The sequence below is a fragment of the Pholcus phalangioides genome, unplaced genomic scaffold (assembly GCF_987345545.1).
Source record: "Pholcus phalangioides strain wild (caught in Gottingen) unplaced genomic scaffold, Ppha-v1.0 ptg000015l_1, whole genome shotgun sequence".
Taxonomy (NCBI): Eukaryota; Metazoa; Arthropoda; class Arachnida; order Araneae; family Pholcidae; genus Pholcus; species Pholcus phalangioides.
In genome coordinates this window covers 110,398,206-110,531,448 of record NW_028301608.1, presented here as the reverse complement: position 1 = coordinate 110,531,448, position 133,243 = coordinate 110,398,206, and the positions used below count along the sequence as shown (strand labels likewise).

The following is a 133,243-nucleotide window of genomic DNA, read 5'->3' as shown; positions in this document are numbered from 1 at the left end:
TAAGAGTGCTCAATGGTCGTGTTCGATTCTGGCTCACAAGCACTTGATCAATGTTTCGTTTAAACATCCTGTAGAAATTGCATTCAAGATTACAGTTAAATGCATGTTTAAGGCATGCATGTGTCAAAGTTGTCGTAAGGAGTGCTCTTCGTTTGATGATGGGTAGAGATATTGCTCGCTACTCGAGAGAGGTTGAAACCCCTTGCCTTGGATGTACAAACTGTTATTTCTTCAATTTAGATGTATACCATTTGTGAAATAGCCTTTGATGTATTTTTTTCTGTTTTTTGACCCGATTCTTGTCAAGAAAGAATCTTTTTTTAATCTATCTGTTTATTCCAGTAAAATAGTAATTTATGTAGATTAAAATGTGTTTTGTATAAAACAGGTTTATCATCTATTGCAGCTCAATTTATTGCTGTTGTAGATGTCTGTGTACAAAACAATACATTCACTGATTACTATTTGAGCACTGTACTTTTAATGGTGTCTTCGTGTTTAAAATCAAAAAAATCTTTCATTCCATTCATGAATGGAATCGGCCATCCTGAAAGGAAAAATATTGATTTCTTTATATATTTCAATGCTTTTAAGTTTCTTTGTTTTTAATTATGATCATTATGTACACTCAAGTGTTAAAACAGTCAACCCTTAAATACAGATATTCCTTTATTTTTATGCTGTCTTACTTTCTTTACCCGTTTTTGTTATAACACGATTTTGAAAAGCTAAGAAAGTAGGAAATCATAACCTACAAAATTCAGAGTTGTTTTGTATTTTAATTTGCTGGTGTATTTTCAGAATTAAAGATATACTTAACCCTTCCAACTCAGCGTGCCCAGCTTGGGCTCACCCCAAAATTCCCTTTTCAAACACTGAAAATAAATAATAAATGAAATGAAAATTAGTTTAGGGATTACTTTGAACCTTATTCAACACTAGATAACAGTACCACACATGCCGATCCATACTTTTGGCTGGTGTAGATTTTTTGAAAACCCTTATTTTTCAAAGAAATGGATTAAAATTTCAAACAACTTTCTTTCTTTTTTTTTCAGAAACATTTTTATATCCAAAAAATTTTTTTTATATTAATTTGTTGGCTGTACACTAATCTCTTTGTTCTGCATAAGTTTTAACTTTTTACATTTACAGCTTGCCTAAAATCGAGTCTCAAATTCAAGGTTGGGCACACCCACAAAATTAAAACGGAAAGTGCAATCTTCAGAAAATTATACCTGCATACTTCTCTAGGCCTGAATAGACTGCCTACAAATTTTCTTTGTGAAATTCAAACTTTAAAGGGTTAAAATGACAAAATCTCTTGACCTCAGGATGTATATGAGATAAATGTGCATGTAAAGTTCCTGAGTCTGAGTACCTCATTAATGAGCATCTTTTGATAACACATCAACAATGCCATCAGAATTTTAATTGAAAAAAATTGTCAGAATGAAGCTAAAATTGTGATATTTGTATGCGAAATATTTGGGGTTATCTCTCTGTTTTGCAACATCAATCCTTATAGGAATGAAGAATGCAGCTTTTCAGCTGAAAATCTTCACTATTTAATTGAAAAAGTTATCAGCCTACCATCCCCTCAATCTCGTTAACTGCCTGTCCTAATCTCTGTCAACTACACTTACAACGGATTAAAAAATCCAGCCACAATGAACGACAGATCTAAATCAGTACAAATATGCAGTTAGGTACTCATGCACACTTCCTGCACAACTCATTCAGTAATAAATGTGCTTATGGCGATAGGAGTTATGCCCAGTTTTAAAGCAAAAAATAATAACATATTCCATACTCTTCAGGAAAGGAAGATTCATGCTTAAGAGAGAACCAGTTTATTAATTGAGAACAATCAGAAATAAAAATCATTAATAACATTTATTTACATAGCGTAAATTTAATTTTAAATAATTCATTCACAGAAATGTATTTCACTGCTGGAGTTTATTTCTTATCCTTCTGTGGAAACTCTCCTTATCCTTATATTGCCTATGATAAATTCAACTCACTTTATGAGATTTTATCTTATGCAATAATTTTGCATATTAATCACATAAAGGGAGGTACATCTGTAGGTGAAAGTCTATCATGAGTTGTTAGAGATATCCACGTGTCCAATCATTGATTAAAATGAGAACTTGACTACTTGGCCAAGTTCTTATTTGCTTAGTGTGTTTTTTTTAATCATGCAAAAAAACACAAATATTTCTTGATGTAGCAGAAAGACTAAGAAAGGTGCATATTGAATGATTCAAAGATTATAATATTCTATTTAAGAAATTATATTATCTCTAAAATATTTATTTAATACCAAAATATATATGTATGATTTGTATCATTGGAGAGATTTGTAAACAAAATAAATAGTTGTATATTTTGAAATTAGCCTATACAGAGAGAAGAAATAAAGCATATTTTCCGAAATATATGTTACTGTATTTTGCTCTGTTGATGTTGAAGTTTATCAAGTTTCAGTATATGCATGTACAAAGGCCAAAATTTGGGTCTGTTTACCGGATCTTTCACAAAATTCCGGATCTAAAAAACAGAACCTTCATAAAAGCATTCTGCACCTGAGAAACGGACCGTTTACAAAATAAAAGTTAATGAAACTACAAATTTAAAATTGGATTTCTAGTGTGATATATGAACTAGCTCACTTCGCTTCCCACAAAAATAAGAAATATTTTCATAAAAACAAGACCCTGCAAGAAAGTCTGGACAGACCCATGATGTTGCATAATCATTAATCACATGCTATACAGTGTTTTTCCACCTGTGACCTATGGAACATCCAGCGTCTGTGAATACTCTGTAAGATGTCTGCAGAATCATTTTGTATCATTCCATGAAAACACATTTTGTGCTGTAAAAAATTGTAATTTATTCAATTTTTATGATAGGAATTTCATGAAAATTACAAGTTGCAAATTTTATGGGAAGGTGCCTTTGAAATTTACGTTACAGGGGTTTCGTGGAACTTCGACATTCACTACAGGGGCACCTCGACATCAAAAACCTCACCAAATTAAGCAAAGTTTGACCACAGCTTCAATGATTTGGCAACGTCATGGCACCAAGGAAATTCATGGGATCCTGTGAGAATGGTGGCGAATTTTCTCAGACTTTTCTTTTGCCTATGTAAAAGTGCACCAAAGTGGAACTGAGTTGTTGAGCACAAGTTTCCTTGTAAATTATTGTTATGTACTGTACGTTTTAACCACTTTACGATAAAGGACGTAATATTGCGTCCAAATGCCAGTGGAATGAATTCGAATAAGTTCTGTTTTTTTTCCTCTCTTCATCGTGAAGCTTTGTTGCGACTGTGAAAAAAGAAAGTTTTTTTTACCTCCATGATGTGTATCCTACTATATACATGGAGGAAACCTACTCTTTTATCTGTAAGTATTACAGATAAGGGAGAGAGTATAGTAGAATGCTGGGTTCCCAAACTGCTCCACCAAAAACATTGGAGAAAATAAGTAATTTTCCCGAAAAAATATTTCTAAAATTTATATTAGGTTAAGGCTGGGAGCCCCTCCTTTTTTTTTGAATCAACGAAAGCAAATGCTTTTAATATAAAATGTATCGGAGCAAACATCGGAAGACTTATTTCTTCCCTGGTTTAGCTGATACCTCTATAGCAGAAAGCCTCCGCGCGAAGCTCGTGACGTCACTGAAGTCGTCTATTTCACCTATAGTCATTGCAGCATATAGTACTTCAAAAAAGTATGCCAATGGCTATATGTGAAAGGGACTACTTTAGTGACGTCAAAGATTCGCGCGGAGCTGATCCCCAAAGGCTCCGCAGAACACCGGCTGAGAAGCGCTGCATTAAGGCCCGTATACACTAGCGCCCGGATCATGCAATGAAACATTCGCAATTGGTTGTTCAGTAATTTGTACGGTGTTGTGAACGATTCTTGAGCTGTTTTCACACACAATGGATCCACCTGGAATCGGTTTTTTCAACAAACAAAGGAAGTTTGTGTACCCACGAGCGGATTAGAACCGCTGCAGGAGGTCGTGCGTTGCAAGGCGCTAGTGTATACGCGCCTTTAGACTATACGCAATTTCAAATTACGCCTACAGCTGATTTTGAAAATAATGTGGAGGGTTATATCGTTGTAGAGAGGTTTATCATTTCACTACTATTTTTAAATTTACTGCCAAATTAAAAATTCCCTGAAGTTTAATAATTATAATTATAGTTTCATAATTCTTAGAAGAAAAACAAAAAAGATGCGCTAACATCGAATTTTTTAAAGAGCCTTGCAATGAAGCCGACCGTCACCATTGCATCTTCCTTTGAGCTAAGATTCCTTCATATACTTTAGTATCACTGAGCTATAAGTAAAGTTTACTTATAGCTCAGTGTATAGTATATCTATATAAAGGGGTTCTACTTTGAGTTAGAACTCCTTTATACACAGGCCGACGCATTCGCCATTTTGGTCCTCTTTAGCGCTGCTCAATATGTTAAGGATCCTTAGGACCTCTTCCTTTTTTTATTATTAGTGTTTTGAACACGTATATGAAGGCATCTAGTACTTTGAGCCAAGACGCCTTCCGAGGCATTATTTCTACTGTGGTGTTGGCACTGACCTTATAGCTCAGTGGGTGTTGGTCGCACACTGATCGAGTGTGCCTTCCAGTCTATCTGTGAACGTGAAGTGCTGCGCGATGAACTTTTCGCCCAAAAAATGCCACGTGACAAAAATTTTGGGAACCACTGGCTCTGGAAGAGTGGTTCTCAACCGGGGGCCATTTGACCCCAGGGGGGGGGGGGGCTATGGAGGAAAATATTGCAAATGGGGAGCCATGGCTGGTGATAAGGGGGCCAAGAAGAAATTTATTAAAAGAGTGACCAAAAAAAATTTGATTTCAAACAAAATGCATAGAATATTTTTTCGCAATTTTTCCCCTATTTAAGTAACATTAACAAAGATTTGATTGATTTTTGATTGGTTGGCAAGGCATTTCAATGCCGAGCGTAAGGATCTGAGTAGTTGAAAGATGAAATTTAGCACTTGAAATATCAAAAACTTCAAGTGTTTCACGAAAACGAATGATTTTTTTGCGTGTGTAACCACTTTTTCATAAGTAGGGGTCTGATTTTTATGACCTAAAGATGAAACGTCGTTGCTGTTAAGTTAGTAGCTACTACGTTTCTTCTTTAGGACATAAAAATCAGAGCCCTTGTCATAAGCTTGTGTTATCAATAATTATATGGTTTCGAGATGAATGTATTTATGCATACAGTGTCACTTGATTGACAGTAACATTTATTTGAAGACAGCAAACCAAAAAACAAGATTAAATGCGGATAAAACGGTTTTGTTGGCATCAGAAGAGACGGGGCAACAACTTTGTAATTGGGTTTTTGAGCACAGGGGTGTCCGTATACAAAGTTAACATTTTTATTTGAATCACTATATAACCCCTTGCAACATGAATGGCATATCTGAGTGCTACACGTTATGTGGATAATTTTTCTAATTGAAAGTATTCTTGTAGAGTGAACGCGGTTTGCCAGTAAAATACCGTACGTTTTGTTACCTATTCACCCTGTACATTATGTGAAATATCGTGTTGTGTTTAAGCCAACTCATATGTTGCTTCGTTCGCCTGTGGGAGAGAGAGGTCACATTATGAACCATAAAGCCACTTGGAGATATCTTGTCATTCAGCGAGACATCAGATTTTCACGATGAATGTAAATCTCACCGTATCGAAATTATATAATCAATGAACCGATAATTTCCTTTTTTGAAATCTGATTATTTATAATTTCTGATTAGTTTGAAATTTTGATTCACCCAAATTCAAATTTACCCAAGAAAAACTAATTTGTAAATAATTCAAACTTCATCCTGTACAGTAACTTGATGGCATTGTGCCGTCTTCAAGCGCAATGTTTACACATTTGATAGAAACTTTATTTATATATTTTTTTTACTGTGTTGTATTATGTTTATTTTGCTTTTTCGTTATTTTCATAAATTAAAAATAAATTAAATTCAAACACATATTTATACTTCAAACAATATTTTAACAATTGTATTTTAACGGGAAAACGGGGAGGGGGAGAGGTAGGAAATTGATCATGGTTGCAAGGCGGGGCCACAGGAATGAGAAATGGTTGAAAGGGGGCCTGGGCAAAAAAAAGGTTGAGAACCGCTGCTCTAGAATATGATAAAAATTACGTGCAATACGGGACGGCATTCCATACAAATTTGGGGGCTCATTCACGGGGTTAGCCTCGGTTAAGGCGACTTGATAAAGATTATTCTAGTAGCTATAGCCTCGGTCATTCAAGTATTACGTCAGCATCTGTGGGGGGTCAGATTTGTTAGCTTTTGATTACAAGGGGAAAGGGAGGGGAGTTGAATGAGATGCTTACGTCATTAACCACCTTTTATAAAAATGTGAAATATTCTTAATGATATCTCTATTTTCCTTTTCCCTCGTTTGTGGGTACCTGAACTCAAGGGCGTAGCGGGGGGGGGGGGGGAGACTTGGGTGTCTCGGCTTCCCCACCGCCGAAAAGTGAGAAAATGACCGAAAAAAGGAAAAAGATGGCCAAATCTATTGTTCTATCATTGGTCCATAGGCGGAGATACACTTGGAAGTCCGGGGGGCACGATGATGATGTCATTTCATATATACGCATATACATTAAATCTGTCGACTCCACCTTTGACGCTGGGGAGGGGGGTGGGCTCCGTATCTCCGCCCATGCTTTGGTCTTCCCCGAACGAAATTTCCGGCTACGCCCCTGCCTGAACTAATATACCCCTATTGATATTGTACTTCTATAGAGCCACTTTAGTAATCGCTGAATGCTCCGCGTATCTTTACAGTACTCTAGGAATGTGTCGCGGGCCGCTTAAGTGCTCATCTGGAATTGTGTTGCGAGTCATTCAAATGATCGGTAAATATGCCACGAATCACATAAGTAATCTGGGAATGTTCCGCGGATAACTTGATCAGATATGTAGTCTAAATCTGTGGCTGTCACACTGCTGGTTCTGGAACTGCACCGAACTTAAGCGATCTGTAAATGTGTCGCTTAGTTTATTAAAAAAAATTAAATTTGAGGGGGCCAGCCACATTTGGCCCGCGGCGTCATGGGTCCAGCATATATGGTTTATAGGGTGGGTCGTAATGAATTTCTTAAATAAAATAGCATCGAATTTATCAGAAATTTATTATAACAACATATAAAATGTATTTTCTCCCAATATTTTAATTTTGTAAAATATTTTTCGCATCAAAAAAATTAATTTTGGATCGTCTGGAGGGGGAAAGCTTGTGCTCATCTGATCCCAATATATGTTAGGAAGTAGGGAGCAGAGCTGCTGAAATTTTGGTGACAAGTGGAGGAAGGTGGTCAGACTTTTGCTGACGGGGGAATTCATTTAAAAATCTGCTGATATATGTTATACAGTAGAACCTCTAGATAATGGACATCCATGGAACCAAAACTTTTGTCCTGTAACGGGGAGTGTCCGCTAATGGGGAGGTACGATGTACAGTTGAACCTCGTTTATACGACTTCCTCATTTATACGACATTTGGCTTCGGTCGCTTATTAGTGTTAACGCGCGCATTGTTTATATTGTAACGGGTGTGACCCTACTGCCACATTGATTCTAATCATCCCACTAATGTAGACATCCCAAAATGCCGTGATCGAATTTTATTCATAATCTTACGAATTTTGTGCTCCATAGATATCATTGCGCTGTGAATCTAAGTCAATAACAACAGGCCCGTGTAAATGACAAGTCCAAGGAAACAAAGATAAAACAGTTAATTAATCTTTAATTTTTAGGCTACTATAAATAAGGGCATTAAATATACGATTTACAAATAGAAGCTATGATAGTGCATTACGTATTTTCAATTTACATGGAGAGTGATAAATGGTTCGTAAAGTCGGAAGTGTGACTTACCCCAAATCCGGTGAAGATCAACTTCACTACTTCGTAGGTTCCCATCTCACACTTATCTAGTGTACTTCCACAACCTCTCTCTATCTCACTCACTCAGTCTCTCTATCACTCCCTTCTGACTCTCTCAAACTTCATATATATATTTTTCTTTGGCTATCCGCCTACTCCTACCTATATTCCATAAACTTCATCTCATTCGCTAATTCCGATTTTCTTTCCTAAATTTTCTTTACCGAACTTCTCTTCACTTTACATTATCGGATAACATTTTCCTATAGACATGCGTTTCATTGGCTACTGCTATCCCTTTGATTCGGTTGACGTTCCTGTGGGAACTAATCCCGGAATTCGCAAAACTCCTTTCACCTAAAACCATCTGCTCTAACCCTGGACTTTCTCACGCTTTTACATGTATACAAAATTCTGACCAGCTGCAAATATCATTGAAATATGAGCGCGGCCGCTGAATTTTATTACCATATTCTTCTTATACAACTTATACCGATTTCTTTCATAGTGTCCTGCACCCTTTATGCAATTCATTTCAGTCCCCATATTTATAGATCTGTTTATCGCTACTTTTTATACTACTTCTTCGATTCTGTATTCCTTACGTGCTACGCGCCAAATTTATAGGTTTCTTTCATGATCCATATTCTTTGGGACTCTAACTCCTAACACCTGGCTGGTATGGCTTTGAAATACATAATTTCAAAGTCCATCCTTTCATACCATTATTCCTCGAACGATACTATTATTTAACTTTGCTAATTTCTTTACAGTATAACATTAGTTCCTATAAATGTTAATGTTAAAATGTATGTTACTGTGTGTGTGTAAAAGTGAACAGCGGTGCATTGGTTATGCGTGATCACCAATTGTCCCAATAAAGAAATCTTGATTTGAAATTTTACTACATTTATCACTTTCACCTGCGATTATGCATAATCTTATATATAAATGTGAAAGTATGTATGTATGTATGTATGTATGTATGTATGCTCTTTATACAAATCTACAGTTTTAGACCGATCGTCGCCAGATTTTGCATATATACCAAACAGGACCGGGATTGAGCCGTAGGCTACTTTAAAAGTTCGTCAGAGCTGGGCAAATGCCCGAAATGGGCGAAAAACTGTCGGGCAACAATGGTTTTGGGGGCCTCAACAATCACTTTCGGAACGTTTACTTTGGTTACCGTGGTTCCCAACAATGCGTTTCAGACGTGTATATGTCTTTACAATGGTTTGTCACATCTTTAACACTGCCATCATTACAGTTTATTCCTTTATAATGGTTTGGCTCTTTTCCAATACTCCCAGTAATTAAAAAAAACCCCGGGAAGCGCCGGGTATTTTTGCTTGCATGTATACAGGGTGTCCTGTAAGTGCTAATGTGGCCTTTATCTCATCAACCACCCATCGTTGAGGTATAGTTTCAATTTAAAAAGTACTTAAAAGGAGTTTGAATAATATTCGCTGCAGAAACTGGACATCTGACGTCACTAACAACAGAGAACAACAACTACGACGATAAAACAGGGAATAAAAATGTTAAACGCCAGCTGATGAACTCAATGCTTGCCTCAAATCATCAGCACTCTACTTCACCAAACACCAACCATGGCCATATCGCTACATTGCAATTTACTGCCATTAGTGAGATGGGTTGGAAGTGAAGGTTCTGTCTATCGGTGGTCGCCTCGAGTTTGTTAGGACATCAACACTCTGGCACGAAGCTAAAAAATTATCATTATCCACCAACATGCGAGTTCAACTGCAAAATGACTCGGCACTGCTATCATTTTCACATCAGTTGATCAAACTTGGCAATGGAAGAATTCCCGTAGACCCAAGCACTGGACTGATAACGTTCCCAAATGGATTTTGCCAGTTATTATATATATAAACTCAGTTCAAGAACTTGCAGACAAAGTCTTCCCAAACATTCAACAAAATGACCAAAACCATGAGTGGCTTTCTGAGAGCGATTCTGGCACCGAAAAATGACAGTATGAACAAGATCAACGGAAAAATCCTAAAAATTATTCCAAGAGACTCCACATCTTACAAATCGGTTGACACTGTCACAGACACGGCACAGACATTTACTGCTACAAGGCAAAAAAAAAAAAAAATTCTATTGGCGGACGGCGTAACATTTCCAGTCACCCGGTATATACGGATTTTGTCATTGCGTAACGCAGTGACAAAACTGTTCGTGTGACATACTAATGATTCATTATCAGGATTTCAAGCCAGGATATTCCGGGTGTGCCACCACACAATTTGACCCTCAAAGTCGGAGCACCAATAATGCTTTTAAGAAATCTGGACACACCGAGACTCTGCAATGGCACCAGACTCTGCGTGAAGAAATTTCACAATTGCATCATTGAAGCAACGATTCTAATTGGATGTGCCAAAGGAGAAGACGTCTTCATTCCACGTATCCCAATTATCACTGAAGAAATGCCATTCACTTTCAATCGATTACGGTTCCCGATTCGTTTAGCTTTTGCCGTGACAATCAACAAAGCGCAAGGCCAGTCGTTAGCAGTGGCAGGTATCAACTTACTTGAGCCCTGTTTTTCACACGGACACCTTTTCGTCACCTGTTCACGTGTTGGTAATAGCAAAAATTTGTACATCTACACACCAGATGGACAAACAAAAATATTGTGTATCCACAAGCGATTGCCTGAAGATTTTAATTAAAATATTTAAAAATAAAAGTAATTTTTTTTACTTGATGCAGAAATTTTTTTCATTAAGATATAATTATTAAGCTATACATATATAAATTTTTTACGGGGCGGGCAACGTCGCCGGGTATCAGCTATCTACAATTTTAGATCGATCGTCGCCAAATTTTGCATATATACCAAATGGGACCCGACTTGAACGATAGGCTACTTTAAAATTTCGTCAGCCCAGGGCAAATGCCCCAAATGGGCAAAAAACTGTCCAGCAACAATGGTTTTTGGGCCTCAACAATCACTTTCCGAACGTTTACTTTGGTTACCGTGGTTCCCTAGCAATGCGTTTCAGACGTGTATATGCCTTTACAACGGTTTGTCACTTCTTTAATCGTGTTATTATATGCATAATAGTTTATGCCTTTATAATGATTTGCCACATGAGGCATTTTGAATGACGTCATAATAATCAGCATCAGTTTGAGGGTCAGGCAAAGGATGAGTCCCATAGAAATCAGTGTTAAAATTGCCGATTTTACTGTAGAAATTGCGGAAATTTTGTGGGGGTTTTCCGCCCCATCAATAATTTAAAAAATTGTATTGAATTCTAGATTTTTGAAATATTCAGTTCGCTTAGAGATATACGAAGCCCAGGAGATTAAATACGACGTATTTCGCTGGACCTACGTTTGAGTTGGATATCCATGCAATAACATTGATTTCAATCAATTTTTTATTTGCATCTTCTCAAGCTCGAAAATGTGTCTGTATTGTCTTTTAATATTCAACTTCATAAATTCATATAGTTTAGGTTGTCTTAAAATTAATTATTGGTTCGTAAAGTACATCGAAGAAATTCCACAGCTTGAATTAAGCATTTTTGGAAGCAGAAACAGGCAGATGTGGACAACTTGAAGTTCGGGAGGGGGATCGAAATACTTAGCACCCCCCTTAAAAAAGGAAAAAATATATATTCGTTTCTATGTTTCTTTAAATCTAGATTTGTTTATTTAATGAAGTCGCCATATTGGCTAACTTAGACACGGTTTGCGTGTCCCTCAAAGAAAGAGGGAGATATCACGTAATCCAAAACAGCGTCATTGAAGAAAACCCGGGCAGCGCCGGGTATTATAGCTAGTAATCTATCTATATATATAAAATTGATTTTCTGTGTGTCTGTGTGTCTGTGTGTGTGTATGTTCTCTATACAAATCTACAATTTTAGATCGATCGTCGCCAAATTTTGCATATATACCAAATGGGACCCGACTTGAACGATAGGCTACTTTAAAATTTCGTCAGACCAGGGCAAATGCCCCAAATGGGCAAAAAACTGTCCGGCAACAATGGTTTTTGGGCCTCAACAATCACTTTCCGAACGTTTACTTTGGTTACCGTGGTTCCCTAGCGATGAGTTTCAGACGCGTTTATGTCTTTACAATGGTTTGTCACTTCTTTAATGCTGCCAGTTATGTATAATAGTTTATGCCTTTATAATGGTTTGCCACATTTTCAATATACTCTCAGTAATGAGGCTTTTTGAATAGACGTCATAATCATCACCATCATCGCTTTGAGGGTCAGGAAAAGGGTGATACTCATAGAAATCACTATTAAAATTGCCGATTTAACTGCATAAATGCGGAAATTTAGTGAGAGGGGGGGGGGGTCCCTGCCACATCAATAATTTTAAAAATTAAATTGAATTCTCGATTTTTGAAATATGGAATTCACTTGGAGATACGAAGCCCAGAAAATTAAAAATATGAATAATTAGCCGGATCTACTTTTGAGTTGGATATCCATGTAATAACATTGATTTCAACTTTTTATTTATATCTTCTCAAGCATGAAAATTAAGTTCTCCGTATTGTCTTTTGATATTTATTTGCATAAATTCATATAGTTTAGGATGTTTTTAAAATTAGTTATGGGCCCCGTAAAGTGCATCGAAAAAATTCCACAGCTTTAATTAAGCATTTTTGGAAGCTCAAACAGGCAGAAATAGATAACTTGAAGTTCAGGGGGAGGGAATCGAAATACCTAACACCCATAAAAAAAAGGGGGGGGGACTATTCATTTCTACGTTTCTTTAAATTTAGATTTATTTCTTTCATGAGTCGCGCAGGACGTCGCCATATTGGTTAACTTAGACACGGTTTGCATGTCCCTCAAAGAAAGAGGGAGATATCACGTGTTTCTAACAGCCACATTGAAGAAAACCCGGGCAGCGCCGGGTATTATAGCTAGTCTATATATATAAAATTGATTTTCTGTGTGTCTGTGTGTGTGTATGTTCTCTATACAAATCTACAATTTTAGATCGATCGTCGCCAAATTTTGCATATATACCAAATGGGACCCGACTTGAACGATAGGCTACTTTAAAATTTCGTCAGACCAGGGCAAATGCCCCAAATGGGCAAAAAACTGTCCGGCAACAATGGTTTTTGGGCCTCAACAATCACTTTCCGAACGTTTACTTTGGTTACCGTGGTTCCCTAGCAATGCGTTTCAGACATGCATATGCCTTTACAATGGTTTGTCACTTCTTTAATGCTGCCAGTTATGTATAATAGTTTATGCCTTCATAATGGTTTGCCACATTTTCAATACTCTCAGTAATGAGGCTTTTTGAATAGACGTCATAATCATCACATCAGCATCGCTTTGAGAGTCAGGAAAAGGGTGATCCTCATACAGATCAGTGCTAAAATTGTCGATTTTACTGTAGAAATGCGAAAATTAGTGGGATTTTCTGCCCCATCAATAATTTTGAAAATTTTATTGAATTCTCGATTTTTGAAATATTCAGTTCGCTTAGAGAGATATATACGAAGCCCAGGAGATTAAATATGAAGTAATTAGCCAAACCTATACTTTTGAGTTGGATATTCGAGAAATATCATTGATTTCATTTATATCTTCTCAAGTATGAAAATTAATGTCTCCATATTGTCTCTTTTGATATTTATTTGCATAAATTCATGTGGGTTAGGATATTTTAAAATTAGTTATGAGCCCGTGAAAAGTGCATCGAAAAAATTCCACAGCTTTAACTAAGGATTTTTGGAAGCTGGAACAGACAGATGGATAACTTGAAGTTCAGTGGGGGGGGGGGGGGGTCGAAATACCTAGCTCCCCTTAAAAAAAGGAAAATATATATTCATTTCTACGTTTCTGTGTAAATCTAGATTTGTTTATTTCATGAATCGCGCAGGTCGCCATATTGGTTAACTTGGACACGGTTTGTATGTCCCTCAAGAAAAAGAGAGGGAGATATCACGTGATCCAAAAAAGCCTCATTGAAGAAAACCCGGGCAGCGCCGGGTATTATAGCTAGTTCCCAAATAAAAATGGAAAGTGCGAAAAATATGAAAAATTTATAATATTTCTTCTCTTCATTAAATCAATTATTATTCCCGTACACGATACGTGCACTAAGCACATTTTGGAATAAAAATTGAATCAAATTAAAGTAAGTTTGAAAAAAGAAGATAAAAACATTCATAACACATTATCAATCTTGTAATGTTGGCTTTCTTCACTCGTATAAACATGTGCAAACAAAACTAACATTACCATTTGTAATCACCATCGTGGAACATAGTTTTTTTCGTCAATCAAGTAATTGATTGTCGGATTATCATATTTACCATACGAGCTTGGGATTATACATAATTACCGTTAAATATGATAGTTTCGATTAATAAACAAAAATTAATAAATTAGTTCTGAAAGAAAATAGAGTTTGCCTGATTTTACTGTCCACTATCGAGAGTGTCCACTAGTAGGGAGAGATATACACTGAAGAGCCAAAAAAACTGGTGCCACCTGCCTAATATCGTGCAGGGCCCCCGCAGAAGTGCCGCAACACGACGTGGCATGGACTCGACTAATGTCTGAAGTAGTGCTGGAGGTAATTGACACCATGAATCCTGCAGGGCTGTCCTTAAATCCGTAGGAGTAAGAGGGGGTGGAGATCTCTTCTGAACAGCACGTTGCAAGGCATCCCAGATATGTTCAATAATGTTCATGTCTGGGGATTTAGGTGGCCAGCGGAAGTGTCTAAAGTCAGAAGAGTGTTCCTGGAGCCACTTTGTAGCAATTCTGGACGTGTGGGGTGTCGCATTGTCCTGCTGAAATTGTCCGTCGGAATGCACAATGGACATGAATGGGTGCAGGTGATCAGACAGGATGCTTACGTACCTGTCACCTGTCAGAGTCGTATCTAGACGTATCAGGGGTCCCATATCACGCCAACTGCACACGCCCCATACCATCACAGAGCCTCCACCAGCTTGAACAGTCCCCTGTTGACATGTAGGGTCCATGGATTTATGAGGTTGTCTCCATACCCGTACACGTCCATCAGCTCGAAGCAATTGGAACCGAGACTCGTCAGACCAGGCGACGTGTTTCCAGTCCAATGTCGGTGTTGTCGGGCCCACGCGAGGCGTAAAGCTTTGTGTCGTGCAGTCATCAAGGGTACACGAGTGGGCCTTCGGTTCCGAAAACCCATATCGATGATGTTTCGTTGAATGGTTCGCACGCTGACACTTGTTGATGGCCCAGCATTGAAATCTGCAGCAATTTGCGGAAGGGTTGCACGTCTGTCACGTTTAATGATTCTCGTCAGTCGTCGTTGGTCCCGTTCTTGCATGATCTTTTTCCGGCCGCAGCGATGTCGTAGATTTAATTTTTTACCGGATTCCCGATATTCACCGTACACTCGTGAAATGGTCGTACGTGAAAATCCAAATTTCATCGCTACCTCGGAGATGCTATGTCCCATCTCTCGTGCGCCGACTATAACATCACGTTCAAACTCACTTAAATCTCGATGACCTGCCATTGTAGCAGCAGTAACCGATCTAACAACTATGCCAGACACTTGTTGTGTTATATAGGCGTTGCCGACCGCAGCGCCGTACTCTGATTGGTTGCATATCTCTTTATTTGCATACGCATGCCTGTACCAGTTTTTTTGGCTCTTCAGTTTACATTAAAGCTTACAATACATTATCTATTCTAGAAACCTTGACATTAAAGTCCTATTCTACGGGAGTGGGGATTAGAAAAATGCCTGCTAACGGCACTGAGCTATAAGTAAAGTTTACTTAGGCTGACCATATTTCCTCGAGGGAAATTGAGATTCCAAATACGGGACATCGCCAATTATTGCCAAGAACGACGTCAAAAGTGAACAATGTTGCCAAATATTGCTGAAATTACGGAAAAATCGCAATGACGGGAAACGAAGTATTACTGCAAATTACAGTGGATATCACGAAATAAAACGTTCACCAAGGCAAATGTGGGAGATTAATGTGTTGTTATTTGTAGTTGTATTTATCATAATATAATTTAATAATTCAATTTATAATTCAGTTATTTATTTTGTAATTCAATCGACCGGGGCACTTTTGCCAAAAAGTCGAGACGGCTAGAAAAAGAAAGAAAACCGGGACTGTCCCGGGAATTACGGGACGTATGGTTACCCAAAGTTTACTTATAGCTCAGTGGCTAACCAACACCACACTAAATATATTTCTAGTGTGGTGTTGGGCTAACGGGGTGTCCATTAGGCCCTTTACCACTAATATTACGGGACGTATGGTTAAAATATTTTCAAAAGAAGTAGACTCTGGACTATATTTGAAGCGATAATGGAATTTGCAGTTGGGCCTTGCGTCGTCGCAGAAAGGAGAAAAGAAGCAGAAATGTTCCCGCTTCGATTCCGAACTCAAGACGGGTTGTTTCAGTTTCGGAGTGGAGCTGAATACACTAAACTCCCGAATATTCAGCATGAATCCAACGGAAAAAATGGTACAGTCATTACTAAAATCCATTGTGTGTGTGTTAAGTCTAAGTTATTGCCATTAATTGATACTTTACCCGAAATCGCAGTTTTCCCCGCATTTTTAGTTATGATTAAGTACCGTTCAAATACCATTCTCACTTTACATTTTACTTAGTGGTAAAATACGATACTTGACATTCCAAATGCACATATTTACTTCGTGCTCCCCCCCCCCCTCCTGTAAGGGTGGCACTGTCAGGGCTCCAGCCCAGGCCCCCCCCTTCCCTCCCGGAACGATTCAATTTTTTCTTCACACTAAATTCATTAGACATAGGCCGCGAAAGATCTAGTGCCTTCTGTAGGTTGGCGGGGGGGACCATGTGATGTCAATATTTTTAAATATACTATATACATAATATAATTATCAGGGCCTTCCTGTGCGCTAGAATAATCTTGGGAGCTTTTAGTGCAAGGGTGCTCAACCTTTAGAATAGTGTGGGACACTTGATTGGTTTGAAGATGGGTCATGGGCCACTTGAGTGGTTTGGAACCATGCTGTGTTTCACTTTGGTGACCTGCAAATGTGCTGCGGGAAACTCAAGGATCTGGAACAGCCTCGCAGGTCAATTAAGTGGTTTAGAAATGTTCTGCATGTTAAGTGATATGTAAATATGCCCTCTAAGCTCCTCCGTAAATATGCCACTGTGTGTAAGATCAACATTATTTCACAACTGTTTGACGTATAGATAAGTGTTAGGTGGGTTCCTAGGAACAGAACTCGGCAGTCTATGACCATGCTTGATGGAGACAATCTCTGAAAATTTGAAAAATGAAAGTCCAAGCTGGTGAGGTGAATTTAATTGCAAACAGAAACAGCACTTGGATGCATGGCAGTTGTGAGAATTGTGCAAGAATATTTTCAGATCACTATTTTCCTTATCTGTCATGCACTAGTTCTTAACTGGCATTGAAGCAATGCCTTTTTGGGAGGAGGGGGGGGGGTGCAAAATGAAATATTTTTTTTTAAACATGTTGATTGATTTTTCAGGAATATTGAAATGATGAGAAGAGTTGAATTTTTAATTTCTTTGAAAAATATGAATCATACAAACATTTTGATATCTCATTTTTTAGCTCCCACTTCCATTGTGATGCGGAATTCCTGTTCCTAAAGGTCTTATTCATCCTAAATACTTTGGGGGTTCGCTTGCATTTTTTATGTATCATGTTATTAGCATGCTTCACTTGAATTTGATACTATACTATCATAAGCCGAAAAAATTTAAAAAAAATATCAAATTTAAAAAAAAAAGAGTCAAATTTTAACAAATAGTGATTTTTAGTTTAGTTTTCAAATTGATTAAAAAAAAGGGGGGGGGCAAAAAAGCACCTATCAACCATAGGCCAAGAAAGAGAATTAAAAGAATTTATAAAAACTAATTATTGGGTATTTAATACAATTAATTATATGAAGAGCTAAATTTTCCAAAAAAAATAGAAAACATGTTATCCAAGGAAGCTGCGGGGGTGGGTAAATTGTGTGGCACCCTGGGTGCGAGATGCCAAAAAGATTAAGAATCACTGCACTAGTGGCTATTGAAAACTATACTTGACCTTCGTTAATAAAACCCTGGTCGACAGAGTTCGGATTAGTTTGGGTTCCACTGTAGTTGCTGAACTTGGTGATTAGATGAGTTTGATCACTTTACTTCTGCAAAAGATGTGTGATACTGAGTAGCCACCACGCATTCACTTTAATGGGGGGGGGGGGGTCCTTCATGAATAAAAGCTTTATTCTACAAGAAAAATGTTAATCCATGAAGTTAATTTGGGCTCAACGACCTTTCATGTTGCATAAACAAAGATTTTTGGTGTTCGTATTTTTTGTTTGGGGTTTATTCATTAATGCTTAATTGAATTTGAGCGGTTAGGAGAAAAAAGCAGTTAGGAGATATGAAAATATACATTCTTAATGAGTAACAAGATTTGTTTTAATCAGTTAATTTTTTAATCAAAAAAAAATCTGATTTAAATCTCAAAAATGATTTTTTTTCCTTACTCAAGTTGAAATCGAAAGCCATTAAATTTTGGGTTTTCTTACATGCCTGTATCAGACATGGGATAAAAAAAATAAATAAATGCCCTATCAAAAATTTTACATGCCTTGGGCATTTCAGGCAATAGATTTTTCCAGCCCTGATATTACACGTATACTTTTATATGCATGCTAGTAAGAATGCAATAATTTTTGTTTTTTAGTATTTGCACAACATTAATTTAAAATTATGCATTTTGTTCAGTAAAAATGAAGAATTAGTAGATAAATTTTTTTCAATAATAGTAGAAATAGTGATTTTTTTTCCCTGATGAAGGTAGTAAAAGCTGTACCACCCTGTCAGTTTTCTGCACCAATTTCTGACCTATACACAAAAGAGATATATCTCAGCCTCGTGGACTATGAAAGTCAGAGATAAGCACGGATGATACCTCTAATTTTTGAGCTAGAGATGGTTGAGTAAGCTGAAAAATAAAGGGTTTTTTAGATCAAAAATTTTTAGTAAAAAAAATGAAAGTTTTCATAACTTTCAGCAATTGTATTTCTCTTCTCATTCCCAAATAACGGATATTTAGATATACACTCATGTTTTTTTCACCACAATTCGAGATTATTCTGTAACTTTTCATAGAAAATTGCTGGTAATTTTTTGTTAATTTATAGGTGATGGAATTGTGCAATTATAGGGTATACAGTCAAACCTCAGTAGTGCGTCACCCGGTTAACACGTCACTCCGCTTACCGGGTCACTTTTTGGAAGTCCCAATTGTTCTCAGGCAGGAGTAGGCACAGCTAGGGCGTACTCCGTTTAACACGAGTCACTCCGCTTACTAAGTCATATTTTTGCTCTCCCAAGAGTGACTCATTAACGAGGTTTGACTGTATATGAGTACGTGACATGTAAATGATGTTTAAAAATTGGGTTGATGAGATCAAATGAAACCTTGCTTACTTGACATCCACTTATGTCGAAATGTTCATCTATAATTTTAGGATGTCGAGTTATCGAGGTTCGACTGTATTAACGACACCAATTTTTTAGATTAATCTGTCCTAGTTCAAGTGCAAATTGTCAGAATTTGTACGTAAAGGGATTAAGTCACTGATGAAACTTATCTTTCTTGATCTTTTGTTATAGGGCCCACCATTACAGTCATCTGATCAAATGCATCTTCATTCACAACCTCATCGGGGTAAGTGAAACAACTTTTTATCATAACTGTAATTTCTTGTCTGATAGCTCGCAAGAGAGAAAGCATTCCTTAATACTAGAATGAGGGAAGTGGTAATTTTGACTGCAAAGCTACTTTGACATGTGATTACACCCAAACAGCTTACCTCAGGTTGTATTTAAATTCTTAAAATGTAAATGTTCTAGATCTATTCTGCCCTAAATCTAAATGTTCTTCTAGGTTTCGTAGTAAAGTGGTAAAATGAAAATTCTACTTAGAACAACAGTAGCTGTAATTTTGACTGCTATAGAGATGTTTAACTAATATACACTGGTGTAAGAAATTAAGAGAATTTGCAGACTTGGTCGATTATCTCTATAACTACTGTACCGATTTTAATGAAATTTGATATGTACATACATTGATACAATACAAAACAAATAACCATTCAATAATTGTAATACACATGCATGATCGTGCGTAACACTCGTTGGAGTCGGAAGGTATGAAACAGCGGTTGCAGAATAAACAAAAATGGGTTAATAGGGGGTATGGTCCCTTCTTACAGGTCTCGCAGCGTGATTTCATACTTGAAATAAGGCAGTTTATCATTTCCTGTGACAATTGGTCCTACTCGTTCAGCAACACTGTTTTCATTCCCTGGATGGTTGCGAGTTGCCATTGCCCTCCCCAGAGAGTCCCAGACATGCTCTATAGGGTTAAGGTCTAGAGATCTGGGTGGCCAATCCATCCGGCGAATATCCTCACTCTCTAGAAAATCGTCGAGCAGAAGAGCTCTATGTGGCCTTGCGTTATCGTCCATTAAAATGAACTCAGGGCCAACTGCACCCCTGAAAAGACGAACATAGGGCTCCAAGACCTTGTCCCTATACCTCACACCAGTCACAGTTCCTCTTTCAAAGCCATGGAGAGGTGTGCTGCCATCCAACATGATGCCTGCCCAGACCATTAAACCTCCTCCGCCATAATGGTCGATTTTGCGGACATTGGAGGGTAGGTAGCGGGTCCCTGGTTCTCTCCATATGAACGTTACTGCGAGAATCGGGGATTTGGCTGAACCGGGACTCATCAGTGAAGAGAACGGTCGCCCATTGATCCATACTCCAATCTCTATGCACTCTGCACCATGATAAACGGATTCTCCTGTCTGTAGAAGTGAGCGGGACGTCAGCAGGTCTTCATGCAAACAACCCTCTCTCATGAAGTCTTTTGGAAACAGTCACCCTTGAAACATGGGTTCCTGTGGCTGCATACAAGTCACGAGAGAGCTGAGAAGCTGTAGCACTCCTGTTACACCTCTCTATAATCTGCAAATGGCGTTCCTCTCAGGCCGTCGTGGCTCTTGGACGACCTTGCCCAGGCTTTCTGTCGATGAATCCGGTATCCTGGAACTGTTTCCATAAGTTACACATGACGCTGGGCGTTAAATTGAACTCTCTACAAATCTGGACTTGAAATTGGCCTGCTTCTAGCCTCCCCACAATGCGCCACCTCATTCCATCATCTAAACGTTGGTGGTTACTCATTTTTACTGTTACAATTTGAAATTAACCGATTGCTGCAAAATAACACCAAGAAATTTGCCGAGGTGTGCTAGCGAACGAAATACGTCTTAACTTACGCGCACTTATAAAGCCTGTTTCTCTACTGGCTCCGCCTACATACACGTGTACGCTTATGTATTTGACGTACAAGATTTGCATTAGAAGCAGTGGTTTTACATTCAGTTCAGTTCTTTTCATGAAATTCGATAAAATGTGCAAATTCTCTTAATTTATTTCACCAGTGTATTAAGAAAACTGCTCATTTTAGTATGTCATCATTAATATTGAGGGAAAATATGTTATATCATGTTTTTCGCAGTTTCCATTTTGTACCATTCAATGGTACTTTTTTGAAGTCGCTTGTCGTTGTATATTATTCAGTTCATTGAGGCATTTTATGAATCTTTGCACTTTTACTGCATTGCATTCGCTTATATATCATGCTTAGGACTGAGTGAAAAATAATTCTACTTGGTAAGCAGAGAAAATCTAGGTCTTGAATAGCATGAACACATGAAATTGAAATCCCGGACAGAGGAAACTTCTGCTAGAAATTTTTTTATTTTATGAGACAAACTGTCACAAAATCATACAAGACAGATAGACAGAAAGAAAACTACAAAACAAACACTATTTGATTTTGAAGAAATTTTCAAAAATTGATTTTCAAAATTTCTTTTTGAAATAAAAAAAAACGGGGAATTAGTCTTTGTCATAACGAGCCCTTTTGTGCAAAATTCCAAAAAATTGATACATGAATAAGGGTTTATTGCAAAAATAAGTTAGGCAATAGATACTGTTTCAAGAAATTTTGGTAAAGAAAAATAATTTATGTTGATTTTTTTTCTTATTGCAGCAAAATGACCACTTCTGTCGTACTGGGTGTTATTTAACACTCTTCTAGTGTTAAAATTGAAAAGTTCTTTAATATATATAACCTTAGTGGTTCCTCAGTATACACAGGCGTGAATGCACGCTAATCTTCCATTTGAAAGAGCCTCTCTGCAATGAGCAGGCAGAACTTAACAAGATACTTACACAACAGGACAATTCAAGAATCTGCCATTTTCACTTCAAAATATGGAAGACATATGGCAGCGCAAGCAAAACATGAAACACAGTATAACGGAAAATCTAAATACGTTAGGACTCACACACACCATGACCAAACATTTTCTGGGATATAATAATTTGTTACTAATTCCGCAGAAGAATGTGTAGGAGGTACATGTAGAGTTTAGTAGTATACATGTACATAGCTTGTACTTGCAATTTGTACCCCCCACCCAGAAACTCTTCCAGCAGAAGTTTAATTGTGGATGAGTGAAGAAAAACAGATTGAAACATTGGTGGGATGAAAATGATTATTTCTGTGACATTTATGTAGGTTAGGTTGACAAAAAAAAGGGAGCTGTAAATCATAATTAAGATATTTTAATTAGACGAAAAGTATTCTTTAAAAAGAAATAAATATATTCTCATGTACATTCGTAAATTTATCATAATCCAATGAAGGTACGAGCTAGTACAAATTAGCTACTATATCTAATGTGGTTCTTAATCCTGGACCTTAACTTAAAACCCTAAAGAATTATGTAATTCTCAGAATGACACCAGCCGTGAAAATTTATATGTGACCAAGTCTATATTTTTAGCATATATGCAATGCTGTAAAATTCTAGATGGGAAGGGGGGTTCGGGTTTAAGTATAATCGTTATAGAGTCAAAGTTGGCTACAAGATATTTGACTGCACAGGGATGTAAGACTAAATACAGGCCTGCATATGACTTCATATAACACTATTAGTATATATGTAACCTGTAGGCTATATATGTATCCATGAAAACAAAATGTCTTTATACTCTGGGGGAATACATTTTTTTTTATTCTAAAACAAAAAAGATAAATTTCAAAATCTGAAAACATAATTTTACTTGTACTTCATAACCTTGGTTTAGGAAGAATGTTCCGAGAACAGTTGCCTTAGACCAAGATCTTTAGAGAAGCAAAATTTTTATTAGGCAAATTTCTATTAAATTTACAATCCAAAGGTCACTAACAGGACCCTGGGCTGGAACACTGCCAATATGCACATGCTAAGCATAGTATTCTTGTTACAATTTTTCCTTACCCCCCCCCCCCCCTCAATTCAATAAGGTAATTCAATTTTTTTTTTCAGTTTTCATTTCATAATGGTGATTTTAAATTTCACAGAATTCTACCCCAATTTCCGTGTGAAATATTGAATTTGCTCATTGTTAAGTCTGATGATTTGTTTGATTGTATAACATATTCTATATTTTATTCCTACTTATCTTGAAAAATGTCGCTCTTATTTTGCAAATCTTGTATATCTGCCAGGTCTTTTCTATGATTATAACACCACCGCCTTCAAGAGGCATGATGCAACAGATCACATCGAAAGCACCAACTGTTCTTGGTCAGAATGTGAACAAATGTAAGTCATGAATTATTTTAAAGAAAAATACTTAAATAAACATTTAAGGAAAAAATGGAGGAATTGCTTCACATTTAAGTTTGAGAAATAAATTATAATTCATTGCGCTTTAATAACAAAATTGTAATTAAAGAAAAATCTGCTACCCAAAAACCATTAGATGAAGGGAAGAAACATTTGCATGTACTGAAAAAGGGAAGATATTAGTGAAGCTCATCTTTGAGGTCAACCTTTGTTTATTTAGGGCAGGATTCACTTTCCTAATTGGCATGAAAATCTCAGGAATGCACTAGTTGACTATCAAAAACTAAAATTATACAGTGATACCTCAGCTAACGAACGTGATTCTAGAACAAATTATATTCCTTAACCAAAACTGTATTTGCCATAGGTTTCTATAAAAGTCATTTACTTTGTTCCAGGTATAGGAATTATAACCTAAAATTTGATGATGAGACAAATACTAAGAAACACTGTCAAAAAGATAAAAACTGACCGAAGGTTGCAATGAATAGCTTCACAGTTGGATGAAGGAGAATTTAAAGAAAGATATGATATTAAAGACCTTTTTATTTTACATTATGTAGTATTGTATACGACCCAGTTAGGTTCATAGGTGTCCCCATTTGTGAATGGTCAGCTTATTTCTGTCTCTTACATGCAGATGAAAAAGATAAGCTCCTGGAAGGTTCAGACTATTTATTTCAATGCTATAAGCCTTTCTCTTAAAGAACACATACACTGAAAACATTCAATTCTGAGCTCCTTTTTTTCACAGTGCGTTTACTCTCAACTTGATCTTTAATTTTTTATTAAATGATTCAAAACTTTCTGAAGCAGAAGTGGAGATACATCTGGAAAAGATTCCAAGGTGAACATGAATTGGGCTGGTACAAATAATTTTGATGAGGATTGGTGCAAAAACTCAGCTTACAATGGGGCTGTGATAGCTTAGCTTGTTCATCCATATCAATGAAAAATTTGTAACCTGTGGCATTTGTTAGCTGAGGTATGTGTATTGAAAATGATTTCAATAATTATGATTATAGTGGCCATTTTCTTTATTTCACTATTAAGCTTTGCATGTGGGGCCATTCCATATTTATTGTAAGTATAATCTTTATACTTTTATACTATTTTTTCCATCAAAGGTAATACTTTTTTCAATTAAGTTGGTGGGATCACTAAATTTAATTAAAATAATTTAGCTTTTTTTTAAAAATTTTTCAGAACACTTGAAGAGAAAATGGATCGGTTCTTGGAAAAGATTGCAGAAAGGAATAGAGAACAGAAAAGGGAAAGCTTCTCTGGTAGTAGTAAACGAAGCTCATTATACAACAAATCACCCGAATCATCTTATTCATCTTCTTCGGGATATGAACAATCAATTTTGCGAAGTCATTCAACAGCCAGAAGATCAGCATACTCACCAAAGTTTAGGTCTAAGTCTCGATCTCTCAGTCATTCTCCTCGTTCAAAGTTCAGATGTTACTCTAAATCTGGAGCTAAGCCATATTCAAAATCATTCTCAAAATCCAGATTGAGACAAAGGAGTCCCATGCAGGAAAAACTACCAGTATCTTATAATAAGAGTGAAAGTGCAGATGCCAGAGAACTTTACTTGCAATCAAAGTGTAGATCAAATTCGAGCCCACTCTTACGATTCAAAAGTAATAGTAAACAGAGTTTGATAGAAAAAGGTTCGCCTCAAATCGGGAAGCTGTGCCAACTAGATTCACAAGTGCATCTCACAAGGTCAATATCCAGATCCAGGTTTGGGTCACCAGAACCCAGCCTATCCCAGTATCAATGCAAAACTCCTCAAAGGAGCCAGAGCTTAGATCAGCAAGAAAATGTTTCACGATCAATTTCACAATGCGAGTCTGGGTGGGAATCAAGAAAACGAAACTTGTCTGGGTGTGAACATGAAACTTCTCCCAGGAAAAGACAAATTCTACAAGAATATAGCTCCAGACATGGTTCACCTTGCAAGTCCAGATTAGAGAAAAATAGAGAACGAAGCCTGTCTCTGTGTAAATACAAAACTTCTCGGAAGAAGCAGAGGAAGAGGACCGATCGACAAGAACAAAACTTGTCTTCAGATGAATACAAAACTTCTGCCATGAAAACACAGAGGATAGATGGACATTGCTCAAGATCAATTTCTCGAAGACAGTCCAGGTTAAGCTCAAGAAGCCTGTCAGTGCCTAAATGTAAAACAACTTCGAGGAAAAGAACAGATCATCAAGAACATCTCTCAAGTTCCAAGTCTGGATTCAGAACAAAAAGCAAAGTTCAGAAAAGAAGCCCATCCTTTAGAGAAAAATCCAAAAGAAATTCTGAACACTATATATGTTTTTGTAAGCTCGATGATTGTAATTCCACAAAGAAATATAGATGCAGTGAAAATGTTTGTTCGATACCTAATACTTATTCATCGCCATGCAGATATGAAACCACAACTTGTGAATCACCAAGTTGCACTGAATATAACTACACATTACAGCAGTTACAGCAATACTGTATCACATATTGTACTCTTTATTCAATGACACATGCTCAAGCACAGCTCTCTCTACCTTCTATTCCAGTTATGGGAATTCCTTTTTATCCTACCACACCAGTACCTCAGTCTGTGAATGTGGTTTCATATTTTATGGGTCATCATCCAGAAACTGATCAGAACAATAGCCTGTACACCCATCAAGACATGTGTCAAGATAATCAGCAGACCAGAGACTATGTTAAATCAATGAGTGAGAGAGAAAAAAGAAAAAAGGATACAAAAGACTATAAGAGAAAATGCTATGGGCAAGTTAAAAAAACTAAGCAGATCGAAAAACAGACAAATAATAAGAAAAAGCTTGTTAAAACAAGAAGAAAAGCAAGTCCAATCAAGGTTGCAAAAAAAAGAACAGAATCCAGGGAAAGGATCGAAATGAAATCAACAAAGAAAGAAATGAAATCACCTGAAAGAGGTGGAAAAAATGAATTGACAAGGCTAGGCAAGAAAAATGAATTAACAAGAAGAGAAAGAAAAATACAGTTGACAAAAGAAAGAATGCAGTATCCTACAAGAGAAGAAAGAATGCAGTATCCTACAAGAGAAGAAAGAATGCAGTATCCTACAAGAGAAGAAAGAATGCAGTATCCTACGAGAGAAGAAAGAATGCAATATCCTACGAGAGAAGAAAGAATGCAATATCCTACAAGAGAAGAAAGAATGCAATATCCTACAAGAGAAGAAAGAATGCAATATCCTACAAGAGAAGAAAGAATGCAATATCCTACAAGAGAAGAAAGAATGCAACCTCCAAGGGAAGAAAGAATACAATATTCTAGAAGAGAAGAAAGAACAGGATCAGCAAGAAGAGGAGGAGAAATCAAATCAACAATAAATGTAGGAACACATTCAAGAGAGGGAGAAATGAAATCTGCAAGAAGAGAGGGAGCAATGCAATCAGCAAGAAGAGAGGGAGAAATGCAATTGACAGAAAGAGAAGTAGGAACCCTATCAACAAGAAGAGAAGGAATACAATCGGCAAGAAGAGAAGGAATACAATCGGCAAGAAGAGAAGGAATACAATCGGCAAGAAGAGAAGGAATACAATCGGCAAGAAGAGAAGGAATACAATCGGCAAGAAGAGACAGAGAACCAAAAACAGCAAGAGAAGACAGAGAATCAGCAAGAGGAGAAAGAATTCAATCTGCAAAAAAAGAAAGAGTGCAATCAGTAAGAGAAAAAACAATGCAACTGACAAGAAATGAAGAAAAGATACAACCAAAAAATAATCAAGAAAAGGTGAGAAAGGTGGATGAGAATGACAGACTTGAGGAAAAGGAATACATGAAGGAAAAAGGAAAAGTTAGCAGTATCGAAAGCTCAGAAAGATACATGGCCAACAAAGATGAAACTTTTGTTCTTGAAAAAGATCAGGATAACCATGTGCCAGGAAGAGAAGCAACAAATAAACCATCGACAAGTGAAAGTTCTGCTGGACTACTTGAAGAAAATGCAATTGTGCAGGAAACTGAGGGAAATGTAAAGGAAACAAGACTTTTGACATTGAAACAAAAAGTTTATAAGAAAGAACACCTGGCCAACAGCATTGAAAAGTTTGATTTTGTAAAAAATCAGGATAAGCATGTACCAGGGAGAGCAGCATCAAGTAAAAAAAATCCGTTGCTCCCAAATGAAGAGATTACTGAAGAAAAGTTAGTCATTGAAGCTGATGATAAACCTACAAGTGAAAGTTCTGAACTGCTTGCAAAAAATGTAAGTATGCGGGGAAATGTATCAGTGCCAGGAATTGTGACATTAAAACAAGAAGACTATGACGATGATCACGTAGGATTTTATGACAGAGTTGGAGAAAAAGGAAACATAAAGAAAATTGGAAAAGTTGGCAGCCTTCAAAGTTCACAAGGACACATTGTCAACAGCAATGAAACTTTTGATCTTGTAAAGGATCAGGATAAGTATGTGCCCAGGAGAGCTGAATCAAATGAAGAAAATCAGTTGTCCCTTCGTGATGAGGTTACTGAAGAAAAGTTAGTCATTGAAGCTGATGATAAACCTACAAGTGAAAGTTCTACATTTTATGCTCAACTGCAAGCAGAAAATGTAAGTATGCAGGAAAATGTATCAGTGCCAGGAATTTTGACACTAAAACAAGAAGACTATGATGTTGGTTACATAGGATTTTATGACAGAGTTGGGGAAAAAGAAAACAGGAAGAAAAACGGGGAAGTTAGCCGCATTGGAAATTCACAAGGACATATTGTCAACAGCAATGAAACTTTTGATCTTGTAAAGGATCAGGATAAGTATGTGCCCAGGAGAGCTGCATCAAATAAAGAAAATCAGTTGTTTCCTTATGATGAGGTTACTGAAGAAAAGTTAGTCATCGAAGCTGATGATAAACCTACAAGTGAAAGTTCTGCTGAACTGCTTGCAGAAAATGTAAGTATGCAGGGAAATTTATCAGTGCCGGCAATTTTGCTGTTAAAGCCAGAAGACTATGATGTTGATTACATAGGATTTTATGACAGAGTTGGGGAAAAAGAAAATAGGAAGAAAAACGGGAAAGTTAGTAGCATTGGAAGTTCACAAGGACACGTTGTCAACAGCATTGAAACTTTTGATCATGTAAAGGAACAGGATGAGTATGTGCCCGGGATAGCTGCATCAAATAAAGAAAATCAGTTGTCCGCTCATGCTGTGGTTGCTGATGATAAACCATCTACAAGTTCGGCTGAACTGCTTACAGAAAGTGAAAGTATACAGGAAAATGTATCAGGGCCAGGAATTTTGACGTTAAAGCCAGAAGACTATGATGTTGATTGCATAGGATTTTATAACATAGTTGGGGAAAAAGAAAACATTAAGAAAAATAGAAAAGTTAGCAGCATTGAAAATTCACAAGGACACATTGTCAACAACAATGAAACATTTGATCTTGTAAACGATCAGGATAAGTATGTGCCCGGGAGAGCTGCATCAAATAAAGAAAATCAGTTGTTCCCTCATGATGAGGTTACTGAAGAAAAGTTAGTCATTGAAGCTGATGATAAACCTACAAGTGAAAGTTCTGCTGAACTGCTTGTTGAAAATGTAAGTGTGCTGAAAAATGTATCAGTGCTAGGAATTTTGACATTAAAACAAGAAGATCATGACGTTGAATACATAGGATTTTATGACAGAGTTGGGGAAAAAGAAAACATGAAGAAAAATGGAAAAGTTAGCGGTACTGAAAGTTCACAAGAATACTTGGCCATCAGTAATGAAACTTATGATCTTGTAAAGGATGAGGATAAGTATGTGACAGAGGGGTCAGCATCACATAAAGAAAATCAGTTGTTCCCTCATGATGAGGTTACTGAAGAGAAGTTAGTCATTGAAGATGATGATAAACTATCTACACGTAAAAGTTCTGCAGGAGTACTTGAAGAAAGAAATGTATCGACGGCAGGAGTTGTGACATTAAAAGAAGAAGAATATGACGTTGAATTTATTGGAGTTTTTGATAAATCATATTTGGATGACTTATCTGCTGAAGTAGGTGAAGAAAAGAAAGAGAACTTGCTGAAGGATGAATCACTTACACTATCGCAAGAAGTTTCTAATTTGGAGCCAAAAGAATTAGAAGATACTACCTCAGAAGCTGGTGATGTAAACATAGCAAAAATGCAGGATGAAACAGATGAAGTGATCATTGAGGAGATCGAACTTTATGTATCAATGCCAGAGATTTCAAAGTGGGAACAAGAAGAATATTTTGAGCAGATGTATGCCAAACCTGATACAGAAAGCCCTACAATTTGTCCAGAAGAAGAAAAGGTTACCTCATCATCTGACATCATTCCTCAAGCTAAAAAAGTGCTTCCTCAAAAGTCACAAAAAACTGTCAAGTCATTAAAAAAAAAGGAATGTGTATCTTCATCAATTCGAAATGTAAAATCACCCCGTAAATCTGGTAAAAGGTCATCTACAGCTTTTCAAGTCAAATCTATAGGAAAGAAGAAGAAAAGGCGGTCTGAATCAATAGGTGAAGTTGAATCTGTCTCTTCATCTTTACAAGCTCCTGTGGCAAAGTACAGAGGGTCACAACATACAAAACACAAAAATGATTCGAAAAAGAAAAGGTCCTCCTCAACAAAGATGATGAAGAAGCCTTCCAAATCTAAAGAGAAGGAAGAACCACCTCCAACAGAGCAAGTACATGAATATCGCAAAAAGGAAAAATAAAACCATATACATTCAAAAAGTAGATAATAATGAGTTCAAACCTAGGCATTAAGCTGTTAATTTATGTCAGTTCTTGACAGATTTCAAACAAATATCCAAGTCAATTAATGTTTCAAAAGAAGTAGTTGAAAAAAGAAGTGCAAAAAATGTTGTGTGTGAAAAAAATGTTTTCTGGCATGTAGCTTATTTCAAAGGGATTCCTTTTTTTCAAAACTTAATGCAAATTTTGTTTTTCACATGCATGCACATTTCAGGAAAATTGGTAGAAGCTCTTACTATTTTTTTCACTCATTTTCTGCCTGTCCATTGCAAACATAATTATCAGGGACTCTGTTGTAATCTTGTATATCTGATCCATCATGAAATCCTATTCATAAACACTTTTTTGTAACATCTGAAGGGATTAAAAATTGATTAGAGAAACAGGATGGGAATTAGCCTAGATTTACATGGAACTTCTTACAAATCTTTCACATATTTATGAGGAAAAAAAATTTAATTTTTTCCTTGTTACTCAATGTTGCACTTTTGTATTTCCATGTTTTTAGGAAGCTCAGAGCTTATACTCATGTTCCCATGTCGAAGAATTTGTTACTGGATACATGTATATAGTTATTTACTTTTTTGTGATAAATGTATTAGAGAATATAATAAACATATTGCAGCTTTTTTCGAAATAAGCTCCACAGTGAAAACCCTATTGAAAATACAGTATAACCTGTCTATAATGATACTGTAGGGATCTACAGAAAATATTATAGACAGGTTATCGTTGTAGAAAGTATTAGCGCTCTTTCCTATTGGATAGGAATTTTGCATACGCCAAAGAAAATGTCATAAGCAGGTTTATTACTGTAGACATTATCATTATACACAGGTTTCACTGTATATGGAAAAAGTGAAAAATTACCTGTACTTATGCTGTGCCATTTTAGGATTTGTGTCACTGCCAGCTTAGAGTTGATACCATTTTGGTCGCATTGTTGTGTTGATATTGTGCATCATTTTTCTTGCTTCTGTTCTAATGTGAATGGAACAAAGCATTGCTGCTCCACCAGCAGAGAGCACTGATGGGAAAGAAAGAGCATTGATCTGATTTCTCGGTTAGGAAAGTGTGCCAGGGGCTAAAATTCACCACAGGCTCATTACACAGTATGGGCACTGTGCTCTGCAACATGAGAGTGTGTAGTGGATCGACAAAAATGAAAAAGAACTTTTGTCAACCTCCACCACTAGACAAGCAAGAAATTCTACCGCAAACTTCCACATAAAATGTAGATTAATCATTATCGTGACTATCCTTTATGAAGAGCTACACTATATATTAGAGTAAAGGCTGAAACACACTACACTGAGGTGATGTGATAATCACGTCAAAGATGTGAAGTCAGTGTAGTGTGTTTTGGCCTTTACACTATACTACCACTGACATGTCAGTGTTAACTTTAGAGTTAAGGCATTTTTTTTTTTTTGAATGTCTAAAAAAATAATTGTTTTTAAATTTTGGGCATGTAAACATGATATTTTTACATACTTTTTCTAGTGAAGATTCAGTCATTAGTAAATTTAGGGGAACCAACAAGAAATTGAATAAGAAAATATGTTTTTGATCAACCCTTGCATCATAGAAAGTTACAAATGATTTGTAACTTTCACAAGCTATTTTATTTGTTTAATGCAATATTTGTATACACTTTCATGAAAATAAACTCATATTCACAAAGATGTATATGTTCTAAAAATTCCAATTGTTGTCACATGTTTTTGGCTTATAACATGTAATTTGACACCATACATTAGAGACATCTTGATGGAGGACACTGTATGAGATAAAAACCCGTCTAAGGGTATTACACTATAAAAGTTCTTTTATAAAACTTGAAAAATGCAACCAATAAGATTATCAGTTACATTTGAACAAATACAACGGATAATGTTATTGATTCCTTTTGTCAAGTTTTATAAAATAACTTTTATCAAACTTTTATAGTGTAATTCTGGCCTTAAACTGAAGCAAAATATAGTCTGTTCAATGATTAGTGCTTTTATTTGCACCTTTCTAAAACAGATTATTTCAATCTATTAACTTTCTGTTTTGTACAGGTTTCACTGTATGAACACACATTTTAAGGAAACGATTTTCCAATGAAGCTAGTACAGAATATAAATTTTATTTTAAGTAATTTGGTTGCCAGATATATAGGCCAACGTGTATGAAAATTCCAGTTGAATGTCACGAAAATTCAATGTTGGTGATATAGTGAGCTGCAAGCTGTGTGTTAAGGGATTTCCAACTAATTAGTATTTTGAGAATAAGCCCCCAGCATTATTCGAATGGACAAAAACACATGTCTAATGATATATACGAGAAGTGCTTGAACATAACACACTTGTATATCAAAATGAACAAACTGAAGGTCGTAATCAAATGACAAAATAATCAAAATACAAATTTATGGAAACTCCATCAACATACAGCTACTTTCAGCAAGTAACTTCAATAACATCGCACTAAATCGCTGACATCTTTGTGAATTTTTATGACATTTAACTTTCATATAAGTTGCCCTACTTATATTTGGCAACCAAATTATAAAAAAATAAAATTGATATTTTCGGCTCATGCTTTACTTGAAAGTCATTTCAATAAAATTTTCATCTTATTGAATTATTTCATGCCCTCAATTGTTAAATTCCATTGCAGTGTCTCATGTATGGTGTCAAATTGTGTTAAGGCGACACTGTTTAGAAGAAATCCCCATATATATTCTTAAATATGCATACCATTTTGATAAATATTGCACAAAGCGAGTAAAATATTCTGTGGAAGTTGAAAATCATTTGCAACTTTGTGATACAGGGTTGATCAAAAACATCTTTTTCTTATTAAATTTCTTGTTGCTCCCTCAAATGCACTTGTGACTGAATTTTCACTAGAAAAAAATGTAAGCATAATTGTGCTGATAAGTTAGCATGTAAACATAATGCTATGTTGACGTGTCTGAAATTTAAAAACAAGTATTTTCCCAAGTAGAGATGTCCACTACAATTTATTATTTCTTTATACAATAATGTGTTCCTCTTAAATTACATTTAAAGACCTGTCAAAAATTTTATTATATTGTGGCTCTATCCTACCAGGAAGAAATAAGATTAATTTAAACTAGACTTCTTGGTTGACAGCTAGAGTAACAGACTCGGCAAAGGCTAGAAAAACATCCTTAAAATAGTTCATTGAATTCACTTCTCTATAAACATTGTTTATTTTTAACATAGACAGGATACAAACAATTTGCAGCCAATCATTGTTAGTGTGTGTGAGCAATATTCATTTGAGAAGTTGTGAAAATGTTGAACTTCCGTAAAACTTAAAATTGAAAAATCAATGTATATTTTTTATGCTTTTACGTGGGTCGTTTGATAAATAAGGTAAAAAAAAAAAAAAAATGGCTTTCAGATTTATTTTTTTAGCATTTTCTCCTTCAAGCTCCACACACTTACTTCAAGAATGTTAATTTTTTTTTAGATAGGGCATCGGCTTGGTGAGATGGGCCCAAAAAATAAACCCTATCTTGGCAGTTTCATCTCTAGGTGTTTTTCCAAATTTCCCAGAAATGTGATATAGTTCCCAAATTCCCTTGGCTCAATTTCTGGCTGTTCTGGTGGTAGTATATGTAGACAATGCCTTGAGAATCCAAAAAAAAAGTGATCATGATTTTTTTAGTAGACAAAACAGATTTGCCTTTTTGATGTTATTTTAACCACGCTCCATCTACTGCTTTGACTCCGATATATAGTGATGAATCCATGTTTCATCGATAGATGAAGTCTCAAGGGTTATGATCCAATATTGACAAATTTTATTTTCAAATGTAGATTTCGATTTTCATCCACCATCAGCAATCCCAGCATCCATCTTGCATGAAACTTTATTTCTAATTTCTCATGGAGAATATTGTGAACACCGCTCCATTGAAATGTACACAATATCAGCTAACTCTCGAGCACCTTCAATCTGTGATCATCCATGACAACATTAATTGTTTTCAATGATTTTCATGTTCATTGCCTAAACTGAGTGTTTAGTTAAAGGATCAAATTTGTTGATCCACAAATGGTCTTTAATGATGGTGCAGTCCCTGTGAACTTATTCCAATTTAGTTTTGATCCAAGCTGCTTGCATCTATTTTGGATAAGAATGTTTTTTTTCCCCTGGAAGACTATTATACATTTCCAGAGTAACTGCCACAATCCAAATTTGGAAAGACATCAAAAAATTAACAGCATAACGCTCTTTGTGCTCTAACTTGTTGTACACGGTTTTTTTGAAGAGTGATTACTTATATTTACAATTGTAATAAAAAAACAATCTTGCTGCTATCTCAGTGATTTACCTTACATATAAAACCACCATGTATTAATACTGAAAAAGGTCAAAATATGCAAATACATATATGGGGGACTCTAATATTAACTATTCTTTTACTTTCACAAGACAAATGTAATTGAGTTTCCTTATTATAAAGTTGTGCCATTACATTGAAGTAAAAATCATTGGAAAAAAAGTGATTGTCCCTGTGAAAACTTCAGCACGTAGAAAATATAGAAGTATTTTTAAAAACTATCAGTTAGTGTTAGAAAATTAATAAAATATATATGTAGAAAGTATTTAATTATCATTACAAAGGTTAAAAATATGTAAACAAATCAGTATTAATTACAAGAACTTGAATTGAAACTTGAAATTTTTGACTCATTTCATCTGATATCGCATATCAGATGAAATGAGTCAAAAATTTCAAACTTTCAAATTCGATATCATAATCGATCATTCAATATCGATCATATTTTTTTTAAATCACAAAATAACCCATCCTCTATTTCTTCTGGAATAATTATTAATAATCTAACTGATCATTTTCCCATAGTTATGAAACTGAGCCATAATACAGTTCCAAGCTCAAAAATTTCTGATTGTAGGTATTTTACAGTAATCGACAAAAATATGCTTTCTAATTTTCTTAATAGTTATAAATACAATTGGAGGGATAATGTTGATATCGATACGCAATATAAAACTTTTGCATTTGCATTGAATTCTATTAAAAATAATTTCAAATATCGCACTAGGAGAACGCATAAATTTAATAATAATTGGATGACAAACGAATTGTTACGTATGGTTCGTAGAAAAGAAAAACTGTATAAAAAAATGCGGAAATATCCATTTGATAGAATCTACAGAACAGCGTATCAATGCACAGCCAATGAGCTTAAAATCCGTATTAAATTAGTTAAAAATGAATATTACAAGCAACAGTTTATGAAATGCGATACTAATAAAAAGAAATGGGAATTTATTAACAGTATTGTGGAAAAACAAAATAAAGCTATTGTGTTGCCAGATTCTACTGATACTCTAGAACTTGCAAATCAATTCAACACCCACTTTGATCATATAAGCCACAATACGTCTTTATTTGGTAACAATGATGATTTTAAAAAATACCTTGCGCCTACCATAAATTCCTTTGCCTTTTTTGATGTAGTCGATCTTGAGGTACATAGCACTTTAAATTCTTTTTCTAAAACTAATTCGTATGATTACGATGGAATTAATATTTACTTGATTAAAGAGTTTGCTGCAAATAATGTCGCATTCATCACAAAGTTCATAAATACCTCATTTCAACTTACTGTATTTCCTGAGTCACTGAAACGAGCCACTATCACTCCTGTTTTTAAAGCTGGCGATAAAAATTCTCTGCTGAATTATAGGCCTATCTCAATTGTACCGATTTTTTCTAAACTTATTGAAAAAATTCTTTCAATTAGAATATATAATTTTTTGTATTCTGTGAATTTTTTTGCTAAAAACCAATTTGGTTTTCTAAAGGGACGTGGTGCTGAAAATGCCCTTTTGGCCTTTTCGAAATTTATTTATAATGGCATTGACAAGAACAAATTTACTGTTGCAATATTTTTAGATATTTCAAAGGCTTTTGACAATGTGAACCATTATATTCTCATTCAAAAACTTAATTCAGCTGGTATTCGGGGTCATATTTTAAATTGGTTCACTTCATATTTATATAATAGAGAACAAAGAGTCAAAATACAGGATAATTTCAGTAATTATGTCCATATAAATAGAGGAGTCCCACAAGGATCTATAATAGGTCCTTTACTTTTTCTGATTTTCATTAATGATCTTTGTAATTTAGAATTTGACGGTTCCATGATCACTTATGCCGATGATTCTGTTTTAATGTATTCGTGTGATGATCTTGACAGACTTAAGAATCATATTAACCACGATCTAATATTAATTCAAAAATGGTTCTATGCTAATGATTTAAAATTAAATTTACAGAAGACAAAATACGTTAATTTCAATCTTATGCAATCTGATTTACATCTTAATCTAAAATTTCATACCCTCGCTTGTGATTTTCAACCTCATTGTCATTGCGATGCAATTCAAGAAGTAAATAGTATTAAATACTTGGGTTTAAATGTAGACAGCAATTTAAAATGGAAATCTCATGTTCATGAACTACTTAAAAAACTCCGTTTTGTTTTATATAATTTTTATTATATAAGTAAGAAAGTTTCCGCTAATTTCTTAAAAGACCTTTACTATGCTTGGTGTTATTCACTTATAAATTATGGTGTAATTATATGGGGTGGTGATTATAAAACTAATTTATTGCCTTTATTTTCAATACAAAAAAGAGTTTTCAAAACTTTGAATCGGGGTCAGCCTCATTCCTCTACAATTTTTAGAAATCTTAATCTACTTCCTTTACGCCATAATGCTATTTTTCGTATTATTCTGTTCTTAAACCGTAATAAAGGCTTATGCAGTTTAAAAGATAATGTTTCCGAGCGTAGACCTCATATGATTTACCGTATTCCTACTTTTAGGAAAGAAATTTTTCGTAAACATTTTTATTATTTAGCTCCGAAATTATATAATTCACTACCGCTAGAAATACAAAATATACCCACACACGCGGCATTTAAAAAATCATTATTCAAATTATTAATTTCAATAGACGATGTAGACTCTTATTTTGACCTTTAGGAGGAGCAATAAAATTTATTCAATTTAGCTTTGCCACTTTAATTATGCATATTTTTTCAATAAAAAAAAATTTGTTCTTGTTTGTGTTTGTCTATGTATGTGCGAGTTTCATTTTTTTCCTCATATATTTTTTTATCTATAATGTTTTGTTTTATTTTACATTTCTCGCCATGCATTAAGAACTTTGTCTTTTTTTGTGTTGTGTACGTTTTTTCGTTCTTGATTTTTTTTTTTTTTAATCTTTACGTATTTTTTTATTTAACAGTGATAATTTTGTCTCTTTTATGTTGTATATCTGTCTCTTTTCTTTTTTTTTAATGTTTCTGTTCATGTCGTATATTTTTAGATATTTTATTCATTAATTATGTAAATTTTCAATCATCCGTACAGGCATCACAGCCTCTGGATGATAAATATGTTTTGTTTTGTTTAAACTAATCTAAATCTCTGTATGTTGTAAATGAATAAATTGATTTGATTTGATTTGATTTGAAAATCAACATATACGGGGGGGGGGGGGGAGACATCAGCATAAGCACGAATTCTGAATGAGATGTTTTGAAAAAACTGTGGCATTGCTTATTCCAAGAAATATGCATACAAATGTGATGGATAATGAATATGCATAATTAGAATGTCTTATATAAAGCTGAGGTTTTGTGAAATAAACATTTTGTCTTTCTGATTACAGTTTATATATTTCTTTATAGTACGAAACATTTTAATAATGGTCCTAATTATAAAAAAAACTGTTCAGGGCTGAAACAAGGCCCAGAAGCAGATGGTTTAGCTATCAGGGTTACACAAATTTTGCCGCTCTTTCCCATTCTAGTGTAGTTTTCTTGACCACTTACTCTTCAAATTTGCTGCCCTAGACCACTGCCCACTCCCTGTAAATACACTTCTGTCTCTAAGTTACTCTTTTCATGGCTCACATACTTGCCCCCACTTTCTTGATCACACACACACCTAGCCCTTTCCTCTTTTGATCATTCACATGCTTTCACACCCTAAATCACTATTTCGGTCAATTATCGACCTGGTTTCTCACTCTCTAGGTCAGTGTTTCTCAACCATCAGGCTGTGTGATTGTTTCAATTTTTCTATTTGTTGCTGAGGGACTGGGTAAATTAATGATCAAAGAAGTGATCATTAATTTACCCAGTCCCTCGCTCCAGGTGACGTTTAGTCATTCACTGACATGATCTTTCACTCTCCATAGGTTACCCTTTCTCTGTCCCAGTCTCTATAATTTTGTGATGAATGAATGTGAAGATGCCCACCTCTGCTTTATTCGTGACTGAAGATGTCTGCCTCCACTCAGGCACGGATCCATACTCCTAAAGGTGCATATACATTATATGCAATGTAAGCATTAGCAGTTGTTCTGATCGGAAACCAGTTCTTCTAGGACACACACACAGTTGAAATTTCTTTCCTGAATTGATTTTCGTATCAGCCAGTTGAAGAAACCTTCCTAGAATGATTGTGTTATTCATGAGAGAAAAGTAAGGGTACCGTACTTGGCTAGGTAAAACTTTCTGGAATCAACAGGTGGCATGGAAGTTTCCAATTTTTCAGATTTAAGCCAGCTCCAGTGGTAATCAAAAGGTAACATTTCCAAAATTTGAATGTAGATACTCCCTTGAATGTTGATCAAAAAACATATTTAAATATTCTTATAATGATCTCATATGCTACATGTGTGTGTGTGTGTTGGGCTGTTTCACTTTTGTAAAGCAGTCCCTACTAGAGAAAGGTTTTTTTATTGCTACTATAAATTTAATAATTGTGGAAAGGTTTCCTTTGGAAAAAAAAGCTCAATTTTTGAAGATGCGTTTTGGAACTCATTGTAAAGAATGCTTGCAATAAAATTGCTTTTTCTCCAGAAATTCAAAGAAAAGAATTTGAGTTATAAAACTTTAAGGGAAAAAATTGCACCTTTATTCACCTGTTAAGCTAAGAAATTTATTCAAAAAAAAATTATGCATGTTATCAGCGACAAAAGAAATTATGTAATACTTATATATTCCGTTTACTCTTGTTATAAGAAACTAGCAGGAAATTATCCATATACAGTGAAACCTCGATATAACGATACTCTGCAGACCAGGAAAAAATATTATTGTAGAGGGCTTTATCGTTATATCAAGTATTGTTGTAGCGAGGTTTCACTTATATAAAATTCATTTTTTGTGTATTCAAATCTACAATTTTCAGCCAATCTGCCAAATTTCGCGCACATACCAACCAGCGCCTGATTTGAATCTTAGGCTACATCAACAGCTTGGCCGAGCTGAGCAAATGTTCTAAACAGGTCGAAACTGTTGGGCAACAATGGTTTGCACGCTTCAGCAATAACTCTTGGAACTTCAAAATTTTATGAAGAAAACGTTCAACATAAAAAATATATGTAATAAGTAGACCTATTTATCATGAATAAACATTTATAAGTTGTGCAAAACAATTTTAATTCTTGATTTCAGTGAAAAATAAAAATCAGGGGTGCAAGAGCTGCGCCAAACTGCGCCGAAATGGTTCTCTTGCTACATGGTGCGCCAAGGCGCCGAATCCCTGCGCATTTGCGCCAATTCTTGTTTTTGGTTCGCGGAAGTACCGCTAATGCGCGTAGTTCGTCAAATACCCGGAATTTAGGAAAAAGAAGCATGAAAATTTTGTTCACGGGACGCGGTCTTTCCGAGACAAGGAAAAAGATATGGAAGGGAAACTTCCAATTTTTTTTCACTTACCACCATCTACCACAATCGAGTCATCTCGTGACCTTGGAAAGTAGTACTACTTTGAAGTAGTCCAATAACGGTCCCGTACCGTTATTGGTATAACCCGCTGGTTATCAAAGACCCTGAATGAATATGCCGAATTTTCCGATTTCGAAGAGCGTTTTTTCTCCTTCGGGTTATATACTGAAAATAACGGTAATTTCTCCGCTACCAACCTGGGTTCAAAGACAGCGTATCTACGGCGTAAATTCGCTTTATTTCCCGCAAGATTGTACCCGCGCCTTTGCGAAGAATCAAAAAGGGACATTGGTTTACTCGTTTAAATTACCGAAATTTTTCGGAGATCGTTGGGAAAAAACGGGATCTGTAAAAACTCCAGCTGAAATATCCATAGTTTTGTCGTCTAGCCACTATGCGGTCGTGTGGTTATCGTCGGCGGTTGCCGAATATGACAATTTCACATCGCGAAAATCCGAATTTGGCGAACAGGTCCCAGCTCGAGGAAAAAATCTCTACCCAGGCAGAACAATTTTTTGCTGTTACTGACAATGTTTTTTTTGGTTGACAAAGCTTTTTTCACCCTTTCAACTCCATTTAGCACCTCTCCTAGAGAAGCGCCCAATATGGCCGCAACTTCCGCCCCTGCATTAGGGGGGGGGGGTGGGGCATGCTCTTAACAATAGTCAAAGGAAGGAGTTTATACTAGGAGCATGCTCATTTTATATATACATAACTTCTGCGAGATACCAATTATATATAAATGTCCTACCTTTCCAAAACATGTTGTTGGAGAGAATAAAATATTTGCACCCTCTCTTGTTTTTCGCACTCCCTCTCGTGCATTGCTGGGATTGTACATTACTCCTTCCCGTATTGCTAGGATGTTGCTTAACATTGTATCGCCAACAGAACTATCAATTAAGAGTGATGAATGGGTTGCACCACAATGCAAAGAATTAGAAGAAGTGAAATCAGTTCAGAGAATAGATAGATATTGGGCAGACATATTGAAACTTTGTAACTTTGAAAGCAGCACAAAGTTCACAATTTTGCCAGTTTTGGTGAAGGCTTATTTTATCTTTAGCACATGGTAATGCAAACAGTGAGAGTTCAATGTTAACAAAAGTCTGTTTGAACAGCAAAAAATCTGTCCATCCAATGCTTTAAAAGAATAAGACACACAAAATCTTATGTTCAAGGGCATGAAAAATTCGAAAAAAATTGTCATTAAGATGTTGAACTTCTGAAAGTGACTCTTGATTTGTATAGAAATATTGTAAGAGGCTTCAAGCTGAGAAAAACAGCAGAAATTTTTTCTTTAATTTATTAACATGCTATTATGTTGAGAAATTGTTTAAGTAAATAAGGTATTTATATTTTTCTCATTTTTTGCATTTCACTTTTAAATTTAATCATTTCTTTAAATTCTGTGAGAAGCTAACTTTTTTCACAGAAACCCTTATTATATTCCCTATGCACTTTTTTTTTTTGCCATATCAGGATGAATAAGATTTGGTGTTCAAGCAGCAGAAATTCTTGCTGCCTAGGTTTTCAGTATTCATGGTGCTTAATTTGAAAAGAGTCTAATAATTTTTATTCGTAATTTCAGTAATTCATGTTTTAGTAGTGACAGATAAGATACTTCAGAAAAAATTGAAATAGGCTTTAATTTGTGAAGGAAATTTATTTAGAATTTATTTGTTCCAACCATTTTTGGCAAAACTTTTGGCATTACATGGAAAAATTACTCCTTATATTGCAGATACAGTTAGTTTTTAGTTCTGCTCCATTTTCAAAATTTCTGCTCCAAAAATGAAAGTTTCTGCTCCAAAATGGATGAGGGACGCTTGCACCCCTGAAAAATTCAAATAGTCTTTTTTAGAAAAAAAAGTCAGGGTCTGGGGAAAATAGGTTATACAATAACCCCATGCAATCCCAAAAAATATCCATTTCCCGGTTTTATTTGTATGACTTGTTATCTTGAAAAGTTTTGCCACACCTGACAAACTACAGATTTTTCAAGTCTGGGAATCGGCACCTATGGAAAGAGCTAATCGAGGCTTCACTGTATAAGTGAAATATCATTTTTAAAGTTCCAGATTGCTTATGAATTCAAGGAATGTCTTTGACAAGTATCTTATGACAAGAGTTGGCCAAAACGGGAGTGGTTTGGCATATTATATTATACGGTTGTTACACTCAGCATAATACAGCTGTTACACCACACATATCTGTTCTGAAAATGAATGAAATTAGTCAAATTTTAAACATATAAAATTATGATGGAAAGATTTCGAGCTATCTGGTGATCATAAATGGGTGAACAAAGTAATGAAGAAACAGCCAGGAATCTCAAAAGGGGGACTTATCAGGCTGTTCGGCACGGTCTTCTACTTAAGACTGAAGAAGTGCCAAAGGAGTTGCAGATCAAACACGTATTAGCAGCCTGCCACCATGAGATGGATTTTGAGAACACCACTGTGTGATTTCATCCAATGTTCACAACTATCCCCACTTCTGCAGAGAAGATATAGGGATTTATACAGGGTAATTTCTAAATTCATGGGACAAGCTTTATGAGCTGATACAAGACACCTAAACATGAATTTTTGGTCATAGAATGTGCGGCCGAATCGCAATAGTAAAGGCGGTAGAGGGTGGTTTTAGAGAGTGCTTAACAGCACTCTACCAAAAACAAATATAACTTTCTGACATATTTGATGTGATATGTGCTATCAATCATTCAAGAGTACATATGCACTTTTGGATTGGATTGAAGTTTGTTTTTCATTGGTGCAAGGACCAAGGTTATGCTGTGCCAAACAATGGTCAAGCAGTATAATGACTTTTGATAGAATTTATGTTATGCAGGTTGCACCATGGGAAGGTATATGCCACAATACATCCTTGAATGGTTGAATGCAACAAATCCATCAGAAAAATATATTTGTTTTTGGTGAAGTGCTATTGTGCATTCTAAAAACACACTACCGCCTTTGCTGTTGCGATTCGACTGCACGTTCTGTGACCAAAAATGTTTATTTATGAGTCTTATATCACCTCTTAAAGTTTGTCCCATGAATGTAGAATCACCTTGTAGGTATAGGAATAATTTCAGCAAAAAAGACATTTTGAAGATAAATTTGGGAACCAGGCTGGGTTTGCCTGGTTCCCAAACCCTCACATGCCAAAATTCTCTCTGAAAATAACCTGACAGCCAATTTCCACCAGTCACAAAATAGCAATCATTCTCAGCAAATCCCCTATGATCATGAGGTATCCAGCCAAAAATACTGCAGCAAAAACAGCCATGAAAGTTGATAAGGAGGTCTTTATTTTCAATTAGATGAATATGAAAGTGAAAGAATATAAGTGAATATTCCATGTGAAAGCCTATACCAGCCAGAAATATTTCCATCATCGTACAATAGATGGCAGCAAAAGCCTGATGTGGTTTCATATTCTGAAATTATTATATACATCCACATCGACTTGAAAAATAATAAATTGGTCAACAAAAATAGGTAAATGATCATTATCTGATGATTATCCTTTCCTGCATGCACTAAATATAGTTACACATTTTTTTTTAAAAATCATGAATCAGATGTAAAAATATTGAACCTCATCCAAAATCCCATTAAAAAAAACCATAACAATTGCTCACACCTAACACAAAATAAAAACTTGAAACAATCTAATTTTGAAATTAGGGTGGACTTTGCATATTATGCAGAAGTTCAAACCAATGAATATATTTTCTTCAAACATTTTCCCTGTATAAAATTAATGGAAGACATTTTATGCGAAGGCATTAAAACAGTAAAAGGAACTAAAAATTTTAAAAAGATTTTTGAAGTTTTTAATCTATTTTCAAATTTCTAAGACTTAATACTGCATCCATTATACCAAGGGTTCTTAACCTTTGGGTCACAGGGACTTCCACGATAGGTAGTGCAAAACCCCTCGCAGCCAGGGGCCTCTGGAGCTATGAGTCACGACCTAAACTTGAGTCGTAGTGGCTTCCTAGATGGATCATACAAATCCACTTACAGTCCTCTTACAAACACACCTATTGCATCACTGGTTTACTAATTTCAAAAAACAGTCTCATGGGTTGCGAAGCTGAACTCTGTGATTTTGTGTCACCACTGAACAAGGTTAAGAACCTGAATTATACAGAAGTATATTTCCTAGCAAAATCATAGCATTGGATAAAAATAATACCACTGATAAATATTTAAAAAATTGTAAAAAGTCTAAATTTACTATAGCAAGATAGGGTCTTCTTAAAGCATGGGCCCATGAGACCCCCCGCCCAAGTACATTAGTGCTTTATGATAATGAGGTTTGTTGCTCTGATTTTGTGAAAGCATGTGATTGGCAAAGGCAGACACTTTTAACCAGGTAGGGACCAACAGAATATCCCTTTGGGTGCCCCTGGTATTTTTTGGATGGCCTTGGACAGTAAGACTCGTTATCCAACAATCAAAATTTTTTTGAGTGTACAAATTGTCAAACTAAGGGTAAATACTATGTGAATAAAATAAATGTCATAATTTCCTTTTCTTATGGTGAAATTTTAAGTGAAAAATGGGTAGAGGCTGCATCATCCATACATTTTTTATAAACCTCTTTACACTACAGTACAATTTGTTTCCTCTACTAAGTGAAAAATAAATAGATATAGGCTCCTTGAAGGGAGGAGATCGCAGAAGTGTGTGTGTATAGTGAAGGGGGGGGGGCGGAATGCCAACCTCCACCCTCCCGTTTATAATACAAGTTTTTGAAGTGAAACTTGAGACTTCATATAAATGGAGTTTTTGTGGGATTGGTCTCGATGAGATTTATTTCCATCTCTTTTGCATCCTTCCTGAGATATGTAGTGTGAAACAATATTGTAATGGAAGTGAACTGCTTTCATGGTACACAAACCAGGAGGCATATCAACACCAGCAAGGTACTGTTATGTTTGTCTTAACAAGATCTATTTTCGATACCATTGGTGTCTATTTGTGTTTCCTACTTTTTGAGATTATAGCTTAAACAATTTAGTTATGGAATTGTATCACACAGGAGAAGTACTAATAAGGTACCATTGAATTTATATCAGCAAGATCTGTTTGTAGACATTAATAACACTCATGTGTTGTATATACTTCTGAAGATATGAATGTTTAAATAATTTTTTTACATCAACATTTCAGTCCCCTGTACTCAAACCAGAAAGCCTATTGACATCAAATAGATACTATTGAACTTGCCTCAATGAGATCCATTCATAGACACCACAGAGCATTTAAAGTAGTTTTGTTGAGTCAAATTTTTAGAGATTGGCAGGAACAAAACATGTTTTAAATAAGTTCATAATGGTTAATCGCTTCATTAAAAACAGGCTTTTTGACTTGATAAGAATCCTAAATGAAAACATTTATAAGCATATCTTGAGCTTTTACTAACTTGCGTTGGTAAAACTTAGGTCTTAATAGTCTTTGGGTTTTTACCTTAACATATACACAATTATTGAGGCGGGACCAGGTATCAGAGAGTGTCAGATAATTGAGACTAAATTGCAAAGTGAGAAAGGTACATCAATTAAAGTTAAACTTAAAATACAGTTCCATGCGCACGAAAAAAAGCAGAGGCCAAAAAAGTTTTGAAGTATCGATGATTCTGTATTTCGAAAAATAATACTCAGCTTTCTCATTTACTTCTTATAATTTTCAAACGAGAAATAATATGAGAAAAATCTATATATATGTATAATTGATTTTCTGTCTGTGTGTGTGTATGTTCTCTATACAAATCTACAATTTTAGATCGATCGTCGCCAAATTTTGCATATATACCAAATGGGACCAGACTTAAATGATAGGCTACTTTAAAATTTCGTCAGAGCAGGGTAAATGTTCCAAATGGGCAAAAAACCGTAGGGCAACAATGTTTTTTGGGCCTCAACAATCACTTTGGTTACCGTGGTTACTTAGCAATGTGTTTCAGACGTGTATATGCCTTTACAACTTTGTCACTTCTTTAATTCTGTTACTATATGTATAATAGTTTATGCCTTTATAATGGTTTGCCACATTTTCAATATACTCTCAGTAATGAGGCTTTTTGAATAGACGTCATAATCATCATCAGCATCGCTTTGAGAGTCAGGAAAAGGGTGATCCTCATAGAAATCAGTGCTAAAATTGTTGATTTTACTGTAGAAATGCGGAAATTAGTGGGATTTTCCACCCCATCAATAATTTTAAAAATTGTATTGAATTCTCGATTTTTGAAATATTGAGTTCGCTTAGAGATATACAAAGCCCAGAAAATTAGATATGAAGTAATTAGCCGGACCTACTTTCGAGTTGGATATCCATGCAATAACACATTGATTTCAACTTTTTATTTATATCTTCTCAAGCATGAAAATTAATGTCTCCGTATTGTCTTTTAATATTCAACTGCATAAATTCATATAGTGCAGGTTGTTTTAAAATTAATTATGGGCCCGTAAAAAGTACATAAAAAAAATTCCACAGCTTTAATTAAGCATTTTTTGAAGCAGAGATGGAAGTTCAAAGGGGGAGATCGAAATACCTAGCACCCTTTAAAAAAAGAAAAATATATATATTTATTTTTACGTTTCTTATAACTAATTATAATATTATAATATTTCTTCAAATCTAGATTTTTTTTCATGAGTCGCGCAGGAAGTCACCATATTGGTGAACTTAGACACGGTTTGCATGTGCCCTCAAAGAAAGAGGTAGATATCACGTGATCCAAAAAAGCCTCATTGAAGAAAACCCGGGGTAATAAAATAATAAACAAGAAATAAATAAGTTTAAATATTTCATCAAAAATTTTAGACTCAAATTTTACACACGGGATGTACACAGAATTATGAATACTTTCTTGAAATTCTGTTTGCATCAGAAAACTACATTAAGTATTCTACAATTCAAAGCTGCTCTCTCGGACCTCCCCCCTCCCATCCATGTTTTATTTCAAAGACCAATTATATGAACCAATAGTGGATGAAGAAATTACAGCAGTCGTAACTTATCAATAATTTTTTGCAGCTATGCAATGCATTCCAGTCAGACACAAAGTGGGTTCCCAGCCAACTTACTAAGTAGCACTTCTCACATGTGCCCAAAAACATACTGAAATATCTTTTCATTGATAAAAAAAAAGGGATGTTTTGATGCATTAAAGTGTCAGCGAATTACTTTAACAAAGGTAATTCTTTTCTGAGATTATGAATGCTAGGTTTCAATTTAGATTCAGCATAGGGTGAATCCAAATGTAGAGAGCAGAGGTTCTCAACCTTCCATGTACCCTTTATGTCAGGGTGCACACCCCTTCGGCTCATGGGCCAAATGTGGTCCACCAAGGAGTTCCATCCAGCCCATGAAAGTTGTTCCAGTAGAAGAGTATGAATACATATGACATAATAAATACCTAGTCTGACATTTCTTTCATAAAAATTTGGGATATCGCAAAAAAAAGTTGTCAAGGCATGTGAAGTTTCCAATCGCAGCTGAAATAATTGCCAAAGGCGAGTGAAGTTGCTAGTTACAGCCAAAAAAATAAATATCAGACAAGTAAAGTTGTTGCCAGTCACAGCTGAAAAAATTTCAAAGTCAAGAAGTAAAACTGCCACCTATCGCTGAAATTGCTGCTAAATCACCTATCGCACAAAATGATGGGCAATAAAAGTCAAAATTTGATTCAAAAAATATATATATGTTTGACAGATATGCGAGATGAATATATTTGACTTTAATTTATTACGATTGAGTCATAATTATCATAAGGTGATTTGCAAGTCATGAAAATAATCTTAATTCTTGATTTCAAAAATTCAACTAAGCCTCGTAAAAAATAGGAGAAAAACAGGACATTTTATAAAAAAGTTGAGGCAGCAAAAGTCATGGGAATATCCCGTAAAATACTGGTCATATAGTCACTTTATATACAAGTTTCTGTGGCCCGCGAGCGGCAGAAATACTACTACTTAACCATACATGCATCTCCTACACATTCTATGGAATTTCCAAAGAATTGTTACATGCCAGAATGTGCGTGTACATGTTGCGAACCTAATGTGAAGTTTGTTACTGTGTGTAATGCTTGTTATGTGTAGTGCTGCCACCTGCCATAGATTTTTCTAATTATGAGTTAATTGTAATGATTGAATAATTATATTGTTGTAGGTCTGTTGCTCTCTGTGGCCAGGCCTGTCATTTGAGGGACAAATGAAAATACACTAAAAATGGTATATATATATACTAATATATATATGCATAAGTTGAGTACATGTTCTTTGCCCCCCCCCCCCCCCTTCCAGAAAAAGTTGAAATGACGGCCCTGTCTGCATGGCAAGATTTTTTAACAGGGAGATCGGCTTGTACTTGCACCTAAAAGTCGGGAAGAAATACTGCATATCTGGCCCCCGAACTAAAAAGGTTGAACACCCCTGCTTTATGCCAATAAGGCGAAAACCATGAACCATCTTTGCCAATACAGGGTTCCCAGCAAAATCTGCTTGATCATTTCCCCAACAAAAACTCTGAAAGAAAGAAACAGTTCCAAATGTTAATATTCCAAATTTAAATTTTTTTTTAAATTCAAATTTACTTTTTGCCCCCTGCACAGGACTTTTCAGGTCGCTAGGAACCTTACAATAAGATGGAAGCTACGAATTCCTTTTACAGAACATTCAGCACATAATAGTGCGATTCAAATAATAAGCTGATTCTTTCCTTATCTAAGCTCACAGACTCCTTGAAACCTCAAAGATTTCCAACGACCCTCAGTTAAGAACCACTGGTGTTGAGAAAAGAATGAAAACACATGTACGTATCAAATGCAATATGTATCTAAAAAAAATGGAAAAAATAGTAGCCACATTATGTATCTATTTATACATATGAAAGGTAACCATTTTTGATATGGCTAACATTAAACCATAATACTTCAAGTATGTCTTACACATCTGTAATCTCCACACACACAAATAGAGGCTACCATTTAAAAACATACAATGAAACCTGTATTAAACGGAACGTCAAGAGAATGAGATAATATTCAGTTTTATTGAAGGTGCAAATCAAAGAACTAATCATTGACAGACAATATTCTGATTCTGTTTATGACAGGTTTTCATCTCATAAAGTGTCCGTCTCAGACAGGTTTCACTATATTTCTCTTTCGATTTTCAAATGCATTCTTTAAAGCAAAAAGGAAAAAATATAAATGCATATAAATAATATTGCTTACAAAAATATGTAAATGCTATCAAATACTTATTAGTTTTTCATGTGTACATTACCTATGCTGCCATTCATATCATCGAATATAATAAGGCAGTCCATTATGTCAAACAATGAATGAATCTAATCAGGCACAGCCACTTAATGTAATGTGACATCAAAATCCAATCAGTTATTAGAATGAATTAAAACATTCCAATGAACATCATTTGTTCACAATGTATAGGGCATCCATGCTAAGGTAAATGTGATAAATCCAGTGATTATGCATAGTTGTCTACCATTTTAGCTTGATAAATTTCACTATATTTATCACTTTTACTGGTGATTATACATAGTATCCAAGCATCATTGGTAAATACGATAAACTGTACAAATTCATTGCATTTGAAGGTTAGTATTCATAATTGCCATTTCATATTAGTAAATATGACTAATCTGCCCCATTGCAGTGATAAGATTTGCTATTTAGATGACTGTACTTGTGAGTCAGAGTCAGGGTGATGATCAAGGCGGGGGACAAGCCTATACTCTATTCATCTTTTCTCCTTTACTACCTAAATGTTAGAAAAAGTTGCCTATTTTCCAAATACAGTAAAACTCGAATTTAATCAATCAGATAAAACCAATATTTTTATTAGGTAAATGGAAGGAAATCATTACAGTGGGGTTGTGATCGATACAAATATTCACACAGGAACAGGATTCAAAGAGAAATTGTTAAATGAAATTAATTTAATGGGAGTTTTTTTTTTACATCAGAATCTGACTATATGTATCACCAATTACACTATATTACACATAATCACCAGTAAAAGTGGTGAATTTCAAGTATTTATCAAATTTACTAGCTATGATTGGGTGTTATGTATAATCGCCAGTGAATGTGATAAATATTGTGAAATTTATCAAACTTACCAAGATGATTGGTGATTATGCATTATCACAGATTTGTATCACATTTTTACCATAACATCTACTATTAAAGTAAGCATTTTCTGAGCTGTCCACAGCCTTAAGTATTCATTATAAAAATTATGAAAGTTCAGGAAAATCTCAATGAAGGGATGGGGAGAATTGTAAAAGTCTCAGCGAGGACCAAAAATATCTGGGAAACTTTTGTAGTTGGAATCATTGTGTAAAAGATTTTCACCAGAAAATATGCTTTTGTAAAATCAATAACATACTGTTTAATGAAGAAATAATGGAAATGGTTCTGCTAGATATTTCGATACCCTGCACCCTGCGATGAACCTTGAGCAGCCTGGTCACGTTAGCAAAAAATTGGCATATACACTACATTTTGCATAGAAAACACCCAGTAGTGGTGAATGTTGATAAATGAAAAGTTTAGCCGAATATAACGGTATATATAACATTTTCTGTAAAATTGGGTTTTTGACTGAATAACGTTCCACAACAAAAAAATAAAGCATTTATCCTGCAGAAACCAACACATCATTGCAATGTCAGTTTACACAGCTACAATCGTGAGTTTTATAATTGAAACAACAGCCTATGTCACCATTGCATTCATTGTTTTCTTCAGTTGCCTTCCCACCATAGGCGCCATAGATCCGAGTTTGTCAGGCTCATTTTTTTGCTCTCACTTATCCCTTCATTAAGATTTTTTTAAAGTTTCATACAATACTTATGACTCTTATGGCTATGAACAGCTTCAAATAGTTGAACCTTAATTATGTACACGTTGTAAACGTGAAAAAACATGCTTTTTGTTTGAAAGTCAGACCTTGTAAACAGAGTTGAGTCAAATCTTCAAAACCCATAAGCACAACTGTATGCTCTTCCTCTTAATAAACACACAGCTTAGATAGAAATCATTAAGGTTATAAATAAAACTTCAATTTGTTTTCTAGGACTGTGTATAGTTTGGCCACAGCATAGAGGAGGATTTATTTGATTATGAGAAAGAGTAACGTTTTTGCCTGGTTGCAAAGATCAGATTATCTCTGAAAAAAGCAGCACTAGTAGAATGATAATGTTATGCAGATGTTAGTATGTGTTGAAGCTAGTGCAAATCAAGTGACTATTTGAACCATTGAAATGATTAGGAAACTCACGTCAGAAAGGCTTTCTTGCCCTGTTCAAAGAAGGGGTACTGTGAGTGACATTCTGCATTAACTTAATGAGAATGATTAGGAAAGCATGTCTTTTTCCAAATCATCTTACCCTGTTGAATTCGGGCCTACATATAATGATCAACATCATGTAGGTCAGTAGGTTTTATCGTTCTGGCTCAACTCTGTATAAAAATAATGAAGTAGAAGACAAGATTCATCAAATATTATGCAGTCGTACAATGGAATTTTATTCATTTCAGCTATACTTCATTAATAGTCATACCTATATCAATAATAAAAAATTATGAAGATAAAGCTGTTTACTACTGACCAGATGAACAAATCATGAGTCAAAGTGAGATTTTTTTTCACAGCATACATATATATATTACAGACCTTGGTTGTCTCTTAGAGAGTGCAAGAAGTAAATGCAAAAAATCCTTGGCAATGCTTTAAAGCATCAAAATTCCATAAATTTGTTGACGTAACAGGTGGGGGGGCCATTTAATGTTGGCAACTCGATTAATTTGACCTTCAGCCTACATATATATACACAAACAGTCATTAACTCAGTTTACCGATTTCTAGTTTCTTAAATACTTCAGAAGCAGAAAATATCAGAGAATCAATTATTCCGGCCACTGTGAAAGTTCCACCAACAATAGCACACACCTGCAGAGAAACCATAAAATGAAACAAAGATCATGAACAAAGAATTTTAAATATTGGAAAATTATGAAAATACAGTAAACCCTTGATAAAACAGATCTCATTCTTCTCAGACTTACTTACTGATCTTACAGACGAAACTTAGCAGCTAATTTTTAACCCATCCCCTGCTTTTAATAAGCCAAGATTTCAAAAAAAAGGAGAAATGACGTCAAAATTTTGATGAAATTTAGGAAGTTCTCTAATGGTACAAGTTTAAAACAACTGCTTCTAAAAGCTTAATAATGAGAGAGATGCTCCAGACAAAATTTGAATCTAGGACCGGAGATCCAGTTGTCCCTCGCTTCACATGATCAATTGGTTTTACAAAATAATTGTGTAAAGTTAATTAAATTTAACAGGGGTAAGATAGGGATAGAAAGAGTTTCTTCAAAGGGACCAAAAAAAAAACAACTTTCAGCAGCGAAATAAGTGAACTAATTATTCAAACTTTATCAACACAAATCCTGTTAATTTAGGTATAACCCTTTCAGACACCATGATAGATGGTGCCCCACGTTGTGCTATCTATCACCAGAAGTTCCCTCATCCACAAATAGCATGACTGAGTATTTGGTCACATGGACCAGTATTACTTGACTTGTGAACACATCACTCCATCCAGTCTGCTGAAGTTGGTTTAGGGCCATTCAAGTATTATGTCAGCATCGATGGGGGGAGGGGTTCCGATTTGCTGACTTTTGATGACAAGGGAGGTTTGGATAATGCTTACGTCATCAACCACCCTTTATGAAAATGAATTATTCTTAATTTCATCTTACTCGGTGTGCCAAAAACGAGAAAAACCTTTTGATAGTTTTTGGGCACTTGAAGTAACATATCCACCTGTTGATAAATGCCCTACAGAGCCACTTTAGTGATCTCTAAATTTTTCGAGAATCCAAATGATCTGGAAATGTGTCTGGGCCACTTAAGTGCTCTGGAACTGTGCCACGCATCACTCAAGTGATCCTTAATTATATGCCGTGGATCACTTAAATAATCTGAAAATGTGCAGCGGGTAACTTGAGTGATGCAGAACTGCACTGCGGGCAGCTTAAGTGCTCTAATACTATGCCACATGTCACTCAAGGGATCTCTAAATGTGTCATTGATCGCTTAAGTGTTCTGTAACTGTCCCGGGTGATTTAAATGATCTGAAAATGAACGCCGTAAGCCGCTCAAATACTCTGGAACTGTAGCACGGGTCACTTAAGCTATCTGTAAATGTGCTGCTTAGTTCATTTTAACAAGATTAGGTTTGAGGAGGACAGGCCTTCATGCAATTTACCATATATGACTTAGAGGATGGGTCGCAATGAATTTATTAAAGATAAATTTTGAGTTCATAGCATTCAAATAGCATTGAAATTAACAGAAATTGATGATAATAACATTATAAAGGTTTTTTCCGAAATTGCAATTAAAAAAAATATATATTTCGCATTAAAAAAATTGATTTTTGATCGTCGGGGGGAGGGGACGTGTACATCATCATCGATGGGGAGGGAGGGGGGTTTCCGATTTGCTGACTTTTGATGACGGGGGGAGGGGGGGGGTTGGATAATGCTTATGTCATCAACCAACCTATATGAAAATATGAGTTAGGATTCAGAGGGGCAGAGCTAATGATGAAATTGTGCTGACAGGGGGGGGGGGGGGGGGGGGGGGTTAAAAATGGCTAAAAATTTGCTGACGTAATACTTGAACGGCCCCCCTTACTGTAATTCCTAACTTCGAGGTGCAAATGCAAGTGGGCTTCAAATTCAAAAAGTCTCGCCACAGCCAGAACCAGACACAACACATATATACATTCATATCCTGATATTGCAACTGCATCTGAGAACTTTTTCAAGTCTAGTTACATCATCAGTGCATCGACAAATGATAATAGTGATACCTCGGCTAACAAACATCTCGGTACATATTTTTTGGCTGATAAAGATTATGTTTTTTGGGTTTTTACTGCCTCGGCTAACAAAAATTTTTATCATGGATTTTACAGATTTGTTTCAATAGAGGAGCGCGAACAGAAATTTTCGGTCGAGTTCTTTAAATTAATGTCACTTACATTTCATTAATTTATGTCTAACTGAAAATCATTTTAAAAAGTACCTATATATTTTGATGTGAATAGGTCTTTTAAATCATCTGACGTTACTGGATGCATCCTCAAAATATTGAAAACGAAATGCTTTAAACACTCATACCTCACCTATTCAAAATATATTACTGTTTTTGATGTTTACGGCTAGATCTCGTTAAGACAAATCCAATATCACTCTGGTTTCAGTATCTTTCTTGGAACTTGTGTGTTACTGAAAATGTTGGCATTGTAGATAAGATAGTCTCGTTGGGCAAAGCTTTACATTTGGAAGAGGATGAAGAATTACTTAAAGAACACTCAAGAAACTTAACAGAAGATCTGGAAGAGTAAAAAAAACTTCATAAAGGAAGGAACATCGAAGATGAAGCGTGTTCAGAGGAAGAAAGCAGCAAAAAAGAAAAAAATGCCAACAGGGGAGATCTAAAAAAATGTTACACTCTGGCGTTTTCAGTCTTTGGCAATGGAATATCAACAAAGCTGAAATAAACATACTGTGCACCTTGGTTGGAGACAAATGCATCAGTAAATTCTAAACCATTTAAAAAATAGAGAGGTTCAATTGACTTTGGACAGATTTTTAACCTCCAGCAAAGAGACAAAGGCCAACTTCTGAAGAAGAATCAGCTCCTGACAAGCTTACCGTGAATAGACTTTGAAGTTCTGGAAGTGTAAATGGTTGGATAATAGAAGTTGCGTAAATAATGTAAAAAAAAAATGATTTTCAGTTTTTTTTATCCACTTTTAAATTCTTCTTCATTCAGTTCTGAAGCTGTCCAGCCCAGCCTTTGATGAGTTTGTGTTTTTTATAGCACTCCTTACTGTTTTATAAAAGTTACCTTTAAATTTTAGGCCAAATTTGGAAAGAATTAAATGCGCTTCCATAGAAACCTATGGGAAATCACATTTTGGCTAACGAACATAATTTTGGAACAAATCATCTGCATTAGCCAAGGTACCACTGTATCTATTTCTCCAATACAGCTTTTCCTACTGCATGTAATCCTATTACCGTTGATAATATTTCTGTAGATGATATTGTATGCTGTATAAATAAACTTGAAGGCTCTTCTTTGAGTATGGATGATGTTCTTTCTTATATAATTAAAGCTTGTGCTGTGTATTTTGTTTTTCCATAACTATTATTCAATTTGTCAATTAATACTAAAATTTTTCCTGTTGAGTGGGACAGAGCAAAAGTTGTTCCTGTGTTCAAAAAAGGTGACGAATCATGTATTGAGAACTATACACCTGTTGTTATTTTATCTCTGTTTGCTAAAATCTTCGAATTAATATTGCACAAAAAAAGTTTCAATCAGGTCAAGTCCTGTATTTCTGCAAATCAACATGGCTTTGTCAATGGTAGTCATTGATCTATCACTACTCTCCTGAGTCTTAATGCTTGAATGATCAATGCTATACATAGCAAACATCAATTTGATGTCATTTACACCGATTTTGCAAACATGTTAATCAAAATTAGAAAAATTGGTTTTAACTCTGATTTAGTGAATAGGTTTATTTCCTACTTGTCCAATAGAATGCTGTATGTATCCTATGAATTCAATTTAAGACAAGGTTTTGTTCTGGTGTACCTTAGGGAATCTGCCCTAAGTGTGCTATTATTTACCATTTTTATCAATGATCTTCCCTACGCTTTTCAAAAATTGTCTTTGCTGATGATTCAAAGACTTTTAAAAGTATTGATTGTACTGATGTGTGAAATATGCCTACTAAATGAGTTGTCCTTACTTTATGAATGGTGTTTAATTAATAGACCTAATCACAATATTGATAAATGTTTTGTTCTTTCATTCACACATAAAAAGAATTCAATTGTTTGTACGCATAACATTAATAATCGCCAGCTGTTCAGAACCACCTCTGCAACCGATTTGGGTGTTATTTATAATACTGATTTCAATTTTGTTAATCCCATTACAAATCTTTGTTTTTAGTCGTATAAAAAAATTGATTTGCTTGAGAGGATGTCGAGATTTTTTAACAATATTTATACTTTAATATCCATTTTTAATACCCTTATAAGATCTAAACTGGAATATGCTTCAATTATCGGGAACCCATTTCACACTTGCCATATTACGAGTCTTGAAATTATTCAAAAAAATTTCTAAGTTATTTAAATTTCAAAAAACATAGTTTTCATAACAATATTCTACCTGCCACTCATGACTCATCTACACAACAGTTTCAGTGTCAGTTTACAAAAACGCAGAAATTACTTTTGCTTATTATTTTTTTATAAAACTGTTGAATGACCATATTGATTGTGTATCCATTGTTAACAAAATGTGTTTTAATATTAAGTGCCACAATGCAAGATCAAAGTGGCTTATTTGCCATCAAGTCAGTCAATACTAATATTGGTAAATACTGTGCTGTAAACAGATTTTCTGAATTTTACAATGAGCTTTCTCAACATCTGGATACTTTTCATTCGTCTTTTACCAACTTAGGAGGATTTTTGTTGTGATTGCATTATATATATCTTCTGGTCGATATCTTTCTGCCATGGGAAGCAGGGTGTATCATTTTTTTCAATGTGTTGAATGTATATATCTTTGTGTAGAGTTTTGTATTTTGTGAAATTTGTTTCTTTAATTGTATTTTGTGAAATTTGTTTCTTTAATTGTATTTTGTGAAATTTGTTTCTTTAATTGTATTTTGTGAAATTTGTTTCTTTAATTGTATTTTGTGAAATTTGTTTCTTTAATTGTATTTTGTGTATTTTATTTATTCGTATTCTGTGCTAATTTTTATTTTTACTCAAGCTGTAATTTAGTTTAAACCTGTTGCTTTGTGGTTTTTAAATAAATATACACAACATGCCAATATGGTAGATTGATGACTAAAAAATGTATATCGTCACACAATACTGTAGGCACACCAAATAATTCTGACAAAACTTACCTCTTCTAGTTAAATTGGTAGTGCCTCAGAGGTGCAGTGTCTTCCACCATGAAGGTACCCGTTAGGAACAAAACCAAATTCTTTACCTATTGAGCCTGGGGCAACGAGTATTGCGATAGATGGTGGCTTCATCCCCCCCCCCCCCCGAACTCCATTAATAGGAAATTACCACATAGCGATATGACCGGAGTGAATTTCTTGAATTAACTTTTTGAAAGCATGTACGGCAAGGTATACCTTTATTGAGGATTGGTAAACTAAGCATTTATTTCAAATAACTGAATACAACAAATATGGAACATGTATTTGAACTTAAAATATTTGAATTAAAAACTCAAATTCTATGATAAGATACTAATTTTCTTTTTCGTTAGTAAGGTGAAGATTAATAATTGATATCTCTACAGAACTTGTAGGAAGTTCCAAAATTTTAATACTCTCAAAAATATTAAAGATTTGTACATACTGGTGCATGAATTAGCATACATATTTCACCAAATATTATGAAAGATAACCAACTCTTCTGGAAAAAATAACAGACAGTAATGAAACTTACAGTAGTAAGAAAACTGTACAAAGGTTGCCGCTGCTCTGTATATTTCACTGTTATAGGAGTGAGATCATAACGAAACCATATCGCTGGCATTATTCTTCCCATGTGACTGAAAGCTATGGTACTCTGTTTGAATATAAAAGTAAGTCAAATAAAAATCATACTTTTGATTCAAAAGCAAATAAATTTGAATTTTTTTTAGGAATAAAAAAATTTATTCAATTGAAATAATGAATAAAACTTTATCAGAACCATATTGATGAACTGAAGTTATTAGATGGAATAATGAGACTACGGTCAGCGATTTTTTGTAACTAATTAACTTAATTTGTGATATAATCCAAAATTCTTTTGAAATTTCAAAACAGTAAAACCTAGAATAATTGAATATATATAATAATTAGGATTAGTCTACATGCAGTTGATCTTTGCTGTTGCACTTTGAGGCACAGTGATCATATATTTAAGGCAACAGGGTAACATGTCCTACTAAATAGATTAAAAATGACATGACAGTTTATAAAAACATATATTTATTTCCAACGTTGTAAGTAAATTCAAGAATTTGAATTTTTATTTGTTGGGTAGCTTGATATTCTGACTGAGTGCCATGGAAATATTTTTGAAACACAAAGGATACAATGAACTGAAAAGTTTGAGAACCACTACATTAATCTAAAACCCTGTTCACATGGGAAATGAAAAAAAATAATGTTCCACCTAGCAACAGGGAAAAATCGTAAAGGATTATGGGAAAGGTGGCACAAAACTCCATAAATCCACTAAAAAATAGTGTATATTTTTCATCACATTTTCCATAGGTGGAAATAGACTTGCAAGTCTGGGGGAGGGGCAAGATGATGTTAATATATATATACATTAGATATCAGTCAACTCTACATTTGACGCTGAGGGAGCAAGGCACCCCATGCCCCCCCCCCCCGTATCTCCGCCCATGCATCTTCCCTACTAGAGGGAAAAAAATAGTTGCAAAGCAGGTACATATTCACAAAATAAAACACCATTCATATTGCACATGTAAATGGTGTTTAAAAAAGGTCTAGTATTACCTATGTCATTTCCCCAAAGCAGAATATGCCCGAATCTGAAATGCACGCCACAGAACAATCAGGAAGAATGTTAATAAAAAGTGCAGAAAACTTGCTAGCAGAAAAGTGCTATTATGAGGATTTTTACTGCAGAACGTTTCTAGTAAGCAGAGGGCTCCTTTCACAACAATGCAAAACATTGAGCTTTGAGGTGCCAGTGTTGGCCACTCTTCTCCTAACCCAGGACCACAACTCTTATGGCTCAATGTGCCCCTTTTACAAAATAAAAATTTTTTTATATGAAATCTTCTTTACTACTTCACTTCAGTTATTATTTAGAAGTGGTTTATCACAAGCAATACTGGATCTCTAAATTACAAATAAATTAATTCAAACCTTAGTAATTTCTAAGTTCAAAATATTTTTCATACAACATTATACGTAATTTATATTACCCTGTGTTGAGAAATTTTTTGCACATATTACAGTTTGAAATTCATCATCACTCTGAAGCAAAATAAAAATATTTTTTTTTTCTCACTTTATATGCATATGTATACTGGTAAGAGTGAACTGTACTTCTATCCAAGTGTTCATAAATGGATGGCACAATCCTCATCACATACTCGTGAGAAGCAAATTCTGAAAATTGACATAGCATTTTTAAAAATAAAATCTGTAATTCTATGTGAACTCTGAAAAGAAATGGAGGTAAATTAATTGCTTATACTTTCAAAACAGAAATAGAACTCACCACTAGCATCAGTATGATCCACATTTTTTAAGGCATTGAAGCTTCCCTTGACAGTGTCTGGCTGATAGGAAGTGAAAATATTGGAAGGAAAAAGAAAAATATTGAAATTATTGATTGAAATGCTTATAAGTATTAAAAAATATAAAACTTTTTATGAATCTTACCTATTAGTTAGGTTATATCATTTCAGGTTAGTTTTTTGCAGACCAAAAATATTGAAAGTACTAAATGAAAATTATTAACTGGGTGTTCGACAGCTACAACAGCTGAATATCTGTGTATATTTAGTGTCATACCGAAGTAAATTGGCTGAAAACTGAAATTAAAAAGCTTACATGTTTTGCTGAAGAATGGGCCATTCATTCTTTTTGCATGTGTACCTGCATTCATCTCTAAGCTGATAATGTAATATATGTACATGCAATATTCAGGTGTATGGTAACAAATGAAAAAATCCCTGTAGGCATTAATGGATTCAACAGCAGAGTTGAAATTAATTTATCTGAATCATCTTTAATGACAGAAGAGTAAAAAACTGAAAAAAATATTTCATATCACCTCATTTGATGTATCTACCAATGTATGCTAAATTATTAAATATATATCTTGCAAATCAAAAAAGGTGCAAAGCTTGAAAAAAATATTACAATGAAGTGACAAAAAGGGTTAATTTTCAAATGAAAAATCCAGCTTGTCATATTTCTGAATACTTATTCAAAACATCAACCATGGGAGGCTAAGAGCTATTTAGGCAGATAAAACACGACAGTGATGTGTGAACAAAACACATACTTTCAAATGAAATAAGAAATCTATCTGACCATTCAAATCAATCATAGCCAGCCTAAGACATGTCAAATATGTGCAGCTGCACACAGTAAAATTCTTTGAAGGAGGTGCGAAAATTACTAGTACAAAAATAAAGGCAGATAATGATGAATTATTCATATTTCAACATTTTCATATTCAGAATTTGAAAACTGTACAATTTCAAGCTTATAATGACATTAGGAATGAACGCATATTCATGTAACTCTTTCTTGCATGCACTAATTTGTTAGAAAATCTTCAAAGGAATGTTTATAAAGTGGTATGCAACCTGGGATGCCCAGGAACAACTGACAAGTTGCTATGTAACAATAACAGCTGTCATAGTTAATAAAAGTTAGCTGTTTTGGTATTAAATTTGAATACTTGCAATCATCACACCTTCATGAAAAATTACACACATTTGTTCTTAGGCACATAACGATTGGTTACTGCTGGTATACAAAGTGCATGAACGGTTAAGTAATAACAGTTAGAATAATGGCATAAACTGCATGAGGAGAGGGGGGGGTAACATCACGAGTGACACTGTGTGTTGTCACTAGTTAAAGCAAAAGAATTGGCTAAATACGAGCGGGAGAAAGATCCAAAACTGTTAGAGTTTAACAAAAGAAAAAATAGTGCACTATAGTTTGGTCATGAATCTGATGAAATTCCCATTGATCCACAAGAACATTCACGAATAGGTTTTTCCTTCTATTAGTTGACACTGCTCAAATGAAAGCAAGGGAGGGGTTTGAGCAAATCAAGAGGAAAACCGCAAAAGTTCAATGTATACAAATTAACTAAGATCTGCTTTCCAAATGCCCAGAAAAGTTTGTCCAGTGAAACAAAAAAGTACATCAGTGGTGCAAAGTTAATATATGCATGTTTTTATGAGGGGAATCACTGGTTTGAATGCATAACAATTAGTGCTTATTCTGGCTCTGCAATCAATAGGCATGAAAAACTATTATAGTCTCTTGAAATTTCAAAACAAATTGATTGAGAACATTAAAAAAATGTTTTATTCATCTTTCTGTAGTTCCCCTGAATTGCAATTTTCAATAAAAAAAATTACACATTAAAAAAAAACAAAGTTAAGAAAATAACTAAATAGTATATTTAAAATCTACCAATAATGATTGATTTGAATTGATGAGTTTTTAATTAATGATTGATTTTCAAATTCATGAGACTTCCTTTCCAATTTCTTACATGAGAATAATAGTTAGATATAGCTGAATGAAAATTTTTCCCAACAGAAAAGAAGAAAGCATACTTACTGTCTGAACAAGAAAGTCAAATACCAATATAGCATATCATCATTGAAATTAACCTACTTTTCAAAAGCTTATAGATTGGGTTTTCTTTCTAAATTTTTAATAATTCCATAAACTCTTGAGTCTATGAATTTCACATTAAACTGACAAAATTTCATGGTGATTTTTTATTGCCTTTGCTTCTTGAAGTAAAAGCCTAAATGGGTGTTTCATAGGTGCCAATTCACAGACTTGAAAAATCTGTAGTTTATCACATGACATATTTTGTATCAAAGAGAACATGTCACACAAATAAAAGGGAAAACTAAGGGATCTTTTTTGGGATTGCATCCGTGACCATATATAAATATTTTTTTCAGGACGTATTTTTCACGATCATAATTTTTTAAAAATAATGGGCAACTTTGCTTGCTTTTGACATCATATTTGGCAACAGTTACTGATTTTTCATACTTTAAATCCTGATTTCTCATATTTTTCCTGAGAAAATGGAGTCAGCCTGGAATTGCAAGAACTGAAAGAGTATTTTCTTTGGGGATTTCCATTTGAATGAACACAATTTGAAGACTTTTAGGACTTTTTCTACGACGATACGAAAAAAAACAGAAGAATCTGATTTCCGATAGGAAAATTTTAACAAGGCTGAAAAATAGGAAGTATTGGCACCTATGGTGTTTATTAAGTTCAGTATAATTATGTTATTAATGCATTAAACGGCTTTAATATGGTTAAAATTGAGGTGGTAATACAACATGTTCATATAAAAAACAATTTTTTGAAGGTGCAATGATTTTATTAGGGAATGAAAATGATTCAAGAGACAAAAGAATGCAGAGTGCTGCAAAATTGTCAAAAATTTCAGCATCAAGTCTACCATTTTCAATTTGCTACTACATGGAAAGAGGGGAGAATCATAATTTTTTCTAACAGGAAAATTTATTTAGCAATGAACAAAATTGCTGAGAGATACAGAATCTGGAAAGGAATTTGTTAACATGAATGCCAAAAGTTTTGAGACAATATCTCAGCATAATCATAGGAATGGCAAGAAGTGATGATGGTGGGGGAAATTGTGAACAAAATCAATAAAGACTAGTGACATCCAAACAGTGAGGATCAATGACATGGTATCATTAATAGGTTCCGAAAGATTTATTTTGGAGATAAAATATTGAACATTTAATAGCACTGTGACTATCAATAAGTGTGTAATGCTAATTTTGGGTTCCACCTAAGGTGACTCAAGATTGAGCAAGAACTGCAAAAATATACTGGAGGTTCTAATCCCATTTTTGATGGTGTCGTGAAAGTAAAAACTTGGGAATCCCTGGGTTGGACAGTTCAAGTTCAACTGATATTTTAATATTCTTTACTTTGCATCATGATTGTCTAAAATAAAGAAGTTTATTCATTTTAAACTATCTGATTGTGATTAAAAAAAAAAACATTAATAATTTATTTGCGCATTTAAATTTATACTGATGAAGTACCAGTTTATTTTGATATAAAGACAAAATTTTCTGATATTTTGTGCATTATATTTTTGATTTTACAAAACAATTGATCAACTTCATAAAATGAGAGCATAGAAAGAATTATGGGGAAAAGGTTGGTTTCTTACCATTGGGTTACCAAAGCTCACTTGATGAATTATGTGAGCCATATGAACAGAAGATGGCTGCTTATCCACAGAATGAGTAGACACATGAAAGTTTCCAGGAACCTTGAAAAATTATAGAATAAAAAATTAATCAGAATAAACTCGCATACATTTTGCATGTACAGGAGTGGGAAGTGATAAGTCAATTTCGAAGCAGCAAAATATAGGATTCCGAGCAGTTTTGGAGCAGATATTTATAAAAGGATCAGCAAAATTAACTTACAAGAATATTTTTGTTAACCCCACCCCTTTTCAAAATAAAACAACTGCTGCACTGTCTTTTGTTATCAAGCATCTTTTCATCAGCTTGTTTTTTTTGTTTTTGGTGTTTCAGGATTGTGACACCTTGTTTGAAAGAGCGGCTGCCATAAAAATTTTCACATCACTCTATTTAACATGACGGGGGGGGGGGGGGGGGGGGGGGAAAGAGAAAGAGGGGTGTATATTTTTTTTTCTGAGGGGGGTTACGTTTTTCCTGCAAAATAGCACTATAATCTTGGCTGGGGGAGGGGAGGGGGTTAGAACCCTAAAACCCCCTTTTGCGTATGCCAATGAAGATGACACTTTGCTTACTGAGGGAGAGCACTATTTGTTGTCTGGAACAGCAGCAGTTTAAAAACGGGCTGAAAATTTTTTATAAGTTTAAAATTTTTTATACTCTGAAAAAAAAAATTGTTGCAAAATGGGAGAGAATTTCGGAAGAATTAACACTATGTTTGGCAATTCAGCACTCGTTATTTGGCGAGATTAGCGATTTGAAATTATTTGGCGAGATTGGCAATTATTACTCGTTAGTTAGCAACATTGGCAATTATTACTCGTTAGTTAGCAACATTGGCAATTATTACTCGTTAGTTAGCAACATTGGCAATTATTACTCGTTAGTTAGCAACATTGGCGATTAACACTCGTTAGTTAGCAACATTGGCGATTAATACTCGTTATTTGGCAACAATGGCGATTTAACACTCGTTATTCGGCAAAGTCGCTAAAAGAGCAATTTCACCGATTGCGCAAGATGTTAATTTGTAATTCGGCGAAATTGCTCTTACTTCTGGAATTAAAATTTTTTTCACGAAACATCGGGATTTGATGCAATGATGATCGACTGTGGTAATTTTTGCTGGTTACAGTGACGACTTTTTTTTTTGAAAACGGAAACACTCACATTTGCGCTTTAAAGCTGAAAGACCATCGCAAACTATCTTCAGCTGCACGATCACGGATATTATCGGAGTTTCGCGATGGAAAGCCTGATGAGAGGCCGATAGTTTAAATAAGGGGTCGTAGTTATACCAATCCGATTTTCGGGGACGAAGTCGAGAGCGGGAACTTGCTAGGAAAATTCGACAATTGATTTGGAAAAAAAAAATTCGCAAACTTTTCTGGACTGTTCAGCAACTCTTTCAATGAGACTGTACTTTAAAGTGTAGTCAAACTACTTTCCAACAGAGACGACCTATTATTATAAGGTCACGAGATAGCACGACTACAGAAGATGGGAGGAGGTGGTGCTGAAAATTAAAGAGGAATAGAACCAAAGCTTTGATAGAACACGCTCTTCTCGGAAAGAATCGTTTTGTGGCAAGCAGGAACAAAAAATTTTTGGTGACCTTTTCGAAATTCCGGGCATACTGAGGCAAAATTCGATATTTTGGCTATTTGGAGCAGAAAAATGCGAAAATACGCTATTGGAGCAAGATGGCGCAAGATGTTAATTTTAGCGTAGTGCGGCGCAGAGTTCCCACCCCTGATGCATCACTATATCTTAATGAGGAGAAAAAAATCCTACAGTAAACATTAATTTCCAATTACTAAAGTAAAATATTTATTTTTGTCGACAAAAACATGCTTTCTGGCTTGTTTACAAAATGCAGCCTTGGCACATAATACACTATCTACCAATAAGTATTTGGACACCTATGCAAATGACGATATCTGCGGTCCTGAGATACGTCACGCCCTCCGCCAGTATATATCGTGTAGGAAACAACATCGGCATTAGTCGCATGCAAGATGCCGCGCAGTTCAGAGCTCTCTGATTTCGAGAAAGGTATAATTATCGGGTATCACAAAAATGATCGATCCTTAAGGGACATATCTAGCGAGCTGAAGTACCCAAAATCGACAGTGGCCTATGTGATTAAGAAGTGGAAGGTGAGCTGTGATTGTCGGAATTTGCCCAGAGTCGGCAGACCAACGAAACTGGGAGATAGAGACCGACGGGTGCTGTCCAGAGAAATTCGGAAGAACCGCACCCAACCGATGGCCCTCATCCGCGAGGAGTTTCAACAGGCATCCGGGAGTATTGTTTCAATGAATACCATCCGTAAGGAAACACATCTGATTGGTTTTCATGGTCGTGCTGCTGCCCATAAGCCTTTGATCACAAAGTCCAACCGCGTTGCTCGGTTAATGTGGTGCAAAGCACATCGAAATTTGACCGTAGATCAGTGGAAACGGGTTCTTTGGAGCGACGAATCAAGGTTCACCCTCTACCGTTCGGATGGCAGGGTCTGGGTCTGCCTGGAGAACGTCTCCTGCCAGAATGCATTGTGCCAACAGTCAAGTTCGGCGGAGGTGGAATTATGGTCTGGTGGTGTTTCTCCTGGTATGGACTGAGACCCTTGGTCCCCATTCATGGTAAGCTCAACGCCGATCTATCACAGGTGTCCAAATACTTATTGGTAGATAGTGTAGAATTAGAGGTGAAAACTTAGCAAAAAATAAATACTACGAGCAAATTTTTGTTATTCAAAAAAATCAGTTTTTTCTTCTTACTCAAAGTAAAATAAAATTTTAGAGGGGAAGCAACACATATTCAGAAAAGAAATATATTTTATCGAATACTTCTTCCTGCAAAGCAACAATTTTTAGTTTCTTCAGCGTCTCATTGCCATTACAAGAGCAATACTTTTTTAATACTACAGGAATCACTCCACACAACTGACTGGACTCATAATACATCAATGGAAATAAATATGGGTGAAAAATGAATATACAATGGAAATAAATATGAGGAATTTTAACGTTTTGAATAATCACAAAAGAAAGCAGTCTTATGTGGACCCTTTAATGCTGGGTTTTGGCTTCGTCTTTAGCAATTATGTAGTCTGTGATTATATTGAAGGCCACCAATGTACTATTGTCACCAAGATGAAGTAGAGTAGAGCCTTGATCCAAGCGTGGATTTATTTTGTTAGCCAGAATAAAGAAAAATTAAAAAAATACTTTTTTTTTTTGGCATTAAACACTGACATTTAAAAAATTAGAACTATAAGAAGGGAAAAAAAGTAAAACAATGAATTGTCTACAATGCAACAGCTGTAAAGCCCTTTTTTATGCTTTATTGGTAGTGAGGATCTTTGCCTTCGAGACACATGGTGAAAAAGCAGTGATTTTGAGAAGGGGAGGAAGTCCCATTATTAGAATCAAAAGATGTTCATCAATGAATATGCTGTTTAAATTTGGAGGACAGCATCATTGAGACCCAGTGTGAATGCTACTCTTATCAATGCAAAAATCTGACACTGCTTGTGGTGCAACTACATAACCGTGTAAATGAGTTCCATGAGTACTTTTGCTTCAGTTATTAAAAATTGTGATTGTTTGAAATTAATAATGTGGGAGCATACACTGAATATTCAAATTTGAATAGGCAAAATTAATAAATATATGTTTTATTATAATTTATTTCAAGACTGTTTATTTAGTGATTTTAGCATTTAGCATTGTTTTTTTTTCAGTTATCTCGATGGTCTGCTTCCCATTACCCTGATTGAGATTCCACTGTACTGCTTTCATATCACACAGGGCATCCCAGAACTCAACTGCAAAAATGGGAAAGGTATTGGTGCAAGAGTAGGTAGAATATTCCCCCATCATTTCCAGGGTTACTTTATGAGGGATCTTCATTTTTCTCCCTTTTTTGGTGTCACTGTCTCAAATTACATGTTAACATGTGCTTATAAAAAAAATTGATTCGCAAAATCCTGGGTTCCATCGCAAAAAACCTTTGTCCAGAAGTGTACTATCACTCCTCTTATTTTGACAGAATTTTGGATATTATATTACCCTCTATACCTTTTGCCACTAAGACTATAAATGATTAACTTGTTTTTACAGCCACATGCGATAATATTTTAACAAACCTTGTTGATGTAAAACTTTCCTTCAAAATGACAGCCACTTTTATCTTCACCTAAGGGAGTTTTTGCAACATTTTCAACAAAACCAACTTCATGGCGGCCACCTTCATCTTGGATATCTAGACCTACAACTAATTTCAGAAATTAAAGAAAAAATTATTATAAAAAGTTTTGTTATAAAATCAAAAATTTAAAAGAAAAATAAATTTTTCTCACATGAGGTACCACATGAAAAAAAAAATTTGAATGACAAAAAAAATCAATGTTTTCCACAACACTGGCCTAACAACCCAAACACTGAATTTTTCACTGTTTATTATGCTTTTATATTTTTTGTATAATAGTTTCATGAAATTTTTAGTTATTACTTCATGTTTTACATTACTATTATTTTGACATATAATATATAAAGTAAGTAAGGGTAATATGGCCATGCTAAGCTTCATGATTTTTGCTTCGGTCTCTATGACAAATTCTGGAAAACTGATGTTAAAAAATACTTTTAAACAGTCCCAGTGTGCCCAGAAACCCAATTGAAGAGTTGTTGCCCTGTCTCTCCTGATGAAAACAAAAAATTCTGCGTCTCTAAGTACAATATTCACTGAGATATTTAAATTCGAAAATTGGAGGAAAATTTGGGGAAAAATAGCATTAAATGTGGGAAAACCATTTTACGTGCATTTAATGCTGTATCTTCCTAACTTTCCTCCTTTCTTCAAATATCTCAGTGAATATTTCACTTAAAAACATGAAACGTTTTTGTTGGAATCAGGAAAGAAAGGGCAACAACTTTTTAACTGGGCTTTTGGGCACACAGAGACTATAAAAAAATTAATTATTTTTATTTCAATCACTACACAACCCTTCCAACATGAATGACATATCTGAGTACTACACAGTATTTAGATACTTTTAGTAATTGGAAGTATGCCTCTAGGAGCAACGATTCGCTAGTAAAATGCCATCGCCCTGTTACCTCTTGCACTTGTATATATATAAATTGAACCTTTCACAGCTCTGAAAAAAAATATATATATCTGTATAGTTTTCAATCGAAACCAGAGGAACAAGAATAAACTCATCTATTCAATCATGAGGAAGAAGAAAATCCAGTGTGTGTGTGTGGGGGGGGGGGGGGGGTAACACAAAAAAATCTCTCAACATCAAGTCACTCAAACTTTTACATTTAAGTGGTCCCATATTAACAGACACATAGAACTGATGTAGAACCTGCATAGATAAGATAAATTCCAAAACTCACCATCACAGGCAAGTCTGGGAAGTGTCATGTTCAAGTACACTGGAATGCGATCATTATCACCGGGGTTGTCCACAAAAAGTTCACTGGTACTAAAGAAATTGAAAGGAGGCAAATAAATTAATTGATACAATAAAAACCAGAATAAAGAAATTCATATACAGTCAACACTTATTATAACGACCCCACGTTATAGTGACAATTCCATTCAACAACCAGTATGATAAGTCCCAAATAGAGTGACTATCATATATGTTTTACTTTCGATACAATGATGCTCCCAATATAATATGTCCATTTTCAATGAAATCGGGGTGGGGTCCTTATATCATGCGTCGACTGTATTTTGAAACAGGATGTGTGGGAATAGACCTTTAAAGATTGAGACAGTTCCGATCAATAAATTATTAACAGCATGACAATTTGAGTCTGAGGGTTTTTAAACAATATCAACTAATATTTCTGGTCATCTCATGATAATACCACATGATTCTTGAGTGTAAGTATTTAAATTGGTACTCTGCATTTTCAGCTAGGTAAAAGGGGGGGGGGGGGGTAATCTTCAGAATATTTTTTCAAATTTTTCCAGAGTTGCCCTTAGAGGTGTGCAACAGGTGTGGTTGCACTAGCACTAGGCCCATCACCCAAGGTAAATTAGTGGAGGCTTTCCCCGATTCTTGAGTTTTTGTTTTTTTTCCCCATCAACTCTGGAATTTTTCTTCTGTAAATTCTGGAATTTTCCATTAATTCTTAATTTCCATCAAATTTGGAATTTTTCTTCCAATTATTCTGAATTTTCATTAATTCTAGAATAATTTATTTTATTAATACTGCATTTTCATCGGCGTTGGTATTATTTCCTTTCAATTGTTTTTAAAATTAGTCTAAAATTCTTATTAGATTCAGGAAATGTTTCTCTCATTAGTTTAAAATTACGTTCAGTGCTGAATTTTCATCAATTTTTTTGTGGAAAATCTACATTTAATTGTGTGTTTACCATTTTTTTGTATGGACATGTCTCAGCATTTCTGTATAATTTGAAATAATGGATGCTGGTCTCTCTCTCCTCCCCCCCCCCAAAAAAAAGAAATATATAAAATCGGGGAAAAAAGGGGGTCCTGAACATTTTTGGTGCCCCGAAATTGTTGAGACGCATCTGGCTCGTTATTATCTTCGCACTGGGTCCCACGTCTGGTAAGGGCGACATTGATTTTGCCGCCCGAGGCCAGTGATGCTGTCGACATCCTGCTATCGACAACTATTTTCATCAAGTAGTTGATAGTTGATTAACGACAACTAGAAAATTGAAAATTTTCAGTGACGAAAAAACAGCACAACGATCGGCGGAAATTATGAACTATGGGAACAAAGCATCTCATTTATCCCACTCCGGAAAAAAAAAGTGAATGCTTTTAAAAGAAAGCGTGACAGAGGGGGAAAAAATGTTTATCGGCGATGGTTTAATCCCCCACCGGAAAAACAACGGACGAATGAATTCTGAACACGCGGCCATTATTATTGTATTTTCCGAGCAATAGTTCAACGGATTACCGGAAAGGGAAACGCTCTCCTTTTTATATTTTTCATTGATTAGACGAAATGTACACATCTTTCACATAAAGAGGGAGGAACACATACACACGCCCACCATGAAAATACGTACTAAAAACACCGTGCTAATTTCCACCGCATTTTCGATAGTCCGTTTAGTATTCCGCTCTGTCGACTACGCAGCTGATCGGATGTGCAAATTTCAAACTCTCTCAAAAACAAAGTCGAAAAACCGGAAATTCAACGACTGTTTTCCGTATCAAAGAGGCACAATGTACATACATTGGCGGGGGGGGGGGGGGAGATAAAGCATGGATGCCATAAATTTCAAAGTTGAACTGAATAAAAGTGTCTTCGATGAATACTTGATCACTGATGATTAACCAAATAAAATCAAGCACTTAACTGGAACGAGTGGCTTATGAAAAAAGGACCGTATTTTTACGTATATAAGGAACCCCCTGATTTTTTGGGTTCAAAACTTGGAAAAAAGCTCTCAAACATATTTTTATATTTTAGATATAAAAAAAATTTTTTTTTTATCCACACACATAGAAACCATTATTTCCTCTCATCACTTCCCTCTCCTTCATCTGAAACATATCCATCAGCTACATGAACTAGTTCTCGCGTGGCTTGCGATGTAAGTTATGAAAATTAGTTTTTCGAGAAATCGAGTAATTTGTTATAATACTATCCATATACAGTATAATAAACCTATTTTTGGACGCCAATTTGTCGCAAAAAGAGATTCCTTATACACGTCAAAATACAAAAATACAATACTTATAATTCTTACCTCTTTACATTTTGGGCATGCTTAAGTTGCTAACCTTCTATTTATGCCATCGCATAAAAAGTAATATTTCCTTATCCCTTTCAGATAAGAGTATTCATTTTTTGGAATTTTCAAAACGTTTTTGCATTTTTTATACTCGAAAAATACATTAAAAAACATAAATGTCATGAAATCCTTATTTTTTTTCAATTTTTTTGTGAAGAAATGCATTTTGTTCAATTTTTTTCAGCGAAAATGATGCAGGGTATATTCATCTTCACAAACAATTTATTGCAAAATTTTATGTAATAAATCACATTTTTCCTAAATGCACTTTCTTCCCTGGAAGCCATCTTAAAAAAAAACCCCAAAGTTTCAAGTGCTGCACTCTGATGAAAGCTAACCCCGAAGTTCGTATTTACTATATTTCTTATAGGGAGGATTTTTTTTTTTTTTATGAGTAGAACGCCCGGTCATAAACATGACTAATGGAAAACGAATGGGGATATATAAATCACTCACGGCCCGGTACCGGGCCGCGAAGCGAAACGGCAATTTAGAAACGCTGCTCTAAGCCATACATGCTAAACACATAGCTCTCGGGGTTATCTGATGTGTCCCACCACCTCAAACACAATTTTGTAAAAATGAACTAAGCGGCGCATTAGGGCCCTTTCACACGGAGCGGATGCGGGTCCGGAAGAAGTTTTAACAATTGGAATATACTGCGCCTTTCAGACGAGCCGAAAAATCTCCGCACCTAGGAAATGTTCATGCGGGTCCGGACGTCGTCCGCATGTGTCAAAACCTAAGTGCGGGCTCCGCATCCGCACATAGAAGTTTTGACAATAGGTTTATTCGGGGCTATTCAGACGATGCGGAGCGAATTCGTCCGCATCTTTGGCTACTTTTTGAAGGTGATTTTTCACGGAATTTTTTTAATTATTTGCCATAAATACCCTTAAAAACACCATATGATGGTCCCTGCTCATTAATATAATGTACCTACATACGTGTATCCCTTCGTTTCCTTCTGAGATTGAGATATAGCAACTTCAACTGCCTTTTGTCCATATTTCACAATTTTATACAATAAAACCTGTCAACAAGGGCCACTGACGGGACCAAAATTATAAGCCGTTCTGTTCATTACGAATATTTAATTGACTAAATACTTTAATAACTTTTAAATTTAATTTAAAAATTTTAATTTTTTTCTTTTTAAATTTTTAAAATTATTTAAAAAATTATAAATATTTGAAATATTCTTTTAAATATTTATTATTTTTTTAAATTTTTAGTCTTTCAATTTTTTTAAACTTTAAAAAAAAATACTTTTATTAAACAACGTTATCCACGTACGGTGTTCACTCAGGGCCGGATTAAGACGTTTGAAGACCCTAGCACTTGAATATTTTTGGTGGTTCCCCCGATACCTACAAGTTTATTTTACTCAATATTCAGTCTATAAACTGAAAAAATGAAATTTTATATTTCAGAAGTGACTAATCTAAGGATGGGATTTCACTCTAAAAGGTTTATGAAAGTTATTTTATAAAACTTGAAAAAAAGCAACTAATAAATTGCAAGTGCAACCGATAAATTTATTAGTTGCTTTTTTAAAAGAATTATTATAAAATTTTTATAGTGTAATCCGTACTTGAGGCCGGGATTATACTATAAAGTTTTGTAAAAGATCTTTTATAAAAGTTGAAAAATTCAACCAATAGGCGCATCGGTTGCATTCAAGCAAATGCAACCGGTGATCTTAATGGTTGAATTTTTCACCTTTTATCAAAGAGCTTTTACAAAACTTTTATAGTGTAATCCCGGCCTAAGACAGAATCGTGATGTGAATATTTCTAAGCACAGACATTTTGAAAGTCCCAACCCCTCCCTTTTTTTATACTTGCAAATTCTTTGATATTTGCTGAATTTTTTTTTTTTTTTTTTGGAACATCGAATGTTTTGGATGTTTTTGGATTGGATTTTTCGAACATTGGATGTGTTTTTGGAATTTTCTTTCATATTTTTCCGAAAAGACATTTTTTTTCAAAATTTTTTGAAAATATTTTAAGATATTTTCTCCCATCGACTGCTTGTGAGGATCGGAATGGAGGCATCTTTAGGCTCAATGATAAAAACCACCAAAGAATGCCTCTAGGCTGCCTATGGGCACTGAATCAGGGGTGAAGGAGAAAAATAATTACAAAAATTGCGAAAAAATAGTTTTTATGCGCGAATTTCGAACTAAAGATGCGGGCGATTCGTCCGCATCTTCAGTGCTCGTTTGAAAGGGTATGCGGACCCGCATCCGCATCCGCTCCGTGTGAAAGGGGCCTTAACAGATCGCTTAAAGCCCCGTTTACATTGGAAATAGAAAAAGCGGGTTTAAAACCCGCTTCAAGAATTTTCACCAATGCACTGCTCTCCATTTCTTATCTTACGGAGGAAAAAAGTCGTCAAGCGGGTGCTAGAACTCCCAATGCTACCGCAATATTAGCACATGTAAACGGGACTAAAGTGACCAGTGGCATAATTCCTGAGCATTTAAGCGGTCCGTGGCACATTTTCAGATCACTCAAGCAGGCCCGTGGCACATTTTCATATCACTCAAGTAGGCCCGTGGCACATTTTCAGACCACTCAAGTAGGCCCATGGCATATTTACAGTTCAGTTGGGTGACCCACGGTACAGTTCCAGAACAGTTAAGCGGTCCGTGGCACATTTAGAGATCCTTTTAAGTGACACGTGGCACAGTTTTAGAGCACTTCAGTGGCCCGCGGCGCAGTTCTATATCACTCAAGCTACCCGTGGATCATTCCCAGATTACTTAAGTGATCCGCGGAGCATTTCCTGATTACTTAAGTGATCCGCGGAGCATTTCCTGATTACTTAAGTGATCCTCGGCATATAATTACGGATCACTTGAGTGACGAGCGGCCCAACGCGTCACATTTCTAAAACACTTGAGCTGCCCGACACATTTCCAGATCACTTGAAGGGTCCGCGGAATATTTAGACTTCACTAAAGTAGCTCTATAGAGGACCTATCAATAGGGAGAATTTTGATATGAATTGATATTTAATGAATTATCATATTTTGGTAACTTATTTTGGGTAGCATTGGTGCGTTTATTATTAGTCAAAATCTGTTTCTCAAAGAATTTTGAGTATGAACCGCATATTTAATATAAAAAATGCGTCTAATTTTAATTAGCTGTAAACTGGCCAGTCGTGGTCAGAAAATATCGGGTTTTTAGGTTCACAAATTCAATTGAATGGGGAAAAAATTTACTATGACTTATAGCAGTATTTCTCAACCACCGGGCCCCGACATCATTCACACATTCGGGCCCTGACATCATTAATACATTCGGGCCGCCAGTGATTAGCCGTTTCATTTTTCCTCATTCATTATCCGTTGGTCGTGTGTTTGACCGGAACTTCCACTCAGAAAAATTAATGAAACCGGGCCGCAGGCTCGCAAAGATTGAGAACCACTGACTTACAGAACCCGGAGATTGGATAAAAATTCAAATTGTGTAACTTTTCGAGGAGCATTTTTTTTTTTTAACTTGAATGCTTCTAGGATGAAGGGTGACTTACACTTGACTTGAAATATTTTTTTATTTGTGCTTCGAAGTTTCCTCTAAGATTAATGTGGTTAAGGCATTGGCTATTTGAAAACGATTAAAGTTGACATCCTATATAGCGGAAAAGTAACTACAGTATATCAAATGCATTACAATGCTGTAATTTTCTACTTTAAAAAAAGGGGGGGGGGGAGATAAAGTGAAATAGTGACTTAACCCTTTAAGCGGTTTCTAAAATCTTCTTGATTCGTTTTATAACTACCACAGTGGATATCCCTAAATCTTCTAGAAATTGCCACCTATTTTCAAGAATTTTTTTTGATTGATTGAGTAAATTTTTATTTGATTTTTCCCCAATACAAAATAATAATAAAAACTACCGTTTTTTGTTATTTATGATGTAAGAATAATCGTATACTACCTCGAAGGGAAAGAAAAAATACCCTTTCTTTCTCCTTCTGTTATCAGACTTTGAATAAAAGCTGACTCCTCCCAATGGCAGTTGATTGACAAGACGGGGGGGGGGGGAAGAGAGAACAAAATGTTATCAGGAGAAGAAAATTTTACAACGGTATCTGGACTAGTCACTGCCGAAATGAGAGGGTATTAACAACCCGAGATATTAGAATCGTCGGAATAAAAGCGGATCAAGTTAAGAGATATCTCGGGGTTGCCGCTGTAAGGGTTATTAAATTGGTTTATTTAGGTGGCCCATAACTGTCTAAATTCTATCCTTGAACACCTCTTAAAAAGAATTTCATATTAGTATAACTTCTTCGCTCCAAAGGTAATGTATACTTAACTCAAATGGTCCAAGCAAAGCTATCGACAGAAATTAATTTTAATTTATTAATTTAAAAAAATTCTTCAATTTTGACATACACAAATAAACAAACACAAATCAACCAAAAAAACTTTTTTCATAATTAGTTTTGGCTCAGGTTTGAAGAGGATACATCATAATACATAGAATATGTGAAATTTCAAGTTCATTAATATCGTAATATTACAATCACGTAGTTAACTCCGCGGCAACGATATTACTCGGAAGCTACTCGGAATGATAAACTTATTGCGGATGATGACATAATTCGGCGGAAAGTGAGGTGGGAACCCTCATTCTAAAACGAAAATTATTATAAGAGGAGGGGTGCTTCCTGGTTTACCCAGTAAGCTTTTGTAAACGGTCAGGATATACACGACTGAAAACTCTCTCAGCGGAAACTGATGGGAGATGAGCAGGAAAAAGCTTCGCGTCCGCAGGAAAAATGTCATTAAAAATCGGTTCTATCTGAGTAATACATCTTTCTGTACATGATACGCGTATGAGTGTGATATTAGCTTCCAGTGGGTTCTACAAGCAGGGTACTAAAACGTGAGAAATATCCGGAAGTGGGTCATTCCATGAATAATAGTATAAAAGGAAAGGACAGCAAATCAAACGGCTTTCATTAGCAATTTACTAATCACATAAAAACGTTTTTCTCTTTTCTTTTTTTCCTATCCAGAACACTAAGAAATGTTTTCTAAAATATTTTTAAAATGTGGAGATTTTTTTTTTCTTCATTTGACATCAAAGTCTGTAAAAAAGTTGAGATAACAGCAGAATAACTTCCATGCAACGTTTCCTATTGATCTATCTCATTTCGAAAATTACGTATTAAAATCCTGGGAAACAAATCTTTAAAATTCTACATGATCGTTTTATCTGAAATGTATCAAAATTTTGCCAATTTTTTTTTGGCTTGGGGACACCTAATCAACACGATACGCAAGTAGCACATGAATTCTTTGAAAATTAATATTACGGCATGCCGGAAATGGACAAACGCATGGCTCCCTACCCACATTACGCAGCAAGGCCTCTAATTCTAAGCTGTATTTTTGGCGGGTCCCCAGGCCAGACTTCTTACGGCTGGTGAATTTACTATGTGAAAAACAAAAGAATCATCCTGAGCCCCGGGCTGGAGTTTTATCAGCACCACCCTTTGTGGGAGCCATGTCACCAAACACGATATACAAAATTATGAGCGTTCGAAACGTAAAACATGTTTATTCGAAATTAATTCAGCTTTCCATTTGCTGAACTGAAAGAACACACAAAAAAAATTTACTTGTTAACTGGAATCTGTATGTATGGAGTTTACAGTAAATGAGATAAATCTGTTATTATGCATAATCAACAACTGTTTCGGTAAGTTTGATAAATTTATCACTTTCTGTCGGCGATTATGCATAATTCCCAAGAGTCATTGGTAAGTTTGATATACATATAAATGTTAAAAAAATTATCACTTTTACGGGTACATACCCAAGCGTACCTAGTTAAATTTTGAAACTTACCGCTTTTATCAGTGAATAAAAATTCCCCTTCCATTCAAAAAGTTCCATTTTATTATGTTTGACTTACCCCGATTTAATGAATCCGATAAAACCAAAATTTTTATTTGTTAAATCGAGGAAGACCGTTATAAGGAGTTGCGATTAACAAATTTTCGCTGGAACTTCTATATATTCCTTAAATCGAACATTGTTATATCGGGGAACAATTGTGAAAACCGTTAAATACACGTTATAAAAAATCCGTTCATTATCTTGCCGTCTGATTATACACGCACAAAAACTAGTAAAAATTCATTAAATCGAAGAAATTGTCAAATGAAAGTAGTTGTATCGGGGCACGATCGTAAAATTTGTTGAATGGGATTTCGTCATATCGAGGTCCGATTTTAGAATTCGTCAAATAGGATTCAATTATAGGGGTTATTTCGGGGATGTTCGAAAAAATTCATTAAATCGAGTTCATTATATCCGGCGCTCACTCTAAATAATACATCTTATCACAGCAAATGAAACCGATTTATATTTACCGATATGAAATTGCGATTATGCATAATAACCGGCAAATGTAATGAATTTAGTACGATTTATGTTTACCGATCACGCTTGGGTATTATATATGCGTAATCTCCGGTGAAAGTGATAAATTTACCAAACTTACCAAAATGGTCTGCGATTATGCATAACAACCGGATTTAAAAACATTTACCTTAACATGGATACAGCATTCCGGTTAAGTGAGGAGGGAGAGGGAAGAATTTCATTCCAAGCGTTTCATTATTTTTAGGTCGTGGGGTAACAAAGCATGAGCTAAAATCCATGTTAAAATGACGAGACACCAAGAAAGTCAATTCATTAGAGCATGTTCGTACGCAAACAACTAAATTCATTAAAATTCCCCAACTGACTGGGGTGAATACCTCACATTATTTACTGCCCAAAATAAGTTAAGGTGATGTACCAGAACTAACAACTTATAAAATGCAGATCTGTCAATCGCCCACAAGTATCACTCTACTGATGGTATTATTTTCTTTGTGTTTTATTATATTTTATTTTGCTCTCAATAGAAATGCGCCCACTTCAGGCTGAGAAGCATTTCCATTTCTTACCCACCTACATTTTTCGGCCCGAACACTCGCACCTGCGGCTTTCTTGCCTGTTCAGAGGGAGAAGGCACCTCCAAGGTTATACTCATTAAATCGATGGAAACGTTTCGCGTCTTTGTGTGAGGATGGCACAATCTTCTGTCATTTTCCAATAAGGGAAGAAAAATTGATTGGGAATCCCACCGACCGGAAGTGTGGGTGACACTCCCTCTGTTCGCTTATATATACCATTATTATTACCGCCAGAACTTCCGGTTCTCCACGCGGTAATCCAATAAAGCAAAAAAAAGATTGGTGGAAATTTAATAAAGATTTTAAGGTAGCATGGCTGAGAGGGAAGCTGAAAGAACTCTAGGAAAAATAATTTCATTCGAGACGTAAAAATAGATTTGATTCCCACGCAACAATAGGAATGTTTTCTGAAAAGATCTGAGATCCATTGAACTTTTTTTAAAGTACAAAAAATGGTTAGCAATTTTGGATGAAGGTCTTCCCTCTGCTTATACATAAAATAAAATGAAATAATAGTAATGGAAAGGGCATTGCACTTCCCACGCGACATGGAAAACCTACAAGAGTAGAACTGAAAGAGTCCCCATCAACAATAAATTTCAAATATGTTATGTTATCGTTATATGAATATTATGGTGTACTGATATTTAACGAATGCTAGAGTTTCTGAGATCAAGATCAATAGCGCCTTTAACATTAAATAAATCAATGATTTTCTGGACAATAAAAAGCTTGCAAGCAAATCGGCATTTGAAATTGATTCAGGTCAGAATGAAATTTGATGGATCCCTAGTTGAAAATAAAATTATAGGCTGGCTTCCTTTATCGAAACTTTTGAGACCTCTTCACTGTTTCAATTTAAAAAGACACGAGAAGGTTAAAAGAAAAATATATTTCTTTTATGCCCTTGTTGGAGACTTAAGGACTGATATACTCTGCATAAAAAATCTATAGGATGGAAGAGTATGAGGTGGGGGGGGGGGGAGAAGAGCAGAAAGACCACCATTGACAAAGTTGCTTGTTAAATGACCAAAAATGAAAAGAGCTCATCTCATAGAAGGAAGTGAAAACCTCATTTGTCTACAGCTGAGTTGACATACGTATTTGTGCAACATCAATGCAGCTGTTCAAGTCACAAATAACACATATGTACTATAAAGAAATATAGTTTCTTAATGTTGCTTTTCCCAACCAAAACCACTATATATATATATATATATATATATATATATATATATATATATATATATATATATATATATATATATATATATATATATATATATGGTTCATACTTAAAATGTTTATTGATAGCACGTATACACATTAACTAAAACAAAAAAAACCTGATTTTGCAGTTCAAGTGTGCAAAATCAGTTTTCAATAATAATAAAAGAAAATGAGCATACTGAGACTATAATTGCTACATTTCTGAGAGATATTCATAATTATATGGTTACTCACAAAAATTTCCATAGAGAGAGATGAAGAATGTCTTAACCAAATCCCAATATTTCATTTAAAAAATTTATTGGCAGAAGAGCTTCAGCAGAGTAGAGATCTACACCAGAAAGAACAAATTCATGTACCATATGGTTAAAATTACCCTTATCCTGAAAATTTTGATTTTATTAGGTGACTGGTTTTGATAGGTGGCGAATTGAAAACCAAAATTTGAAAATGTATATTTTTGAAAGGAAATACCATGAATTAAAAATATGATGTATTCTACGCTGATAAAATTAACAACCGAATTAATTACTAATTTAATTAAGTAAAATAACACATACATTATCCGAGGATGATGTCACTTTCCGCTATCCATACAAAGGTTTTTAACAGCTGGCTGATGCGAAGATTACATTTTGGAGAGAGAAAATTCAACTACCCCTGAGGGAAAGTTCCTAACCTTTGTATGGATAGCGGAGAGTGACATCATCCTCGGATAAGTCGCCATCTGGTGGCATTGTCAGAAATTGCGAGCTTTGGCCTGAGTTAGGTCAGACTGCCAATGTACGGCCCGGTTCAGTGTACACAAGCTCTAAAGCGTTCACCCAGAAAGTGAAAGGACGTGGGTTTGATTCCCCGCAGGGAAATTGAATTTTCTTTTTTTCCAAAATATATCTTCGCATCAGCCAGCTGTTAAAAACCTCTGTACATATACATTACTCTTCACGAATAGCTCTTGTACAAAAAACACAGTATACCATATGTGCTAATATTCTAAAGAAAAATTATGCATACATTTTCTTGAAGTATTGACATGGATTATTCTGTTTTGCTGAGTCTTATTATTTTCTCAATATCATTTGGAAATTTATAGAAAGTTAATGTTTGCTATAATGTTTCAATAATATTAGCTCCATTAATCCACCTAATGATATTAGCTTTAATGTTCCTTATTTTCTCCCTTTTGCACCAACGTTTGTCTAAGAATAAGCAAATATTTTCACGCATCAGTTGAAGATGGCTCAGATGCTCCCTTGATTTTTTACACTCCTTCACAGAATCCAAAATTGTTTGTCTTCGTTTCAAAATATTGAACATTGCTGTTGAGATATGCCCAATTGTGAGGCAGTTTCTTGCTGACTACATTTTCGCAACTCCTTGTTTATTATCTCCCACATTTAAATATTTTCTATTAGACATGATGCTTGCTCTCGAACATTGCATTAAATGAATCACCATTTACTTATAAAACTTTTATTTAGTTTCCAACCCCTCCTGATAACCAGTTTTGACTATCTGAAAGTCAACTAATTCTTCACACACAAATACAACTCCACCTTTTCATTCAAGCTGCTTTTCTTTTCAGGTCCCCAGACTATTTCGCCACCTCCCACCTTTTGACTCTTCCTTTTTCTCTTTTTTTTGTTTTCATTCAAGCTGCTTTTCTTTTCAGGTCCCCAGACTATTTCACCACCTCCCACCTTTTGACTCTTCCTTTTTTCTCTTTTTTTTGTTGAATGCCGAGTCAAAACAATTCCAAATTAAGTCCGGGTACTAAAATTAAGACAGAATATTTTAAAAGGTCAAATTTCATTTTGAGTTTTATAGTTTTTTTTAATAAATAAAATTCATTTAAAATTTTTATTTCTATAAGTGGAGATTTTATAATGCAATTAGTACGGATTTGATTCCAGTTGAGCAATTCGTTTTTATAAAATCAGTGATTTTATGAGCCATGGGTACTATATAAGGAGGAATCTTTTTTGAAAAGCACCCTTAAAAAAAGGAACTACATATTGTTAGTTGGTTATTAATTACCTATAAGAGATTTCATTTGATAAACTATTCTTATGCAAAGAGATAGATGGCTTTTTTCTCAGCCCAAGGTATCAAGGAAACATTTTCTGGATATTATGCTGAGGTGAACTCTGAAAGAAAAGTTATCTTATCTGTGCTAGGACTCAAACCCAAGCCCTCTCAATCGGGCAAGCATGCTACTATCTACGCCACTGGAGACACAACCCTGCTTTTTTTTATTTCACACATTGTGATGCGAGGTACTGAAGTGGAGGCACAGTAGGCCTCTCTTAGCTTCAGGAAATGGCCCCAGGTGATGGTAGAGAGAAATAGACGTCTTTTTTCTCAACCCAAGATATCAAGGAAACAAATATTTTCTAGATATTATGCTGAGGTCAGAAAGAAAAGTCATATTGTCTCCAGTGGGACTGGAACCCAGGTCCTCTTGCATATCAGGCAAGCATGCTACCAAAGGCAAGCAGGGTTGTCTCCAGTGGTGTAGATGGTAGCATGCTTCCCGGTATGCAAGAGGGCCTGGGTTCGAGTCCGGTGGAGACAAGATGACTTTTCATTCAGAGTTCATCTCAGCATAATATCCAGAAAATATCTGCTTCCTTGATATCTTGGGCTGAGAACAAAGCCGTCTATCTGTCTCTACCATCCCACCTGGGGCCATTTCCTGAAGCTAAGAGAGGCTACTGTGCCTCTACTTCAATACCTGATGCCACAGTGCATGAAATAGGAAAAGCAGGGTCGTGTCTCCAGTGGTGTAAATGGTAACATACTTGCCCGGTATGCCAAAAGGCCTGGGTTCGAGAGTGTCCCAGCAGAGACAAGATGACTTTTTTTTCCGAGTTCACCTCAGCATAATATCCAGAAAATATCTGTTTCGTTCATATTCTTGTAGATTGAATTCGATTCATGTGATAAGGGAAAAAAATCTATTATTTACTTCTAAACAAACGTTATTCAGAAAAAGAATAAAAGTGCAAATAATGAGTAAGCCTATCACATAAAATAGAAAGTTCATCATGGAATGCCCACTTATTTAGTTACAGTTTTGCTATATATATTATATATATATATACAAAATAGTCTCTATGGTGATTATAAAATTGGTATTAGTGCTTAAACTTTGAGATTACTGAATTTGAGCCTAAGGACAACAAAAAATTTTGGAATTCATACAAGCGTGTCTCTACTCATTCACAAATGCAACAATAAGTTTAATAAAAATAGAAAAAAAAATTATTTCATAAATATTCGGTGGTGGGGGGGGGGGGGGAGTTGAAGGATTCTTGGTTAACAAGAAATATGGCTGGTACCCAACCTTTTTTTTCAATTTTTCAAGCCCTTTATTGTCATAAACTGACACAATTTCAAGCTTACGGTGACATAAACAAGATTCCCTTTTTTGAAAAAAAAACAAACTTATTTCCAGATGGCAAAACAAACATAAGATGGGAAAACCCATACACATGCATCTTTGTCTCACTAATTCATGAAAAACAAAATGCTATTACTCCCATATCTTAAGAAATGGTAAGAGAGTGATGGCCAAATCAAGACACAATACTTTAACACTTTCGGGTCTGAGCTATTTCGACTGTTTGTCCCTATGGACTGAGGGTTTTTAGCACTTTTCATGACTTTTTTAAGAATACTTGAAATACATCTCAACAGTTTTTTTAGCTAGAAATTTCAAACTCTTTTCTTTCATAATATAGCAATTATTTATTTTTTGTCATCAACAAACATGGCTACCTTACCTAGGAAGAGGAAGACAAATGTTTTTTAACTATACTTACTTCTACATCATTTCATAAAACTACAAGCTACATCCGTTGGCTGCTGCCATATATATATATTTTTTGGAACTATAGGATTTATAGATTAAGTTTAAAAACATTGGGGACATATATATTCAGCCATTTTATAGCTACTATAGTTAAAAGTTAAGCCCGAGTCAGACTCTGGCTTAGCTCCCTTGAACAAAAACAGCATCCCGAGTCAGACTCGGGCTTAGACCTGAAAGTGTTAATGGGATCAAGCACCACATCTTAGCTATCCTCAAAGGACAACTCTGCTTTCCTTTGATTAGAACTCTCCACAATTTTCAAAGATGGTCACACTCTTATGTTAACTGGTGTGTCACGGTTAACACGGTCTAGGAAATTAACACAAAGTTTACTTACACACTCTAAAAAATTTTCTTCCATACTTTTTTTACACAAGCCAAATATTGTGAACCATAAATGGTGAATTATATCTATGGTGATAGACTGGGGTTGTGAACTGTAGTAAAAGTAAGGACCACTTTACATGTAACTACATGCAATAGAGACTGAAAATTATTCTCTCATTTTCAATCAAATATACACCTTAGGACAGAAATTTCTGATAAAAGAAATGATAAATCAATAAATTGATAATTGATTTTTAATATGGAATAAATAATACTTAGTGCAGGTGATGGTTTTCAGAATCTAATATGCGGAAAACATTCTTGGGAAAAAAACGTAATAAAGAAAATTACATAAAATTAAACTCGTGCTGCTATGAAAAAGGCTTTAGATAAGCAGTCCATGACGGGATGCCATCACATCTTAGCAAGTTTGAAAAACAATGAAGTTTTGTTATGCAAGCACATAATTATTTTATGCATTTATTATCACTATTTTTTACAATGAGTTTTCCTGTATCAAAGTTCTTGTTTTTATATACAATATATGATCACCAAAGGAGAATAAACCAAAAATAGCAATGTATGTCACAAAACAATCAGTGCTGCTGAGCAATCTTAGGAAGAATTTTAAAGAAAGAACACCTTTTCCCTCTCTCTGGGTAGAAAACACTTTTATGGCAATTTGCAATACCTAACATTTTCAGTCAATCGAGGCTTGTTGCAGAATAATGCAAAATACAGTCAAACCTCATTAGTGCGTCACCCGGTTAACACGTCACTCCGCTTACCGGGTCACTTTTTGGAAGTCCCAATTGTCCTCAGGCAGGAACTAGCACAGCCATGGCTTACTCCGTTTAACGAGACACTCCTCTTACTAAGTCATATTTTTGCTCTCCCGAGAGTGACTCATTAACAAGGTTTGACTGTATTCTGCTTTGAAGATAGAACCTTCATCATTTGGGAGAGGATTAACCGTGTATGAGAGAGAGAATACTGCAAAGCTTCAAAAAGTGGAGAACTAACCATAAAGTTATTACACGCAATTATTTTTGAGTGTAAAGTATGAGTATTTGGTAATCAAAAGGAAAACTATCAATTATTAATTTGATTTTTACAACTTCCAGGTTGTAATGCTATGATCAAGTAGACTGACGATTATACTGTTTCAAATTTATAACTTTATCTTTTTGTTGCCTTTGTCAGTGGCAGTTATGTTGTTTTGGTTATTTAATATATTTTTGAACACACCCATGCTCCAGGAAACACTTTGTTATTTCTCCCTGAGATGTGAACCAGTGTGTATCCGGTCTTTCAATGTTCAATGTCATGAGTGAGTGGTCTTAGTGGCATACGTTTCTTTCACTACTGTCGGAGATATCATCAGCGCAGGTGATGGCATGCAAGGAGACTATGATCTTCCCAATATGAAATATATGCCCATATTAATGTTTGGTTTATTAGGGAATATAGAGGTAGGCAGATGTTCAAATTTGGAGGATAAAATTAAATGGGAAGGTTGGGAAAATTTTTGACTGGGCCCAATCAAATACAGCTGGGCAGAAAATCAAATACAGCTTGAAGTGTAACAATGTCACTTCCAATATGGAAAACAGGTGGCAACACTTTTCAAACACAAAACACTCATATGAATCTGACATTATAAATACATTAAGGACACACAATGCAGCATGCTCACCAATTCGTTAGAAGTTCCCTAGGGGAATATTTACAAGGTATATATATATATACGGTAAGTGATAGTGAAAACAATGTAACTATTATAATAATGTAATTATTTTAATAAATTATAATAATTTAATAATTATTTATAAATTTTTGCTTTCCTTAATTCTAATTGGGATTGGTAGGAAATCAATACACAAGGATGACACAGATATTCATTTTAAAACAGCAAAATGCACTCTTATTTTTAATCAAAAATTTATATTTTATTCAAATTTTGTGATCACTGTTATTTTACAACTATATTTTTTGTGTCAGTTTAACTCTGGTTTTTGATTATAGGTTACATGACCCTCTTCTTCACCATTGCCTTGATTAATCGAGATTCCACTGAACCCCCAAAATATGTGTTTCTCAACTTATATATACATTCTTGAAGTATGCACACAAGGGATACAAACAATCTCTGGGCCAAATACAGAAGCTAAAAGGGGTTCTATCCAGTCAACAAAAGGTGTTCCTCAAAAAAGTATCAATGCACACACAAGTTTGTGACCCACAAGCCCCAAAGCAGAATGTTTTGCAGTATAATGCAACAAGCCGTCGGCTGACTACAAATGTTCAGCAGTAAAAAACTTCCAGTCAAGTGGTCATAGTGATGGACTCGCATAGCGAGGTCCTGGATTCGAACCCTGTCGCCACACTGGTGGTCGACTGAAGTTGGTTTTTTTGTGGTTCCCAATTTCGAGGTGCGAATGCAAGCCGATCTCCCCATTAAAAAGTCTCGCCACAGAGAGCAACAGGCCTACAATGGTAAAATCTTCAAACATTACACTTCACTCATAGTTTGAAAAATATGTGGTAGATGGCAGCACTATAACAAGCATTAAACAGAAATAAGTTTCACGTTATGTTCACAACAAGGACACGCATATTCCAACATGCACCAATTCGTTAGAAGTTCCACAGAGGAATATGGACGACGTACATGTGTGGTTTAGTGTAATAAAAATTCCCATAATATCGTTTTCTACATTTTTCTTTAAAGTTTTTTCAGATCGTTCTACAGTAGCATGGAATGTTCTGTGACGTATGCCACAGATTTCAGCATATTCTGCTTTGGGGCCCACAAGAAATGCTTGTATCGTGCACCTGCCCAGCAGACTGAACAGGTTTTGTACCCCCTCCCCCTTCTCAATGTACACAGATGAAAATGCAAGGGGAGGGAGGAAGCCTCTTGAAAATTGGCAAAGTTGGTCTTAATGAAAATTTAGGAAAAATGAAACATTCAAAAAGAACATAATGAAATGTAGGTTAAAAACATGACACAATATAAATGCAACTTCTGCGTGTGATACGAATAACTGTTGTGTTAGCATGCTTAAACAACGACTGCAAGCAAAATGTGTTGATAAAACATTATATACTACATGTGTTGATGTAATTTATAACAATAAAAAAATGTATCTTTCATAACTGGGGGCATTACACACCAATTACCAAAATCAGAACATGCAAAAGTTGATAGATCAAATCAAGTTTTCACTAAACCAGAAATTTTTGTCAAACTCCAACTTATTTAAATATATCAAATTAAATATAGTGGCAATGAGTCAATGACGCTGAAAGCATTTGCAGGAAGTATAAGTAAATAGGGCTTGAGCAATCATAAAAAAATTTAGGAACCAGCTAGATTTCTCAGGAGCCAAGCATGATTTGTTTCTCAAGAAAAATGGTCCTGAATAATATTTTACTTTTTTGAGACATAACCCCATGCTGGAAGATGTGTTGTTCTCTAATTTACCTTACCAACTCCAAACAGGGCTGGGCCAAATCTATTGCCCGAGCCATGTAAAAATTTCCACCGGTCATGTATTCTTTTAAACTATGTACCTAAGGTCAGTATTATATTTCTCAAGTCTTATGAAAAAACTTTTATAGTGTAATACCGGCCTAATGATGGCATATTCATTATTGATTTGGGAACATATTTTAAGAAGGGTACATAACGTTTTGGAGATTTTTTCAGCCCTGCGAATGCCATACAGAGAATTTCAGCCAAAACCAATTTCCTAGTTGTCATGCCAACTTGGCATCTAGAATTCGTCAAGCCCTGGTCTAAATATTTGTTTTATACCCTTGAATATTTTCATTATATACTTACAAGGGTACAAGAAGCCTGGAAAAAATAAGTTACAGTATTTCTTCGAATGTCTACCAAAGCACAAAAGTTTTTAAACCATAACAATGGCTATTCATAAACAAGATCTTATAACTTCCAAATATAAACTGAATTGTATGCTAACCATTCAGAATTTGATCAGATCACTTGGCTAACATTATCTAATGTGCTGATACCACAGACATACACAGAATTTCCTCAAAGGGGGCTTCAATTTTTTTTCTTCCCAGGGGGGGGGGGGGGGGTTGACGTTTTTCCCGGAAAAATAACACTATAATCTTGACTTGAGGGGGGTTAGAACCCCAAACCCCCCTTGCGTACGCCAATGACTGATACCATTACCTTTTTCTGAGGATTATGGTATTAAATATATAGATTAGTTAATTTTCATGAAATATATCTTTTCAGATGTTTTATTTTGGTCCAAAACAAATTTGTGTAGGTGCCAAGTTAATAATTAACTTCACAATTTATTTCCTTGTATTTGAATCACTGTGTATTATTCTAACATAACAATGAAAAATTAGCAAAATATTAACAAGCTAAAGAGAAATGGTTAGACAATACTCACACATTTGTTGAAATAAAATGCAAAAACTCTGAGAAGAATAATGCTACGATGAATACACAACAGCATACAGAGATTATTGCACCAGTGAATGTTGGTTGAGTGAGATCTTTAGGTATTTTTCGGTAGATGTCAAGCCTGCAGAAAAGTTTCAGAAAATATATGATTAACTTTAATCATATTCTACAACAAAGAAAATCAACAGAGAACCACAAACATCATTTAATTTCTTAACAAAATCAAAATGAATAATAAAACTTTGGATTACGAGTAACTTCATTTACAAGAAACTTGGTTTACAAGTGTTGATTGTCACAAGGCGAGTAAAAATTATGACTTAATAAGCTAGTAATATCTCACAATATAAGTAGCATGTATAATAACACTTCCTAGATAAGGCATAGTCTATAAGAGGTTTTATGTATTTGTTGTCCGTCGAGCATCTTGATCACAATTAAGCCAATGGTTTGCTTTCACTGTCTTAACGAATTCAAGGGCATTTTCAGATATTTCTGAGCATTTTTTGGCTTTTCCAAGTATTTTTCAGGAAGGGGGGGGGGCGCAGATCTTTGCATTATTTTAGACCAGTGCTTGACAAATTTCAGGAGCCAGGTCACCATGGCGACTAAAAACATTGGCATTGTCGCTTAACACTTTCTATGTAAGAATCTCCACCAACATGGGAAAACGTCACCAAGGCCTAGGAGAATGAAAAAAATTACTTGGGTTGTTTTTTTAAGGAAAAAGGAATTTTCAGCTTCTGGGAATTTCGCTGATATTTTTTTTTTTTTTTTTTTGTGTGATTTCCCAAGCCCTGTTTTAGAGCAAACTGAAAAAAAGAAAATAGTCAAACCCCAATCCAACATCACAATTTGTTTCACAGAATTCTGGAGCTATAAAAAGTTTGGCATTATATTGAATCATGGTTGAACCTGTGTAATTTCATGCAAACTCCCTGCAAATGGAAGGTTTTTCACTGAAAATTTCTGATGCTGAAAAGGGGGGGGGGGTGCTATAACAGGGTTTGACTGTTTATTGTTGTGGTCCACACATAATTCGCTTAAGGCAGTGGATCTCTCAAACTTGTCACCTTTTCGTCCCTTGTCCACTATACAGTTCACCTGCAGCTCTCCAAAATAGGATGGTAGATACTTCCCCACATAAAAGAAGCACTTCAAAGCATAAAAACCGACATACAAATCAATACCTCCAGCTCACCACGACACCCCTGAGAGAGGTTTGGGGTAGACGAGAGCCGAGAGGGGTCTGGGGGTGCCTTGAAAGGAGGATACCTAAGACCACTCTCTCCCTCTTGTGGATGAGGCTCAAAGAGAGCTGATGATAGGAGGGCTTTGGGTGCAGGGCACCCCCCATCCTGCTCGATGAGCCAGGGCTAGCCCCTGTCGCCAGTGGCAAACTATAAAGGGGCCATACAGTCCCTCTGTTGCCAACACGAATAATAGCAAGGGATCTCTGGTGTCTTTAGGAACAGCAATGCACACTTTGAGAAACATTTGACTTGATAGCAGGCATCATGTTTGATGGGCCCAAAGATCTCCATGTCTTTACCAGAGGATCTGATACTATCAGGTATAGGAATGACATCTTGGAACCCTATGTTTGTCTTTTCCGGGTGCAGTTGTTGCTGATTTTATTTTAATGGACTACAATGTGCATCAACATAAGACATACGGTTAACTAGTTTCTGGAAAGGGAAGATATTCGCCTGATAGAATGGACAGCCATATCTGCAGACCTTAACTCTATTGAAAATACCTGGGACGTTCTTAGGAAGGCAAATGTAACTCACCACCCACCCCCTCAATCCCAAACCATTCAGGAGATGAAAACAGTGTTGCTGGAAGAGTGAAGCTGACAGCCACTGAGACCTCCTAAACAGCTGGATTTTTAATATAAATTAATGTTGTGTGACCTGTGTAATAGTAAGAGAAGACCACAGCCCTCCTTCTATTAACTCTTTTTGTTCGATATCATAAGCTCTGTGTTAGACTATTCTGCACTGATGCATCTTACACCCATGCATGAAGCACTGTTGTTATATGCCTATTTTTTTTGTACATGTTACTGCCAAAGCCAGAAATCAGCCATTCCAAGAATTGGCCAGTTTCATTGAAAACTGATCCAGCCATTGTCCAAATTTCAGACTTTGGCCAGCCAGTTTGTAAAGTGACTGTAGACCTTTGGCCAAAGTCTGAAAAGAAAAGGCATGATTTGACGTCATCGCCATTTGGCATATTTTTTCATAATTATGTCCATGTTAGCTGTGGCAACCCATATTGCAGCCACAATGTGGTAATTATTTTTTTCTGAAATATTTGACAGGAAAAATATATTTCTGTTAATAGTTTTTCTTTTTTCTCTCTCATCACACGGAGTTAATTCAATACAGCTACTATTTCCAGGGCGAAACATGACATGTTCGGCCAAATGAAAGGGGGTGAAAGACAAGCCCAAGTGGACATTTCAAACACCCTTCCACCACTGTCCTATCTCAAAGCATTTTAAATTATGGTGGATAATCAATTATGGAAAAAAAATGTGTCATGTCTGAAAAAACTTGAATGTGTGAAGTTTCTGAGACCTACACATAAACAATGTACATATTTGGTAAGAGCAGAAAAAGGCAATAAGGTGACATCAATTTAATCAAAATATCCGGATTTAATGATGAGCTACAAGTGCTGAAAGATTAGGAAAGTTTAAAATAGAATTTTCGCGGAAATTCTTAATCACAAATTCCGCAAACACCCTTCTAGCAACAATCGATTAAATTTACGAAAAAGTTGTCCATTTCAATGGCTTTTGAAAGAGCCTACAATAAATAACATCAGTGACTAGTTCAAAAGAAATTCAGTTTTTTGTTTACAATACATCAGTGACATCTGTGTTCATCTATAAAATTTTGGTAGGTTTTGACAATTCGATTTTCCACTTCAACAATATCTCAGCGCATGCTTGTAACTTGCCATTAAATACAGATATCTTGTAGATAGAGGTGGTGTCACCATCTAGGATTTTTTCTGCAAAATCAACTTGTCACAAAAATCTGTATCTGCCAATTCCAAATTTTTGTCTAATATTTACTGCAACAAATGCCGATTTCAGTGATGTATTGCAAACAAAAAGCAGAATTTCTCCTGAACCAAAACACCAATATGGTTTATTGCAGGCTCTTTCAAAGGCTGGTGGAATGGACAAGTTTTTGGTAAATTTGACCGACTGTAGCTAAAAGGGTGTTTGAGGAATTGGCGATTAAGAATTTTGGCATTTTGGCGACAATTTGATTTTGAACTTCGTCAATCTTTCAGTGCTTGTAGCTCACTGTTAAATCCAGATATTTTGATGAAATTGGTGTCACCTTTTTGAAATTTTTCTGCTCTTCCCAAATATGTGCATAGTTTATGTATAAGTCTCTCAGAAACTTCACAAATTCAAGTTTTTAAAACTCACTTTTTTTTCACAATCGATTATCCACCATAACTCGAAAACGCTTCGAGATAGGACAGGGTTGGATGTAGGGTGTTTCATGTGCACACTTCGGCTCGCTTATCACCCCTTTTCATTTAGTAGAACAGGTCACATTCAAGGATGATGTCACTCTCCGCTACCATACGAAGGTTTCTTAACAACTGGCTGTTGCGAAGATATATTTTGGAAAGAGAAAATTCAACTACCCCTGCGGGAAATCAAACCCACGTCCTTTCACTTTCACTGGTCTGGCCATCCATGTACGGTCCCTTTCAGTGTACACGAGCTCCAAGGAAAGATTGAGAAATTCGGTGCCTCTGTAGTCTAGTGCGTTCACCTGAAAGTGAAAGGACGCGAGTTCGATTCCCCGCAGGGGCAGTTGAATTTTCTCTCTTTCCAAAATATATCTTTGCAACAGCCAGTTGTTAAAAAAACCTTCGTAGGTCACATTCACCCTGAATAGCCATGTATCATACGTTGGCGATGGGGGGGGGGGGGGAAATGGATTAGGCTCCTACCGGACCGTATTACATCAGCACGTCGAACATTAGCCAGGGAATCTCCAGCCACTTCGCGAATCGGCCGGTCAAAGCCTGAATCATTTCTGCAAATCGGACTTGGGCGAAAACTCTCGACTATTTCGTGAACAGGTCGCACTTCTTTGGCAGTAACATAATATGAACCTAATGAATCGATGTACACACCAAATTTCATTAAATGTGTTCGTATGTTTTAGAGATAATCGACAGTAAAACTGAATATCCTGATAGTTCTTAAATTCTAATATAACCACAAAGAGTGACTAATAATTGGCGACATACAGTCGATCCCGCTTATTACGATTTATTTTAGTGGTTTCACATTGAATTCTGATTGAAATTTCCCGTTTAAAGCGTTTTTCCGCTCACAAGGTTTTTTCATGGTAGTTTTCTGAAAAACATTATAAGCGGGATCCAATGTATTTTAAATTTATTAGGCTTATGTTATGTAAACAAACATGCCGGCTTTTTTTTATTCTCCCCTTTAAAATGACAAGACCGCGGTTCAATTCGCAATATTTGACTCACCTTCGAACATCAAAAGCCATTTTCAACAAACAAAACAGATGAGTTAAAATTCATGCATAAAATAAATTAAACCGCTTTCATAACAATATTAAATATTTAAAAAAATATGTTTTCTATTCTGCTCATTTATCGTCTGCTAAGAGCGGCGGAAACCTCAGCAGCACGACCACGTAGCAGGAGGTGCGTGCGCGTTCGCGATTGGCCAACAAAAAAAAAAAGGGAAAAAAAGCTTCACCTATAAAATATTAAAATTGAGAAAAAACTATTTCGAACAAATAATTTAAAACATTCGATCAGAATTCTTTTCATTTTTACCGTTACTCAATTAATTAGTTAAATTATTAAGTTTTTTGTATAAATGATCCAATCATATTATCACTAAAATCAGCTTATTTCTATAAAAAAATCTTTACTAATTAACACTTTAATTACTTTCGTAACAAATTATATAGAATTTAGCTGCTATTTCGGTATTTATTTTAATATATATATTTTTTTTGAAATAAACACGGCTATACTAGATACAGATTTCATCTAGTATAGCCTTAAATAGGTAATTCAAGGTTAAGCGGATGGATACAGTTATTATGAATCAACGTAAATATTTGATTCAGAAATCAAAAAATTGATTTTTAGAATAATTATTGCATATATACGCGATAAATTGAACTATGTTTAGTGATTCTATATAAAAATATTCAAAAATTTTACTGATTTTTGTAATGTGTAAATAGAAACGATGCACTATTTATTGCGCGGAGTAACAAAATGATCGTGCTGCGGTTTCATTCACCAGATATTTCATTCAGTAGCGACGTCCTACTACGTACAATTGTAGACGCGATTCGCGCGCGTGAGTGTGTTGATTTGTGAATAGCGTCGTCGAGGGAAGTTGCGTGCGTGGTTATGTATATGTTATTATTGTTTCAGTAATAGATCGATATCATTAGGACTTATTTAATCTACACGAATAATTTGATGTTGGATTTGGTAAAAGTTACGTCGCGGCACGGGAGACATCCCGCCAGGCGATCCTCTTCGAGCGGGATGACAATTTTCATAATGTCAACGGATCAATTGAGGACTTGGTTAGAGATGGGCGAAACGGACGAGAACTCCATGAATTGCGCCGGTGCCAAAAAGTTGCTTATGCTCGACTGCCGCTCGTTCGTGGCCTACAACGACGGACACATCGCTGGGGCTTTAAACGTCCACTGCCCGGCTATACTACGCCGTCGATCTCGAGGTACGACGCTGCCCCTACGAACTCTACTACCGAACGGACATTTCCGTTCGATGCTCGCCGGTAACATGTGCTATCCCGTCGTGTTGTACGATGAACATGGCTCGAATCTTCCCAAACAACCACCTACTAATCAAACTTCTATGGAGCAGCTGTCGACTATCGAATTCGTAGCGAAGTGCCTTCAAGTCGAAGCTGGACTAAAAACTGTCTACTATCTCGAAAGTGAGTTGTTTTTTTTTTTAACTTAATATTTACATTAGAATATAAATTTTTAAAAAGGCATGTAATAATATTTGTCGATTATACATTTAAATGAAATTTCACGCCAGAGTTATCAGAGCCGTCTCAAGGCATGGGCCCTCTGTGCATTGGGGACTACCGTAAGGTGGTATCATGATCAGGTGTAATCATTTTGTGGAATAAGTGCATACATTGGTTAGCTAGAAGGGAGGGGAGCCCATGGTGCAGTTAGACGGCCCTGAGTTTGTTAAATTATCGAAGTCAGTGGCGTATTCACGGGTGGGGGGGGGGGGCTTATCGGACCCAGTGCGGCACATTTGAGGAATGACTGCCCAAGAAAATTTGTAGAATAGGAGAAGTGCGTGATCAAGAAGAATGACTCAGATCGTGTGCAAACATGTAAGTTACTAAAACTGTATGAAAGAATGTTAATGACCTAGATAGTGTGTGAGCATGGATGTGACTGAAAGAGTGACTATCTGCAGGGGGACGGCTGTACCCCAGGGCTGCAAATTTGAGGCGTGAGTGGTCAAGAAAATTATATGTGAATGAGAGAAGGACGGAAAAACATAAATCCTTCTCTTGTTGAAATCAATGTGAATTAATGTGGTGTGAATGTATTTTAATGCCGTTGATTGATTCTAAAAGTAATATTGAAATATAATATGTTATCGTTAAATTTGATTGTCACACGATAATCTAGTGTGCCAATTTGATGATTTTTTTTTAATCACTCAAAGATGCGTACATGTACAAACAATTATACGATATACAAATATATAATACACACACTATTGACCTCAAGGGACTTGAATGTCCTTCCAGCAGGTCTATAAGGGTTACTTAGTGATATTAGTTCAGCAACAGCCTTATTACTTAAATTGTGCCCAGTGGCGGGTTAAAGTTAGTCGGGGGCCCTGGCGCGAAAGAAAATATTGGGCCCCCTAAATTAGAAAAAAGTTAAAGTTTGTGTTTTTCGGGCCCAGGGCACGCGCCCGCCGTTAAATCCGCCTCCGATTGGGCCACAAGATATTTTATATTCTAATCTCATACCCATGGGTACCCTCCAAAGTAAAAGAAAAAGTTTCGTTCACACTGAAATCCGTCGCCCCCAAACTTATTTGCCCATCACCCCAATATATTGTACATTCTTTCGCTACCTCCATACAAATCTCAAAAACATTGGGAAAAAAAAAATGCCGAGCGAAAACTAGCCAAACCGTGTGCGATTGCACACGTTGCCCATTCCGTGATTCTGCCATTTTTTTTCCGTTTCGGTCGCTCCTGCTTTAATAAAAGTGCATGAACTTGCAACTCTGAGAAAAATGCTCATATTACACCAGTCGCAACTCTCGACAACCTTCTACAGTCGAATTCCATTTTAACGACTACCGTTGTAGCGGAAAAAAATAATCTCGTTTTAACGAACACTTTTCTAATCCCCCGGATACGTTTACGTAGGAAAATTCGAAAACCTTGAATATCTTTATAAGGAAATTTAGCTATAACGAAGTGATTTCCCCGGTCTTTTGGAATTCGTTATAACGGGATTCGACTGTATTACACCATTATTCATTTTACACCTTGAACAGGGGTAAAATGTTTTAATTGTGGTGTCCAGCAAGCATGCTTCCCCCCCCCCCCCCAATCCTGCAGCAGGGTCCATAGGCTTACCCATCTTCGGCGGCTCCCATGGGCCTTTCTATAGTTTGAATAGCTGCCGCACCTCTCAGGCTTCCTCTCTATAGAGAATTTATTGTGTTATAAAAACAAAAAATGGTGGGGCGCTCCTATCAGCCCTGTGGGAGGGGGGTACGCATGCCAACAGTCTTTGCTAGAACACAATTTTTGTTCACCCATTTTTTGAGGGAACCTATGGAATATGATACTGTACCCAGGTAGCCTTCCCCTTCTCAGTACAGCAGGGCTAGTCCCATATTTATAGCTATCCTACATCCCCCTATGCAGTAAATATATTGTGCATTCTCTTTCTACCTCCAAACAAACCTCAGAAACATTTAGAAAAAAAAAATTGCCGCCCAAAAATTTGCCACCCTATGCAGCTGTATACGTTGCACATTCTTTGATATGGCGATGTGCAAGGCCTTTTCCCCTGATTCTCGAGCATCCTATATGCCCGTTTCCTGCTTTAGTGGAAGCGCATGAACTTGCAATTCTGAAAAATGCTCATATTACACCTGGGCCGTAGCTTGAAATTACACGGCCTCCCCTTAGAATCGAGGAGGCCGTGTAAAACAAGGCCTTTCGCGACAGCCTGATATTACATCTTTTTTCTTAAACGGAGTTAAAATGTTTTTATCTGGGTGTCCAACTAGCATGTCCCCACATCCTGCGTCAAGCTTCATAGGCTGGCCCATCTTTGGCGGGCACACAGGCAAGATGTTTCGTGGGCATTTCTATAGTTAGAACGGCTGCCGCACCTCATAGGAGGCATTGAGCTGTATGGCCTCTCTATAAAGAATTTGTGTTTAAAAACAAAAAATGGTGGGGCTGGGGCCCTGCCAACGAGTTTTTGCGAGAGCACAATTTCGAGCACAAGCATCTAGCATTCTTTAGTGCTCCAGGGATTCAAAGTATGGAAAAAAAATGACAGCACCAGTATAACACGAAAACATGTATTATTCTGAAAACATAAATACGTTAGGGGCACAAATTCCGGCATGTACAGATTCGTTAGTAGTCCGATTAAGTAGTAGTAGTTAGAGTGCTTCGAAGGCCTGTGTTTGAATCGTGCCAGCGGCACAGTTGGTGGTCGCTTGAAGTTGTTTTTCTGTGGTTCCTAACTTCGAGGTGCGAATGCAAACCGATCTTCCCGTTAAAAAGTCTCACCACAGAGAGCAACAAGCCTACAATGGTACAGATATTCTGTACCATCATGAGGTGATATAAACACCTCACTCATAGTTTGAAAAATAGATGATAACACTATAACATATGCACAATTCCGTCACTACTCATTTGGTAATAAATTTTCCATGGCGATAGGCCGGAGTTGTGCTCGGTTTTTAAAAAAAAAAAGGGGCTTCAGGGGGCCATATATGCTTGTAATTTGGAGTAGGGGTGATATCGCCCACTTTAGAAAGTACCGGTTTTTTTCTTCATAGGAGTCCGTAATTAGAATTTAGTAACATTGTCTTTTTTCGTGTCCGATGAAGCATATTTGCAACCAGTGTTCACCAATACTCATCAAGATGCGTGATTCACGCATCAAAATTCAATTTTACTCCTCCAAATTTCTTAAAGGAGTGTAAATACTCCTTCAAATATTGAGATAATTTTTTTTTTGAAAGTTAGTTATTTCTTACTGATAGAGCAGTGATGAAAGATCACACTTTTGTCACTCGCCGCTCCCTTGCCCTATTCATGGTTCATCTACAGAATAGCTTAGTAGATGTTGTGCATTCATAAAAGAACCATTTTAATGCATAAATAGGCACGCACATCAATATTTCCAGCTCGTCGTGACAAAGGTTGGCGACGCACACTTTGAGAAACACTGTGATAGAGGAAAACCCTGTTTTGTAAAATACCCATTAAAATTTCGGAAAGGAGTGAAATTACTCTTCAAGATTTTATTTTTGGATAACATTGGTCACAACCGAGTCTACGGCCTTGATAGAGTACATATTGTGATGGCCATTCGCCGACTGGGTAATTTGAAAAGTATTGAAATTTGTCGATGGAAGAAGTATTGTTCTTGGGAATATGAATGGAGATGTCGCCGAGTGGAAACATAAATAAAAAATTGTACGACAATTGTTGTCGTACAGCTTTTGCGTGACAAGAAAGTCTTGTTTTTTGGATATGGTCGACTGCATCATCGTTCCTCTCCCACCACGCCATTCTTCTTTCGTTCCTTCGCATTTTCCCATTATCTGAAGTTCTTGTACTTCTCCCAGGAAGCTGAGAAACCGTCCCAGAAAAGTTAAGTTTTCTTTTAAGCTCCTTCATCCGCTGATACCTTACCCTCCTCTCGTCACACACAGCATCAGTCACAGTCCGAGATCTTCGGCCAACGATTCTCATTCTTTATTTTATTTTTTTCATCTTCACGCTTGGCATGTTGAGAGAGGCTCAAGACGTCATCAACGCTGAGAAAGTATTTACTTCCTGTGTTTGCGCAATATTTCCGGTATTTTCGGAAGGGCAGCAGAGAAGGCGACGAAGATGAAGAAGCGAGATTGTAATAAAACATCGCTTGCATGTATGTACATACCATCCACCCTGAAAGAAAAGAGAGAAAATGTCGCGGATTTTTTTCGTATAATTTTGATTTTTGTAGTGTTCATCGAGAAGCAGGGCGTAACTGGGGGGGGCGGGGACAAGTGGGTCTGATGCTCCGGGTGCCAGGCCAGAGTAGGCGCAAATTTCACTCTTTAGCGTCTTCAGCTTACAAAGTGGGCTGGAGGTTCCAAAATGCGTACTTGCTCCGACTGACCAAACATCCAGTTGCGTCCCTGGCGAGAGGTGTGTGGCCTTGATGTGGGACTCGAAAATTTCGATCACAATTTGCAATTTTTCTATTTTGTCACACCACCTTCACACTTTATACAAATGAGGAGTAACTTGAGCGGGACCTGTAGTTTCTGTAGTCTGTTCTAACTCAGTGTTCCCCAAAGTGTTTGTCGTCAACCTTTGTCAGAGGCGTCGTGGCGGGCTAGATTTGTGTGCCTATTTATTCCTTGAAGTCATTCTTTTTATAAGTGTGTGTTTGAAAATATCTACTAAACTATTCTGAAGAGCCACAAATGAACCATGAAATGGGCAAGGGAGCTGCTTCTGTTCTAGCTAACAGGTCTGATGAGTGGTTTGAATTGCTTCTTTTCCAGACTATTTTATCTCGTTAAGGACCTTGAAAAAATTGTTATTTAGTCTTACGTTATCGTCAACATTGAGAAAATTTAAACTTGTTTTTGGTCAAGCAGGGTTTTTCGAACCGAAACCAGGAAATTTCTCGAGAAAGACGCGCGCCAACCCTTTGAAATAACCCTGGAATGAACTTTAATGAGTATTGTCTTGATAAAGAATGAGGAGGCAAGTGCAAATTTTGGAAGCTCAAGGAAGACGTTACCGCAAAAAAGTTTGGAAACCGCTGGGTTGGAGACATTTTACTTTTTGCAATTCAACATTGTGTGGCCAAATACTTCTACTACTACTATACCACTCGTGTACCTCGTCCACATTCCTCTGTGGAATTTCTAACAAATTGCTACATGTTGGAATGTGTGTGTACGTGTTGTGAACCCAACGTGAAGTTTGTTAATGTGTAATGCTTGTTATGTGTAGTGCCGCTGTTCTGCCATCAGTTTTTCTAGCTATAAGTGAAGTGCAATGATTCTGTACCGTTGTAAGCCTGTTGCTCTCTGTGGTGAGACTTTCCATCTTTCATTCGCTCCTCGAAGTTGGAACCACAAATGGCCAAATACTCCAAAACCTATCTGAAGAACCAGTTTTTTGAGGAATGGAGTCAGGGCTGGTTAAAGAGCATCATGGGGGATCCCCGGGCAGAGTGATGTTATATGTTCAAGGAAAAATCAACAGCTTGCTAGTTTACAAACTTACTTCGCTCTAGAAAATCATGGAGCCAAATCTCAATCATTAAGCCTTCATATGTACCAGAGTTTCCCCCCCCCCCCGGGTGGGCCCCATGCGTTAAGACAGCACTGTTGGAGTGTGACCTGCTTAGAGAGGTTTATTATATAACCCAAGACAAAAATAAACACTTAAAAATGAACATTAATGCCAATGATTTACCAGTACTTCAGGGGGTACCCTCCCTCCTCTGCTTTCCAGCCGGCTACAATTCACAATTGCGATAAAAAAAATTATAATGCGGTTACAATTACAAGCGAGAATGAATAATTGAGGATGAGAAGCAAAGTAGTCTCTGTAGCAAAATTTCTAAAAAAAAAAATCCGATTCTAGAGCAAGAGTTTCCAACGTTAAACTTCTGAATCTTCCCATGTTAAACTTCTTGTTAAATTTTAAAAGGCTTAGAACCCTTGATGATAATGAGGCTGTTGTACGGAACTGAAACAAAGTTTTGAATATTTATCCAAAAAAAGTGTCCGCCTACTGCCGTGTCAACATCATGAAAGACTGCTTAGGTACCACATCTTAATTTACATATTTATTGTTTTTAATTATTGTGCCAGATCTTATGGTGGAAGTTCCTATGCAAATAAGATCCCAGTGCCCTGCCCGAGTGGGAATCATATGCGAAGGTGGGGCCCTGGAGGTCTCGTAAAGTACAAGTAAACTTTGTAATTCTCGAATCCTCAATTCTCATGTAAAATTTCCAAAGAAGCATACTTTTTTACAACTTATGAATTCCTGACGAAACGGGGAAAACGACATTCATGAACTTCTGGTGCGATGTGAAAAAATGTAATGTTATTTTTTCTAAGTTGTTCAGTCATCCAATGAGGTCTGAATCTTATTAAAACGACACTATATCCGTAAAATTTAAATAAAGAGCAACTCTACGAGTAGCAATAGCAAACAAGTTTTCGTCAAACTGTCACAGAACTCTAGTTGGAAACCCGTATTCTAGAGCAGTATTTCTCAACCGCTGGGCCGCGGCCCAGCCGCGAATGATCAGCCATTTCATTTCTCCTCATTCATTTCCCCTGTTTGGTTTGTTCCGTCATTTTTCCGTGTTGTGTTTGACTGAGCCTTCCATTCACAAAAATGAATGAAACCGGGCCGCGGGCTTGCCAAGGTTGAGAACCACTGTTCTAGAGAATATCGGATCGAAGGTTGGTACACCGGAATCGGAAGTCCCACACCCTTCTCGAAAGTGTTGACCTCTAACACCATTGATTAATAAAAGAAAGTGTTTTTTCTTATATTGCGATATAAACAAATTTGTCCTTTTCCCATGATAAATCGTATCATACATAGAATACGGGATGACCACTCCCTGACTAGAAAAAAGTACGGGAAAAAAAACCGTTGGAGAAAATCCATAAACATGTTTTTCTTGTAGAAATATTAAAACAGGAAGTGCGAAGAATTTTTTTCTTCGAGAGCGGAAACTAACATCAGCATGAAGAGATAGACATAAATCCATTGCTTTAAAGTAATGGCAGAGACGAAAAATGCATAAAATAATAAGAAAAATAAAAAGGAGGTCAACCTATGAAGATGTTTTCTTTTGTTTTTTTGCTGTTATCATTATCGCTTCTGTTTATGGAACTGGTCTTGATCGCTGTCTGACGTAAGTAAACGTAAAAACTACTAAATGCAAAAATAAAAACCCACGAGAGTGAGGAGGATAAACAACGTATATTATTACGCCACTGTCTCTACCAATACGGGGGAGAAGTCTAATGGCTCTCTTGTAACTAGTGTTTCCATTCCTCTTCCGTTATTATTTTTATTATTATATTACTGTGTGTAATACAATAACAATGTGTGTAATTGACGCTAAACGTTAGGTTTTTGACTGACCTGTCTGCAGGTAATGTATTCCCACAACCGCGTAAGTTGGAACGTGAATGACGCCGTGGTTACATCCTTTCACGTAAAAACAAAAATTGCCACGAGTAGTGCTTCGTCACCAATGGCGTCAAAAACTTGATGATTTCATGATTACGATAACAAAAAATTGTTTTTCATTTGCGAAAAACTTTTTCTTATATACTGTGTTATTTATTGTAAGATCTAGGACATAGATAGCTGTGGTGCCCCCCCCCCCCCAACTAGATTCCAACCCAAAACCTTCGGTACACAAAGAGTTGAAATGATAAACGAAAGTGTGTTTGCACTGTTTTCTCGGTATAACAGTAGTACTTAATCAGAGGCCCTTGAAGAGGTTTGAGTGGGTCCGTGAGCTCGAATGAGAAAACAATTAACTTACTGTTTTTACATTGTGTGCTGAATATTATTTTTTGAAGGGGCCCGTGGCCTTCATCTTATTGACCGAGGTTGGTACCACAAAATCATCACGTAAGACGAAATCGCGTTAAGCATGTTAAATTTAACTTCGGTAAGATAGGTTTTCTTCATAAGGATAAGAAAAAATAAATAAACCCAACTTCTCTCTCCTGCAGTAAAATAAATTTTTTTGAATGAATTAGTTAATCAAACTTATGTACATATACACTGAAGAGCCAAAAAAACTGGTACACCTGCCTAATATCGTGTAGGGCCCCCGCGAGCCCGCAGAAATGCCGCAACACGACGTGGCATGGACGCGACTAATGTCTGAAGTGGTGCTGGAGGTAATTGACACCATGAATCCTGCAGGGCTGTCCATAAATCCGTAGGAGTAAGAGGGGGGTGGAGATCTCTTCTGAACAGCACGTTGCAAGGCATCCCAGATATGTTCAATAATGTTCATGTCTGGAGATTCAGGTGGCCAGCGAAAGTGTCTAAAGTCAGAAGAGTGTTCCTGGAGCCACTTTGTAGCAATTCTGGACGTGTGGGGTGTCGCATTGTCCTGCTGAAATTGTCCAAGTCCGTCGGAATGCACAATGGACATGAATGGGTGCAGGTGATCAGACAGAATGCTTGTTGATGGCCCAGCATTGAAATCTGCAGCAATTTGCGGAAAGGTTGCACGTCTGTCACGTTTAATGATTCTCGTCAGTCGTCGTTGGTCCCGTTCTTGCATGATCTTTTTCCGGCCGCAGCGATGTCGTAGATTTAATTTTTTACCGGATTCCCGATATTCACGGTACACTTGTGAAATGGTCGTACGGGAAAATCCAAATTTCATCGTTACCTCGGAGATGCTATGTCCCATCTCACGTGCGCCGACTATAACACCACTTCAGTTTTATATATATAAACTGAAGAGCCAAAAATCGCGGCACAATTTAGGCAATATGAATAATTTTGATTAATACTTTTTGCTTCTGCCTTCACTACTGCATATTGATGCTAGTGAGTGTGGGTTTTTTTTTCCTGAAGAGCCTGATATGATAGGCTGATAACATTTTTAATGAAAGCAGTCAATATTCAGCTGATAAGCAGCAATCTTCGTCTCTTTATAAAAACTTTAAAAGCAAAGCTAGAGAATTGTGAAATATTTTCGCAAATATGGCAATTCTAGATTCATTGGAATCAATTTCAATTAAAATTCTTATGGTATTGTTGGTGTGTTACCAAAAAATATTCATTGGTGAAATGGATTTGAGCGTTTCTTCCATGCCAAATTACGTTTTTGAAATCCCGTTATAGCGAAGTCGCGTAAAGCACTGTTCCTAAGAAAACTTATCTAGGGGATTAGAAAAGTGTTCTCTATATAAAACAAGATTTTCGCTATAACGGTATTCATTAAAACGGAATTCAACTGTTCTTGTACACAAGTGTTCCTGTCCCTAAGTGCCTTCCCTTCGGCCATTAAACTGGAGCGAACAGCAATCAAAATTCTGCTTGAGACTCGGCAATCGGTTGTGTAGTCTCGGGATTTTCTCCCCATAGATTCGATTCCCACACTTCGTTGATGGCCCTCGGCATTGAAGATGGTCACTACAGGCGTAAAATTATTGGAATTATTGGGAGGGCTCAAAATATTAGGAGATGGGGGAATAGACTGATACAGGAGGGGGAGGGGCGAACGGAATGATTGCTCCCTTCTGTTCAGTGAAAAAATTGTATTTTTAGCATAGATGGAAGGGCAAGGGTAGTAGACATTCACCCCACCCATTCGAGGAGTTTGTATTCGCTAATGTGGGGGAGGGGGTTCAAAAAGTCTATAACTATATAAATTGAGTTTTTTTTTCCCCCTTCCTCTACTTCAATATGGGTGGAAAATCTCGATGTTATGTTTTTGTAATACCGCATGAATAGACAAAGTTTCCAAGAAAACTGTTGAGGCATTTGTGCCCAACGAGAGATGGGAAAAAAATTGCATTATTCAGTGAATTGGAGATTTTTCTCATTTAGTATTTCTTTTCCTCTGGATTGGGACGTCATCCAGGCGCGGAGCTATTTCCACTTTGACCGAATGCTATGCAAATGAAGACGAAACCAAAGTTATGCTCTCGATACTCGTCAATCGTGACGGTGACGAATAATAGTAATCGTGAGCTAAAAACTCGAGGGAAATGTTTCTTTTTTCGAGTCCGAATCCCAAGTTTGAAACATTCATCTCGTACAACCGACCGGAAACCGCATTAGATCCCGCGCATCCTGTGGATGGATTCCTATGACTGATAGCAAATGACAATTGTGCATTGTGTGTATGTTGCACGTCCCAATTTTTGTGGTGTTGGTGGTGTGCAGCGCAATTTTCTGTTTCCCGGAGGAAACCGTGATCCTAAATTAAAGAGAAGACAAACAACACTTTCTTAACTTTTAACGCCGCCGCCACCACTACCAACAGGAAATGCTTTGCCCAGAGAAATCCTTTTTAGCATTCTTCAAGGGACGACGACATTCTTCAGAAAATCGGTAATGAGCTCGATATTTTACGTCATACCCTCGTATTATAGTAGAAAATTGGTACGTTCTAACCTCACCAGCGAGCGATTTTTCTCCGAAATAATTTCATATGTGGAGGAACTGAAGAAAAATATTATCTTTTATATACACGGTGCATAGGAACAGTGCAACTTTATCCAAAAATAATTCGCGAACCGTTGATCCTAGAGGTATACATCCAATTAGAAAAAGTATTCAAACACAACGCGTAGACCTCAAACACGTTTTTTTTTTATTGCGAGGGGTTGTATAGTTATTAAAATAAAAAAATTAACTTTTCATTTGGTCACCCTGTCCTGAAAAATTCGATTGGGGAAAAATGTTGCCCCATTTCTCCTGAGGTTAACAAAGAAAAAAAAAACATGTTTCTCTAAGCGCAATATTCTTCGAGATATTTGAATCCGAAAATCGCTGAACATGCGGGAAAGAACAGCATATGGAGCGTAAAATGAGCTTGCCGTTAGTTTACGCGGTTCTTTTCGTCATTTTCAGTGGCTTTCAAATTCAAAAATATCCAAGCAAATATTGCACTTAAAAACCATGGTTTTTTTTTTTCTTCTTTTTTTCGGCCTAGGAGAGACAGGACAACAACTTTCTCCCTAATTTGGTTTTTAAGAGACTGGGTGACCGAATAAAAAGTTATTTTTTTTTATTTTAACAACTACACAACGCTTGAAATATGAATGAGGCATCTGAGGTCTACACGTCATTTGGATACTTTTTCCAGTATGGCTTCAAGGATCAACGGTTCCCGAGTTATTCCCGGATAAAATGGCTATGCACCCTGCGTATTAGATTGCGGTAGCCTAATATTACCCATAGATTATCATTCAGGTTCTTGCCAATTTTTCTAGGTGGTTTTTTTAGGAATTGGGAATTTGGTTTCCAAATCTTCGTGAAGATATGGCCCGTTTATGAACGTGCGTTTCAGTGTAACTAAAATCGTTAAAATGATAACAATAAAATGATAAAAATTAAAATCACTTTAGTGCAAAGGCTCTTAACCTTTTGCGTTCCATTACCTCTTGCACCAATGAAATGAAAACCACGGACCTTTTTTCAGAATAATATTCAGCGCATGTACTACAAAAACGTGCCATTCCCCATGTCCCACATTCATTGGGAAAAGCTGACAGGACTCCAGCCGACACTTCCTATGGATAAGATGTTATCTATAGGGTGTAGCTGCTCCAGCTGGGAGCCTCAAATGATTATTATCTTATCATTTTTTTTCATTTTTGTTCTTTTTACATCATGAATTTATTGTAGAAGGCCATGCTGGCCTGAGGGCTCGGCTCCAGGATGTGGGAGCCCTGGTTGAGGTTTCCAGTGAAAACTATCACTATTATCAATTAAAAATTCTTGAATTAATGGTGCATTTCTGAAATTTGAAGTGATTCAATTTAATTCATTTTTCATATCATATTGCATGAGAAACCAGTGTAAAAATTGAAAACCCATGTATCTCGTAGGTGGTTATCAAAACTTCAGTCACAGTTGTCCGCACTTTTGCACCCCGGCAACATCAGCCCCGTCCAGCAGCCCTCCGACGGCATCGCCGCGTTGTGTCCTCAGCTGTCCACCGGCACTGCTGGGTGGTCGTCCACTGACCTCGAGCCAGTGGAACACGTCGTCTTCTGCAGCCTTGCCCCTCTCGTCGAAGGCCGTCTGGGAACAGAAGCAGCAATATGGTAATTATCTCTCTCATTTTTTATTACTAATTTCAATCTCACAACATGCTTGTACCTTCCTTTTACCATTAGTTGAAATCCATTCGACTTCAATGAATTGCCGAATGAACTCAATTCCAAAAATGATTGCATGCGAAAAATTGTCACATTTAATTATTATTAAGAAACGTGGAGGGGCGCATGATTCTATAAGATTCCCATGTATAAAACGTTCATTTATTTTTGTTCTGGGAATCGTCTCGATAGAGGTTGATTCAATGACGGACGCGAATGAGACAGGATTTAAAAAAAAAAATAATAATAAGGCATTTATCAGACGTCTGGTCTGATGACATTTGAAAAAACTTGGAGAGGAAATTCACACACACTGATTCTTTAAATTTTAAGAAAACACATTTTTGACACGAGATTTGTTTTTTTTTCAAAAATCGCAGACTCTGATTTAAAATTTTCTGTGTCTCATGTTTCTCTCTCTCCCGCCGAAGTTTTGCCAGACTTTGATTATTCTGTTTTTCCGGCTGTAAAATTCGATTGGAAGATTGTTTCTCGATTAATTGCATCTTTAGAATCAACTTAGCGTGAGATTTTTAGTTTATATGGTATAAGTAAACACGTTTGTTTCAAAAAAATTAGAACGTCCCAAAAATTTATGAGCGCGTTCATGAACTGCTCAAGTCTAAAACCAAAATTTACAGTTTGGCTGTTATTTGCATTTCCACCTTCTAAGAGGTTCTTGTGCATATCGGTGGCTTAAAAAATAGCATAAAAAATATTGAATACGTCCAAAGCTGTCAACTTACTTTTTCCCTCTTTGTATCATAAAAATAGACCATCTTACTTAAAACTGATTATTACATCAATATTTTCATGCAAATGGATATATCAACTTAATCGAATATAAGTGTTGTATGTCTTTCCTGGTTATGAATGCAAACCTAGAATAGTTCAATCTTCGCATTACGGTTAGAAGAACGGGACATTTATTCAAACGCAAAATTAAATATGCATGTGCTTGGAGAGTATGAGAAAACGTGCGCTGATATCGTTCATATACATTGTGCTGTCTTTGGCCATGGATTTTATACATCAAGACATGGAATTGGCGTCTTCGGCACAGATCTAGATTGTACCTAAGTCATGAACATAATTGTCGCTATTGTAGCAACTGGTTTGCGGTTGATCAGCTTTTTTTTTTTTTTAGCACGACTCCACAAACTCTTGCAGCATCAGGTACCATCATCAGATATCGCGAAATCACCGAAGCATCGATGAAGTTCGATGGACACGGCCGAATTCTTGATCCACAATCTGCGTTTTCCATCTTCAAACAAGGTCTTCGTCTGCTGGAGCCAAAAAAATAGACCAATGAATCACAGAAAACTTCTCTCTGTAGATGTACATAAAGCTCTCTATCTTTTGATTCTAGAAGTTGAAGGAGACGTATGGAGATGGAAATTTCATCTGCCATCAAGATTTCAACCATGTCCATGAACCTATATCGATGCTGCAGAAATTCACATCGGCAATATGTTGGGATGCAATTAGAGTAGTTTAATTAATTCCAATACTGGGTTTACACCAGGGCTGGACAAATCCCACTCGCAGGTTGCCATGGCGACTAGAAAATCGGTATTGGTGCCTAAGGTTTTCTAAACGTGGTTGCTAAATTTTGGAGTCTGAGGGCGACACAAAATTTCCTGATTTCCTTACGCTACATTTTTAACATGGGAAAGTAAAAAAAACATTATTTATATAGGGCGTTTTCCTTGAGCAAAATACCATGCATGGTTTACACACATAACCAGAAAAGACGCACAACACTTCTTCGATGAATTTGATATCCATTTGTGCACGAAAATGCTCATGTAATAAGTAGGGCTGGGAATCGATTAAAATTTTTAATTGGTTAATCAAGAAAATTTAATGGAATATTTTCAAATGCTATTCATTCATAATAAACGTAGTGTGTTGGTAGCTATGTAAAATATTAATTGATGCTATAAAAACATATTCTATTCATTTTACGCATCTATCCACACAATGGATGTAAATAAATGTAGAAATAAAGAACAAGATTGACAAATGTAGAAAGTAAAGAAATAAAGATTGACAAATATATATATGAAGGCCGCCGGCTTTAAGCTATTTAATATCGTCCTCCTTTGCCAGAGACATGAATGCGCAAATTTCTAAAACTTAGAGTAAACATTCAAAAGTCGTTTTCCATCGATATCATTCTATGGAAGTTGTTCTCCTAAAATGTTTTCTAAAATGTGTTTCAATTGGTATAAAAAAGACGATGTGCTGAACATGGTTGTCATTTCCTGAAATTTCTTAACATGGACCTCGACGTTTTTTATTGTATCAGTAACTTTACTAAAAATTATCACTAGTTTTCGTTGAATCGACTTGTTACCTCATGTCGAAAAATTTGATCAAAATAATGATTCATATATTTTTAAATACGGTCACTTATTTGAAACGTTGTGTAGGAACATAATTTAAGACATTTAATTGGTTCAGTCAAAAAAAAAATCAAGTAAAATTATAAACTGTTGAAAAATTTTAATCGAATTGAGATCGAGTCAATTAACTCTGCTAAAATTTTTAACTGCTATTAACAAATGATCGATTAACCGAAACGATTATTCAGACCAGTCCTAGTAATAAGTCGGATGTTCAAAGTTTCTGAAGCAATTTTCGGGATGTTATAATTTTTTTTTGCAACAAAGAGTTTGAAAAAGTAATTTAGCATTTTAGGACGGGCGCATTCAATCTACTTTATGAAATTTTTTCCCCACCGACATGCTCATGAAGAACCTCTCAGAAGATAGGAATGCAAATCACAGCCATATACATACTGTAAATTTCGTCTTTCTGACTTGAACATTTCATGAAGTGCGCTTATAAATTTCTGGGACGTTCTAAAAAAAAAATTTTTTTGAAACAAAAGTGTATATTGCACTGTTATAGTGCTCAGCTGTTCACTTGGGAATTTTTTTTTTTTTTAAATGCGTTTCGGACGTTATTATTCATTGTCTGCACGAAAAACGACTGATTCGAAAACCACGTTAACCTTTGCCCTGTTTTAGGAGGAAAACAGAAAAAAAAGCCTTGTTTCAAAACACCTGCGTGTTTTCTGGAACTCATTATGAAGTACATGCATATGTACTTTGTTTTCCTCCCCGTTTTTTTTGGTGGGAAAGTGTACCCGTCTTTCTTTTTCCTGTAAATTTCCCACTTATGTATTTTTTTTCATTTCTTCGATTGGGTGTTCAGCTAATAGCTTGACAGCTGCTTGTTATACGGCTTATAAACGATTGCTTTGACAGCCCCCCCCCCCTCCCCGATGTACGAGATAAGTATGTACGGCAATCGTGTGTGCGTGTGCTGTTTCCACTGTGTTTAAAATAATAATAATAATGCATGTGAAATTAATTCGAATGCGAAATTATTCTTTCGAGCTTTCGGTACACCGCACGCTCCGAAACGTATCGCGAAGATGAATACGGTGGGGGGGGGGGGGGGGGGGGTAGGTAGCGAGATTCGTCTCTCTGGTAGTATGGATGAGCGAAAAATTTAGCAACTTGCAAGCAGGTATTCGTGTTACAGGTTTAAAACCTATGCGAAAAAAAGGCTCATCCAGAACACAAAAGCTCGTGTGCCACGTTCAAGTCATAGCTGACAGCGTTCACTTGTGTTGAGAGCATTTCCATACGATTCTGTATTGATACTACTACTTAACCGTACATACAGCTTTTAAACACTTCTCTGAGGAATTGCTAACGGATCGGTACATGCCGGAACGCGTGGTGTGTTGCCCTAACATATTTATGTTGTCAGAGTTATGCGTGGTTTCATGTTCTTGGAATGATGATGCCACCTGTCTTCTATATTTATAAGGCCTGGTGGCTGAGAAACACTGGCCTAAAGCATGTGTGAGCACTGGAGTGACCAAAAAAACTACCTAAAGAGTGTGAGCATGGGAGTAACCAAAAGATTGATCTAGAGAGTGTGTAAGCATGGGGGTGAGTTATAGATCAAAGAACGGGTCAGTAAGCGACCGAGAAAATAATCAGAAAAGTAATTTAGAGTTAGGTGGCGTATTTACAGGGCGGGAGGGGGGGGGGTTGCTAGGCGGACTCTAGCCCGTGGCGGCAAATTCGAGAAATAAGTGGTCAAGAAAATCGGACTAGACTGGGGTAATAGTGGCAACTTTTCTGTAGCGCCCACGGGCGACAAAACCATAAATCCGCCTCTGCATCTAGCTACACATAATTCCACGAGAGAAGTTTGTATTTAACTTTGCTCTTTTAAACGACGTCGTGACGACATCGTTAAACGCATATTTTCACTCCACGCCGTAAATGGTGGTGAATTCGGAAATCGGTAGTAGGTGTTCCGACGTGAACTCCTCTGAAAATGTCGGGAAAAGCGCTCTGCTTTATTCCGGATTCGCTTCATTAGTGTTAGTCGTTGTGTAAATGTCATTATACAAATCGCGTAGGCATGTCCTTTCGGAGATTCGAAACACCGAGATGTGGCTGATGTCCGTCCAGTCAACGAACGACTGCCTTCATTTCAATTCGAAATCGTGACAGGAACGTGATAGCCTATATAGATAGATACCATGCCATCTATATTCAGTGTATGTTATTTTGATTCTGGAGTCGTCGTTTTCCACGTCCTCCATCGCGTGCGTGTCCTGCCCCAATTCATAGGCGTTGCGTGTATGATGTCTTATAGAGATAGATAGGTGTAGATAGGTGTACGCATAGAGTGAGTCGCGGTCGTTTCTATTTGACCTGAAACAATTCGCAGAACTATTTATGTGCTCTTTTTTTTTTTTTTATTAATACTCTTTTGTTTTATTCTTTTTTCTTCGAATAGATGGTCCAGTGGAAATTCTTCCGCACTTGTGGCTGGGCAGCGCAGGGGATGCCTCAAGGCCGTATCTCCTGAAGCAGTTGGGCATAACGGCGCTGCTGAACGTGTCCAGAAGCGAGTCGTCGTGTCCTCCAGAGGTCTTGAAGAACATCCGGTACAAGAACATACCGCTCAGGGACACGTCCTGCCAAGTCATCGATTGCTTCTTCCAGGAAGCATTCGAATTCATCGGTGAGTTCAATCAGTCCATCTTGATGCCTTTTGTTCAAAACCTAGATATAAAACACAGATTAAAAAAATATATATTTCAAAGACAGTGCCACTTTTATGGGTTGATTAAAATCCAATCGTTGGTGGTGTCTGAATGTTTTTTAAACGCTTGGCAAGAAGATTAAAAACGTGGGGGGAGGGGGATGACGGTACCCCAATTTTGGTTTTGAGCAATTTTGATAGCTTGTTTCTGATGCAATACTGCCATATTTTCAAAGAAATAACTGTCTAATCCAGATTTTTCTTCACGCACAATATTGTAAGTATACCACCACATTTTTGACACAGCTCGCTTCCTCTTATGATATGTACGGAAAACTGGCTGTATAAAGAGGTATTGATGTTTAGGAATAGAAAATTCATGTGTGCTCTCACGGGGACTCGAACACTCAGTCTCTCTTATGCCGGACGAATGCTCTACCTCTAAGCTATGAAAGCAGACAGAACATTCCCTCCTTGGAGAGTGTGTGTGTGTGTGTATGTATATATATATATATATATATATATATATATATATGCTGAATGGCTCCGTACGATCTTCTTGTAAAACGGTAGTAAATTGCCTCAATGGCGATAGACTGGTTTGTGGACAGTTTTAAGGAATGTTTAAAGAAAGTTTCAAAAGGGTTTCCTCGGACTTACTGGGTGCTCAAGTGATTTTTAAAGTGTTAGTAGGATGAAAAAAAAGAGATACGGTATTCGAATTTAAATACCGAGTAGTTATGGCATATCACGGGTTTCTTGGTGAGTGAATAAATGACTCTTTCTGGTAAGCACGATTGCAAAAAGATCATCTAATGGCTGAAGGTGTCTCGGAATTTCCCGGGGACAATTTCTGAAAACTAATAATAGGTTTACACTCGTCTCATTTCAATATTTCCCAGTCTTCCACCATAGGTCCACGTGATATTTCGAATCAAACAGAAATCGAAATGGAACAGCGAGTTCCTATGGCAGGCGAGGATCCATGGGGGGGGGGGGGGATCGCCCATAACAAGAGTCAGGTAATATGGGAAAAATTTATCTGCCCCGTTAAATACGGCACTTTACTACGAATCTACCCAATAAATCACCCCTCCCGACACATCTACTTGGATCCCATGAATGGTCTATGGCAATGGTACGCAGCCTCCGACCCGCGAAAAGTGTTCACCATAAATGAGTACCAATCCACACAACGCCAGAGGTACGCTTTCTTTTTGCGAAATCGAGAGTTTGTGTGCACCTTTGGTCTATGGTATGAGAGCTTCCAGTTGATGCAGGAGAGAGCTTCCCGAGGGGTTCTTTGGTATCAAAAACTGTAAAATCTTTCCAATGAAAGATTGCATTAGAATATCATTCTATAGTGAGGAAATATTTTTAACGTTTGGTTGCTTGAAACAGTCAAGGGAACTTCAACTTCTATGGCATGTCACAGTGGGTTCTTGGTTCCCTCGATGTTAGAATGCAGCAGCGTTTCTCCATCTATGCTTCTCTGCGAGTCCCACATACTTTCTTTAAACAGAGCACAACTCAGGTCTATCGCCATGGACAACTTACTACCTAGTGAGGTGTGCCGGAGAAGTGCGAGTATCTAATAATACTCTGAGTGCGTATCTAGTGTTGTGTCTGGTTTTTCACTGCTGCTATCTATATTTCAGAAGCGAATGTAATGATTGAATATTTGTACCGTTTGTAGGCCTGTGGCTCTCTGTGGCGAGACTTTTTAACGGGGAGATCGGATCGCATTCTCTTCTCGAAAATGGGAACCACAGAAAACCATCTTCAGCTGACCACAACTGTGGTGCCAGTAGGGTTTGAACCCGGGACCTCGCGATGCGAGTCCGTCACTATGACCACTCGACCAGCAGACCCACATACTGCAAGATAGTGGTCCGTCCCATTGTTTCACACTTTTTGCTGGTCCTTGAGTTTCAGAAAGGTTACGATACATTACTCTGAAGGCCGGAGTAAGGGGGTAAAAGTTAATTAAGGAAACAGTATTATAACGTAAATGAATAAAACGTTTTCGCGTTTGATTCCAGAGTCTTAAAATTCTTTTGTAAAGGGGGAGGTTGTAATCAATAAGCTTTTGTTCTACTCCTTCTTTCTGTACAGCAGATGAAGAAAGAACATTCAGAAACTAGTGATTTGGTTGTGGAGTGGTTTTCTACTTCTTCACAATGAGTCTCTTTCTGATCGATTAAAAGATTGTTCGGTCAATTACTTTATTTTGAACATAAAACTAGGTCAGTTCATAATTAAAAAAGGGAACAAAGTGACTCTGTAAGCTGTTGCCTTCTAAATAGAGACGAGAGGAAGCCCACGTATATTATGATAATAAGCCAAGGCGTGGGTGGCACATTGGTCTTGGTCTCTTCTCTCCTTGCCTATCCTCATTCACGTGTGCGTCAAAGGGCTTCTAGTTTAATTAAATGGCGGTAGTGATGCTGTGTTTTTTGCTTTATTTTTCTCCAACTGTTGTTTCATGGTATCATTTGGTCTTTTATTGTACCTTCCGAACTGCTGATCGTTTATTGGGACGAATCTTCTCGAGAAAAAAAAAGAAAATCATCTCTTTTTTTCCAAAGAGATTATAAATTTTGTTGTTTTCGACTCGTTCTGTGACCTGGTTGTTGTTGTTGTTATTCGCTCCGCCCACTTACGAGATTTTACGTCGATGTGGAGGACGTGGGTGTTTCTGTGTGTGGCAGAGGCATAACGTACTTCGGTGTGTGGATTTTTCTCCTTCTCCCAACTTCTACCGCCACGGTTGGGTTTTGATCCTTGTGCGCGACGTGCCTTTGGATCGATGGAAGGATGGATGAATGAACTCGTGTGAAGGCGGTTTCCTATTCGATACACGAGGTCCTTCTCAGTCTTTACGAAGATTCGGTCGAATACACAAACTGCTTTCATTCATAATTCAACCCCAACTTCATGAAAGGAACAAGAGTAAAAATAAAATAGATGAACACCAATAGAGCGTGCTATTGAACAAATATACTTACTGGAAAGAGGTCTATCTCTTATGTAAAAACTTTCCTCTCATTTAGGTCTATTGAATATCATCCACGTTGTTAGTCAATACTCTTTCATCGAGTAAATACGTTATTTCTTGTTTTTAACACTGCATAAAAAAAAGGTTGTATTTGAAGATGGTGTGATTGATAATCGTAACAACTTTTCCTCATTGAGTATAAGCAATTTCGGTCCACAGCGATGATTCGTGGGATCTTCGATAGAAAATAGAAAAATATTCTTTGATGATGATGATAATCATTCGCACGACTCCTTCCCTTTATTTGTGAAAATTCTCTCATTAGAATATTAAAAGGTTTTACTGAACGTCGACTGTACTTTATATTGGGTCGTCCGGAGGATTTGAACATTTTGCTTACAAGTTCAAGTTCATACATGCTCAACCCATGGCCCCGAGGGCCAAATGTGTCCCCCGGAGTCATTTGATGTAGCCGGCGATCCCACACCTACTTTTGTAAAAATTAAATAAGCGGAACATTTCCATATCACTTGAAGTATCACTCGCCCGCAATATATTCACAGATCACTCAAGTAACCGGCGACATAGTTCCAGATCATCCAAGTGGTCCGCGATACGTTTTCAAACCAATGAAGTGGCCCGCATTCACCTTAAGACTGAGCGTCCTTGTTCTACAGCTTGGGGGGGTTCCTTCTCCTATTCTACTCTAATTTAATTACCGCCCTTGACTGTAGCCCGCTTAACCCCCGCCCCGTGAATACGCCACTGGTTGTTCTAGTGCAGCGGTTCTCAGCCTTTTTTACTTGCGGAGTCCCGTAGGATTTTTTTTTTAAATTTATTTAACAAAATTTACCGAGAAATGCACCGTGGGAGATATTTTGGCGGGTAATTCTCAACCACATTGTTTGAGGTCGCAGTTGCGAGATATTTGGAATTCTAATTTCATTCACGAGTTGCCGCGAACTTGAAAAGTTTGGGAATTCATGTGCTTTATCAAAGTGTGCCTATATCTTCAATGTCTGATTTTTTTTTTCACTTGGATTCATTCAAGATTTTTTTCAAAATACGTGTTTGCAATCCACATCCCGGTACTTGAGAGAATAATGTTCTAGTGATTGTGTATGTGTGTGTGTATATACATGAACTATAACACGAATATTCTTTTCGGACCAACATCCGCGCAGGTTTTTTCCATTTCTACAATTAGCGGAAAAGGTTTTTCCGGCAGTGTTTCCGCAATAGTCACAACACCATCACCACATCCTCTGTTTGATCTGGTTCGTAAAAAAAAGGGGGGGGGGAGTGATATTTACATGAAATTCGGTGAATATTTCTGTGACAGAAAAATTCTTTTTTGGCTTTAATAATCTTTCATTAGATCTTTTTTTTTTGCCTGCTGCTGGCTTTCCTTTTTATAGCACGGATGTCCGGAGAGGACTTTTTATTTTATTTTTCTGTTCCTGACTCGACGCGTAAGGGTACGTCCATAGTGAACCGCTTCTCGCTACTCGCTTCATCGCGGCTGAAAAAAGATCGTGAACACTCATTGGGGCGGCCATAGTGCGCCCGCCTACCTGCTTTTACCGGCTGAAACTGCTTTTACCCGCTTTAACCGGAATGAATTGTTATTTCTTTTTCTCGCTTGACCGGCTCACCGCTTGCACTTTAAAACGGATACTTTCCTGTAAGTGTTCGTTTTATAGTGGAATAGTAAATCGACGGAGTTGATTGACTAATCGTTGATTAATTATGACATAATAAAAGCAAAATCGTTAATCATCAAGTAATTAAGGAAAATTAACAATTATAGTGAATCCTATTGTGAGAATTAATTATTGTCAATACTAATCGTTAACTAGTTATGGCATAATATAAGCGAAATCGGTTATTAATTAAGGATCATCAATGGTAATACTGAATCTAACGGAGTTTTTATGACGAATAATTATTGTTAATACTAATCGTTAACTAGATATGACACTAAAAGTGATATCGGTGATTAATCATTAATTAAGGTTAATTAACGATTATACTGAATCCAACGGAGTTTTTGTGACGGATAATTGTTGCTAATACTAATCATTAATTAGTTATGACATAATAAGCGAAATCGTTAATTAATTAAGAATCATTAATGATCATACTAAATCCAACGGAGTTTTTATGACGCCTAATTATTGTTAATACTAATCGTTAATTAGTTGACGTAATAAAAACGATATCGTTAATTAATCAAAATACCGTTGGATTTCATTTTAGCGTTAATTCGTTAATTAACTAATTAAGTTGATTAACTAATTAACGATAAAACGAAATCCAACGGATTTTGCCGTTAATTAACTAGTTATCGGCCAGTTTAGTTTTATCGTTATTAGTTGATTAGTTAATTATCGATCATGATTTAGTTTTATCATTAATATAAACTAATTGACGATAAAACTAAATCAAACGAAATTTTGTAACGATTAATTCTCGTTTTTCTAATCGAAAATTTGTTGTGGCACTAAAAGCGAAATCGCTGATTTATCATCAATTAATTAATTAACTATAATTAGCGATTACACTAAACCTATTGCAACTTTAAGGTGAGTCCTATTCATTTCATGTACATATTTTTTGTTGTCAACAAAAACACAATATATCCCCACGTGATAGCTCCATGATGCCAACTGCTCATGCAAGCAGACGCTCCCGCGAGCGGTGCACTATAACCACCACCGGCTAGAATCGCGCGAGTTCATCTCGCCTTCTACAACTGCCGCGGTTTAAGCAATAAAGCGAGAAGCGGGAAGCGGTGCACTATGGACGTACCCTTACACACAAGTCCCCGCTTCGAACCTCCGTTTTTACTTCTTCACTTCACCCCGAATTTCCGTGGATAGTTCCCCCCCCCCCCCTCGCTTCTCTGTCTCGCGTGGTCGTGCGTATGCGCGAGTCACCCCCGCTCGTTGTGAATTGACGAATCGACGGGAAGTGCGACTTCCTCGTGCGGTCGGTCCCTGCCGCTATTTTTGCCGACAACTACTATTGTACGACATCGAGCAGCTGCTGTTGCTGTATAGATAATATCGATAGAAGTGTCGTAACCTGTGCACTGACGAATGCGTTGATGCGGATTGTTTCGTTTGAATGTAGTAAATGAGTGTTTTTCTGTGTGTCGGCTTGCTGTTATGACAAGGATCCAGTTATTAGGATGAGTCAAAAGTTTCGCAATGTATTAATAATTATTGTATTATCCCTTGCCGAGGTCGTCTGAGGCAGGGACGTGTCCAGGACAGACCTTTGGATGGTGCACAAAAGGGTTGGGGGGGAACACAATTTTTTCTTCCCCAGAAATTTTGAGTTACCACCCTTTAAAAGCATTTTAATTGAGACATTTGTTAAAATGGTACATAAAAGGTATTTTCTTCCGATATATTAATTTTTTTACCGAAATATTAAGCTTTTTTTCTGATTTTTGGTAAGTTGGGGAAGGGTGGGCATTGGGCCACCTGTGCCCCCCCCCCTTGTGCGTACGCCTCTGGTTTGAGGTATAAAACCGCGATCGACTGTAAGGCCGAATGCATAGTGAGGCGACCACGAGGTAAGGGAGGGCAGAATAGAGACTAGCGACGAAAACAATTATATTATATAGTTCTGCACCACACACATACTCGAGGAGCCAGACAAAGAAGAGAAAGAGGCCACTCAACGAGAGGTGCGTGTCTTGAACCATCCTATTCAAGGCACATTTTTCACACGACATATTTTTCACCTTGATCTGCTGATTTCTTACTATCTCTGCTTACAGGTCCGTTTCTCCCTATTTTTTCCCTTTGCCTCTTTTGCGGAGTTATCATCATCATCGTCATACCCTTACATTTTAGAATCCCCCTCTGGTCATTTTCTCCATCCTCTTCGTCTTTTAGTATGTGCGCGGACATTTCTTTCTCCACCCCCATTCCTTTTTTTCTTCTTAGTTGAAATTCTTGGAACAGTTTGTTACCTCTTCGCTCCACAATGATCGCAGACTAGATGCCGAGCTCGCGCTTGATAATTTCTGAGTGCGTGGACGTAGAATTTACCTTAATGTCCTTAAGACCTCGAAGTCTATTTTCGGTATAACTGACCGTGGCTTGTCATACCGTTTATTGACACCCTCGGCGAAAATTTTCTTAACTGCCTTGTTACCGCGATGTGATCAATTGCAACTTCACCTTTTGTGAAATAAATATTTAAGATTGTTTCCTTTGAATTATATCCTTATTCGAACTCTCGGAGTAAAAATTCCAGAATTCAGTGGTATCATGATGCCTCTGAAACCTCACATGGAGCTCAGCGATGCACAATCGCTCCGCCCAGACTTTTTGTCTCTTAAATAGAGGTGAGGGCAGGATCGCAACCGGGGTTGCCTTGCGCCCGGGCTCGTTATTACAATCTCTACTTTCTCAGTAACACATTAAGCATTAGCACGCCGGTGATTGGTTACTGCGAGCAAAAAAGCTAGCAAGACATCACGAGAGGCGGAGTTTTGGGCGAAACTGAATTTCAAAGTTCATTACGAAAAATGAAAACATTTTTTATTGAATCAGTAAATGGATAGCTGGGGCGCTCGCTTCGCGAGCCGTTATTATTGTTTTCTCGATGCACGTGAACCGCATTTGATTAAATCAGAAGCAAAAATGCAAACATTTTTTAGTAAATCAGTAAATGAGAGCAAAGATGGAAGGATGGGAAAAAAAGTAGAAGGGTTTCAGACCGAATTGAACACACGACCTCAGGTACGCGAGTCTTGTACTATAACCATTACTCCAACGGTGGATATCGGATTTAAGTGCAATTAAATGTATTTATTGTTAAACATCGCCAGCAAAAATTTCACCATGAGTGACGTAATGGTTCATCACTCATTTCGGCCAATCACGATGCGCTAAATTTCTACAATGTAGCTAGAAATGTAGGGATTGTTTATAAGCTGCCCGGGCGATGCACCAGAGGGACACCGAATTCACACTTGAACTTCTTTACAAGAGGGGCACCGAATTCACACTTGAACTTCTTTACAAGAGGGGCGCCAGATCCTTCGGAGACGAGATGTATGCAGATTAGATGGGAGATTTTTAAAATTTTTATATTCGTGGCACCTTTGACAATAAGATGAATTTCAAATACTGTGTCTTATCATGGCATCCCTTCTCAATCTCTAATCACTTCTGTAAATCCTAAAATTTTCGCGACATGGTGCAATGGTTCTCAAATTTTTGTCACCTACGGTTCCCTTGCCCAAATCATGATTATTCCGCTGCTCCCCGGAATAGTTAAATAGATATTTTCCCACATAAAAGAACCACTATAAAGAATAAATAGGCGCACAAATGAATATCTCTAGTTCGCCGCAACGCACACTTTGAGAAACACGGACATAGTGATTGATTATCACATTCGTTTGGTAATCGCCGATTTAGATTTTCATGGCTGATCTAGAATAGCTTTCGTGGGTGTTTTTCTTAGAAATGGACGGTTTTTACCGATTTTACTGAATGGAAATTTGTTACCTCTTAAACTGGCTTTTAGATTGGCGAGTAAGAGAAGCGAATGAAAGAATTGCATGACGGGAAAAGATAAAATAAAAAATTATCAATGCTGTTTTTAATAAGATTACACTTACAGCGCCTTAATCAGTGATTTTCCGATCTGGGATGCCTCTCGATTGGTGGTTTCCTAAAAGCTGTCCACAGACCTCCCTGTGATTCATACAAGAGTTTACAAAGGGGGCTAGCGAAATGTGTTTCACGCTAGGATGTAAATCAAAGCAGAAATAAGAATAAAACTATGAGTGACTATAACACAAAGAGAGCGCGCGGATGGTCTCCGAGGTAAGTGCTAATGGAAAAAGCTATTTCAGATTGGCCACGGTTATATAACGAGATATCTTGGGGGATAAAACTAGTATATTCAGTGTGGTAATTATGATTAAGAGTATCACTAGAGAGATTTGAAATTATAATCTTCGTTCAAATTATACCGCGATAAAATCTTGGGTACCCCCCCCCCCCCCCCGCGGTTCTATTGGAGATTAGGAGGTACCATGGAAACCATTTTTTTTACTCTAGCGACTAAGTATTTCTTTTTAAGAAGAACGGGGTTTCCTGAAGTGTACGCCATTAATTACGTACTAAAATGACGATGGTTTGCCTCCTTTCCCTCGGATCTGTCTCGGGCTCCTTGCTGGGGCCTCAGCCTGGAATGAACCTGTAAATGAATCACGGGAAAAGAAAAGAGGCGAAATAGTGCAACAACCAAATGGCATTTCCTTTCTTCGCCGAGTACCCCCAGAAATATTCGGCGCCGAATTTGCTGCTGATGAATGATCATTTTTCTGTTGCAGCAGAAACACGCTTGCGATCCCTGAAACGGACGCGCGACACGTGGCACGCGTTCTTCCTTGAAAATATATATATATAAAAAAAGAAGTATACGACGGCGTTGGGAATTCAAACTATCATAGTACGTGTTATTACCTCGGAGTTCCCCTCCCATCCGTTCGTTTGCGATGTCTTAAGAAATGGGAAACGCGAGGGAATGTACGTACCTATCCGGAGCAATGTATTCTCACCTGATAAAGGGGGTTGAGAGGGTTGGTTGTGCTTGAGTCTTTCAAGTTATTCTTCGAGAATTTCCTTCATGATGGGGGGGGGGGGGGGGGGGGGGGGGAATTTGGAAGACTTTCGTTTTCCATCTTAAAAGAGATGGGGTGATGGCATTTCGTGTGCACGAACGAACCCAAGGGTTTTTTATCACCGGTAGGACTGTATATGTAGGCTATATCGGTACAGCACTATGCGAGGGCTTTCCGAGTCTGTCTCCTTCTTCATTTCCATAAGGGCGGAAATCCGCGCAGTTGATAATTCGAAAATAGACTTAAATCTTCCAGCAGCGTGTGCAAATACTATAGCATCGCGAGCAAGGGGTTGAATCTCTTCCGACTCACGTGCGTGACTTTTTTTTTATCAATTCTATAAATTGTACCGACCATTCTTACCCTCTCGCGTTTATATTCGGTTTTATAAATCTCGCAGTTAAGCACATGGTCGTGCATGATCTTAAGGAGAGAAAAAAAATACCCGTGGCTCTCTGAAGCGTTTGCAAGTGCTGTGAAAAGGTGCTCAAAATAAGTGATCAACATACAACTGCCAATGTATGTTGGTTATACGATGAGGAATCAATTTCTGTCTACCGCAAGAAAAATTATTCCAGCTTTTGCCACTGAAACGGATTTAGATCAAAATTAGGACCAGCAAACATTGAAATTAAAAAGTTTGAGAATAGCCTGTGTGTGTGTATATAGTAGTATACAGCACTGAACTCTTTCCCAGTGATCTATATGTCGTAGGCTGGGATTGCACTATAAAAGTTCTTTTATGAAACTTAAAAAATCCAACCAATAAGCATATTGGTTACATTCGAGCAAATGCAACTGATGATCTTATTGGTTGCAGTTTTCAAGTTTTATAAAAGAACTTTTCTGAGACTTTGATATATATTGTAATCCTGGCCGTATAGAAAACCTTAAAACTCGGTTTAAAAAATCATTTCGAATTGTACTGTTTAAGTATCTATTCGAATAATATAATCCCTGTATAAGTATCTATTCGAATCTTATACAGGGATTAAAGGTGGCGATGGAAATATGATCAAAGTGTTTGAAATTTTCAACGGGATGGATTGGACCATGAATTATTAATACGCTGTCAATCGAATGCTTCGACAAGGAGACACCAGTATCGTTTAGTAGGGGACAATTCCAGGTTGTAGTGTCGCATAAAGTTTACCTATACGAGGGTCGTGAATTCTAACACAATTGACACGTTTGAAAAGAAGTACGATTAACATAGTGGGATAAATGGAGAAGCTAACAATACTTAAATAAGGCTAGAACAATATTTTTTATGGGCAGTGTATTATCTAGTATTAATTATTAGTTTTTTCTTTCGTGATATACGCTTTTTATATTGGGCTGCTGTATTCTGGCTATATTTGACATCCATATTTGTTATGGACATCTTTATCTAGCCAACCTCGTTGGGCAATTTGCCAGTTGTGTCCATTGTATTTGTATTAATTGGGACATCTACCGGCAAATTCAAAATATAAAAGTGGAAAGAATATGATCTCACCTTATAGTGGGCACCTTAAACTGGCTGCGGTAATGAACGGTTAAAGGACCCTTTAACATGTCACCCTCTTTTATGTGGGGGGACCCCATGCTATCAATCTATGTATTCTGCAGTAATTAGCAATCGCCGCTGTGGTGGTCATAGTGACGGACTCGCATCTCGAAGACCCATGTTCGAACCCCACAGTGGTGGTCGGCTGAAGTTGGTTTTCTGTGGTTCCCAATTTCGAGGCGCAAATTTAAGCTGATTTTCCCCGTTAGAAAGTCTCGCCACAGAGAGCAACAGGCCTACAACGGTACAAATGTTCAACCATTACACTTCACTTGTAGTTAGAAAAATTGATGGCAGATGACAGCACTACACATAACGACCATTACACAGTAACAAACTTCATAGTAAGGTTCCCAACACGTACACGCACATTCCAACATGTACCAATTCGTTAGAAGTTCCACAGAGGAAAGTGGATGGGGTGCATGTGTGATTCAGTTGTAGTGATTAGCAATTGGCGTCCTTTTAGGATGTCGCGAGATCAATCAAGGATGAAGCCATGCCCAATGTAACCAAAGTGGTGACTTCCTCGGACGCTCATAGGGGGAAACATATTTAGAATAAAGAAATATATAAATGAGTCTGTTTCTTTTCTTCATGAGCAGTAGAGATATTTCGATTTTTTTTTTTTTTTTTTTTTTTTTTGAATTTCAAAGCTATTAATCCGTGATTTCGTGTCAAAGAACGCTTCAATTAAAGCTAAGAAATTCCTTAGACGTAATCTATATGAGCCATTACGAATTTAAAAAAAATCGCAAACTGTGTATGTATTGATGCAGTTGAAACTTCATGCAGGATAGTGTGCTTTGTTGTCGGCAAGGTATTTCTTAGAGACGCTGAAACGTTTGGGCTCTCTTGCACTGGTTGAGACGACCCCTAACAATAAATTATTTTGGAGAAATAATTTTTGATTTAGTCTCTTCTCTGGGTTTGCCATTGGTCCGGAGACATCGATGACGCAAAGACATTTTTATGACTGAGAAAAGGAAGTCCTGTTGAGACGAGAGAGAGAGAGAGAGAACATCATAATAAGAATTGGGAGTGTTGTGAAAAAAAAAAATAGCAGGAAGCTAGGCTTTCTTTTCTTATATATATATATTTTAAAGTTTTTTTTCTTCTCACGTATATTGTGGATGGAGAAAAGGAAGCCATTCCCTTTTTTAGCAAGAAAAAAAAAAAAAAAGAAACGCCGTTTTCGAAGAAATAAGAAATTTTTTTTCGATTTTTTTCAAAAGACTGATGCGAGGGCTCGTGATTCACGCGTGCGACGGGATATTTCTATTATACAATATAAAAATATCCTTTTTTTTTTCGGATGTTATTAAACGTCAGATAACAGGAGGGAAAAGTTCTCGCTCCCCCCCCCCCGGAAAGAGCAATAAAAATCTACCATATTTTGCGACTTTTTTCTTTCTTTTTTTGTCGGTGGAATATCGAAACCAAAAAGGTTTTTCTTTTCTTCTTTCCTCGACCCGAAATAAGGTTGAATATTTTTATTATTATTATTATTAAATGTGAAAATCTGTTCCAATAGTGGATCGAATATTTTTATTTTTGTGTTGGGGGTTTTTTTTAGAGGATTTCACTTTTTTTTGTTGTGAGTCTCGACTTTTGGATTTAATTTGAAGACTTCGTGAATAGAGAAATCGTTCCTTTTTCACAAGCGGGGCCCTGGGTAAGCATGAATTTTTTGGCCCCACTTAGTATCATTTCTGGAGTTGCTATATACGGAGTGTGGTTAAGTGAAAATTATGTATAAATTTTACGGATAGTGTGCGAAGTGGCAAGACTTCGGCTACAACATAAATACTTTCAAAATAGAGTTTGAAATATGTTATGGTGCTCAACCTTTAGAATGCGGAGCTATTTCATTGGTTTCAAAACGTGCCGCGGGCCACTCAACTGATCAGGAATTGTGCCATGGGCCGCTTAAGTGCTCTATAACTGTGCCACACTTCACTTAAGTGACCTGTAAATGTGTCGCGAGCCGCTTAATCCTTTCAGTGCTGTCGGTTCTTTAAAAGTACCATTTTTAGTTTTTTAACCCCCCCATCCCTCCCCGTATCATCCCTTACATACGTTGTTGAGTGCTGGTATTTTGAAGTAAAAAAGCTGTACAACTACTTTACGATTACCGAATGACAGCACAAGTTTGGGACCATGGTTTCTAAATATATGTTAATTAATAAACATTAAATAGATGTTTCGCCCTGTAAAGCTATTTTACTGCATTACACTTCTGTGTATTAGACTCTACTCAGTAAAACACTACTTTTCCAAAATGTTCCGTAACAAAAAACAAGTTATTGCTTTCTTTGCGGTAAAGCAAAAAAAATATTCATTGTATTATGCGTTGTTTGGCATGTGTAACTGTGCCGCTGGGCACTCAAGTGAGCTGTGAATGGGCCATGGATCACTTGAGGGATCTGTAAATGTGCCGCGGACCATTTGAGTGATGTGGAACTGTACCATGAGCCGCTTAAGTGTTCTGGGACTGTGATCAATGATCTGTACATGTGAGTTATGTCTCCTCTTCGCTAGGCTTGCCAGAAATAGATTCGTAGTGACTCTGGTAACACAACAGATTCTTAAAACAAAACTACAATCATTTCAGTATTTTTATTTATCTGTTTGCCATGTGTGCCTTGAAGATTAGGAAAATTGTTGAAATGGGCTCTTTTTATTACAGTCACTCGGTCCTTAATGTTTGTTAATCGGACTGGCGGAAAGTCTACTCACACATTGTGTTATTGACGATGTAATGTATGTGTGCCCGATCCTCGTAGAATTTCTACGATGTATAATTACTATAAATGTGATAAATCGGTAGTTAGGCATAATTAACAATCGTTTCGGAAACTTTTACCGTTAATTATGCGTAATTCCCGATTGAAGTTAGTATGATAAATATGGAAGAAATCGTGCAGAAATATCGATTAAATTCAATACTTATGAGTTTCTCTCGTACTTCATGGGTGCACTACACGTATTTTGCCATAAAAATTCGATTAAATGAAAATAAGTGTTATAATGATGCATAAATTATTTTTAGTCTCGCAATGTTAGCTTTTTTCACACCTATCAACATTTTTAAACGTAACAGTATTTTGTATATATTGTTTTTATAATTGCATTTTTAATTGGGTTGCTGTATTATGTTACTGAACATATGACATCAATATTTTTTATGGGCATCTTTTTCTCAGCCACCTCGTTGGGCATTTTGCTTATTGTGGCCTTGTATTTGTATCACCGATCGAATCCATCATCCTAGACTGAAGTTTGAGCAAGATGTCTGGTAAATTTAAGTAATTAATTGACGATATATCATATTTACAAATACGAGCTGGGAGGTGATACATAACCGCCGGTAAATGCGATAAATTTTCAAAATTTATCAAGCTTACCAAAGTTGTGGTCGGTAATTATACGTAATAACCGTATTTTATCTCATTTACCTAACATATACAGACTGTTCCACCATAATTGACCGAAAGGAATATAAATTATACTGTTCGTTTTAAAATTCAACAAAAATATGAAAAATTATCAGTGCAGGGAACGGAATTTATCTGTGGTAGTTGAACCTCTCCAAAAGTGATTATCGGGAGGAAATACAGAAAATTTGTATACGGCCCCAATCCAAAAAAATGTCGAGCAGTAAATTTTGCGCCTTTCTCTATGAAACTCAAAGTAAAATTGGGATCGAAATTTGCCGAGATATTAGTTTTTTTCATCTATCGGTATTTTGGGGACTAACCAGTACATAAAAAAGGGAAACACAAAAATAAATAAATAGAACATTACTGAAAGCAAAAACAATTTTTCTGAATGAGCGGGATAAATTATGAATAATTATTTTAATTATCATTTCTTTTCCGTCGACAGTTATTACGAAGACGGATTTTCCGTGTACTGAAAATAAATGCACACATTGCTCATGAGTAGAGCCCGGATCATATGCATTTGCATTTTTTGGCCTTTTTTCTAGCATTAATACGTATAAATGCATGAAATTAAAGAATTTCACAGAACGTGTTCATATTTTCGAGAAGCCTTATTTAAGCTCAATCACTTTTTTTTTTATAATTTTTCAAATATAAATTAATAATTTGTAATACTGTATTTTCAAAATATCAACCGTTTTATTGTAAGGTTATTTCTAGATATATGTCAAAAGTGATAAATTTTTTTAGAAATAGTGTCAAAGTTCTTTTGTTATTGATATTTCGTTACTGAGCAGCTGTACTTATTTGCATATGGAAGTATATACATATTTCGGGATATTTTTTTGAAATAAATATTCACTGGGAAATAGAAAATATGCATTTTAAACTTTTTTTGCATGGTGATTTTTTAATGCATATGTTTTCTCATTTTTGGTACTTTCGGAATTTTCAACTATTCGGGCTTTTCTAGTGCATATTTTTTATGCATATTTAGGTATTTTAAGTGTATATTTTTAGAGTATGTTTCAGCACTTTTTTAGTGCACAAATCCTTGCTCTACTCATGAATTATTCTACATTAAATGCAAGAAAATTCGAATCAAGAAGTAAAACTATTCGGATTCAACATTTTCATCGATTTTTGCAAATTTTCAACACGTTATAACCGTATAATACCATGCTTTATTATTTTATTTATTATTCTGTGCTTCAATTTAGATAAATGAATAATAATGAAAATATCCACACAATATCATTTCAATTATAAGCTCCATCTTGTGTTATGGCTGAAAAGACGAAATTTACTTTTTTTTTCAATTTTTTATATGGAATGCTAGTCTAACATTTCTACAAACATCAATTCCCCATTTGGCTCCTCGAAGGCTAAATTAACGAAAGAAAATTTCTTTGAAAAGTACCAAAAATAAAAAATTTTGATTTTCAATATCTCGACGAATTTTGATCCAAATTTTACTCGTAAATTTCTTTTGAGTTTCTTATAAAAAGGCGCAAAATATATTTACCCTTTAAGCGGTTTTCAATATTTTCTTGATCCGCATTGTAACTGCCACATTGGAAATGAAAGCATGTTAAGAACCAGAGATATTTCGGGTTGACCGAAATAAAGTAGATCAAGTTTGACGAGATATTTCGGGATTGCCACTGTAAGGATTAAATTATTTTTTAGATTGTGGGGGGGGGGGGGTATACAAATTTTAATTTTAGGTATTTCTGCCAATAATGATTTTTTCGGGGGGATTCAACTATAACAGATAAATTCCGTTCTCTTTGCTGATCATTTTTCTGTTGAATTTTAAAATGAGCCATACGATTTATATCCCTTTCGGTCAATTATGGTGAAACAGTATATATAGAGAAATTGAATTTTCTGGATGTTATGCCGAAACTGATATTTGAAAAGAAAACTGATTTGTCTCCTCCGGGAGTATCTCTTCAGTATATATACAATTGAATACATGGAATTCAACTGTTCGTTATAATGCATTATAACGAACTCCAAGAGACCAGAGAAATCACTTCGTTATAACGGAAATTTGTTATAAAGGAATTCCATGCTTTTCGCATTGTTCCTATGTTAACTTTTCTTGGGGATTGAAAACGTTTTCGTTAAAACGAGATTTTTTTCACTATAACGGCGTTCCTTAAAACGGGATTCGACTGTGTATGTATATATATGAGGTGGTCTGCCCTGAAATGGTCATTGGTTTTTGTTTATTTTTTATTTTCTCGATTGAACTGAAATGCGTAAAAGCGAAATTACAAAATTCCTTTCTTTTTCTTGTGATTTTCAGATGAAGCGAAGCGTTCGCTCGGCAAAGTGCTGGTGCATTGCAGGGCCGGAATCAGCAGGTCGGCGACGATATGCATCGCCTACCTAATGGCCAAGAACCTGCTGCGTATGGAAGAGGCGTACGAGCTGGTCAAGTCCCGGCGCCGCATCGTTTCGCCGAACTTCAACTTCATGGAACAGCTGATGTCGTTCGAGGAACAATTGTTCCCGGCGTCCTGCAGCAACCCCATCGTCGCCGTCGTCGACAAGAATGACGACGACCAGCACATGATTGAAGACCAGAGTCTGAAATCGGACTCGGACATAGAATCGACAGCTTCGTCTTTTCAGGGAGACTCTCTTGCCCCTGAAGATGATGTAGAAGAAGAGCACCAAGTGGTGCCATGTGAACTTTGACTTGTAGATTAACCACAACCACAGAAATGTATATAATTTATATATTGGGGGGGAGTAAACATTTTTATATATGTAAAAGCAGGAAGACTGTTAAGACCCAGGTTTTACCAAGGGAAGTTGGTAAAAGCCAGAAATTCACTTTTACCAAGTCAAACCCCATTTTTAATGAATAAATTAACCATTATTACTTCCTGACTCTTATTAATTAATAATAAGTACAATTTTTAATAGTTAATTGAATTAACCAACCATCTAAAACTTATTAATTCCTGATGCAAACAAGAACTGACCAATTATCATTAATTGATGTACAGTTCATCATATTGTTTAGAGTAAAATAATTAAGCTGAACAGCTGAAAAACCCATTTTAAAAGAATCAATGGACCATCAATTGATGGTCTCATGATGATTATTGATGGTCAAAATAGATTAATTAATTATAATTAATAATTGCTTAATTTGTGTCAAGAACTGATAAGTTCATGTAAATTAATTCCTTTGTTAATTATTAATAAGTTGAAATTATTAAATAACTATAATTATTAATTAATAAGTTGCAGAAGCTAATAAGTTTATGATGGTTAATTTATTTATTAAAAATGGGCATGGGATAAAAAGTTCGAAATGAAAACATTTGCAAGCGTATTTCAGACGTTCACCAACGCTACCAGTCTTCAGGCTTTTACTGTAACATACATATTGTGAGATGGATATTACACATATACAAGTAACATATCCACATTGACATAATATACAACCTAATTCCTTAAAATTAACGTTGGTATCTCGATTTCCCTAAACCAGGGGGTCTTCAACGCATGGCCCGCAGAGGTCACTTTTGGCCCTCACAGCTTTTCACCATGGCTCACAGGCCAATGAAAAATGGAGCATGAGCCTCAATCAGTTTTTTGGGGGGGGGGGGGGCACTGATTTCATGCATTCCAGATAAAAATGTCTGTATCTGAAAAGGCATAACTAATTACAGAAAATTCATGGGAATGCTGAAAAATACATACTCTAACGAAAAAAATACTTTCAGAATTTTTTAAACAAATTAATTTAATTAAAGGGTAATTTCAGAATTGCTGAAAGAATTAGTTTTTGAAAGAAATATTTTCACATTAGGGAAAGAAATAATTCCAGCATCAGCGATGGAATTATTTTTTAATTGATAGAAAAAAATTTGAATTAATCAGAAAAGTAATTTAAAGATATATTGAACAAAATAATTTCAGATTTAACAAAATAAATAATCACAGAGTCATTCAAAGTAAATTCGGAATAATTAAAAGAGGTAATAAATCAGAAACTTTTAAAGTATAGATGAAAGAAATTATTTATCTCAGTAATGAGTTGGTGGCCCGCAAGCTTCGTAGGAAGTTTTGATTTTGCCCGCGATATCTGAAAGGTTGAAGATCCCTGCCCTAGACCACATTTTTTTTGTTTCTCCCTCTAAGACAGGGGGGGGGGGGTCCTTTAACGCATGAGCCACATGGGGCTCTTACAGCTATTTGCCGTGGCCTGCCGACCATTTTTGGAAAAATGGCTAAAAACATTGAAAGGTGATTAAATTTTTAAAAAAATTGATTGGGCCAAACGAGAGTTATTCTGCAATTGTGAGATACCTTCAGATTCATCAATAATTCTGTGCATTTAATCAATTGTAAGGACAAGTTTGGAGACTCTGAGGCCCCAGCAGTTTTTGGGGCTTCCGATTTCATATATTTCAGGATGGAAAAGTCGGCATCCAAAAAATATGTACCTAGTTACAGAATTTGTAGAAATACTGAAAAACACTTTTTTGGAAAAAATAATTTCATAATTACTGAACATAATAAATTCGGAATTATAGAAATATGTAATTTCTAGATTTTAAAGAAATAGTTTCAAGATTCAAAGAAATAGTTTCAAGATTCAATGAAATAGTTTCAAGATTTATTGAGAAGAAAATGATTTTTCAGAATGATTATTGGTAATTCCTAAAAGAAATTTCGTAACAATAAAAGTCTGATTGTTTTTGTCTCGGGGTCCAATTGGCCCTTCTATCAAGATGTCACTGTATATAAATCTGGATCCCATCTTACTATTATGAATACCTTAGTAAAAGTTGGTGACTCACAGGTTTTGAGGTAAATTTCAATTTGTCCAGCAGTAGTTGAAGACCCCTGGTTGAAGATGATTAGCTTGTTCAGTTTGACCACATGTGTTTTTTTTTCACATGATTTAAGGATTGATATGTTTCAAGAAAATGGTCCACTGATTAGATTACACTAGACAACTTTTGAAATTTTTTCTGCGTCGTGAATGAAAAACAGTCAACTCTTATGTAATTTGGTGTGCTAAACAGGGCTGCAACTAGATGTTTGGTCACCCGGGACAAGTTCGCATTCTGGCGCCCCCCTTGTAATGTTGAAGGAGAGGTTTGAGAATAAAATTTTCGCCTTCTCTGGTCCAGCACCTGGGGCACAAGATCCGCCTTCCGCCCACCCCCCCTAGTTGTGGCCCTGGTGCTGAACATGAATCTGACCATACAAAAAAAGCTGGATTGGCATCGGTTTTTTTTGTAATCGCACATTTAATACATATATAGTAGTGCTATACAAGTACATCGAAACAATGGAAAAATAATAGATATACAAAAAAGAACCATACTGTATATACTCGTGTATAAGCCGACCCCCCCCCCCCCCCCACTTCAGGACCACCAAAACTACTATAAATTGAAAACCAATGTTTAAGCTGACCCTCAAAAAATCGGCACATTTTGGGGGGGGGGGGGAATTCATATGTAGTTGTGTCGTCTTCAGTTCTGCCTATCACGTTAATAACATACTTTTTAAAAAATTAGATTATTTTGGTGGAAACAGATTTCCATGCCTCGTGAAACCCCTGGCACACTAGGCCAATGATGGGTTTCATTAATGCACCCCCTTTTTTGTTTCTTCATCTTCAGAATTCATTCATTTGGTCCATAAATTCCTTAAATAATCTATGAAAGGCTTGTTGTGTTGCTCACATCTAAAAGTTGTAAAATCAACGTTAGTCCCCCGAGTATCAAAACCAACTATGTTTGTTTTTTTTTTTTGCTATGGCTACATCGTCGGTTCTATGGGGTTTGAACATAGCTTAAAAAATCACTTGACTGATTAGTGACACCATCTAAAGTAGTCCGATAATGTTGCATATCTTCAAGCTAGCTAGCCAAACAGAGGTCATGTAGGTACTACTTAACCATACATGCACCTTGTATGCATTCCTCGACGGAATTTCTAACAAATCGGCACATGTTGGAATGTATGTTATGAGTGCATTTGCGGCCCCAAAGTATTTATGTTGTCGAGTTGCACTTGTTTCTTGTTCGTGCTGCCATCTGGCTTCCATTTTCTGAAGTAAAGATGAAAATATTTGCATTTTTTCATGTATGTCAGTATTGTGTTGTAGATCTGCCTGCTCTTTGCGGAAAAACTTTTTCAAATGGGAGACCGGCTTGTGTGCATTCCCGCCTCGAAGCTAGAAGGTCATGTAGCTATATGATTTGGTAAAGTTGGGGGGGGGGGCAGCGATATTTTCTCCTCAAGAACTGGCCCATGTATAAGTCGAACCCCCCTCCCAACTTAAGGAACACATTTATCGACAAAAAAACTCAGTTTATACACGAGTATATATGGTAAATATATAGACGCAATATTAATATACATAACACATTTAAAAAAGCGCATACACAAATATATTACAGCACTGTAGTTCATTCTTAATATGGTAATATCTTCGATAAAAAGGCTGATATGACTTTTTTGTGGTGATATTTGTGTTCAGCAGGTCAAAATCATTCAGAATCATACAGTATTTTCATGTCAGACCCACTTTCATTGTTGTCCACAGATACTGCTCACAAAGCTCTTTTTTTCACTTTTTACATAGTAATATTTTAAAAACAAGAGCTACTAAAACTTTTTCATGGTGAAATTTATGTTTAGCAAGTCAAAATCATTCGAAATTTTATATTTTCATATTGGACGCAATTTCACTGTTGACTAGTGTTAGCATTCAAATCATGTAGTCACTAATACCTTAAAGTTTGAATACCAATAGAATCGGCCCTATCTAATGAAAAGCCTTTGTGTTAAAGATTCTGTCATAAATAGTGAATTCGAAGACTTTCAAGTTTGATTCCTGTCGAGTTTCTTGACATTTTAAATACCATTCGTGAGGGGAAATAATACTGGCATATAACTTACTATCTAAAAAAAGTTTTGATGTCACTCTTTTTTGATATTCTCACGTACCAATTTTTTCCCCTGACGTACCATGATGTAATTTTGTTATATGAGAGGAATCTTATCTCTTACCATAACATAGGCGTTCCTATGTCATTGATATAATCGAGTTTAG

At 36.3% G+C, this 133,243-nt stretch overlaps 3 protein-coding genes across 5 annotated transcripts; 2 read left to right on the top strand and 1 right to left on the bottom strand.

Annotated features, from left to right (window-relative positions):
- Positions 1–16,364: 16,364 nt before the first annotated feature.
- On the top strand, positions 16,365–30,586 carry LOC149077573 (uncharacterized). The gene is made up of 4 exons (XM_089245139.1): positions 16,365–16,503; positions 19,672–19,726; positions 23,633–23,729; positions 24,960–30,586. The coding sequence occupies exons 1-4, from the start codon at positions 16,483–16,485 to the stop codon at positions 30,475–30,477; spliced, it is 5,691 nt and encodes a 1,896-aa protein (XP_089101265.1). The 5' UTR covers positions 16,365–16,482; the 3' UTR covers positions 30,478–30,586.
- An 11,383-nt stretch (positions 30,587–41,969) lies between these two features.
- On the bottom strand, positions 41,970–92,902 carry LOC149077572 (endoplasmic reticulum-Golgi intermediate compartment protein 1-like). Of its 3 annotated transcripts, XM_089245140.1 has the most exons (10): positions 92,723–92,889; positions 88,170–88,304; positions 68,920–69,008; positions 67,662–67,789; positions 63,472–63,573; positions 59,761–59,821; positions 59,548–59,648; positions 57,961–58,083; positions 52,240–52,333; positions 41,970–42,160 (listed from the first exon to the last, which is right to left on the bottom strand). In XM_089245140.1, exons 1-10 carry the CDS (start codon positions 92,740–92,742, stop codon positions 42,081–42,083), a joined length of 933 nt encoding a protein of 310 aa, XP_089101266.1. In that variant the 5' UTR covers positions 92,743–92,889; the 3' UTR covers positions 41,970–42,080. The 3 variants fall into 3 exon arrangements, with proteins under 3 accessions (XP_089101266.1, XP_089101268.1, XP_089101267.1); XM_089245142.1 differs by lacking the exons at positions 88,170–88,304; positions 92,723–92,889 and adding an exon at positions 80,093–80,207; XM_089245141.1 differs by lacking the exon at positions 41,970–42,160 and having other exon boundaries at positions 49,385–52,333; positions 92,723–92,902.
- A 644-nt stretch (positions 92,903–93,546) lies between these two features.
- On the top strand, positions 93,547–128,973 carry LOC149077571 (dual specificity protein phosphatase 1-like). The gene is made up of 4 exons (XM_089245137.1): positions 93,547–94,190; positions 106,133–106,351; positions 111,242–111,469; positions 128,456–128,973. Exons 1-4 carry the CDS (start codon positions 93,701–93,703, stop codon positions 128,848–128,850), a joined length of 1,332 nt encoding a protein of 443 aa, XP_089101263.1. The 5' UTR covers positions 93,547–93,700; the 3' UTR covers positions 128,851–128,973.
- The last annotated feature ends 4,270 nt before the right edge of the window (positions 128,974–133,243 follow it).

Coding starts and splice junctions, on each gene's coding strand:
- LOC149077573 (XM_089245139.1), top strand. CDS start 16,483: ATGAATCCAACGGAAAAAATG. Junction 16,504..19,671: donor TGAATCCAACGGAAAAAATG/GTACAGTCATTA, acceptor CTTTTGTTATAG/GGCCCACCATTACAGTCATC. Junction 23,730..24,959: donor TGGTCAGAATGTGAACAAAT/GTAAGTCATGAA, acceptor AAAATTTTTCAG/AACACTTGAAGAGAAAATGG.
- LOC149077572 (XM_089245140.1), bottom strand. CDS start 92,742: ATGGCTTTTGATGTTCGAAG. Junction 63,574..67,661: donor GAAAGTTTTACATCAACAAG/GTTTGTTAAAAT, acceptor TAATTTTTCAAG/GTTCCTGGAAACTTTCATGT. Junction 59,649..59,760: donor GGATCATACTGATGCTAGTG/GTGAGTTCTATT, acceptor GTCAATTTTCAG/AATTTGCTTCTCACGAGTAT.
- LOC149077571 (XM_089245137.1), top strand. CDS start 93,701: ATGTTGGATTTGGTAAAAGTTACGTCGCGGCACGGGAGACATCCCGCC. Junction 94,191..106,132: donor AACTGTCTACTATCTCGAAA/GTGAGTTGTTTT, acceptor TGTATCTCGTAG/GTGGTTATCAAAACTTCAGT. Junction 111,470..128,455: donor GGAAGCATTCGAATTCATCG/GTGAGTTCAATC, acceptor TGTGATTTTCAG/ATGAAGCGAAGCGTTCGCTC.